This window comes from Glycine soja, chromosome 7 (assembly GCF_004193775.1).
Source record: "Glycine soja cultivar W05 chromosome 7, ASM419377v2, whole genome shotgun sequence".
NCBI lineage: Eukaryota > Viridiplantae > Streptophyta > Magnoliopsida > Fabales > Fabaceae > Glycine > Glycine soja.
Genome location: NC_041008.1, coordinates 9,204,251 through 9,348,429, shown reverse-complemented (window position 1 = coordinate 9,348,429; position 144,179 = coordinate 9,204,251). Strand labels below are relative to the sequence as shown.

Genomic DNA, 144,179 nt, shown 5'->3' with positions numbered 1-144,179 from the left:
TTTGACAATTCATACACATAGTAAATAAAAATTAAAGCAATAAATATATTAATGATAAAATCATAAAAGAGGATAAAAGAACTAATTAAAATTAATAAAAGTATGTTTTATTACTATTAAGAATAATTTTAGAAAAAAATATAAATTTAAAATAAATTTACTGTTACCAATTAAATTATTATTAATTTCTTAATTCTTAATTAGGTCTTGAAAAACAAAATCAGAGTGTTAATTAGGTCATGTGCTAGTTGGAAATCCTCAAGGCTTAACTTTGTAGACATTGATAAACAAGTTGACTGAGAAGTTTCATGTTTCTAATGGTTGTAGAACAAGCCTAAGGATAATGATTCTGATCATAATGTGGATTTTGCTGCTGGGAATGTGAAACTTATTACCACCAAAGAAGCGTGGGACCAATATTTGGAAGAAGCAAGGAGGGATGGCAAAATTGTAAGTTTCCCTCTTTTTTACTCTGTAGGACAGTAAATTTAATAAGGTAATTCTATGTTTTTGGACCATTCTTATTGTTATTTGACTTAAAGGTCTAATAGAAATAAATTTAGAGTTTGTTTGAGATAGTTGTAAAAAATAAATTCTTATGTTACGAAGTCCCAAAACATGGAAACTAGTGATAGCAAATAATGCTTTTATTATTTTTTAAATTTAATATTTTTTTGTCAAAATAATATTTCAAGACAGTTGTTAACTAAAGACCGTCTTAGAAAGTTACATTTCTAAGGCGGTCATCAGCTAACGACCGTCTTAAAAGACAACATTTTTCTAAGACGAGTTTTATAGGCCCGTCGTAAACTTTCGCCGACATTAGATTCAAATTTGTATGTTATTTTCCACCGTCTTTGTTTATGTTTTTGTAGTAGTGCTTCTAAGTCATATTCATCTTGTCTTTTTCTAAAATTATAATGCATATACATATACTCGGTCTTAACTAAAGTTAAAAACTCTTTCTTTTTCAAAGTTTATGTTTAGAATTAACTACTTCCCCTATTTCCTCAATCAAAATTGTATCATTTATTAAAAAAACAAAAAACAAATATGCAATAAAAATAATATTTTGTATATAGCTAATAAACATGTTTAAGACTAAAATTAATGCAACTATAAAAGCGACTTTCTACGCCAGTTAAATTTGATGTTCTATGCCGGTTATGACCCATCTTCGATGCGCATGTCATAGAATGTGGTAGACACTATGACGACGGTTTTGCAATTGTCTTAGAATGTTGCATATTTTAAGATAATTTTTGCGACAAACCCATATTAGAATGTATCATATTCTACCACATTCTAAGATTATTTTTCCGTCATAACGGTCGTAGAATAATTTTTTTTCTTTCATTGACACATATTTTACAATAACTCAGATCATTGAATCATGCCATATTGAAATACGTTATACACTAAATCTTTTACAAATAATGTTTCTATGAAATCTAACATCAAATCTCAAAAATAATTTTACACATAATGTTTCTATATATTATATTCTTTTTTTAACAAAATCAACACAGAAGGAAACAATTAATTTTTTCATGGACAACCTAAAGTGTATATTATCCATTGATACTAAACACTACTAGTTGAAACTTATGGCCATGAAGTCCCAATTTTTTTTATTTCATAGCAACTAATTAATTCCAAACTAATACCCATGTTAGTAAAATATGAACAACATTATAAACAATTCAAATACTCTGACAATAACTATGTAACTTATTTTATGTGATGTTCATCAATCTAACCATTGAATTGTGAGAAATGTAGTGTTCATGAATACCAAATTTCAAATAAATTGGTTATTGATAAGCCAAAATCTAGTAGAATGCATGAGTTGAAGAAAACCTCAAGCTTCTTAATTAAGTTTCCCTTCTCAATATCATTTGATGTCATCTGAACATACTGGACGCCATAATGTTGTATTCGGTTAACAGTGATGGTTATTCCATAGCAGAACTTAGCACACAACTCAAATGCCTCTATCCCACCAGGGAACTCAGGGAGTTGGATTATTTGGTGCTGAGAAGATGAATGCAGCAAATTCTGAACATAGCTTTTGTAGCCTTAAACATTTGGATGACAAGGGAAACTGAACAACTTCACCATGAACTTTAGAATAAGTACTAACAACAAACTAAACAACATAGACCAATTTCTATGATTAAAAATTTCATATACCTTCTAAAGGAGATATCTACTTTCGTTGACTTGAATTATGAGGTCACTAGAAACTTCAAAAGAGACCCACTTGTATACAAAAGAAAAGATATACTATAGTCATTAACTAGAAGAAAAAAAATATACACAATCTAAGAAGAAAGAATCAAATAGATGAGTTAATTAATGTCTAACTTGATTGCTTCTACGGTGTAGAATGTATGAGGATGAGATCATACTTTCATGAACTTCATGGCTTTCGATTTTTAATCATCTAAATGATGCACTAATTATGACTACCCAGTTGCATAATAATTCACTTGCTAATATAGAAGAAGTGCAACAAACAAATAGTCAAATAAGTTGTAAACAAATACCAAAGCAAGGAACAAATTTTGTTGCTGAGTTATACACTAATTGGTATACATGGACAATTATAAGCTGCATTGAAAATTTGTAACAAAAATGGACACATAATAAAAGAAAGATATTAAGGGTCATACTTAAAATGTCTTTAGGTTAATCATTCAGTGAAGAAACAAATACTTAAACAAATTTGTAACTAGTTTATGCATAAGATCATGGCATATGTTACTGCTAATATGAGCATTGTCTCTCTTCAAGAGCAAAAATGCTTAAACGGAAACAGAATAACATAAACAATATAAAAATGCCCACCATTTGTTTTGCTGCTAGGCAATAATAGCGTTGTTGTACATGTTGACTTGAATTGCATGTAGGAGAATTAACTCCACTGGAGGAGCTTGTATTAGAGTTCAAGGCTTGATGAATAAGGTTCAACCACCTAGATGTTGGTCTAGTATCCTCTAGTCCAAGCATATTCCCAAGTTTAGAGGTATAATTTCTTGGAACCTAAGGTGCAATGCAACAAAAACAAAATCATTAGTATATTTGATTATTATACTCGCAAGGACATTATTTCGATTCCCTACTAGGATTAGGGGGCAAAATTGTGAACTTAGCTCGGCCATGATTTGATAATGAGGTACAAAATCTAAAATGCAAATGCACTTTATAATGACCTGTGAACATGTTTGGGTTGACTAGGCGTGTTCAATATTTCTTGTACCAACCCAACACTAATTACATGCAAAGTGTTCTTATGACTATATCAGCTGTCTAATACTTCTAGGCTAGTTTTTTGAATTGTGTACTTTGGCTCTGATAGAATGACATCAAAGCCACTGGCAGTCAATCATGCTACTTCATCTTGTGCGCTAACAAATATCTCAGTTTGGGTATCAATAGAAGTCCATATTCTTTTAGCAGGAGGGGTGCCAGGGTCCTGTACCAAGAAATTCAAATAATTTATCAAACACATAATCAAACAACAGTGAAATACAAAAATCAATCATTGACCTAATAAAACTAGAGTCTACTAGACATTCCACCAACATCAAGTTCCCAAATCCTTGGATCCCCAACCCACAACCATCTCCTTTTTTGGTGGGATAGTCACAAGCATCCCATATAGGGTCAGACAATAACTGAACAATCTCTTGTGCCTTAGGATTGTTGTTAGGATCACAAGTGCTAACAGGTTGCTCCAAGTGTTTGGCATTATCGGGAACACAATAATAGTGATACGCCAAGTAGGGGAAATTGGCAGTGTCATTTCTATAAAATTTTTTGTCCTCTGGAGTCATATGAAATGGTGGGTGGATGGTTGCCCAAAATGGTGGCACTGCACCAAGCTCGTTTTTCAGGATTAATGATCATTTCACTATATCTACTAACATCATCTCCATCACAAGGATCACCATTGTTATTCCAGTAGCTACCCATGTCTAAAAGGTAGAACCAACTCTTAGGTCCTTCATTTTTTTATATCTAACCTCCACCTAACTTTAAAATTCGATGACTCAGGAAGCTGAATCATGAAACCAAATGGTTAATTGTTGTCAATCAAACCATATATATTGAAGGAAATTGAATGTTGTTAATTAGCTTACTATTTTATGACTACAAAACAAATTTCAAAGTGTGGACAAATTAAGCTTCTACATACGGTTTTAAGCATTCCCCTTGTGTCATAATGGTAAGCTCCAGAAACAACCCTCTGGTTGCATCAACTCTCAGATGCAACATGAACCATGGATATTTGTTTGCAGTCTTGAGCTTATCTTTGAACATCCACTTCCCACATTAACTTTCTTCTCCTAAACAACTTTGTAGTAAGAGTGATTACCATTTACACCACCCTGACAACCAGAATCCAAATCATAAGTACCATAAAATCTTCCTTGCATTGTACAATCATTATCATTGACCTATGTCTATTGATGACACAAAATGGGTTGGTTCTTGCAACTGCTGCCATATACCCATGTCTACCAAATCTTGACGACATTTCAAACCATCCTTTCTTGCCTTTAATGTTAAGAAGGCTACCAATTAAACTATCACATACATTTTTTCTTGAAATGCATTACATCTAAACAATGTTGTGCATGTAGATCGCACCGGTAAGGAAGATCAAATAATATTGACCTTTTCTTCTAAATGTTCTTTTTTGACCCATCCTCTTTTTGTGTCTTCCCAAAGATAGTTATGATGTCCTTGACCCGATCAAAAACTTTGGGTCCACACAATGGTTTCGGTGCATTGTCAATCTCTAATGTTCCATTAAATGCTTTCTTCATTCACCGATATGGGTGATAAGGTTTTAGAAATCTTTGATGCCTTATATATATATTGTTTTCTTTCCATGCTTTAGTTAGATGTAACTTGTGTCTTTCTCACATATAGGACATTCCTGGTGTCCTTTGACACTATATCCACTCAAATTCCATAAGTTGGAAAGTCGTTAATGGTGTAAAATATCATTGCACGCAACCTAAAGCACTGCTGAAGATTCCTGTCATACACATCAACCCTTTCTACCCATAATTTTGTCAAGTCTTCAATCATGGGAGCAAAATAGACATCAATGTCATTTCTTGGCTATCTTGGACCGACTATCATTATACACAACATAATGCATTTTTGCTTGATGCACAACCAAGGAGGAAAGCTGTAAATCATTAGCAAAATAAACCATGCACTATGGTCGGTGCTCAAGTTACCAAAAGGATTAATTCCGTTAGAAGCAAGAACAACCCTTAGGTTTCTGGGATCCTGTCCAAAATCCATATACAACTGATCAATTGTCTTCCATCAAGGAGAATCAGTGAGATGATAGAACAATCCATCATTTTTTTTGCCTATTTGCATGCCATGTTAGGTTTTTTGCGTCATCTGCATTAGCAAACAATCGCTTAAACCTTGGTATTATTGGAAGATATCAGCATACCTTTGCGGGACGATCACTATTTGTGGCTACATCATCACTGCATTCGTCATACTTCACTTTGTAGCGTGAGACCCCACATGTAGGGCAATTGCACATTTCAGCAAATTGATTTCTGTACAAAATACAATCATTAGGGCATGCATGTATTTTCTGGTATTCCATACCCATAAGACATAATATCTTCTTCGCCTTGTAATGATTCTTGGGTAAGGTGTTATCTTTAGGAAGCATATTCTTCAATAACAATAACAATTCAATGAAGCTTTTGTCACTCCACCCAAATTTTGCCTTCAAGTTCACCAAAGCTAACACCTTCGATAATCGTGTGAAGGTTGTGCATCCCAAATACAATGACTTCTTGGAACCAGTTTCTAATTTTTCATAATAAGGTGCATGAGCTTGCTTAAAACCCTCTTGCCCAAGATTGCATAGCATGTCTTCTATACGATCTCTAATATGTACATTAATTGCCTCAGTCGGAGGGGCTATTGACATTTGTGGTAATTCACCATGCCATATCCATTTTGTATAAGTAGGATTGATACCCTCACATATAAGATGTGCTATAATGTCATTCAATGATTGTCATCTCCCATTTAGACATTTAACACATGGACAAAAATATTTTCCACCTACTTCTGGTGCATTTTGTTGTACAAATTATAAGAACTCTTCAACCCCCTTCTTATAATCGTGAGTTATGTGTGCTGCTTTCATCCAACTTCAATCTATGTTTCATGTACTGTGATATAGGGTACATTATCCCATATGCATGAAAATATCTTTTTTTTCATAAAAAGGTGTGACTCTATCCCATTCGGGAAGATATTTTTTTACGTGATTCATACGTACAAGTTAAGTAGGTTGTGTTAAATTTGATGAAATTTTGACAGCATTTCGCATTGGTCTCCCAGTACACGACTTGAAAGCGGTGACATGAATTCACCATGATCAACTATGCACACGGAGAACAAAGCAATATGAACTAAACCGAAATTTAATCAAAATTAACACAACATACTAAATCTCTAAGTAATAATTAAGTAAAAAAAAATAGTCTTCCAAATTGTCCAAACGGACAATTCAAGATTTAATACAACAATTAATCCTAATTGTCCATATTAATCATTGTATTCAATCTCAAATGGGGAACTACGGTTCGCTCACAATGCATAAACTTGTAATATTAAACAATACTCATATATGAACAACAAATGTAATAATGATATAAGTGTCTAAATGACATACATACCTCGAAAGATGCTAGTAATAGAAACTATGAGTGCAGTAATGACAATGATAATCAGATGAGTTTATGTTCAGTCAAGCAACAAGAAGTTCTTCGGTAGCCTTAACTTTGTCACACACTTAAATAGTAGTACCTACAAGCAATACAAATTGTTTAAGATAAAAGTAGGAATACAATTGTGATAAGAAAATTAATTCAAACACACAGACGATATATGTATTTGTAAAGGACAAAAAGGAATAAATATGGATTTTCAACGGGCCACATTTATGTAACTAGTCAGTAAAGTACAACAAATTATCTTAATAATCAATACATATGAGATGGTCATTAATTGTCTACCTTTATTATGTAAAATTTATGGTTTGTGATCCTAAGGTTACTCACCGTTTGTTAACAAAGACAATAACTATGCATGTTATTTTGGGGGTGGTTGGGAAAGTGAGGTGAGAAAGGTGTTTAAGATAGAAGTAGGGGAGGGTGTTTTAAAATGTTTGAAAATAATAAGAGGTGTGAAGAGTAAAAAATAGAATGCAAATAGTAGCCCCAGTATTTTTGTGATAGAATAGAACCAAAATTAAAGCAGAAAATGTTTGACCCGAAACATAACTATATTAGCTGATACATGATCCAATTATATGTCCAATTTGGTCAAGCTTTTAAAAAGATTGGCATCAATTATATTTACATACTATTAAAATTTTAAAATTATAGCTTGTGCTGCATGCAAAGTATGAACAACAAACATTTCGGCTATGCATGAATTATAAGGTCCACTTTGAAGTCGACAACTTTTGTCCTTTCTAAAACTAGGGAAGTTTCTAGGTAAAATCAAAGGGCAAATGTTGAGGATAGCATCTAGATCCTATGTCATGCATTCACAAAACAAAAGACAAAGCACGGTTATCAGCAACCCATGCTTAAGCACACCATATCTTTTTTGCTAATCTAACATCTTAGTATTTTTACATTCCTTATATAATATGTTCCAAGCTTCAGGTTTGAACAACATTTTGTCAGCTCCTAAGTATCTATAGTGTGATGTATCATAGGTTGACATGCATGAGTGCATCCCCTCTCATGCATGTATTGTTAATCATGTTGCTCTAATATTCAACAAAAGTATCCTATAACCTCAAACATATCCACACAAAGGGAAGGTTCCTTTGGGCAAACTAGTACCTTAGCTACTACCACTATTCTCAATTTTGTACCTTCACTTTTGCTTCCTCATCTGAATCTTATATCTAATTAAAATATTTTTTTAAGCTTTACTACTATGTATATGAACCCCTTGAAAAACAAAGAAAAGAAAAAGCTTTCTACTAGCCTTGATTTTCTCACAGTGGAAATTAACCCTTTATTTGTTCTACTTAAGTTATGGCACCCCTTGACTTTGTTGCACTTGAAGACTTGCACAATTCAGCAAACAACCTTCTCCATTCTCCAATGGTTCAACAAGCTATTTTCCATCAAATAGAAGAAAAATGGTTAGATAATGTGTTAGAGTCATCTCTAAGGATGTTGGAGGTGTGTGGCATCTCAAAAGATGTTCTCTTGCTAGTAAAAGAACACCTCTAAGGACTTTAATTCACTTTGCGTAAAGCAAGCATTGGTGATCCAGAAATTGAGGAAAAAATTGCAGACTACAATTGCTATAGGAAGAAACTGAACAAATAAACATTGAAGTGGTTGAAGAAGGGTATGAAAAGCCAAAAAGCCACCATGCACCCTCCAATGATTAATGAACAAAAGCTATTTTTGGTTGTTGATGTGCTTAGAGAAGTGAGAATGACCAGCATTTGCATTGTGGAATCACTTTTGTCCCTTGTTTCCTCACCTTGGTTGGATAAAAAAATTAGGGAAACTAAGGTCCGTCACATAAAAGCTTTTACGTGTGAGTTTGCATTGTTGTTTAGATGATATGATCTATTATGATGCCATGGTGCTTCAAAGTGAAAACAAAAGGTCAGCAGGGGTTAGGATGGCCATAGAAGATATTAAGGTGGAGTTGGAGTTCATGTTCAGACGTTTGATCCACACAAGAGTTTTGCTTCTTAACATTCTTGCGAAATAGAAAAACTAGGTGGGGAATGGGAGCCCCAACATACCAGTGACAAACAAGTTGACTAGCTAACTAGCTCAAAACTCATTTATCTCTTAATTAAATTTACTTAGATTGTTAACTATTCTTTTATTCTTTGATTGTTTTCAAATAAACTACATTGTGAATGTTGAATATAATTGAACATTTCCACCCTAAGTTACATAGATTTACTATCAATGGAAAATAAGTTTGGACTAAAAATAAAAGCAATTGAATTGCTTGTATATATATGTTTTATTATGCCATATAATTGCAAGAAAGAAAAATCATAATTCTATGTGCATCTAGCTGTCTGCCAGTGGATTTCTTTGTCACTATGTTATCCAACAATTTAAGGAATAATTAATAAAAAAAGAAATAATACTACAATCCTACTTGCAAAATGACTTAGGTTCTTCATTAGAGGCTTAGACCACTAATTGACCATACACACAAATACTAAACATATTTTGTGCCACACCCATCAAGTCTAACCCTGAACCAAATACAAAATGTAAAACTTTTGAATAATAGTCAGTGCTCATGGAAATTCTAGTGTAAAACAAAGGTAAAATATCACTTCCATGAAATTCAGAAAATCATGTCATTCACTCACCGTATTAAAAGCTCAACTGCTCGTGAACCATGCCCATGCTCAAATTAAAGATAAAAGTAAATAACATGTGTCTCCTACAATTTTCAAAGAATCTGGTTAAACAAAACTTCATGGCAAGAAAATAAAAGTTACCCAAATGGCACTAGGGTGTGTCGCAATGAGTACAATGTGAGCAACTCAAAGTTTATGAAAAATTGTATCTTGACATTGCTCATAGAATTTCAATGTCAACTAAACCATTCCTCATACCAAAACAAATACTAAGAGTTGTCAAACCTAATCAAGGTACCCAAATAGGACCTTATTTCATCTTACCTAAAGAGAGCAGTCTCTAACACGATGACGGAAGGCATGACTCACGGAGGCGGCGAGAGCTTAGTGTCGTCACAAAAAAGCTGCAATGGGTGACAAAGATAAACAATAGAGGTGAGGGAAGGAGATAACGTGTGGTGTCAATAGTGGATTTAATTAGGGGCGTTAAAAATGACTATGGTTATCAACAAAAAACCATCATTGTCTTTTCAGTTTATTTACACTTTTGCCACAAGCGTACATTCTAAGACGGTTCCTTATAATCGTCTTAGAATGGGCGACGTAAAAAAACAAATGTAACTCCCTTAATTACAAAAATGGCACCAGTCACATTCTAAGACGGTTCCGGATAACCGCCTTAGAATGGGCGTCATAAAATCATCATTTTTTAGTAGTGTAAATATAATTAAGTTCATAATGCATGTTAAGCCTCGATGTAATCTCATCCTATATAAAAATTCTTAATCTCGTCTTTTGGAGTTAATTTTCACATTAGTAATTAACTCTTCATAAATGTAATATGCATATACCTTTCTTTTTTTAAGTCTTCTACAACATTTCTCTTAACACTTTATCACAGCATGCACTTCCTTCAAAGATTAAACATTATAACAAGTAATAATAAAAAAATCAAGACAAAATGGACTCATTTTGAATAAAAAAATTGTTAGTTACTAAATCATACATTAACTATTATAAACACATTAAGGTGTAAGAATCACCAATCAGGTCCTATTTAAATATATCATTTGAAAAATAGAAAATTTTAAAATAACAAATAAAAAATGAAAACCTTGACGAAAATCAAAGTTATCTCTATATACATTGTTCATGCTACAAAATTTGCATCGAGAAGCATTTTTTAATTATATATTCTAATAGCTTAAGTTAGAAATTAGTTTATGATAAAATATGTTTGGAATGTAATAAGTTTTTATTATTAAAATATGTGATTAATTCCTTATTAGTGATCTATATGTTTTGGACTTAGAATGTCATCTTTAGCTGAAGTGTTCCATCAGTTTTGGAGTTGAAAGACCATATATTGAATGACATCAATGGGTGGCAATGACTAATAAGTACATTTTTTATAGTAGAATGTTTATATATAACACATGTGTTTAGTCTCTGAGCTTATATCTTTCACTTTTGTCTTATACACGCCATTTAAAGAGAGAAAGAGCTTGAAAGAATCAAAACAAAGTAGCTTTTACATGACAATGACTAGAGGTATATTTTGATTATGTTTTCCACATTTGTTAAGGACTTGTATTTCATTTTGTTGTTTATAACCATTACAACCTATCCTTCGATGGGAGTGAGAGCGAAAAGCCAAAGGAGCATCTTCCAAAAAGGAAAACGCGTGGAAGTCGCCACCAACGTTTATTTGAGGAAAACATTAGAAAAAACCAAAAGAAGTCTGCAAATTTTGAAAATAAGGGTTAGGGAGTTGTTTACGCATGGGGAAGGTATTAGCATCCCATGCGCCCGTCACAAGGGACGACAACCTTTAATTGAGTATGAAAAAATGTGACTTCAATATTATTTACTTTTCCCTTTTTATATATTTTTATTTTTTGGGGGGTCCACAAGGGTGTTGCCCTTGCTCCTACGTATCCTCAGGTGCGATGAGAAATTCAAACCTGCGTAGTTCTTTAAGTCTAAATGTTTGTGTGTTAAATTGTTTTTATGTTTTTGAAAGATTCATTTTAATTGTGAACAAAAAGTCGTTTAAGGCGTTGGACCTTGAAACGATCTTTTAAATTTGAAAAGCGAAGAGAATCGTTAAGGGGTTGGACCTTGAAATGTCTCAAGTGATATTTGATAAAAAGAAATTAGTTATGAGTTGGTTTTATCTTCGTTTTGTTTATTAACTTCCAATCTCTTTAAAGACAACTTTACAACACTAGTGATTGGTTAAGATTGAACTTTACAATGAAAAATGAGATTGTCGATGATAGATGGAGGAAATGAATATGCACAAAACAACAAGGAGGACCCCTACCGGTGCATAGATCACATCAAAATCTTAAAAAAAACAAAACTAACCGACGGTCACACGAAGAACACCGAACAAGGAACGATGTAGAGATTGATTGCGGTCGCGATTCGGTAGCGCCTCGCTTTGTTTCCTCTTCTTTCTTCTTCTTCTTTCTTTCTTCTCTCAATTCCCTCTATTTTTTTACCTTGGAACCCTTTAAAACACCCCCTAGGACGCCTATTTATAGGCAAAAGGTCACTTTGAGGCAGTTGCAACTCGCCCAAGCGAGCCAGAGGCTTGCCTGGGCAAGCTAGGGTCCAGGAAAACCAAGGAAAAGACCCTTTTGCCCCCTTTTTTTTGGTATTTTTTGCATTATTGATCAGAACACTGAATGATCATTTGTTTCTCACTGTAACTGGCGTTCAACACCGTATGTCGACTAGCAAGGATCAAAAGATCAACAAATGATAGTCCTCGAATGAAATTAGGGTATGACAGTTACCCTTCTTTACTTATTTTTTATTGCAAATAAAAGGGAAGTAAAGATAAGGACACTAATTTCGTTTGAGTGACCTTGCTATTCGACTGGGCAACTGGCGAAAACCAAGGAAGAAAAACCTGTAAACAAAAGGACATTGAAGTCCTATAAAACATAAAAAGGGAGGACATGGAAGTCCTATAGAGCAGAAGACATTTGAAGTTTTTTTTTCTAAAGCATAAAAATAGAGGACGTTGAGTCCTAAGAAGCATAAAGACAAGGACATTGAATCCTATGAAAGATAAGGACAAGGACATTGAGTCCTATTGAGTCTTATGAAAGGCAAAAGACGTTGAAGTCTTATAAAGTGTAAAATTTAGAAGACATTGAAGTCTTTGAAATGTAAACGATCGAAGACATTAAAGTCTTTGAAATCTAAAAGACAGAGGACTTTGAGTCCTATGAAAGCATAAAGACAGAGGACTTTGAGTCCTATGAAGGATAAAGGCGAGGACTTTGAGTCCTATGAAAGATAAAGGTGAGGACTTTGGGTCCTGTGAAAGATAAAAGCATGGACTTTAAGTCCTATGAAAGATAAACGTGAGGACTTTGAGTCCTATGAATTATAAAAGCGGACTTTGAGTCCTATGAAAGATAAAGGCGGGGACTTTGAGTCCTGTGAAGGATAAAGGCGAGTACTTTGAGTCTTGTGAAAGATAAAAGTGAGGACTTTGAGTCCTATGAAAGATAAAGCGAGGACTTTGAGTCCTATGAAAGAAAAAGGGGGGACTTTGAGTCTTGTGAAACAAGCCAATAGGCACAAGTACCAAAGGGCTCAACCTTATGAGAAAGCAAGAGGTTGACTCTTTGAGAGGGCCTCTCATCCTAAACTCAAAAGATAGGACATTAGATTTGGGAAATTGGTATATAAAGAGAAATCTATGCACTTATGAACTTGATTTTTGGATGCAAACGCATGCAACCTTCACCTTGAAATGAAGTAAATGTAGGCTCCATATCTAGTAATGCAAAAGGTTTTGAATCATGAAATTTGCGTAATGCTCATGACATTATTTCTTATTTTTTTATTTTGATTTTGATTTGATTTTTTTTCTTTTTTTTTGGAAAACACAGATTGACTGTCTCTTTCTGAAAGGCGTGATAACTCATGAGATCTCATCCTATCTTTTTGCAAATCTCTTCAAGAACTCCTTCAGAGTGTATGTTTGTTTGATTTAGTCACTTGACAATTTTGGAGTGAAGGCAATGGAGCTGTTTGACATTTAATCAATCAACTGAAATATTGATCCTAGGGTTTTCCCTATCTTTTTAAAAACTTCGATTATTCTACACAGCAAGAAAACATAAGGCTTTGGGATCGATCGTGCGCCCCATTAAAGGATGGCAATGGATTGTCACACTTTGGTATGTGACCAAGTGAAAATTTCCCGATTTAAGATCATAGAGTGATGCCAAGGGTCTGTCGATCCCAGTGAAACTTGATGACATGGGCTAATCCTAAAAGAATTTATACAACAAAGGCCACCCATGGATTCAAAAGGAATCCTAAGGAGTTTGCATAAGCGACTAATATCAAATGTGTTTTCTTCTCAAATGTGCAAGTGTGAAACCTCGAGGATTCTCTTATATATATATATATATATATATATATATATATATATATATATATATATATATATATATATATATATATATATATATATATATATATATATATTCAACGATCACAAACATGTGCGGGTTTCATTCCAGAATCCCAACTTAAAAGAAAAATTAGTTATTCCTTGATCCACATGGACTTTATTGGGCTTGTAACGTGGTCAAGGGTAAGAGGGCTATGAAAGAAAGGATTAGAGAGGCTCAAAGAGTGTTTAAGGGTTATATTGAGAAAGAACCTTGAGAGCGTTGCTCGTACTTTTATTCCTTTCAACTCCTGGGTCGGGCTCTACTCCTTTTGTCTTATACATTAATCCTTATTGCACTTTTGTACCTTCCTTGTAAAATCTTGAGATCTTGTGTCTCACTTTTTCTTCACTCGCCTTTGGCGGATTTTATTTTCTTTTTCCTTTCATTGTTGCCCAACTTCATGCATGTGGTGTTTGTATTGCTCTTCCCGCTGCTTTATCGGTGGTTCCTATTTTGTTTTTGTTTTTATTTTTGTGTTGTTTTTAGAAAACAATATGCTTTGGCTCGGAGGGGGTAGCAAGGGATAAATTAGTGTTTGCAATGTTGAAACACGACCATGTGTCATTTCAAATCTTGACTTAGATCCTTTTGTAGTTTGAATTTTGGGACAAAACCTTTGATAAACATGCTCCTTATTCATTCTTTTTTTTATTTTATATCACCCTAATTTTTGCCTAGGCCGCCCTTTTGGGTTTTCAACCTATCAGGTGAGAACTTCTAATCTGCCCCTAGGTTCGCTTGAAGCTCATACATGGTGCCTCTCATTGCCCCAGTATAGGGCTCTGAGGTATCTATTGCTAGCTTTTGTCCTGACCTTGTAGGAAGGAAAAATGAAAGAAACTGTATAGGTTCTCGAAAATGAATTTTCAAGGACAAGAAATATTTAAAGAATTTTCAATTGACAGATTAAATCGAATGACTCTTATTCTTGACAAACTCACTTTTCTATCAAAAAGACAACTTTCAAGAAAAATGAGGTCACATGAATGTCTGTACTTCTTATTTTTTATTTGTAACATAGTCAGTCGAACACTTTTTTATTTTTTGTTTTGAACTTTACTCGTCGTTTACGGCACCACACCAAATGTGTAAAACAAGAAATATCTGATTGAACAAACTTGGAGATCAAGTCAGGAGCGCAATTCTCTTGAGCAAACAAGCCAACGATGTACATTCATATTCTAGTAAATGTTAAATAAATATGAAAAGATGTAATTGTGAGAGAATGAGAGACAAGGACATCAAATTTATCCATATTATTAGCATTGTGACTAATGTTTACAGTAATGGCATAAACTTGAAAATCCTAATGAGTCATTGGAGACATTTAACGACAACCTTCAAACTGCCCAAAGTACCAAGCATAGTGTCACTCGACAATGTCAAAATTCATAAACAATTGTCCTCCTCGAATTTTAGTCAGCCTACATCAATTAGACTTTGCACCTTATGTTTCAGGGTCATACAATGCTCAATGTAATGCCCCGAAACTCCCCCATGATAAGCACATGTTACATTAGGGTTGTATCCTTTGGGAAACATAGGTTGAGAAATCTTTGTTGGGCTTATGATTGTCATTGCATTATCGAGCATATAGGGGGGTAAGTCAGCATATGGCATTAGAATTGGGGTGAATTCTATAGGCTTCTTTTTTGGAAAGTTCCTTCCCTGGTTGGTGCTTTGATTGGTATTAGGGGTGGTGTTTGGTCTTGGATATGCATCGGGTGGATTTCGTGGCCGATTTGGGGGCGGCCTTTGTGGATGATTAGGCGTTCTTAGCTGATAGGGTGGTGGGTAATGAGAAGGGCTGATATTGGCTTAGTATTGATATTGTTGAGCTGGTGAGAAATTTGGCCATGTAGGAATGACAGTCACAACATGGGTTCCTCCCTCCTTCTTATTCTCTCCATTTTCCCCAGGCTTCCTATTCACCAAAGCAAGATAATCAAATTTGTCTCTTCTCAGACCCACTTCGATCCTTTCGTCAGCGGACACTAAATCGGCAAAGCTCAAAGGCATGTAACCCACCATCTTCTCATAGTAGAACATTTGTAATGTTTCCATTATCATTGTTATCATTTTCTTCTCCATCATTGGGGGTGCTACTTGAGTTGTAAGATCCCTCCACCTTTGGGCGTATTCTTTGAAAGATTCATGCTCCTTCTTACAATGTTCTGTAGCTGTATTCTATCCGGAGTCATATCAGAATTGTACTGATACTGCCTAATGAAGGCAACAATTAGGTCCTTCCAAGAATGGACTCGGGAAGGTTCCAAATTAATATACCAGGTGACGACTGCCCTAGTAAGACTTTCCTGGAAGAAATGCATCAATAATTTTCATTTTTTGAGTATGCCCCCATTTTCTTGTTGTACATCTTCAAGTGATTCTTGGGGCAAGTAGTCCCGTTGTACTTATCGAAATCTGACACCTTGAACTTCAGAGGGATAACAACGTCGGGCACTAGGCACAACTCTGCCATGTCAGCAAAGGCATAATTTCCGCCTCCTTCAATAACCCTCAACCTTTCCTTTATATCATCAAATTTTCCCCTTTCCACCATGGCAAGAGGTAGTCTTTCCACCGTAAAATGTAAGGTTTGTGGTTGTGGGCGATACTGAGGGCCCCCCAAAGTGTTTGGCAGGGGTACGCTGCAAAATGTTTGTCCCTCAGTGGCATATTCGAGGCAAGGCTCAGAGTCAACTAGAGTGTGGTCTCAGGGTACTTCATGTGTCTTTCCATGGGTTAAGGGACCTGTACATGACCAGATTGGGGTTGTCAGCTTTCAATGGGTATGGGATCAAAGTTATCGACGTTCTCGTCAAGAGCGTGTGCAACATTAGGTGGTGTATAGTTGGGAGGCAAGCCATATGGTGGGAAAGAATGCTTGCTCTGGGCCTGCACAAAATGGGGGCCACTCGTACTTCCCAATGCCTCACGTCCTTGACCTACCATATCTGAGACTAGATGATTTACTTGATTGAGGCCAGATGGGTGAGTCAGGTCCACTTCTATGGCGGTACTTGCAGCAACAAATGTAGTAGCATTAACCTCCATCATCCTTCTCATACTCATCATGGCTTCCATCATTGTGGTAATTTGTTCTTTCATGGCCTCCATGTCAACCTTCATCTGCTCATGCACCTCCTCTATTTCACTCATTACTCTAACTCTAACACGCGTTCGGTAAGGGCGTCGTAAAGCACGTTCTTTCCTTTTGATAACAATGATTACAATTCTGATTTCAAGGAAAGAATGCAATAAGCAATGCAACCAATGTGAAAAGAAAAATAAGCATGGGTGTATGTGAATGATGCATTGTTGAAGTATTGCAAATTTTTACACAAGACATTCAGTAGAACATAGGGTCGAATCATTTCAGACAACATTGTTCATTACATATTGTCAGAGTCAAAGTTCAACTAGAAATAAAACATGGACATCAACAGTCTCAAAATTTTGTAATTTATTTAGCCGAATCACGTGTTGGCAGTAGCCAAAGAAACTATGTAAAACTCGATCCATCTTTTGCCCCAACTTTTACAAGCTGGTTACCTCCATTTTTTACCTTGACTTGATGAAAACCTTTTCTTAAAAGCATGTGCTTGGTTCAACCCCATACTCCAAGGAATAGAAATTTTGATTGTCAATACTTAGACAACCTATCATAGAGATGAATGATTAGGGCATACATATGCTATGCATGACATATGTAATTATGAGATCGACATGAGACGCCCGAAGAGCCACCCTTTCCTAGTTAACAATGCATTAGGCACCATGTTCACATGATTTTCAATCATTTTTCAAGAGAAATGAGTGTATGACACCAATATGGTTTGTTTATAACTATCATCATGGTACCCAACACATGTAACTAAGAATGTGGTGTAAACTTTCATGCTTCATTGTGACTTTCGTTTTGTTCTTTTTTTTTTCTTTTTTGTGTTTTTTTAGAGGAAAATGCAAGGAATGAAAAACTATGTGCCAGGATCATGCATGAGTGAACATAACATGCGAACGATGAAAATAGAATGTATGCAATTGGCAGAACAAAAGCATGCTAAATGAACATGTATGATAATGCAATGACTTATGAAAATGCAATGCATGAATATGATAAATGATAAATGTAGGAATGATATGTCCATTATGATGCCATGAAGAGATGCATGATGTGATCAAGGAACAATCCAGAGTGAGTTTGCTATGTGCCCCCTAATTCAGGAACCTAATGGAAAGGATCCAAAAGTCCCCTTCTAGAGACAACTCCCAAGGGTGGTTTCATTTAACTTTACTGGCTTCTAGAGGTATCATCCTATTAGGTAATACATTGTGGCGATAGGGACTATTAGCGACAATGCATCACAAAAAAAAGGAAAACTCTAGATGAGGCTTCAATGCTATCAAGCGAGTCAAAGACCCGTCATGACCACAGATCAAGCTCTACTCCATATGGCTCACACAGACCTGGGTATAGGGCCCAACATCTAAAGGTGTGTGAGAGATGTAGGTGCCATGTGTGCATAGAACAAGAATATTCCTATCTATGAATGTAATAGATAGACAAAAACATACCAAACACAACAACATAACAAAGGTTATATACAAATATGGACAAAACAAAAGATAAAAGGGAAAATGGAACATAAATAAAGAAGAAGTCATGATAAAAACATTGAACACTGATCGAATGGCCTAACTCTCTAACAAATCCCCAATGGAGTCGCCATCTGTCACAACCTACCCTTCGACGGGAGTGCGGGTGAAAAGCCAAAGGAGTGTCTTCCAAAAAGGAAAACACGTGGGAGTTGCTACCAACATTTATTTGAGGAAAACGTTAGGAAAAACCAAAAGAGGTCTGTGAATTTTGAAAATAAGGGTTTGGGAGTTGTTTACGCATGGGGAATGTATTAGCACCCCATGTGCTCGTCATAAGGGACGGCAATCTTTAATCGAGTGTGCAAAAATGTGACTTCAATATTATTTACTTTTCTCTTTTTATATTTTCTTATTTTTTTTGGGTCGACAAGGGTGTTGCCCTTGCTCCTACGTATCCTCAGGTGCAACGAGGAATTTAGACCTATGTAGTACTTTAAGTTTGAATGTTTGTGTGTTAAATTGTTTTTATGTTTTCGAAAGATTCATTTTAATTGCCAACAAAAAGTCGTTTAAGGCGTTGGACCTTGAAACGATGTTTTAGATCTTAAAATATGGAGGGAATCGTTAAAGCGTTGGACCTTGAAATGATCTCAAGTGATATTTGATAATAAAAAAATTAGTTATGAGTTGGTTTTATCTTGGTTTTGTTTATTAACTTTCAATCTCTTTAAAGAAAACTTTCAAACACTAGTGATCGGTTAAGATTGAACTTTACAAAGAAAAACGAGATCTCCGATGATAGATGGAGGATATGAATATGCACAAAACAACAAGGGGGACCCCTAAGGGTGCATAGATCACATCAAAATCTTAAAAAAAGTAAAACTAACCGACAGTTGCACAAAGAACATCGAACAAAGAACGATGTAGAGATTGATTGCGGTCGCAATTCGGTAGTGCCTCGACTTAGTTTCCTCTTCTTTCTTCTTCTTTTTTTCTCTCTTCTCTCAATTTCTTCAATTTTTTACCTTTGAACCCTTTAAAACACCCCTAGGACGCCTATTTATAGGCAAAGAGTCACTTTGGGGCAGTTGCAGCTCGCCCAGGTGAGCTAAAACTTAGTGTTGAAGCAATGCGTTAACCCAGGCGAGTTGGTTTCTTCACCATGAAACTATTTGGTGGCCCAGGCAAGCCAGAGACTAGTCTGGGCGAGCTAGGGTCCAAGAAAACCAAGGAAAAGACCTTTTTGTCCCGTTTTTTTTTGTATTTTTCACATGAATATTTTGGAAAAGTTTATTATGCATATATATATATATATATATATATATATATATATATATATATATATATATATATATATATATATATAAAATCAAATACTTAATATTATGTTTCAATTATGCAATTGTATATGAGAGTTTTATTCATCATTGTATTATATCTTGATCTTGAATTGCATAATACGGATTAATTATGGATTAGCCACAACATCTATAATTTGATTTAAATTATATATTAATTTTTTTAAATATCATATAAGGAATTAGGCATAACATTGTGATTAATTGTACTTTACATAACAAATTTTATCCCACGAGAACTTTTATTATATTTGTATAATTAATTAGGATAAAATGTCATATTATTTTTCATGGTTTACCCAGAAGGATCATGAGGTGATGTATAATTTGACAATTTTATCATAAAATAAATATTTATGGTAGAAAATTGAATTGTTTTTATGTTGTACCCATAAAGCATGAAGTTGAGTATGTAATTTGATTATTCTATCATAAAGTCTAACAATATCTTATTGAATTAAAAATTTAGCCCATGGAAAATTTTTGTCACAAGATTAAATTTTCTAGTATGTTTACATTGCTAAACATACGATTAAGATTAGTATGCCTCAAATTTTGACATAGGCATTTGGATTTTTGCAGCTTCTCAAACTGTTAGTTTTTCTGATATTCAATATGATATTCCCAAACTCAAAGGAGATAACAATAAGATATGGAAGGAGAAAATTCTTTTGCAATTGGGGTGGATGGACATAGTCTATGTTATAAGGAAAGACAAACCACCTACAATCACTAATGAAAGTAGTCCAACTGTTGTTGCACTATATGAGCATTGGGAGCAATCCAATCGGCTCAACATAATGTTCATATTAAGACCAAAATCTCAACTGGGATATGTGGTTCTTTTGACCAACATGAAAAGGTCTGAGACTTGCTTAAGGCTATTGATGACCAGTTCATCACTTCAAATAAGGCTTTAGCAAGCACATTCATCATGAAGTTCTCCTCCCTTCGGCTCACCAATGTGAAAAGTGTGTGAGTACATAATGTAAATGCGAGATATTTCAGCTTAACCTAAGAAACTATAAGTTGATATGTCTGAGTCCTTCCTAGTGCACATCATTCTGAACACCTTCTATTAGAATATGAGCCGTTTAAGATTTCCTACAACACACATAAGTATAAATGGTCTATCAATGAATTAATGACCATGTGTGTTCAGGAAGAAGAAAGGCTTGTAATGGATGGTGGGAGTGCATTGCTGGCAACTGCTTGTGGGAAGAACAAAGCTACTAAGTCTTAAGCTAATCAGAAAGGGAATGGTAGAATATCACCATAAGCTAATATTAAGAAGGTGGTAAAGTGTTTCTTCTATAAGAAAAAGGGACACATGAAGAAGAATTGTCCCAGATTCCATAAATGGCTTAAGAAGAAAGGTAAATTAATCTCATTAGTATGTTATGAATCTAATATGGCTAGTGTTAATATTAACACCTAGTGGATTGACTCTGGATCTACAAACCATATTGCAAATTCTTTTCAAGGTATGTAAAATCTAAGGAAACTAGCGAGAAGTGAGCAAAACATTTTACCAAGAAATAGGCTAGGCTCACATATGGAGGCTATTGGAACTTGCATTTTAACTTTAAGTGGTGGCTTTGTTTTGAAATTAGAAAGGGCCTTTTATGTGCCAAGTTTTTCTCAAAACTTGATTTCTAATTTCAGACTCGTACCTTTTGGATATTCCTTTAATTTTAAAGACATTTCGTTTGGGTTATTTTATAATTTTGAATGTGTTGAGAATGGTATCTTGTCTGATGGTCTTTATCTTATTGGTTTACAAAATGATGCCACTTATAGTTCAATGCATGTTCAAACTGGTATTAAAAGGTGTAATATTAATGAGAATTTCTCTATGTTATGGCACTAGAGATTAGGACATATCTCCATTGAGAGGATTAAATGGTTAGTAAAAGACGTGATACTCAATACTCTAGATTTTGATAACTTTAAGACTTGTTTGGACTACATTAAGGGTAAGCAAACCAACATGTCTAAGAAAGGTGCTAATAAGAGTTCAAGCATATTGGAAATAATTCAAACTAATATTTGTTGTCCAAATATGGATGCACGTGGTCATAAATATTTTATCACCTTTATAGATGATTATTCATGATATATGAATGTTTATTTGCTTCATAACAAAAATGAAGCATTGGATACCTTCAAAGTCTTTAAGGTTGATGTTGGGAACTAATGTGACAAGGAAATAAAACTAGTGAGATCAGATAAAGGCGAAGAATATTATGACAAATATACTGAGAATGGACAAGACCGTGTCCCTTTGCAAATTTTCTTCAAGAACATAAGATTATTGTCCAATACATTAAACCTGGTTTTCCATTTTAGAATAATGTTGCAAAAAGAAGGAACCAAGCATTATTAAACATGATATGAAGTATGCTTAACAACTCCAATCTTCTTAAATCCTTGTGGGATGAAGCACTAAAGATGAAAAAGTATATATTAAATTATGTTCCAACCAAGGTTGTCCCAAAGACACTTTTTGAGTTGTTAAAAGGTTGGAAAACAAGTTTCAGACATATGTGTGTTTGGGGTTGCCCGTCTGAGGTGAGGATATATAACCCACAAGAGAAGAAACTTGACCTGAGGACTATTTGTGGGTATTTCATAGGATATGATGAAAGGTCTAAAGGTTATAGGTTTTAGTGCCCATATCATATTACTAGGATTGTGGAATTAAGAAATGTCAAGTTTCTTGAAAATGACTTGATTAATGGGAGTGATTAATTGAGGGACTTAGGTTCTGAAATTGATCATATAGAGTCTTAACCTTCCACATCAAGTGAAACATTGGTTGTAATTCATACCCCTCAAGTTCAAAGGGATGACGAACAACCAATGACTAATATTCCACAACCAATTGATGATAATCCAATAGATCAAATTAATCGTCAAATTCCTGAAAATGATGAATAACCAGCTAAACAACATGATTCACAAGAAAATGTTGATGCAACATTAAGGAGATCTACTAGAGTGAGAAAAATAGTTATTCCTAGTGACTATATTGTATATTTGCAAGAATCTAACTATAATTTTGGAACTAAAAATGATCCCGAAACTTTTGATCAAGCCATGAGTTGCAATGAGTCAAATTTATGGTATAATGCCATGAAGGATAAGATGAATTCCATGCAAAGTAACAAAGTTTGGAACCTTGTAGAGTTGTCTAATGGGGTAAAGGATATTGGTATTAAATGGGTCTTTAAGACCAAAAAGGATTCATTAGGCATCATTGAGAGATACAAGGCAAGACTCGTTGCTAAGGGATTTACTCCAAAGAAGGAATCGATTTCACTAAGACTTTTTCTCTTGTATATAAGTAATATTCTCTTTGTATTATGTTGGCATTAGTTTCTCATTTTGACCTTCAGTTGAAACAAATGGATGTGAAAACAATCTTTCTTAATGGTGATTTAGAGGAGGAGATTTATATGAAACAACTTGAAGGCTTCTCCTCTAGCAGTGATGAGCATTTGGTTTGCAAGCTTAAGAAATCTATATATGGTTTAAAACAAGCCTCCCATCAATGGTACCTTAAGTTTATGGGATAATTTCTTCATTTGGTTTTGATGAAAACTCCATGGATCAATGCCTATACCACAAGGTCAGTGGAAGTAAAATATGTTTTCTTCTTTTATATGTAGATGATAATTTGCTTGTAATCGATGATCGAGGATCGCTACATGAGGTGAAATAGTTTCTCTCTAAGAATTATGACATGAAAGATATGGGTGATGCATCTTATGTCATTGATATTAAGATTCATAAAGATAGACCTCGAGGTATTTTAGGTCTATCATAGAAAACCTATATTAACAAAATTTTGGAGAGCTTTCATATGAAAGATTGTTCATTAAGTGTCGCTCCCATTGTGAAGAGTGATAGGTTTAATTTGAACCAATGCTCAAATAATGACTTTGAGAGGGAACAGATGAAAAACATGCCTTATGCTCCAGTTGCTTGAAGCCTCATGCATGCTCAAGTATGTACAAGGCTTGGCATTGCTTATGCAATTGGACTGTTAGGAAGAGATCAAAGCAATCCAAATATCGAACATTGGAGAGCTACAAAGAAAGTAATGAGGTACGTTCAAGGGACCAAAGGTTACATGTTTATGTATAGACAAATGGACAATCTAGATGTGATTGGTTATTTAGACTCAAACTTTGTTGGTTGGGTTGATTCCCGCAAATCAACATCTAGGTACATTTTCATAATGCCTAGTGGATTGAGCTATTTCGTGGAGGACTATTAAGAAGACTTTGACTGCTACTTCTATCATGGAAGTTGAGTTTGTCTATTGCTTTGAGGCTACATCACATGGTGTATGACTTAAGAGTTTCACTTTTGGGTTGAAACTAGTTTATATTATTTCAAGGCCTTTGAAAATTTTTTGTGATAACTTAGTTGTTGTCCTTATGGCTAAGAATAAAAAAAGTGGAAGTCCAAGTAAGCATATCAACATTAAGTACTTAGCCATTAGAGAAAGAGTAAAAGACAAGAAAGTGGTCATTGAGCATATAAGCACTGAATTGATGATCGTTGATCCTTTGCCTAAGGACATGTCACCGTTTAAGTTAAGGATCATTAGAGAGAATGAGACTTGGTTCCACTTTATGATTGTATACATATAGGTTAGAGTTGAAACTCTTATGTTGTGATATTTTCTCATATTCAAGTGCACATTGATTATTTGAGAAAAATTATGTTTTGGACAAAGAATAAGCATTGGGTTTATTCATTAAATTTTATTACCACATTGAGTATACTACTTGGGAAATTGAGCTTGTTGTATTACATGGATGATATTACTCGTTATAAGAGGAACTATCACTATAATTTACATGTTCATTTCTTAAGGAAATTGCGCATTGACTTATTTTTAGTCAATGAGTCAAAATGTTGGACCAAGTGAGAGAATATAATAAGTTTTTATTATTAAAAGTTGTGATTAACTCCTTATTAGTGGTTTGTACGTTTTGGACTTGGAAGGTCATCTTTGGCTGAAGTGTTCCATTAGTTTTAGAATTAAAAAGTCAAATATTGAATGATATCAATGAGTGGTAATGACTAATAAGTCCATTCTTGATGGTATAATGTCTATATATAACACATGTGTTTAGTCTTTGAGCTTATATCTTTAATTTTCATCTGATAGGTCATCTACACATAGAGAGTAAGAGCTTGAAAGATCCAAAACAAAACAGTTCTTCCAGGGCAATGACTAAAGGTATATTCTGATTCTATTTTTCGCATTTGTTAATGACTTGTGTTTCATTTAGTTGTTTGTAAGATCACATGTTTGTTATTTTATTCTTACATGGAATTCGTATAAAACTTGAAAAATATTAATTTGATCCTCATAGAAACTTTCGTATTAATTTGGCCTTGTAAAAATAAAACATATTTTTTATGATTCTCAGTGGTAGCTTCGCTAGACTATAATCTGATGTGGCTAGTAAAATTACATTTATAATTTGATTACAAATGAATTATACAATTTGTGATTGTTAAAATCTTCCAAAATGAATGAAACAATTTTTTGCGGTTAAAAATCCTCATAAATTATAATTTTTTGTCCTTTCTTGAGCGATTTTCTCAACCATTTTAATGAGATTAGGAAGAAATATGAAGCAACAATAAATTTTGGTGTCTTCCAACCGCACGTGTGAAAATAGAGATAAAAAATAATTAAATATTTGTAGCTACATAATTATCATTTGAAAAACATAAAAATATATTTTATTTTTATAAAAACCAAATTAATGAAAAAATATTATGAGAATCAAATTAATATTTTCAAATTTTACAAGAGATCCCAACCATATTTTATCCAATAATTTCAGGTAATATTTTTAACGGTTGCGCATTGTAGTATACCGCTTTTTGTTAAAGCAGGCGCAGAGATGATTCAGAATTGAACTTGTATCCAAGCATCTTGTGCTGAATTATTTTAATTTTTATATGAAACGTAAGAGCAATTTTAAATTTCCATATATATATATATATATATATATATATATATATATATATATATATATATATATATATATATATATATATATATACCCAATTGGGCCAACCGCCAAGCCAAGTATTTTAGTTTTTCCATCTCTCTTCTTGGAGCTCAACTCTTATTTACGATTCTTCGTAGTTTCTGATTTCAAATTAATTTTGGAAATATACTGAATCCTTCTAATTTATTGATGAGCAGTGAACGCGATGTTTACAAACAAGTACTTTATGTACGAATTATGCAAGTGCGTACGTACAGGATAAAGTCAAACCAAATTTATCTGATTAAATTATCAAACAATAATTTACGTACGACGAAAATTATTGAAATCAGTATTCTCAAAAGATAAGGAAAAGGATGGATCCACACACCCCTGAGAATATACTAATGTTTAAATATTTTATAATTCAATTGTTGGAAAGGACATATTACATGTTGCAACTATACTCCAATAAGAAGTAGTCTTACTGATGTCCTGCGCAAAAGACAAAAGGAAAATTAAAATACAATAAAAGCAAAAAAGAAAAAGACGAAATTCTTGTTGTATATGCAATATTCCCCCAACACAGGGTATAGCCAGCTGGCGAGGAAAAAACTCGTTGCGGATTATTAAAAGGAGTTAATTAAATTTCTTTATTAATAACATATAACATATAGTAGATGAAAGATATACGTACAAACTGTGATCTCGCTCAACAATATGAGAAATCAACCTCGAAATTTTACATGAAACTAAAACAAGCATCATGAACAAATTAACCAAACACAGTGCGTGCACGTACTTGTGTGCCCCGATGCATTAAACAGTGGAGATTACAAACATCTTATCAAATACAAATATCTTATTATTAAACCATGTGGTAGTATAGAATCACTAGGATTGATATAGAGGTAGGAGTTGAAATAATATATATGAGAGATCATAGGTTGGAAATGCGATCATAGTACACACCAATTAACCATGTGGTTGCATATATAGTGCTAATTTCTGGTGGATCACATGATGGAGCAAGGCGAATCGGGAAATGTATCATAACATACTACTGGAGGAGGATAAGGGTAATAACAAGGTTGTTGATAGGGCACATAGCATTTGGGGCAGTTGCACCATTTAGGGCACGGTGAAGGAGGCTTAGGGCATGGCTTGTACTCACACTCACACTCAAACTTGGAGTTGAGGCAATTGATGCATGGCTTACACTCACCATCGCACTTGGGGCTCTCACAATTAGCACAAAGCATGACACACTCGCCATCACAGTGGATGCTTTCACACTTTGTGCAGCATGAAGTGTCACACTTACCATGGCAACTGGAGCTTTTGCACCTTTTTCACAGAGCAGCACGCAGCATCTTCTTCAACCTTTCTTCCTTCTTCTTCTTCTCCTCCTCTTTCTTCTTCTTCTCTTCGTCCGCTTTAATTAGGTCTTCCACGGTGGGAATGGTCACAGAGCTGAACTTCTTCTTCAGCTGGTTGGCCAAGCAAACCATGTCCACGTTTACACCGGTCACCGCAACGCGATCATTGTCGTCCCCTTCCAGGGACACCGAAGTCACACCTGTAATTGGTTTTGGTCATGACTCAAATTAACATAAGTTAATAAGAGATGCATGTTGAATTTGAACCCAGATTTTTGGACAACAACGCACACCCTAAACACTCCCTTGACTCTAATAATCAATGTTTTAAAAACAGCAACATCAAGTTTTTTGCCGGAACGTTAAGATATTTTTATTTTTTAGTCTTCAGCAATCAAAAATATTTGTTTGCAATATCAAGAAATGCAATGAAATTGAGACCGCCACCACAATGAAAAAACCTTGTTCATCCTAATTTCTATTTCACTTTTTTATATAATATGATCTTATCACTTATTATATCTATTTATATATATATATATATATATATATATATATATATATTCATTTTTCTCTATTTTTTTCATTGATTATTAGAAAATTAATTACTGATATTTTAACATTTTAAAACTTATACATATGGACAAAGCTTAGTTGAAGTTTCTTTTAGGTGTTTTCAGTGTTGTTCATTAAATAAAATCAAAGTTTTATTTAAGTAAATCCTGAAAAAAAAACATTTGTATTAAAAGTTTGTATATATTGTTAGATGAAATTTTAATTTAATTCTAATTAGAAAATAATACCAAAAATACCTAACAAATTACTTCTAAGTTTTTTCCTTCATATACAACCAACTCAAATGCAATTTTCTAACTACTAAAATTTTAGTGTATTAGGTTTGGTTAAACCTATGACCCAATCTAATCAAATTTTAACGGGTTAATTTATGTCAATTTTTTAAGAAAATAATGAAACTCAAATCAAATCAACCTATTTATAAATTGTTTGGATTGAGTTGAGTAAATATATCAAAACATTTAATTTTTTTTCTCTTCTTTTTTAAAATGTAATATTTTTATAAGTTAAATTTTTTATTAAATAAATCAGATACAACTGTTAATTGTTAGATTTTTCATTAAAAAGAAAATTATGTGATACTATCACACTCCACTCTAGTGACTCTTATCTATTTATTTATTCATGAGGGATGAGAATTAAGAATACCATATTCGAGATAAGAAGTTTCAATAAGTATAGTGAATGAATTTCAAATATTTTTTTCTATCAAAACTAATGGAATATTATGAGACTTACTCTTTGTAAATAAATTTAAAATATTTTTAGAAGCTCATTTGAAGTAGTTTTAATCAATAAAACTCTTGTTGTTTTGATCCTGATAAGGATTTGTTGATACTTACTCAATTTAAGTCGATAAGCCTATATAATTACTAGTCAATAGTATATGATTTTTTTTAAAAAAAATATATTAATATATATTACATATAATAATAATAATTTAATATATTAACGGGTCAACTAACCAGACAATGGATCAATGAGTTTAAATATTAAAACTTGTGACTTAATTTAAAATTCAATGGGTTTAATTCATTTGATTAGTCTAATATAACTATAAAAATCATCTAAATATAAAAATTATGTAACTCAAACTATTTCAGTTGATTTTAAATTCACATGTGATATCCACCCGCTTACATCCTTAAAAGAAGTTAATGTATGTCCAAATACATAAAGCCTGAAAGAATTGACGTCTGATGTTCACCTGGTACCTCTGCGGCAATTTTGAGGGCTTTGTTTCTACATTTGTCGCAGTCCATTTTCAGCTTAATGACTATTTTTTGCTGTATTATTAGACATGTTAATATTTTATATATATATATATATATATATATATATATATATATATATATATATATATATATATATATATATATATATATATATATCATGATATAAAAAAAGGGACAGAAAAACAAAACTGAAACCATTGGTTAGTTAGCTTATTTAAGTGAACTGATCATACCTTCATGTTTGCTTAATTGGAGGAAAGGGGCACTTCTTGCTCTTGTAATAATAATTGGGAACAAACTCAAAGCAGCCGGTGTTTTTTGGTGTTTGTCTTGTTCTTTGGAGCTGAGCCAGCACCTATTTGTTTATATAATAATAAATGGACTATAGGGGTGTGTATCGCATAAAGTCTCCGCTGACCGAGTGAGGTAGCTGGCATACGACGTATTAGCTACTGGGATTAGGATTGCATTTCTGTCTGACTAAATAGTTAATTTAGTCCTTGAGATTGTACTCATTTTGTATATTAGTCTCTAACTTAATATTAAATTCAAAATAATCTTTATCTTTGCATAAGTGTTGTAAAATAATCATTCCGTTAAATTTTAAAGTAACGCCGTTAATGAGGTCAATTTTAGTGTCACATAGACTATCCAACGTGGCACTAAAAGATGACGTGGCATGACACTTGGACATACCTCCTAAAAGATGTCACGTCATTTGATGATAACAAAACGAGTAAATAAACAATTTAGTCCCTGACTTTGTATCCCTGTTGCATATTAGTCCTTAACTTAATGAAAAATCCAAAATAGTCCTTATATTTTGCATAAGTATTGCAAAATAGTCCTTAACTTAAAAGATGTCAGAAATCGTGCTTAAAGTGTTCCTGCATATTGAAGGTTGTGTCTTGCACAATTTCTGGCGGCGTAGATTCCTCCTTAAATTTCTTGTCATCTTTTGATTCCTTTAGTTTTTTCTCTTCTTCTTTCTTTTCTTTTTTTCTCCTCCACTTTGTTTTCCTCTGATTTTTTCTCTTCATATTCAGAACACACAAAAAAAAAATCAAAACCCAAAATGATACATTGATGGTAATTGAAGAAAAAAAAAAGAGGAAAAGAGGATGGTTATGCAGACATAGTCCATTGGTGTTGACGGCTACAGAGATAAGGTTGTTGTTGTGGATTTTTGGTTCTTTTTATTTGTGCAAGTGTGTGTGAGTTCTTTTTCGTATATATGCATCAATTGGTTCAGAACCATCAAATTTGAAAAAGTCACTCATTATATCATCATCAAATGACGTGGCACTAAAATTGACCTCACTAACAATGTTACTTTAAAATTTAACGAAATGACTATTTTGCAATACTTATGCAAAAGATAGGTACTAATTTGAATTTTTCAATAAGTTAGGGACTAATATGCAACAGGGGTACAATGTCAGGGACTAAATTGTCTATTTACTTGTTTTGTTATCATCAAATGACGTGGCATCTTTTAAGAGGAACGTCCACGTGCCATGTCACGTCATCTTTTAGTGCCACGTTGGATAGTCTACGTGGCACTAAAATTGACCTCACTAACGACGTTACTTTAAAATTTAACGGAAGGACTATTTTGCAACACTTATGCAAAGATAGGGACTATTTTAAATTTAACATTAAGTTAGGGACTAATATGTAAAATGAGTACAAAAGAGACTAAATTGCTTATTCACTCATTTCTATCCACTAAAAGTTACCTTTAGACAACTAAAGCTCATAGTACGATTTTAATAAGTTTGTTTAAATTTATTTGTTGAAATAAATATTTATTTTAATAAAATAAGTAGTTTTTTTATTATTTTAAATGTATTTATCTAAATTATTTTTGTTTTAAAAAATAATTAAAAAAATTATCTATTTTTTTAAAAAAATATTTATTTTAAACAAACTCATCTTTATTTTAATCATAAGTTGTTTTCGATTTTAGTTGCTTTTGATTTTAATAAACAATTTTAATTTTATTTGTAAGCACAAGTTGTTTTCAATGTCTTCTTCCGTAATCAGGCCAACATGAGCATGTGAAGGATAGGATTTTCAGGGCTCCTATTGGAGGACGACACAGGATTAGATTTGTAAGGTTATAATTTTGCTTCTTTTTTTTAGTGATAAATTATAAAAAATGGAAAGTTCAAAAATGGTTATCCAATAATCTAAGGATTGCAAAAGAAAAATAATCCAAAAAGTACAATGAAAAAGAAAGAGTATTGAGATGATTTTTCAATTTTTTATGTCACATAATCTAATATTTTTATGCATAAAAAGATAATTTATTTCTATAGTTATGGTCAATCTTTGATATGGTCAATCTCTAATGGATTTCTAACCACATTTTATAGGGCCATTATTATACAAATGACCTATTACATCAGTTATTTTATAGGACCACTACTATACAAATGGTCATTATAAAGTTAAAGGCAAAAATGAAAAGAGACACACAAACCTTTGACGGCAAGATGACATGGTCATGGTACGATTTGAGTCAGGGCACGAAGCCTGGGTGGCACAGGAACTACCTTTAAGATTGTGCGGCTAACTTCGGCAGGACGGCACGGCCACGATCTCTGTGACGGCACACGACGGTATCAGAGAAATAACCTTGCAAATTATGTAACCTCTGTCAAGAGTATAGAGAACTTTGCAGCTTGTGAACTTCCTCTTCGATTTCAAGAATGCTAATGTTCAGAGGCACTTTAACACTGCAAATTAAGAAACACCGAATTAATATTATTCACCAAACAAAAAACATTTAGAAAATTAAATAATTACAACTAATTTTTTTTCCTTTTCTTAATTTAAACGTGCAAACGACATGGTCTTTTTTGATAAATCCTTCAATTTACAAAAATATCATCACGTCCTACCTACAAAATAGTTGTATAAAACCGTCGTAGTTATATTTTCATTAATTACACAAATATTATCGTATCACATTCTAAGATGATTTAGAATGTGCATAGTAAAAAAAGATTTTTTTAGTAGTAGGCTTTCTTATCTTTCCCTCTTTGAACTAAGTCACTTGAGGAAGAAGAAGGATCACTGGAGTTTTATTTTTCCGCATGCATAGTTAAAGAATTAAATAGGCCGTGTTTTTTTATCTGTATTAATCAAAGGTGTTATCTGAGCATTAGTTAGTAACATTAATGTTAGGATAACATTTTAATCTGAATGTTTTTTTTATCGGCAAAGAATGATATTATTATAAATAAATAAAAAAAGTGGTACAAGAGTACCCAAGCCAATACAAAACATAATATTTATGTAACTTTGGTTTTGCATGGTGCGTAATTTCTTTTTCGCTTACTGCCCATTTAATTATTTGTGAATTGGGTTATTAATTAGTTGGTTATATGTTTATTCGGTAGACTTGCAGTTCCAAGTCTAAATTTTCAATGTAAAAAATCTTAATTTTCAGAGCTAATTTTCTTGCTTAATGTTTATACTTTGTTATATTGTTAGTTTAACACTTGGATTATTATGCTCTGTCTAGCTTATCAGAAATATTATTTTTTTAGTTTCTTTTTTTTTAATTTTATTCAATTATTTCTTTATTTTTGTTATATAGCCAGGCCAATACATGTACTCTCAGTCTCAACACAACGACCAAATGAGCTTTCCTAATTTTATTCAATTCTTTTTATATTAATTTTTTTCTTTGCCTAAGTTTATCGTATCATTCATCTTATTCTACATTTCTTTATTGTACGTTGATGTAAGTATTATTGTGCAAACATAGTGAAAATATAATTACTCATTGTTAATTGGATTCTTTCGGCCAAATCCCTGTATTTCTGAATAAATACAAAACTGAATAAAAAAGATTCCTCTATCTGTATTCTAGGCGATGACTTGTTCTCTTTTGGGACAGATGGCTAGTGATAAAATAGAGTAATGTGGTCCATTTGTATGTGTGACTAAATATATAATTGAATATGATTCAACAATATGTTTCAAATGACACTATTTGACAGTTGACATGGTTTCATACAAATGGAAATAGTATATATAATATATGTTACATTTCTCAGAGGCTCACGAAGTCTTTGGCCCCTCATGAGAGGGAATATACTATATACGAACCAACCGCTAAAACAAAGAATATAATACAAATCACTTGACTGTAATTTTATTTATTTAATATATGATTGTTAGTATAATAAAAATATTAAATAGCACAAATGTGTTTTGATGAAATAATTTATGGATAAATAATACAAAATATTTGTTACACTATCCATCAATTAAATACTTAAAATAATTAGAGTTGGTTTAATGGTGAAGAATTTTGTTAATTTCCATTAATTAGGTTCAAAATTTAGTACATATTATTATATAATAAATAAATGACATATATGTTTAGATTTTCAACTTTAAGTACTTTTTTTAATTACTCGTCCATGTTTTTTATTTTATGTAAAAAAAAAAACTGATCAAACTCGTCAAACTTAATTAACTTTAAGTGTCAGGGTGGGGACATAGTTATGTAAAAAAAATATTTATTTTAAAAATATTTGTTTTTAAATTTAAACAAACTCATCTTTATTTTAATCATAAGTTGTTTTCGATTTTAGTTGCTTTTGATTTTAATAATCACAAGTTGACATGATTTCAATTTTAATTTTATGTATAAGCACAAGTTGTTTTCAATATTTTCTTCCGTAATCAGGCCAATATGAGCATGTGCAGGATACGATTTTCAGGGCTCCTATTGGAGGACGCCACAGGTTTAGATTTGTAATTTGGGTTTTTTTATTTAAAAAGATAAATTATGGAAAATGGAAATTTAAAAAATCATTATATAATAAGGATTGCAAAAGAAAAATAATCCAAAATTTGCAATGAAAAAGAAAGTACTGAGATATTTTTCAATCTTTTATATAAGATAATCTAGTATTTTTATGCTTAACAAGATAATTTATTTTGACAATTATGATCCGCCTCTAATGAAAATTTCTAACCACGTTTTTTATAATTTCTACCCACATTTTTTATAGGGCTCTGTTATGTTTCCTTCTTTTAACTAAGTCATTTGTGGAAAAAGGAAGGATCATTGGAGTTCTATTTCTGCTAACACAGATCTTTTTTTCACATGCATAATCAAATTTTTGTCAACATATTTAAAAAACATAACAATTATGTTAAATTTTGCATGATAATTTGAGTTTGGCCTTTTATTTCACTCCATGTATAAAAAATAAAAATAAAAAGCTTGGTTCCTGCATGCGGTTAAAATTGTTTTTCCATTACAACCATTGAAATTATTTATACATGTGTAATGTGAATATTAGTATAAATTATTGGATTAAATATGTATTTAGTTATTATAAAATGAGTGACTTTTGAGTTTTTTTTATTTTGGTCCCTTTAAAAATATTTATTTATTTTTCATCAATTTAAATTTTGAAATCACTATTTATAGCCCTTGTAAAATGAGTGAAGTTTAATTTTAGTACCTATAAATATTTGTAATCCTTGAAAATCTAAAATCATTATTTAATGTTATCCCTAGTATTCATTTTAAGAAAAGACTAAGTGTTGATTTGTGTTAGAGTCAACAGTCGCTTGGTAGGACAAAGAATATTGGTTGTAATAAGCTTGATGCAAAAGTTGAGTTAAGGAACTATAAGTGACAGTGATAAATACTTGTCACTTATTGATGTTAGTGAAACTTTGTGATTTATCAAGAACTAGACATAATCTCGATAGTTGAGAAGAACTAGTATAAATTCTTTATGTTTTATTATATTTATTATCTCCTTCGTTTTTAAACTAACCTAGGATTTCAATTTGATCTTTGCTTTTGAAAAATTTTCTGTTTTAAAAAGATTTGTAACTATCTTCTAATCTTTCCTGTAAAAATCTATTGTATGTTTTTCTTAAGTTTCATCATACTATAACTTCGTTGTTTTAGAAAAAAGGTTTTAAATTTAATAAAAATCAAAATTTAATTTCCCTTCTTGTAATATTTTTTCTTTACAATTTATTATTGTTAAGTTAAATTCACTCTTTAACCAAAACTAATATTATAAAATAAATTTTTAAATATGCACTTAAATACAGACTTAGTGGCTTTAATCAAATTCAGAGGTTCAACAAATGATACTACATGGAAAGAAAATGGAAAATCAATTGTTAAATAAATGAAAATCATTTTTTTAAAATGAACATTTATATAAGTTTAACAAGTTGAAAGTATATTAAGTGGCAGCATCATCCTTGTTTTTTGTTTTTCTGATAATGACCTGTCTTTTTTATTGATGAATATTTATACTAGGAGTACATATTTATATAAAACTATTAATAAAGTAAGATTTATTATTTATTATGTAGCTTACAAACTTAATTTAAAAATACAAATATGAAAGTACCATCAATTAATCATTGCTAATCAATCACACCAGGCCAATTAGCAAGAGGTGGATTCTATAGTTAACAATATTTAGAGCAAACTGACCTCAAAGTTGACCATTGTCAAGTTGGGTTCCACAATCTCCTACGTTGGATTTGCATGTGTCCTCCACTAGAGGAATGAGAAGGGGCTACCTGCAATGGGACTCTGATGCTCAATTAAGTATGCGAGTGATTTGATGCATTACGTGATTTGATGGGGTTGCGTCGTGGTGCAGATTCTTAGGGTGTCGTTTCAACTCCTGCTAGTTGCTGAAAGGTCACAACCTCATTTAAATGGGGTGTACGTTAGGTTTTGGTCACCGTCACACTTGAGTACCCATTCATATTTTCTCAATCATTTTAGAGCTTTGCAATTGGTTGTTGTGTTCGTCGTGCCCAGAGTTTTTTTTTTTTTGCCTCTACACTTCTTCCTTCCTCTGATTATTTTCAAGGTGCATTCCCCTATTCTACCATGTCTTTTTTTTTCGGATTCTACTTTGAGTATGGGTGGAAGCGATTCTAGGGGCTCCATCCATCAAATCCTAGTAGAACGAGAGGTCATTTCAATAGGTGATTCCTCATCGAAGGAGGTATGCCATAAATCTTCCAACAATGGGTCCTTCTCCTTCGAGAGGTTGATGGACTCGCACCATGTTGGTGAGGGCAGCTCTGAACCCCGCGAGAAGGTAAGGCCTTCTACTACTCCTGTAGACAAAGAGCCTATCCTTGTCACTATAATCCTTCCTTTTTCCCCTTCAATGGCAACAGGAAGGAGTGACAGTGGTGACGCTAGGTTTTGCCCCACAATAGGCTTAGCCATAGTTTCAGAATGCCCTTGTCTCCTCCCTTCATTGTTGGTTACGAATGGGTGAGGGATGATGTCCTGAATTATTACTCCTCAATAATGTTCTCTGTAGGAGTCGGGGCTCTGTCACGCCAACTAGAGCTAGCCAAACTGGACGACTCTCTCAAAATGATTGTCTAGGTTTGCAGGAAAGATGAGTTTCCGTTCATGTGCACTGCCCTAGGATGTCTACCCTTCTTTAATGTCTATTTGAGGTTTTGAATTTGACCCTTCCACTGAACACCTTCTAGTGTGCCTTGCTATGGCGCTTAAATGTGGCACCTTCTCAACTTCAACAATTGGGTAATGGTGAGGGCCTTTGAGGTCCTATGTCCATTCTTCAAGATAAGGCCCAGCGTGCCCGTGTTCTATTACTTATTTCAAATGAAGCTGATTGGGAAGATTGGTTGGGTGCCATTGAACAACGTGTCTAAGAAAATGTTCAAGTTTGACTTGAACCTATTTCAGAGTTTCAAGGAATATTTCTTCAAGGTCAAGGCAACCAACGTCATTGTTGACGGGTTGCCACTGATGCATGATGGGAATAAGGAACCTCATTTCCACTTTTACTGGCAATCAAACCTCACGAGGTTCAAGTCCTTTAATGAGTGTCTGATGTCTCCGGAGAAGGGGACGGACAAGGCTATCTTGGAATGAGTGCCAACCTTTCTTGACCCATGAGCCATCCTGTCTTTACCTGTGGCAGCCAACCCCCTTTCTATTCTGAATGGTAAAGTATCTTTCCTTTTTTTTGTTTGTTCGGTATAACTTCGTCTTTTCTTACATTTTCTATGTTTTCATTTGTCTTTGCAGACACAATACGCAATTTTGAATGGTAGCCCTTGGTAAAGCAGATTGGACCTGCTGGAAATGATGTGCCTCCTCGTCCCCCCATCATTTATGAGACTTCTTTCAAGCAAAGAGGCACATCATTTCCAGAATTGACCTTTCTTGAGCTTCCAAAGCTGGTGAGGATGAAAATGTCAAGGTTACACTCGACATGCTTCCACCTTTGGCAACCAAAAGTAAGTGCAGTGAAGGGGTTGGGGAGTCTGGTCAGCGCAAGAAGTCTAGGGCCCCCTTTATTCTTCAAGCTCTAAAGCAGGCTACTGGGTTGATGTCCGGCTCGAGCCGTCCTTCCCCTACCAGGTCCCAAGGTCCACCTTCAACCTTGTTGGCTACTCAAGCTGTTGTTGCTTTTGCAATTATTTTTTATTCTTTTGGGCCTTCTTCTCGTTTGATTCAGGCAATTGCTGCCCCTTCTTCCACTACTCTGGTTGCATCAACTCCCTTGGCATTGCTAAGTGTTGGTGTGATGATAGCAAATGTCTTGGTGAGCCTGCCTCCTTCTTCCCCGGCCTTGCAACCTTCAGCTCCAATTATCTTACCTTCGACAATGTCTTCCTCTTTTTCACATCCAAGTGTCTCACTAAACCATGTATACACTTCTCATGATACAAATTCAATATGAAGCTTGTGCTATAGACCTAAGATGAGGATTCCTACATACTTTGTGTCCCGTTTTGACCAAAACCTCATTTGGTCAGTCAAGGTACAAAACTCGACCAATGTTGCCAAGGTCATCCTTCAACGAAGTTTGGCTACCTTAGAGGAAAATGAGTAAAGACATAAGAAAGCTTTGAACAAAATTACATCTTTAGAAGCTAAGGTCAACAAATGGAAGGTTATTGCTCAAATTGTGTAGTGGGTGGAGCATCCCAAAGTAGCCAGTGTCACGGTCACCCTTGTTGAAGCTACTAGGTTCAACTACCAATTGTTGTCTAGAGTTAATGATGTCTTCGCTAAATTAGCAAGCACAAGATTGGACGGTGACAAGGTGCTTGAATGCTATCAAGGTTTGTTAAAGGAGAAGAATGATTTGGCAAGCAAGGTGGAGCACACTACTGAAAAGAAAGAAAAACTTATTGCGATAGTGGCCGAATCTGCCAAGGTAATTGCTAACCTCCAAGCCCAACTAAAAGAAACAGAGCTTACTATGTCCGCCCTCCAGAATAAGATGAAAGAGTCTGAGCTTGAAGCAGCTAAGGAGAAAGAAGCAAATAAGGAGCCAGGGGAGGAGCTCTTAATGTTTAAAAAGGAAGTCATGGAGCAGCACAAGAAAGAGTTCTTTAAGGCCATCAACCAAGCCAAGTTCTTCATTGAGGGTCTCGACTTAGGTCTTTTTGACCCATCTAAGGATATTAAGGATGGTGAATTGCTTGACAAGGAAGATATTGTTGTTGGGGAGGAGAAGAACGTCGGCGAAGAAGAAAATGATGAGGCCAATGTTTAGGTCGTGTTTCCTTTGATTTGTCTCTTGCTTTATTTTGTTGATTTTGTGGATGCATTGGCCTTGTAACTTTGACAATATTTCTTATTTTTAATGCACTTCCTTTTTATAATTGCCATTAACTTGCTATTTCATGATTTTACTTGCATGTTGTCATGTTTGGCCTTTAATAAGAGTGATCCTTTGTGGTGGGCATGATCTTGCCCTACTTGAAAAGCTTATATGAAATAAGGAACAAGATAACGTCTTGATCATCTCGGGTTTGATTCCAACTTGATTGAAGGTCTTGCCAATCAATCTAGTAATGTTCCTTTTTTCGCTTATGGAGCTTTTTGCCCAAAGTCGTAGGGATTTACTTGGGTGGTACGTTAAACTAACAAGTGTTTAATCTAAACCTTGACTAGGCCCATTATAGTTTCATAGGAATGAATTTACCAAGAGTGTGTCTTAGGTTCATGTAGAGACGAAATTTGGTAACAGAGAGGCTCACCAAGGGTGGACCTTGGGTTTGTCGAGCCTCTAAAGTTTCAACCAAGGATGCGTTCGTCCTGAATTTGGCAAGACTCACTAAGGGGGGACCTTGGGTTTGACGAGCCTTGGAGATTCGACGAGAATCACCAAAGGCGAACCTTGGGTTTGATGAGCCTTAGAGATTCAACCAGACTCACAGAGGATGGACCTTGGGTTTGACTAGCCTTGGAGATTCGACTAGACTCACCAAGGGCAGACCTTAGGTTTAACGAGCCTTGGAGATTCGACGATACTCACCAAGGGCAAAGCTTGGGTTTGATGAGCCTTAGAGATTCAACCAGGGGCGCATTATTCCTAGGTTTGTTGAGACTCACCTATGGCGGACCTTTGGTTTGACAAGCCTTGGAGATCTGACCAGAGACGCGTTCATCTTGGGTTTGTCGAGACTCACCAAGGGAAGACCTTGGATTTGACGAGCCTTTATGAAGTCACTATATGCATTAGGAAAATAGTAAAGACTAAAGGGAGGGGGGATTTTATTTAATTTGATAATTTGAGTACAAGTTCCCTTCATCCCCCAGGTGTGTGTTGTTAAAACTTCTCAAGCCCAAACCCTGATTTTTCTCTTTTGGGGAGAAAAACTTGAGTAGGAAAAAGAGTACAACACCTGGCCTTATTATAGATCAACTGAAATAAAATTTTAGATGGGTAGCATTCCATGTTCTTAGAATTGCTTTTCCATCTGGTTCTTGTGGTCTGTATGCTCTGTTGTCTAAGCTTGCAATGACCATAAATGGGCCTTCCTAGTTGGGCCCTAACTTTCTTGCTCAGGGGTCTTTCCTTGCTTTACCTCGAACTTGCCACACTAGGTTGCCAGGTTGAAAAGCTTGAGGTTAGACCTTGGTATTGAATTTTCATCATGCTCGGAGCTTGGTGGCCTCTTCCTTGATTCTGACCATCTCTTAAACTTCGTCCTTTATCTCTAATTCCACCCGTATATTTTCTTCGTTCTGTTGTGCCTGGAAAAAAAACCTTATTGTTAGTGGTTCCCTGACTTCGATAGGGATCGTGGCATATGTGTTGTATGTAAGGTGCAAAGGGGTCACGTTAGTCGTTGTCTGAGGTGAACAATGATAAGCTCAAAGTATATTGGGGAGTTCCTCCTTCAACAAACCCTTGGACTTGTAAAATCTCGTGCGGAGCGCTTTAAGGATAAACTTGTTTGTTGCCTCTACTTGGCCAGTTGTCTGGGGATGTTCGGCAAAAGTCACAAGGTGCTTGACACCTAACCTTGACAAGAATTCTTCATAGGTTTAAGCTTTGAATTGGGTTTTATTTTCAATGATAATGGCGTAAAGAAGACCATATACGCATATGAGGTGTTTCCAAGTGAACTTCTCTACCTCGTTGGTTGAAATTTCTCGCAATGGCCTTGCCTCGATCCACTTAGTGAAATAGTGAATGGTGACCAATAAGAACTTGATTTGTCTTGGGGCTTTTGGAAATGGCTCTAGTATGTCCATTTCTCACATGGAAAATGGCCAAAGGGAGCTTAAGCTGTGGAGGTTATCGAGAGGTGTGCGCGGAACATCTGCAAATTCTAAACATCATATGTACCTCCTTGTGAAGTCGAGAGCGTCAACCTTGAGTGTCAACCAATAGTAGTCGGCATGCACTACCCTGGTTGCCAGGGAGCATCCCCCCTTATGAAGGTCGTAGATTCCTTCATGCAACTCTCACATGATGTAGTCCGCTTGTTGGTTGTTCAGGCACTTGAGTAAGGGTGTTGTCAGCCTTTTTTTAAAAAAGTTTGTCATCAAGGATGACATAGTAATTAGTCTTCCTTTTCAGGCGTCGGGCTTCATTTTCATTTAGTGGTAACACGCCTTGACTAAAGAAATTCTTATAAGGGGTCAACCAGTCTGGTTCATCCTTTTCTCCTTCCATGACCTCCTTGGTGTCTATGGTTTGTGCTTGGAGTGTCTCCTGGATGATGGTTTTGAAGGTGTCTAATCTTTTTAGTGCTTGCCAACTTAGAGAGCAAGTATGTCCCAATGTTGCTTTCCCTTGGTATGTGGTACATCTCAAAGCAATTGAAATTATCGACAAGGGTCTTTACGACATGATAGTATCTAAGCAACACTACCTCCTTGGCATGATATTAGTTTGAAACCTATCCCTATACAAGTTGTGAGTCACTGTAGCACTTGAGTTTCCTTGCACCAACTTCTTTTGCCAGTTTTAGGCCTACTATGAGTGCTTCATATTTGACCTGGTTGTTTGATTCCCTGAAATAAACTTTAAGGGCCTGCCCCAATGTAACATTGTTGGGTCCTTTAAGGATGATGCATGTACCACTTCCTTGAACATTGGACACATTATCCACATAAAGATTCCACCAATCTGGGGTGACATGGACATTGCCAACAAATTTTGCTACAAAGTCTGCCATGAACTGGGTTTTCATAGGGTCGCAAGGCTCAAATTGGAGATCAAATTCTGACAATTTATAGATCACGCTACCATTCTTCCTACCATCTCAGGCTTTCTCAACACTTTCTTGATGGGGTGGTCCATCTTGGTAATGATCTAATGACTCTAAAAGTATGGCTTGAGGTGTCGAGTAAAGATTATGTGTGTCAGTGCTACTTTCTCAATCATCTAGTATCGCTTCTTAGCGTTATGAAGGACACAACTAACAAAATATATGGGTATTTGGTGTTTTCCATCTTCCTGGACGAGGGCTAAGCTTATGGCCTCCTCAGCTACAAAAAGGTAAAGAAGCAGGGGTACTCTTGGTTTTGGTCGACTCAAAACTGGCAGTGTCACGATAGTCTTCTCGAATTCTAAGAAGGCTTGCTCACATGCCTTGTACCATAGGAATAACTCAATTTTCCGAAGTAGCTTGTTGAATTGGCTCGCCTTCTCCACAAGCTTCAAGAGGAACCTAGATAAAGACATCAATCTACCATTCAGCTTCTGAGCTTCTCCAACATTGGTTGGACTGTGCATTTCTAGTATCGTTGTACACTTGTTAGGGCTGGCTTTGATTCCCCATGTGTGAATATGAAGCCCAGGAATGTTCCGCCACCAATCCCAAAGGTGCACTTTTCAAAATTAAGGTGCATGTCATACCTACAAATCTCTCTAAACACTTCTTCCAAATTTGCTACATGTTGGACCACATGTGAGACTTTGCGACCATGTCATCCATACAGATCTCTACATTTTGGCCTATCTGTTGTTTAAAGACTTGGTCAATGAACCTTTGGTATGTAGCCCCTGCATTCTTGAGCCCAAAAGGCATGACTTTGTAACAAAAATTGGCGACTTCAGTTATGTAGGCATTCTTTTCTTCATCTGGAAGGTGCATCCTGATTTGGTTGTACCCTAAATAAGCGACCAAGAAGCTCAATAATTGGAAGTCGGACGCACCATCCACAATCCTGTTGATGTTGGGCAAAGGATATGCGCTCTTGGGCATGCCTTGTTAAGACCAGTGTAGTTAGTGCACATACGCCATTTCCCATTGGCCTTCTTTACCATGACAACATTGGTTGGCCAAGTCGAATATTTGACCTCTCTGATAAACTGAGCCTTCAGAAACTTGTCAATCTCTTCACTGACCACCTTTCGTCGTTCTTCTTCCATCTTTCTCTTCTTTTGTGAGACTGGTTTGGCTTGAGGACAGATGACCAATTTGTGGCATATGATGCTAGGATGGATACCTGACATATCAAATGATTTCCATGTGAATAAATCTACATTCCTTTGTAGGGCTTCAGCTACATGTCTATGTTCGGGACTGGTGAGGTCCCTATTGAGCTGAGTGCAATGTCCAGGTTTTGGTCCAAGCTACAGCTTGACGAGCTCTTCAATTGGTTTTGGGCCTCTATCAACAATGTCATCATGCAAGTCTATGTCAACTATTTCATCTTGATTCCCTCTAGTTGTTTCATAAACGGTCAGGGTCTTTATTGGGGATTCTTCGTCCATGATCATGACTTGATTGTCATTGCCACTAGAGGTGGGATGAGGCTTTCCTAGCTCTTTGATGGGAGGATAAGATGCCACCTTCAAGCTTTCAGCATACCATTATCGGGGGCCTGCTTCCGGTCTACCTTACAGTGAAACTTCGTGAGAATTTTCCCTGACCAAAGGTGGTCATTAGGTCTACATAACCTCTAGTTTCCACTTTCTCTCCAGCAAAACCAAGGAGTGGTCCATAGTGCAGTTGAATTGTGCTAGGTTGGACTTCAAGCCTTTGAAATGTCTTCCAATAAAGTGTATATGTGGAACTACCTTGGTCGACAAGGACTTTAGACACAATGAAATTGGTGATGACAATGGAAAAGGCCATTGAGTCATCCTGGTTAATGGGGTTGATGTCTTTGAAATATCTGCCAGTAAAGGTTATGGAAGGAAGGCTTCTTGATGGCTATATGTCGATGTAGTTGACGTCAATTTAACTGATGGTGTGGAAGTGATGCTTTCGGGACTCGCTAGATAACCCTCAATAAGAAAATCCGCCTGCAATGGTGTTGATTACACCTCTAATCTGTTGGGCGGGTTCGTCTTCTTGCTCTTGCTAAGGTTGACGTTCATGCCTTTGTAGGTGGCACCTCTATCTCCCTTTCTCCTCTGTTTGACCTCTTATTCTATCAACAACTCGGCTTATATGATGGTCGTCCCTATGCCCCCCCGAACTTGTCTCCAATTCGGTTGTCATCGGGCTTTTTTACGAACTAGGCTAGATATTCGACATGTATGAGTTCCTCTATCTTGTCTTTAAGGGCCTAACAATCTTTAGTATTGTGGCCATGATTGCGATGGTATCTATAGTGCTTTGTTTTGTCAAGCCCAGATCTATGAGGAGGTAGGGCGAGTAGTTGTATGGGTACCTCTATGTTAAAGGCTTTTTTAAGGATGGTGGCTCGACTTGTTGTTAAGGGTGTGTAATGCTCGTACCTGGGTCCCCTCAGAAGAGGCTGACATTTGTTTGATTTGTGCCGCTTGTCCAACTTGTGTGAGTCAATCCTTGTGCTACTTTCACCTTTCTCCCTTTTTTGTTCAGCTTGTTCGACTTCATTTTTGAACCTTGACATTTCTTCCATATGAATGTAACCCTTGGCTCATTCCTGTAACTCATCCATGCTATTAGGAGGTTTCTTGCACAAACTGTTGGCAACCTTCCCAAGTCGCAGGGCCAGCGACATGGAATGTAACGCCACCTAAGGATTGAGATTCTTGATTTGGAAAGTGATTCGAATGAACTTGTCCATAAATTTGAGAAATGACTTCTCATCTGCCTAGCGTAACTAGCCAAGGCTGCAGATGTCAAATGGTGTGACCGACTCGTTGCATACTGGGAACTAAAGCGTTCGACAAGGGTGTTGAAACTGTCAATGGACCGAGGAGGGAGTCCTTCATACCATGTCAATGCCACCCTTTTAAGGGACATTGGGAAGACTCTACATAGGATCACATCATCATTGGTGTAGAGATTAGCTTGGGTGAGGAATATGTCCAGGTGTTCGTTTGGATCGATAGTTTCATCATAACGCTCCAAGTTGAGCAGCTTCCAACCTAAAGACAGGTCGACCTCCATGATACGATTGACAAAAGGATGTCGATGAGTCATCCGTGCTTCATGGCGATGTACATGCGAGATGTTGTGGTCGTCTAGGGTATTGTTGGTCTAATGGGGATGCGATTCACCCTGGGTGCCCTCGTTGATCTTGTGGGTGGAGTGTTCGCCCCCTTAGGGGCGTTTCACATGAGCCTCCAACTCATTGCGATCGACTTTCAATTTTCTAAGTTCCTCCTTTTGACGACGTTCCATGTTTGTGATGTGGGCTTGAAGTTGACGGAGAGTATTGTTGTCTGTCATGGTCATTAAAGGAGGATTGGAATTTTTTGGGAATGGCTATCGCCGAAGGCTAAAGCATGTGCTGAACACATTGTTTCTTTTTTTTTAACTAACCATAACTTTTTTTGGTAAATTTTACAAGAAAATAATACGTAACAGTATAAATTTTTTTACATAGCTGAATCACAAACTAAAATATGATAAATTCTATTACTTTTATAATAACTATATTTAAATTATTTTATGATCTTTATTCAATCCAACCATTAATTATTGGTTATTCGTTATAATTATTATCTAAAAAGAGAATGGAAGGTGAGATAAGAAATAACTTTATATATATATATATATATATATATATATATATATATATATATATATATATATATATATATAACATGATTCATTTCTTAAGATTAATTAGGGTTTACGGTCACAAATATATTCATAAATAATTTTGAGGTTCCGTAAATGAAAGAAATTCTGTGTAATCAAGTAAATGCTAAGAATCTTAGTAGCTTTGGAAGCCTCTTTCATACCCTACAATCTATTAAAAAATTGAAAGAAAGAAAGTGCATTAACAAATCTAACCGCAGATCGATTCATTAGGAGCAGGATGGTGTTGACTAATATCAACAATTTACGTAAGGTTCTAAATATAAATACTTTTTCTTGTACCAAACACTAAACACTATATATCCTAATAAATAAAAGTTCTAGTAGGGAGACAAATAAACATAAAAATATTGGTTTAATATTGTGATTAATTTAGAAACATTTTCTCACATTATTTTTATCGTGTCTTCAAAACTTTTTTCTTTTTATCTTTTTCTATCCCATCACTCATTTTATCTTCTTTTTTTATTTTGTCATTAAACTTCACGCATGCGAACATGAAGATACTCATCTCTCCAACATAGAAAGTCTCGTCACGTTTAGACCCATCTCCTTTTATGATATTGTAACCTTGGTGTTGATCAAACTTTTCTTCCCTAACCAACACCAATCCCTCTTTTTGTGCCAATTTCGTGATATTCCACAAATTGAAAGATTGCATTGTTTTGTGGTACGTAAAATGAATTTCCCCATCAGAAGTAAGCATGTGTTTAGCATTTTTCAGAAACCCTCTCACTAGTGACTTGTGAGGCATGCATTTTTCAGAAAGCTAGCTAAAATATTGTATTGATTACTTATTTTTGGCATAACTTATATAGTAACTCACTGAATTTTGTGTTCTTCACTTTCACGACCAATGAAACTAGCATGAAGAAAAGTATAAATTATGCGGTCAAAATCTTGTTTCTGATCAGAAGTGGATGTTCAATAAATGTAGTTGAACAGACGTTGACTTGGAGCACAATCATGAAGCCAAGAGCATCCAGTTCAATCAAATTCTTCTTGATGAATTTTTATTGTCGTCCATCATTAAATCCCCTTCAAAAAATTGAAGTATTCAAATATTGGAAAGATAAAATGAAGTTAGCAAATGTATTAGCACCGTTATGTAGTCATCTGAATTTGTTCCCACTAGCAAATCAATGAATGCAAAGTTGCATCCATCGTATATATAATGTGTCATTTTCAATAGTTCAAAACATAATTACAGAATTCAGAGAGGTAGCAACCATGTTCACGCCCATGCCAAATGCGCTTGCCAAACAAAGTGAGAATAAGAAACCTCCCTCTACCTACGAGAGCTACGATATTGCGTTATCATTTTTCTTCCATTGAACACTATGTGACAGCTCAAGTGAGACTTCACTTTTACTTTAATTTAAAGAAGAGAATCCTACGGATAAAAAATGTACAGAAGAGAATCAGTAATGATTATTGAGAATGAATATATAGACATGAATTGGTGTCCGAATAAATTTACCATAAAGGAATATGTCTAGCCAACATTAAGTAAAAACAAAGTTCAACAACCTCATGACCAATATAATTAAAACAATTGATGATATAACATCACTAGCTCAATATTCAATGAAAACACATTTTTGTTGTACCAAACAACAACAACAACCAAAAAAACCATCAAGGAGAATATTTGAAGCCTACCTAAAGAGCTCCAAGGAAGAAATGTTACTAATTTGTTGTGAAACAATGACAAGAAAGAGCGATAAGGGAAAAGGAAAAAGGATGAACCAAGACTGCAGGGACTACAACAATAGATAAAATGAATAATACAAACTTAAATAAAACGGAGGTGAAACTAACAAGACCCAAAGGAAAGGGGAAAAGTGAGAATAATGACAAACTAACAAACTTTTCTTTCACATGATCCCTTCTCTCACTTAAGATGGTGATTCTCTTCGGATTGATGATTATTCTCACGTAAAAATCCATATTTATAGACCTAACATTATAATTCCTTAATTTATTACAAATAAAATCTTTAAAACCTAAACATATCTTAAAGATAAAATAATATTTTTTGAATCTAATCTAAACAGTATTTTAGGAATTTGGAATTACAAAATTTGAATTGGTTCTTGACTCTTTTACAATAAATTAAGAATATAAAAAAGTTAACAAGTAATACATGTTAAAGGAATTCATATTTCTTATAATTAGAACCAAAACAATAAACTCATTTGATTCTTTTAAAATAGGACTTGAGGAAGTATAATGCAACAAATTAAGTAGTTGATTGCTTTTCTATCTTCATATGCTCTCAAGAAGGATATATAAATTTTTTCCTTGATATAAGAAATAATTTACAGTGCAAAAGTAGCGCGGAAGAGAAGAGTTTACTAAGGAAAATGTGGATCATTTCCAATCTCAGTGGTTTGGTACCCAAAAATACGAATAAAATATTCAAAATCTTATGATATTATCCTTCTCCTCGTGCATAACAAAAGGATATATAATCAATTATATGAACACCCCCCTAACAAATTTAAAATATGAAGCTGGTCATATAATTAATTATGGCCTATCCATAATTGATTATATGATCACTTTAAATATTCAAAGGCTGTAGTTTTATTGACGTTATTTTATTTTAAATTTAGTTCTTCTTCTTTTACCTATTAAATTATTTTAATTTAAATATTTTATTTTTATTTCTACTCTATTATTTTTATTTTATCAAATAACTTATATAATTTTCTCTATTTTTCATCATTTCTCATCTGCCTATGTTCCCTTCCTCTGTTTCTTCTTCTCGTACCAAAAACACAGCGATAATGACGAGTCCTTCAGGATGTAATACATATCATTTCTCAACACTTTCAAGTTCCCATACTATAACGTAGACAGCACACAGAATTTAACGATGGTACTCATACACTCATAAATGTGTCCGCCATGACTTTATCGATTCTCCTTCTTGTCTTCAAGCTTGATCTATACCAACCAGGAACATCAAAATATTCATATAGTACCTCTGTCATGTTTATAAGGAAAGATTAGTCCCAAATTAAAAAATAAAAAAGGGATATTAGCTCAACCAAGAACATGATATTTCTTTTATTCCATGGTAGATGCATGGTAACACGTTTTTTAAACAAGAGATATCTCCTAACTGAGAATTAAGGATTACTCTCTTAAAAGTACCGAGATTTATTTTAAAGGATTGACCTCTCTCTATTTGTGTACACAAAAACCCCCCCCAAAAAAAAAAGAAAGAAAGAAAGACTGCATAATTTACATAATAATTTCACATAAGTGCTTCCTTAATTAACTTCTTGCATAAGTGTTTCAAAAGCTCAAGTTTCATGAAGCTAACAAAAGCTGAACTTCATCATCATGAATCTTCTTGAGAAAGCAAATTTCCCCATTGTTCAAATGGGCAACATGTTCAGCCAAGCCAAGCATACGTTGTACATAAGCATTTCTCAACCTTTTCCAAAGATTTATGGATAACCTAATCTTCGGTTGATGAGCTTTCTGTATCTCTTCTTCAACCATTTTCACTTTTGGCCTTAACATACAACCATTCTCAACACTGCAATCATCACTTACCTCTGTGCCGCTCTTAAGCTTATGATATGTTGATATTTTTCTCCTGTACTTCTTCATGCTTCCACACACAGGAACAAAATCAGCTATCTCCATGTTGTACAACTCCTGTGGTGTGTGGTGTACACACGAGAAAGAGAAATATATAAGGGCCAAGAACCTCGTATATATAGAAAACAAAAGTTATCGATGCTAAATGTGCATGATAATATACCTACAAGAGCAAAGGCAAAGGTGTCAGAAAACTATATATTATCATTTCTTAAATGAAAAAAATTTGGTGTATTGATAAAAAAAGAAGAGCTTAGATGAAGAAAAGAAAAGTAAAAGAGAGAAATTAGTAGATATAATAAAAGAGACGACGAGAAATGAAAACAAAAATAGGATAAAATTAAATAAATTGTAAGAGAAGTCGAACGTATGAATATGAAATTAAGTATATACTTCTTTTGAAACATCCAAGATTTTTGGGAAGATGTTTTGTTTTATTTATTCTTTTAAAAGGATTTAAAATATTTTTTATTAAGTCAAATGAAATCAATAATATTAATGGCATGTATGGATATGTAATTATAATATTATTAAATAAATCTGTTATCGGTAAGTATCACGTCATTAATTATTTTAATTAAATAAAAAATTAAAAAAGTAATTTGTTAAAAAAATTACACATAATTATGTTATTATTATCTTATTAGACGTTTTGATGATGTGACAAACTAATGAATTTTTAATGTAATTTTTATTGAATTATTTAGCATTTGATAATAAAAACTATAAAAAAATATTTAAATGACTAAAATGAAAACAAAAATTTTATAGAACAAAATTTAAAAATATCTTATTTGATATTAGAAAAATTATTTAAGCCTAAATAACTTTTTATCAAAAATTCGGTTCAAATAATAATATGATTAGATCAATCTTGGCCTCTAGAGTAGTGGAGTGATTTAACTAAATACTACTATTTTTAACAACAAAAAAATTTACTAATTCTTATAATAATTTAAAAAAAAAACATTTAACGTGATCAACTGTACCACGTTAGACCAGACATGTACTGTGATGACAGTGATCGAGACGATAAGAAAGTCAGTTGGACCACATTACCGCTGTCTGGTGCAGTCCATGTGTAAGAAAAAACCTTCTGTCAAACGAAAAAGGATATGATTCGCTTTCATTAAATTGTCATGCAACCTATGCCAGAGGATTCTCTGCCTCTGGTTGATGCAATTGAAATTTAAAGCCAACTAACACAAGGAGGGGGTGGTTGGCTTCAGAAAATTTTTACTACAGTACTATATATATAATTTCCATCAATTTGTTATGATTAACCTTTCATTTTAGTTTTTAATATTTTTTTATACAGATTTTGTATCTTTTAATTTTTTAATTATTGTATTATTCTTCTATTTAAGCATTTCAAAAACTCATTTTTTACACAGGTGTTTAGAATTTTTTATTATGAAATGATTTGAAGGTTTAAAAATAAAAATTTAATAGAATTTCAAGATTTTTTTTTTCTTCTTATCTTATTACGTTACCTTTTATTTATTTATTTGGATTGTATATATCTTTAAGGTTCCATACTTATATTGCTCATGCAAAAATAAGACTAGCTAGCTCTTAATTTCTAAAGTTGGTGCTATATAAACTGGTGCAACTTAAAAACTTTTAGAGTGCATTTAATTTGTTAAAAAATAAAGGACGGTTTGTAAAGCAAAAAATACTTAATTTATGTTTGATGTTAACTATGGTCTTGGAATAGAACAAATTAAAAGAAATATAAAATGAAAGTCTAATAAAGCTCAATTTGTTAAGTAAGATGATGTGTGTTGTTATAACTTCTAACATTGTCTTTAATTCTTAAGATTAAAAATTTGAAAGTGCCTGTGATTCAAAAAAATTTAAAGCAATATTTTGTGTCACATACAACGCTGCATTTGACAGAAGTAATAAATAGTTGTCAATTTGGGCAAATATCATCATGTACCAATGGAGAACAACAAGCCTATATGACTTGCATATGATATAATCTAGTGTCCTCCACCGCAAAAATTTCTTGTATATATTGTGCATATGTAACAGACAAAACAAAAAGTTATAGTATAACTTAATTTCTTGTTCAGTTTTGTTCTGCGTGTATATATTATCTCTCAATACGCATCAAACATAATATACCTTACAGTTTTTTCTTAAGAGAAAAATATGTTCGTTTGCACCAAGTGTATATTCATTTCTAGTTACCTGTAGGCATGGTTGATTGTTGAGAATTGAATGACATAATTATTAATCCAAGAAACCAACTTACATTACTTTAGCTTTGGTATTTATTCTGTGTTTATTTGACGGTGGTTGTCAGTAATATTGTTATTTGTTGTCTACATTAATGGAGCTTAATTTTCTTTCATGAGCATTAATTCAAGGGGGGGAAAGTATTATTAAAATATATGTGTTTTTTAGTATAATAGGCTTAAACTCAAAATTTTATACAAATTAACTTCTGATTACTAGTCTGTTCTAGTCTTTTAAATTAAAGAAAAGTGTTTATTTCAATAAAATGAAAGGAATGTTTAGTATTTATTAGTAAGAAAAGCATGGTGGCCGGGTTAGAAAAGCCTTCATGGGAAAGAAAAAAAATGCCCATAACTTTTTAAAATTAAAAATGTCAGCTAACTAACTTGACAAACATAGTAAGTCTTTTTAGCTTTTTATTTTTTTCAAAATAATTATTATTTTAACTCTTTTTAAAAAAAATTCAACAATTATACCCTAGATATAATTAAGAAGATTAATAAAAAAATAGTGAATAATAGAATGCAGTAGTATTTGTTATTGGTGAATTAATATTGGGATCATTTACCACAAGAGTAATTTAAAAACTAAGTTTTATTCTTTCTAAATTTGTATTAATTAATTTTTTTTAATTAATGTGTCATAACTTTAAAAGACCCGTAAAAAAACTTTAAAAGACTAGTATTATTTTGAAATGAAGGGAGTAATTAATTATTGGCTTTTTTTCGGGTGAAACTATTAATTTCAATCACTTTTTGGTCAATCTCATCTATAAATGTGAAGCTCCCGGAGCTTGAAATGATATATAGAACAATTTTGTTAAGGGGCCAAAATCATTGAGTTATGAGTAAAATATTGAATTAAATTAATCTTGTTTTGTATTTGGGTCTGAAAATCTTCAATAGGATTGACCTAATCACGAGTATGAGTGAGGTTTGATGTAAATTTTAATTATTTTTTTATACTTTAAATGAAAGAACTACATATTTGACCATTTCCCGAAGATATGTAACTTTTTATTTTATGAAAAAAATAATATTTTGTTGGTGAACCTAAAATTTTAACTTAACTTTATTTTTGGACCAACCGTGATCATGCAGCTCCTTTTTGGAATTTTCATCTGCCTTGATGTGAGGATCTTTAAGTAAAGTCCTAGTTTTTTTCTACCTATATATAATGATGATAGTAAAGTTTGAACCTAAGATCATGTAATTTACTCAAAGCCTCACCATTATGTCATCAATATACATACCTGAGTAATATCAAACTAATCTTAACTATAGAACGCCCTTGTCACAATTTCTGTCAAATTGAATATGTCTGAATTCTACAACAGCCTATTGTGCTGGTGTATGGCTAACCGGAAGGATTTCAGTTAAAGATTCTTGTGTTCTATAAACTTTTATCATTATTCATTTGGAGTGTCCCATTTAACTCTTCTGACTTCTGAGGTAACACTTTTCTTTAACAAAATGGATATTACTTGACAAGTGGCTGTCCAACTTTGTTAAAATTTGCACTCTAGGATTGAGTTGTTGTCCAACTACTTATGGATATCGATCATTAGTAGTTACTTGCATGCTGTCCCTTTGACGTGCTTTGGGAGCTGCCCCATTTTGTTTAAACTCCTTCTGTGGTAAAATTAGTTCATGTTTAGTTGACTTTACTTTAAAGAAATAATTATCAATTTTTTTAAAATATAATCCCCTTTTTGATTTAATTCAGTATTTTACTCTTAACTCCCTTATTTAAGAGAAATTCTATTCACACCCATTTTCACACCCTATTTTATTCTGAAAATTAATTTTTAAATGCAAAAATATATTTTGAAAGAGAAATCACTGCAAGAGTTAACTATTTTAGAGTTATTTTCATTAGTGGCGGATACAAAAAATTTACTTAGTGAGGACAAGGAGACATTTTACAATAAAATGGTTTATTATTTTTCCTCTAACTTATTTTGCTAGTTCAATTTGGTACTCTTATCATTTGCATGTTTAATTAGGTCATGTATTTTTTTTTTAAAAATAATTCAAGTAGGAATTTTACTTTTAAAATGTTCAATTATGTACTATATTTTTTAAAATGGGTTTCATTTGGCCTTATTAAAGCCAATTTAAGTTCTACTTATTGAAACTTTTGGAACAAATGAAAGAATAATGAGACAAAATTGAATCTAATTTATAAAATAAAATACTTAATTGAACCTTTTAAAAGTAAAATATCATATTGAATCCTTTTTAAAAGAAACGAGAGGATCTAATTGATCCAAAGTATATTTATGTATCAGTGACTTACTAAGTATTTAGTACTAGAGGTGTGGAAATAGTAAAAATTGAAATAATAAAGTGGTAAAATTAATATCAACATATTCTTTTTTAAAAAAAAATATTTGTGTCAAATTAATGACCCAAACAAGACTTGAACTTATGACTTTCAATTTATTAGCATAATACTCTAACCAACTAAACTAATGAGTCAATTATATTATAAAAAAATAAATAATGTTACTATACGTAACACTAAAATTTCTAATGCATATTTAATACGTATGTAAATTTAAATAATAAATTTTTTAACAATTAATTTTGATATAAATCATATTAATTATTTAATTAGTATATTTTTTTAAAAATAAAAAATATTTATTTAATATATATTAAATTTTCTAATAGTAAAAAAAATTAATGACCCATCAATAATATTTTTAAAAATAAAAAATATTCTCTATTATAAAATTTAATATATATTAAATAAATATTTTTTTTTATTTTTTTAAAAAATATACGGATTAAATAATTTATATCAAAATTAATTTTTACAAAATTTATTATTTAAATTTACATGTGCATTAAATATATATTAAAAAATTTAGTGTTATGTATAACAACATTATTTATTTTATAATGTAATTGACTCATTAGTGGATTAAGTATTGGACTAATAACATGAAAGTCATAGGTTTGAATTTTACTTAGATCATTAATTTGTCACAAATATTTAAAAAAAAAAACTCTTACACTTTATGTTTACGGAAGAGGTTCTTCCGTAACTGTAAGAGTTTCTTTTTTTTTTTTATGAAAGAACCTCTTTTGTAAAATTCTTAGAAAAAAAGTAAGGATAATTTTGAAAAAATAAAAAATTACTTGATGCACCAGCAATATTGCTGGGTGCACCTACCAACACCCTTATAAAAATCACGGTGGCCTGCTATTTCGACCAAATCAGCCCATTTTATAAGGGTTCCCGATGTTTCAATGAACCAGGCAGCCAGCAACACTTACTGTAAGGTTAATTTGTTTTGTTATGAAAATCAACCTTAGTTGTTCTTCAATTAATCTTGATTATGTAATTGCAATTGTCGTGTTCTTTTTCAGCCTCACATTACTGCAACAATTGCTGCTTATACAGAACAGAAGCCATGTATTTCTGTAATGTCAATTATTGCACATATACTTGTATTTTCATGTCAGTTCGATGGCCGGTCGAATTATGAGTACATTGGTTTTTATTAATGTTTTCCAGATAAGATATCCATGCATTATATTCTTATTTTAATATGCGTATGTACTTTTGTCATTGTTTAATATATTTTTTTAATTATTATATTATTGATTACTTTTAATTTTCTTTTGTTAATTATTTCTTAAATCTTAACACTTTATAATATAAAAAATATTTACTTTCAATTTTTTATATTTCAATTCATTTTTCACAAATATCAGTTTTTTTATTTTCTTAAATTTTTATTTTTTCAATTATTTTACATTGGATATTATTCTTCCAAAAATTAATTACTCCACTTCTTTTTATCAAGTCAGAATATATATATATATATATATATATATATATATATATATATATATATATATATATATATATTGTTTGATAAGTCAGAATATATTATCTTAGAAGCAGCTTTATCTCTTTGTCTAAAGATGACAAATGTCTTTATCAAGCAGAAAAGAGACAAACAAACAAAATAATGGCTTGATGAAAATATTCATATTTTAAAAGAAATTTCAAGCAGTGATCCCTATTGAAAACTAGTCAAGTCTTGCAGATGGATGGAATAGAATGCAATTGCTTTAATTTAGCTCGTTGCATGTTTTAATAAATTTTCGTTCTGTTTTCTAATCAAGTTAGGAAAAGTAGAAATGCTTATATAGTATGTCAACTGGATATGCATCAAATTAGATATAATATTATACTAGCAGGTTCCAATTTGAGGATGCAGAAGCAAATTTTCGAATTCCTAATCATGGGACTCTTGAGAGCATCATTTCATTTTCAGCCACAAAGTGAAGGGAAAGATTTTACTCTTAACTTATCCATTCAAATAGTCCCTCAAATATAATTAGGAGCACTGTTACAAATGAGAAAATTTGACGAAAACTTTAAAATTTAAAAACATGAAAAAAGAAAACATTACCAAAATCAAGCACTCCAACCAATGAATGTGATGTGAGAACCAAGAAATGAATGTGACTTTTACTACCCCATAATAAGAGAACCATCTCTAACTATGTATAACACAATTCAATAAATAAAAAATTGAGCCACCAAAGCTATCAAGTAGCCTTGTTATGTGTTTCGACCATGTTACTCTCCTATAGTTGCTCCCTTGGGTTGTGGTTTTCTCAAGCAGCTCCCTCGTGCGTGAGGGGAAGCCAACTCAAAAGGACAAGTCAAGAAAATGCATAAGCATTGTAGATTGCGTTTATGACCAACTCAAGCTGTGAATTTGCAAGGTGTGCACAAGTACATATAGATCAACATGTGCATATGCTTGTTCAATTCCCTCACAACGAAGGGAATGTACAGAGAAGCAATTAAAGGGAATAAGGAGACAAATCTAGTCATTCATGGGAGTGAAAGGAAAAATGTATTTATCACTATGTTTTTATAACTATAATATGTTTTTATTAATTATTTTCGATACATGTTGAATTGAGTTGTTCATTTTTTTTTTTTGGTTGACATATCGGGGTGTGGGTTTAATTATAAAGTTTACGAGAAAAGAAAGAGAAGTTTTAAAATTTAGAAGGATGGGACTAGAAATTAGGAGCAAATTCGTGCATTAAATATTAAGAAAAGACTTGGACCAAAGACATGAATCCAAAATGAAATTGGATAACCACAAACTGCCTAATCAACTAGCAACGGGTTGATCTAACTAGTAATCTAGTCTTGAAAATGCAACTCCATTAAAATTTGGAAAAGAAAACGTTATTATCTTTAGTGTTTTTTTTTGCTCAAATAGTCAAACAAAAAAATGTAATTGGATAAAGTTCATACAAATTTTGTCTCAATCACACTCAGCTGCACATATCATTATTGCAAGAAATATTAAACATGTGATTATTTGAATACTTTAATTTGAAAATTTATATTAGAGTTGACTTTAGATTTAAATTATAAAGGTTCTAAGAAAGAAGGCTATTGCAAGGGGATGTGAAACAAAGGGTTCTTTTCCTTGAATCCTCCCTATAGAAGGAAATATGCTTGTACAAATATTGTATGAAACTATGAATTACTCCATGACAAACTAAACACTTAAATAATCCTCTATATGTTTTCATTCGGGGTACTACTCATTTTTTATTTATTTATTATCAGTACTACTCATTACATCAACTAACTCTTAACTCATCTAATGAAATAAAACAATGATACGAGAGGAATACCAGGGCAAACTTGAATTTAAGCATTTGAAAATGAAAATGAATCACAGCACCCCTGAATGTAAGCCAAAAGTTGAATTGAAGCAATCCTGTGTCACATTAGTTCTTTGAATCTTTGGCTGATTTTTATTTGTTGTTTTCTTTTGATCTTTGAAACTTACGATGGGAAGAATACATTGGCAAAAGCTGGAAGGTACAAAATTACAGCTCCAAACAAGTTGTAACAGACTAGGGCCCTATACCAATGAGGTATCGTATATTGGTTGCTTTACACTCATAAAGTTACATTCCAAAGAAAAAGAAGGAATAAATGCCACATGCACCAACCTATAAGAATATCACCCCCACTAACTCTGTTTCTCCTCTGTTACCACTCTGCCCCCAAAACAGAGCAAAACAGAGGATCCACTCCACCACTACTCCTAATGGATCCTCCACCCCTCTCTGCCGCCACTCAAAAAAACCATCCCGAATCGGTAGAGTCCTTTTCTCCATGTTTCCGCGTTGCGGAAACGTGGACTGATGAGACTCTACCGGCGGTTCCTGGTGCCAAGCTGCGCCTCATGTGCAGCTACGGTGGCCACATTATGCCACGCCCTCACGACAAATCTCTCAGCTACATCGGTGGCGACACGAGGATCGTGGTGGTGGACCGCCACTCGTCGTTGAAAGATCTATGTTCACGGCTTTCCCGAACTATCCTCAATGGAAGACCCTTCACACTCAAGTACCAGCTTCCCAATGAAGACCTTGAGAGTCTTATCACTGTCACCACTGATGAAGACCTTGACAACATGGTGGAAGAGTATGATCGGATAATGGCAAAAGGTTCGGCTTCTTCGCGGCTCAGGGTGTTCCTGTTCTTCACCAAACCTGAGGCCACAGTTTCAATGGGGTCACTCCTTGATGATGCCAAGTCGGAGACATGGTTTGTTGATGCACTCAACAACTCTGGCATGATATCAAGAGTGGTGTCAGATTCTGCTGCCGGGGATTCTTTTGTTAACCTTGATGGTGTTGGTGTTGGTGGTGTTAGTGCTAGTGGTTCAAGCAACAACTTGGAGTCTTTGCCTGATGCTAACAAGGTTAAGAATTTTCCTGAAGTGGTGCAAGTGCAATCAACACCTGGTTCGCCTATGATGGAGAACAGTTCTTCTTCTCCTTCTTTCTCTCCTTCTCTGGTTAATCTGCCTCCAATTCGGGTTCATGTTGATGACAATGGTAGTAGGCTTCAGCAAGAGAATAAGGTTGGTTTGGTGGTGGAGGAGCAATTTGCTCAGATGACAATTGCAAGTGGGGTGAAGCCAGATGATGGATTGGTGAATGTTGTTTCTTCTGCAGTGGCTGTGCCTGTAATTCCTGCATCTGTGACTATGGCATCAGCTGGGGTGATTACTACTAGTGATAATGTGATGAATAGAGTTGTTTGTGAGGATGACAGATCAGATCCCGGGTTTCAGAAGCCCCCTTTACCATTGCAGCTTGTGCAGCCAAGGACTAGTGGTGGTGTGGGTTTGCCTTCACCTGATTCAGTTGCAAGGTGTGTGACTTCTGTCATTTTAGTATATTAACCTTTTTGGTTTTTTCTTTCTTTCTTTGTTTTTTTTCTTTTTTTCTTTTGCTATTGTCAATAATCAATATAGTGGTTTTTAAGGAAAAATCACAAATTTGAAAATTTTAACTTCGGTGATGATAATGTGTTTTGAAAGTATTGTTTTCTGGTGAATGTTTTCAGTGATAGTAGTATTGCAGCTGCAAATTCTTTCTCCAAGACTGTTTACTACCAAGATCAAGTCCAAGCTGCACTACTAGACAACAAAATTGTTGCTATGCCAAATGCCAAGAGTGAAATATCTGATCAGATGATTCAGGTCCAAGGACAACTTCAAGATTCTGGCTACACATTACCCCCACAATTGGATCCAAACAAGCAACATTTCCAGCAGCAGAAGCCATTTGTCCATGCCAGCACTCACTACATCCACCACCCAGCAGCCACAGGTCCAGTGCCAGTTTCATCATACTACCCAGTTTATGCCCCACCACAACCTCAACAACTTCACCCTCCAATTGGTCAACAACAGTACCCAGTTTATGTAATGCCAGTTGGACCTACACAAGTAACACAACCCTACAACATGGCATTGCAGCCCAATATAGCTGATCCTAATGTGGTAGCTTCAAGCAGGTCATTAATGCCACAAAGTATTGTTACCTCAGCAGCATACAAAGATGGTACTCCACCTATTTACCCCACCAAGTCAGTTAGCTCTACTATGGCATCAAATTCTGGATATGCTCCAATACCTACCAACCAATTTCAACCACAGTATGTGGGTTTGCATCAGTTCCATCATCCACCACAGTCCATTGCTGTGGCTCCTTCTAGTACTACTACTAATAATAATTATGGTTATGAATATGGTGGCCATGTGCAAGACCAAGCTTACTACACTCAACAAACCACCACTGCTCCATTGCTTCCTCAGTACCAATCCATGACCCCAGCTGCAGCTGCTGCAGCACTATCAGATGCTTCAAAATAGTTTCCTGCAGACAACATTCAGCAGCCAACTAGAGCATCACAACCAGTATGAATCAAAAAGTGGAGAAAAATGAATGAATGAGTTTGGTGGAGGCATGTTGGGGAGGGGTGGGGTGAGGGGCAATTAGACTTTACTTTCATTTTTTAACCATGAACATATGCACCCTAATTTCTACAGAAAAAAAAAAAAGGAAATAAGGAGTAAAGCATAGGTTATTTCTTTTTTATCTATAATGAAATGAATGACATGTAAGATCATATTCTGCAAACTTAGCTTTTTCTGGTCGTCACAGTTTACTCAGTTGAATAAAGCAAGTTGTTGCCATTAGCTTTATTGAGGGACCTTTTTCTTATTGCTTTTCTATCCAAATGTTATTATATTGTTTTAGATTTGGAGTCACTTGACTGTCAAGTTTATTTTGTTTTCTTCTGATTAACAAAACCAACATCAGATTTCGTGAAGTAATTCAGCTATTTGATTATCTCTACACTTTGTCTTGATTGAGCATAAGTTAACCTTAGCTATGCTAAATGCTCAAATAGTGCGCGAAAGTGGTTCCAGTAATATAATAAAAGAGAGGTCTATAAATTGAATCTGATTAATCCAAAAAGAAAATGACTCAGTGGAATTGTGGATATCCTAACATGCGGTTTATAAGAAAAGGATTGTCATTGAAATCTTTATTAGCTTAACAGCATTTGTTCTTTAACTAACAGATGCTTTTATAAAGATGGTTAGTGAAAGATTGGTTAGTTATGAAATTTGTGTCGTGAGTCTTAAACTTTTTAAAGTCATAATCATTGGAATGACTTCCACCATGCTTGAAAACCATTTAAGTAGTAAGAAATCACCTTTGAAAAATGTAGAAGTTACAACTGTTAGCTTTTCATTAAATGTGAAAAAGTGAAAAACCAGATGTGAAACCAAATAAGCTATATTTGTCTTTTACACAAAGAATTGCTACAAAATAGACATGATGAAAGTATCACTCTTATTTGACATTTATTATGGGCATATATAAATACAAAGCAGAGAATCTATGAATATGCATGCAACGTGCCCAAGATCTAGCTGTAGTTCAAGATCCACAGACTAAAACGCGCAGTTTTCACTTGCATCTATGGAACCTGAATTAGGACGTGTCTTTGTGTCTTTTAATGATTAATATATTTTATTGCAAGCATAGACTTAAACGGAGATACCACATTAATTGTAGCATATTCGCCCATTTGTTCTTGAAAGTCGAAACATATATAGTGATATAGCTTATTTATTGTTATGCTGTGACTTAAGGTATATGAAAAAAAAAATAGAGGGGAGTATGAGATTTCCATTTCATGACATGAAAAGTCATTTTTTTACCATATTAAACCAAAAACTCTGCATGATGCGAGAGGTTCATTCAATTATCGTAGCTCTTTTAGCATGCATGATGCTTCATGACGTGTGATCAGGTTTTTCTTGATATGACATGCCTGTCTTTGCTTTGCGATTAGGTCACTTATCCTCCCATAAAGTTTAATCAACAGACGTAACAAATAATAAAGACATTATATAATACATTTTCATTAGAAAACAATGCCATAATTGACAACCTAATTAAGGAGATTTATACAAGTTTTGTGATAATTGCTGTGAATTGTGATATAGGTACTTAGCTAGGCTTAGTTGTAAAACATTTGTTAAATGCCGAATTCATAATGAAGTTTTTAAAATTGGCTTAAAAATTAAAACAGGAAATATCTCCATCTGGAGGTGACTTTTAAGGAAACTCTTTTTAAATATGATTCATAAGTAAACTTTATACTCTCCTAATCATACAAAGTAGCATTGAATTTAACCTAGTGCATGCGAAAAACCCCCCTTGAAGGATTTGCACATTTTAGCCTAGCCGGTAAATTTTCATGAATTTAATGATGACATATTATTCGTATAGAAACTTTTAAACGGTGAATCAACAAAAAGTATTAGATTATATTTTAATTTTGATCTCTTATTTCTAGATCAAGAGTTATATCGATATTAACTTTATGTAAATTATTGATATAACACTTATGTGACAATAAGTTAAAAAAAAATATCTTAAACTCATAATCTTTTATTTAAAGATAAATCACTAAAATAATTCCTTTGTTTATTTAACTTTATAAATATTGTTTGATATATATCATTAGTTAAAAGTTATTAATTTTTTTGAGTTATAAAAATTTATAAATTAAAAAATATTTAATATATAAATCTTTTTAGTTTTATTTTATATAATTTTAAAACTTTACCAATTTAAAATTAAATTTCATAAATTAATCTATAAATTATTTTGTAAATTGATTTTAATATACAAATTATTTTGTACTCTAATCATATAAATTATATAATAACACCAATTAATATGTAAATTACACAAATTACATAAATTTATTTTATTATGTAAATGTTTTTATTCTAATTATATAAATTAATAAAATTTAAATATTTAATCTTTTAGAAAACATACATGTTTAATATTTTTGTTTTAACTGTTTTTTATACTATTTATATAAATCAAGAACATTGCATAAATTAATATGTAAATTATTTTATGTAATTTACAAAATTATGTAAATTTATTTTTAAATATAAATAATAAATTTTTTATTTAAATTATAAAAATTAATAAATTTTTAATTTTATTTTTATATTATTTAATTATTATTTTAAATATACGTCATTTATATAAATAACATAAAATAATTTTTAAAATAATTTATATTAGTTTATGTAGTTTTTAAAAACTATAATAAAATAAGAACATATTTTTATATATAATAATTTATTATTTTACATTAAAATAAAATTTTATAATAAAAATAAATACATGTAAAATTAAATATTAAATATTTTAGTTTAATTCATAAATTTTTATAATTAAAAGAAAAACTCTCAAGTAATAATGCATAGAAAATAGTGTTTATAAATTTATTAAACAAAATAAGTGCCTTAATAAATTATTATTTTAAAATAATAAAAGATCATTAGTTAAACTTCTATGAAGACCTTTTTTATTTTATTTAATCATTGTCATATAAGTATTATGTTACCCTACATATATATCACGTTAGCGTGAAATCTATAACATCAAAGTTCTCATTTAATTTTAAATGCTCAATGATCAAAATAGTTTATTTTAAACAATAAAAAAATCAAAATTATAGATTTAAAATTATAGGAGGACTAAAATTATAATTTAATATAACTTTTAAAATAACTATTATTATAAAATAAATAATTTTATGATATATAAAGATTTATAATTAAATAACAGTGCAAAATTAATTTAAGTTTGCAATGCAAACTTTATTACTTAGGCCAAAAAAAATACGCGAGTAATACGTCGCAAATGTTATTCTTAGGATTATAATTAGCTTCTTAAAAATTAGTTGTAATGCCAAAATGTGTTTCTTCACCTATGTTTTTTATTTTTCATCTTTAATCATACAATATTTTTGTTATAATTTAATAGATACGACTCTAAAATTTTTATCTGTGCTTGATATGATCTCAAAATTTAAAAACATTATTTTGTGGAGTATATTATATTTCAATGTACAAAATAATTGTTAATTTTTTTTTCTAAATCCTTTTACAATTTTTCTTGTTTATTCAATCTCTATGGTTAATTAAATGTTTCAGTCATCCTTTTCAGCGGTTCCAAAACATGAGTAACAAACAACACTTTCAGTTTGGATTAGAATAATCAATCACTCACATGCACTATGTATAAGTGCATATATAAGAGACGAAATCAAATGAACTTTGATACATAAACTTATTAGCTTGATTCATCTCTCATTCTCTCTCGTACCAGGCTTTAGCCAAAAACATCTCCCAATACGAGACAATTTTGAAAACTAGAAAGACAATCACAAACCACTGACAAAAGCTATGAGAATTGAGGATAGCACTTGATAAATCTTCTTTCCATATTGGTCCACTGGTTCGCCTAATTCATTCGTTCATTTTTAACAAATTAACAAACTGACCCTTAACGTCTATTCATAAGTGGATAAGTTTAGGACCCTACTAAAAGTTAACTTTTTCTGAAGATAAAGAACCCTAGCGCACCCTCTAATTTCCAACACACACTAGTTCATTTCTTTTATTCTGTTCAAAGAACCTCATACGGAAATTAACCCATTAACTCGTAGCCTTCCTACAAATTGGTGATTAAGTTTTAATTTTTCTTTTAGACTACATGTTGGAGGATATTTGAGTCGAAAAAATTTACATTATGGTGATATCATCAATGCAGTTCTCTTTCGGTGCATAAAATTACTCAAACTGAAAACTTTATTTGAAAAGAATAAAATATATGTACTATTTAATTCAACCACCAATTGATAAATCAAGTTTTAATTTGGGTTAACTTTTTTTTATTTGAGAAATTTGGGTTAACTTTTAATTAAAGTATGGAAGTTTTTCAATTGATATAAAAATTTTAATATTCCTAAAAAATTATTTATAAGTTCATAAATGTTAATCAAGAAGTTGAATAAATTTTCTACACTCATCGAATTATAAATTATTATGTACGATAAATTGATTAGTTTTAATAATAATATACTATATTATATAAAAGAAGATTTTATAAATATACGATGATATCATATGGTAACACCATATTCTATCTAAAATAATAAATGTAATTAATATCATTTTTATACATTAATAATAACTATCTTTTAAATACTGACATATTTGTTCCAGCCAAATTAATAAAAAATACTTTGCAATTAAATTTTTACACTAACTATATGAATTTAATTTCTTATAAATTTTATTTGGTGCATATTTAGTTTGAAAATAATATGAAATTGTTGTATCTTTTAGAATGATTATTATAACATAATTATACAAAATTATTTAATAAATTTTTTTACTATATACTAAAATTTAGATCTTACACATGAAAATTATACAAGATTTTATCATTGATGAAAATATATTTCTGTGCGAATATTTAATTCAAAATTAATCAAAAAAAATGCTTATTCATTTATTTTTGATAAAGTTTCATTTCTTATGACATTTATTCATGAAAAATTAATAAAATAATTATATAACATTATTTATTAACATTTTTAATTTACTAAAATTTAGATCTTAAAAATGAAAATTATACAAGATTTTATCTTTGATGGAAATATATCCCTCTCTGTTAATATTTGATTGAACTTTAATAAAAAAAAATATTTGTTTATTTATTTTAACAAAGTGTCATATCTTATGACATTTATTTACAAAAGATATAGAAGAATTTTATAAATAAATAATTAAATTTTATTTGAATTGTTCTAATTGTACAATCATCAATTACTACACTACACTGGTAAATGACCCAAAATAATTTGATTATAATTTAATTTGTGACTATCGTAAGTTGAAAGTTCATACAAATCAAAATTGTGAAAGCCTAAAAATATTTAATTTTGTATTTTATATCAGTATAAATTTTAAAATTAAAATTTAGTATTCTATATCGTCCGAGTGGTTGGATAGTTTAGGTATAAATTTTAATTTTGTTGTCATTATTGGACTTAAAAAAAAGTTTCATAATGTATGACTTTTCATGTCATTCATGAATTCAACCGATCGATTTACTTTTAGGGATTGATTGTTAACATATATAAAAGTTTTATTTTTTAAACTAAATTATACTAATGAATCTTTTTTGAGGTTTCGTCAAATTCTTCTTCATATCCTCTTTTTTTATTCTTACACCAACACCACTTAATCATTTGAAAAATATTACTCTAACATTATTATAAATGTTGGAAAAAAAAAAACGAATCGTGTGCAATCTCAAGAAACATTGGAGAGGGTTTGTCTAATTTCTCCTCTCATTTTTTAATAAACATCTAAATTAGTTCTCAATATTATTAATTAAGTTGGATATTTTAGTCCTTAAATAAGATTACACCCTTATCCCTAGCTAATCTCTATCTTTTTTTTTAGTTTCTCACATGTATTTTTCTTTTGAAATAATTCTATTTAAAATATGAACTTATATTAAATATGAAAATTTCTCCTAATGGGCATTTGGACCTATGTTTGTTATATTGCGGGGGCTTCTTTTTATAATTTCAAACCAATTTCAATTTTGATAAGATTAAAATTGGAATTACACTCTAAATTACAATAATTCCAACTGCCAAATGAACCCAAGAATTATAATAATTTAAAATTCTACAAAATTAGATTTCAGAATCCTAACTCAGATTTTTTAAAAAAATTCCAACCTTATAATTGCAATTTTAAGCTCTAATTCCAATTTTAAACTCAATTACATGTTTAATTCCATTAATACATGGTTATTTATGCTTCTTTACGTAGAAGATTTCCAACCCAATTGACCTCTCTTACACGGTTACACTTACACCAGATTTGGCAACCCATAATGATGCTTCTTCCTTCTTATCTTCACGTAGTTCCGTTTACTATAAGAATCAACAAACAAAAAGTGTAAGGCAAACCAACCCAACCAAATTACCAAAGTTACAAACTTCCCAAGAGAAGAAAACAAAAATAAAAAATAAAAAATAAAACGTGTTTTTGTTCACTAAACATCAAAGAAAAAAAAATGCTTCTTAACCACATTGGCGCCGGATTCTACTGGATCGACCCGCCACGACCCGATCCGAAACGTCAAACCCGAATACTCTCCTCTAGTTTAAACCGCCGGCGGGCGTCGCCGCCGTTTCCGGCGAGGCATGCGGCTTTCCACGGCGTGCGAATGGAGAAGAAAGGCGATAAGCGGCGGTCGATATGCACCGCCGACGAGCTTCACCGCGTCGCGGTTTCGAACTCCGATTGGAAGCTCGCTCTGTGGCGCTACCGTCCTTCTCCTGAGGTTCCCCTCTTCCCAAGTTCTCCACTTTTTGTATTCTGTGAATACCCTTTTGGCAATGCAATGATATATTGCTTCTGGGTGTCTTCGAATTCCCTCGTTTTTATCGAAAAACATAGGGAAAAAAAAGGCTGAAAGCTACATTTTTGGCACATTTTTCTCAAGGTTTTAAATTGCGGTCGCGGTTGCGAAAAATTGTTCGCAAATGCGACCGATGTAGCTACAATTGCGATCACGATAGCTAAACAATCTTGACGTTGTGGTTGAAATGCCGGTGGCAGACAATTTTTTAAAACATTGTTTTTTTTTACGTTAGATTCTCAAAATTCAAAGGTGTTGTTGTTGAAGGCATAAACTTTTGCATGTGCTTTGCAGGCCCCGTCGAGGAATCACCCGCTTTTGTTGTTGTCAGGGGTTGCAACCAATGCAATAGGCTATGATCTCTCTCCTGAGGTGACCTTGCTTCCATTGAAAACTCATAGAGCTTTGTTTTTGGAATGATTATAATGCTGATTTTGCACCCATTAAACATTACTTGCATAGTTCCATGCAAGGTTTTAAATTGTAGTTTTATCACGATCCTCAATGTTGCAGAAAATTGCTTACAAATATAGACAAATTAGGCACCAATTATGGTCACAGACCATTTATTAAAAACTGGGTTCCATGTTTTTGTTGTGTTAGTTTTTGAGTATAATTGTGTGTGCCCTAGAATTAAAACCTAAAGTTTGGTTATATGATTTTGTGACAATAGTCTTTTCTAGTCTACAATGTTAAAGGATGTGTGATGAGTAAATGTTGTTTGTGTTCAGTCTTCATTTGCTCGGTACATGTCAGCACAAGGTTTCGATACATGGATTCTTGAGGTTCGAGGTGCTGGGTTGAGCACACTTGGAGATAGCTTGGAGGAAGATGAGGAGTGCCTCAAGAATTTTTCCAAGATTGATTCTGTTATTAATGATGATATTGGCGAAAGCAGTGCTTCTTCTGCAACAGCAGTGGGACTTGAGAACCTCGGTGCTTCTTTTGTATCAGAAGTTCCTCATATGAAAAGGAGAGGATCAGAGGTAGTAACTAAATACAAGGAAATGCGGCTAACGACAAGGTTCATGGAGGTTCTTACAAGGATATCTGAAAGGCTTGCAGGATTTCTCAATGGAGGTTGGTGAAGTGATCTTAGGAACTTTTCATTTTTAATATTGTATGATTATATGAACCACTAATATGAAAATTAATATTTACAGATTTGTTGGAAGGACAGAACTCTGCAATTGCCGGTCAAATCAAGGATTTCAATCGGAGACTTCGAGGTATGATTGAAGGTCAGCGGCTGTTCCCAGCACAGATTTTAGAATTGCAAGACCGTTTATCTGCCACTCTAGAAGAGTTCCAGAAACAGCTTGAGCTGATGGTCAAGTATGATTGGGACTTTGACCATTATTTGGAAGAGGACTTACCTGCTGCCGTGAGATGACTTTCCTTTGGGATACATTACTTTTAATTTAACAAGATCTGTACTTTTAACTATTTTGTTACTTCTTTGGTGTAATGTTAATATTTGTTTGTTATATATTGGCATAAATTTTTTGGATGTTTTAATTAAATTAGTTTTTCAATTGTTGATTTCATACATTCGTACATTAGATGGAGTACATAAGGGCTCAATGCCAACCAAGAGATGGAAAATTGCTGGCAATTGGTCACTCAATGGGGGGTATCTTGTTGTATGCAAAGCTTTCAAGTTGTTGTAAGTCCCACGATCTGCTATTTTATTTCTTCTGCAACTTCAGTGATGGGGCTTTGTTACTTTTCATTCATGATTTATTTGGCAGATATATCAAAATTCAAATTTGCTTGGTTTTTGGTGCAAGTTTGTTTACACAAAATTTATCATGGTTGCTTTGTGTATTTCACTTTCTATTTTAATTTGATAAATTTCATACCTTTACCTATAAAAGCATGCTAAAATATTACGTAGCTACAACCTTCATTTTTCTTTGACTTCATTGCAATTAGTCACATGATTCTAGAATTTTCAATGGTCCAATGCAACATTTATCTTTAATGTATTGAATAAATCATTTTATTTTGAAATTATAGTGGAACCAAGTGCTTTTAATGTTTTGCAATAGCTGCATCTAGTTCATTGCCCAGCATTTGAAGGGCATTATAAACCTTATGAGCTTTAGATTATTATGCCCATTCTTTTTTTATTGAGAGCGACATATTTGTAGGTTAATTATTTCACACATCACTATTTTTTAAGAACAAAACAATAAATATTCTTAGTTATTTTCTACAACCTAAGTGGATGACATTTAAAATATAAATATCTCTTGCCAAGCATGTCACCTCCCTCTTTGATCATGTGAGAAGTTTTCCGGACTGGTTGAGATCTTGCGTGGAATACAAACCGCATTGTTGTGAATTGTGATTAGTGAAGGACCCTATTTGCAAATTATTCTTGGGAATCAATGTGTTGATTGGTATTTCTTCTTTGCTACATAAATTATGTCAGGTTTTGATGGAAAGGATTCTGGGTTGGCATCTGTTGTTACTTTGGCATCGTCACTTGACTATACCCCTTCAAGATCATCTCTCAAGTTGCTTTTACCCCTGGCAAGTATTTAAAGAAACTGATTGTGTGGTGAAAAAAATTATTTGTTTTATTCCATGCTAGTGATATGTCTCTAAGCTAAAGATAACAAAAACTAAGTAGATTATGCCTTAATTTGCAGGCAGAACCTACTCGAGCTTTGAACATTCCTGTTATTCCAGTTGGGCCATTGATGGCTACTGTTCATCCCCTTGCAAGCTATCCTCCATATGTTTTTTCTTGGCTAAATTCTCAGATTTCAGCTCAAGATATGATGGACCAAAATCTATTTGAGAAGCTTGTTTTGAACAACTTCGGTAAGTTCCAATTTTTTCTCAGGCAACTTTTTGTGCAGACTACAGAGTGTCTTTCAACAAAATATCTGTGCACTTTTTTAGCAAAAAAATTGCTTATGAAACTGTACATAGTAGGGCATCAGGGACTTCCATTGAGAAATACATCGTTATATGTTTCGTCTAAAATAAATTAAGAGGTGATCCATGCCCTTCAGCTTATTGCAAATACTAGTCAGCACTCAGCAGCATTTCAATTCTTCACTGTGCAATTTGCACTATAAATCTGTGCAACAGTAATATCTATAAACTTTTTATCATACTCTTGTGGATGCTCCAGTTAAACTAATTTGTGTAGCTACAGTCCTCTTCCTCCTTTTCCTTTGATAAGATTTAAGTTTATTGGCAGACTTAACTGAAGTATGCTACAGCCCCAACTGGATCTTCTATTTATCTATTTCGAGTTTCAACTAAATCAAGCTAATGCTGGTATTAAGATGTCACACATTGGCTAAGAATACGATCAGAATACGACTGATAAGACTTAGGAAACCCTCATCGTTTGAGTTAACTTTTGGAAGTGAGTTTGTCCCAATCTATTTATAATACAGTTTCTGAGTCTCTCTAGTCTTGATGTTCTGCCACCCATAAAGGTCTGGTCTTGCAAAAATTACGCACCAGATATCTAGTCCCGGGCATAAGAATAAGGGACGTGTGTTAAGATGTCCCACATGCCACATTGGCTAGGAATATAACTAAAATACTCCTTATATGACTATTCTCCTGGTCAATTTCTTATAGCTAGGATGCTAAATTAATAGTTGATTTGGTCCTTTTATTTCAATCTTAACTTGCCTGATCTGGCAGCTTTATATAAATGCCAGTCTTTTAATCAAATCCATACATTGAATGTTAGTTTGTGTTTTAGTTTACAGTCATAGATAAATGTTAGATCTTTCAGGCTTTAATTTGTGTTTTCTGTAACTTCTTAAATTGTGTGATCTGTGTATGCTGTCACAATTTTTCTCTTGCAAACTTTGCATTGTTCCACTATTGACAACTGGACCATAATTTACAGATACCGTACCTTCCAAGCTTCTCTTGCAGTTATCATCAGTTTTCCAAAAAGGTGGTTTACGTGACAGGAGTGGAACATTCTTCTACAAGGACCATCTCCACAAAAGTAATGTTCCTGTCTTAGCAATTGCTGGTGACCGAGACTTAATCTGCCCTCCTGAAGCTGTATATGGTATTAAAACTGCATTAGCCAATCCTTTAAATAAAAATGCTAACAATACACTGTCTAACGCTCTTTTTATGACATATTAGATGAAATTCATTTGAGTCTCACTAAATATTTGGGTCACATTTTGCATTTGATAGGTTCCATTCCCAAACTAGTGAGACTCACATGAAACTCAACCAATAAGAAAGATCATGTTGGAAAAAGAGTGTTATAAAGTGTGTAGCTAGTACTCCTCATTTTTTAGTTTTCGTGATGAGTATAATGATAAATGTGAAGCAGAAACGGTGAAGCTTATTCCTGAAGAATTGGTTACATACAAAGTCTTTGGGGAGCCTGGTGGTCCACACTATGCCCACTATGACTTAGTGGGTGGTCGTCTGGTATGATTGTTCCAATTATTATTTTATTGAAAATGAGTTGCAAGAATACTTATTTGAACCAACTTGACATTTTTCAAGATATGGATTTTCATAACTTTGTCGCTTTACACTCCATATTGCAGGCTGCAGATCAACTGTATCCATGTATCACTGAATTTCTCATCCATCATGACATCGTTTAGTCCATTGCTATTTTCCAATGCCTCATTCTTTTGTACTTATAGGACACTAGATCAAAATCCTCACAGAGAGGACACCCCCTATACCATACAAGATCCTGCTACTATATAATATATGCATGATCTGCAGTAATACTTAAATTCCTGTGTATAGTCAAAGACAGTATGTATACGTGTAGTTTTAAATAGAGTAAACAAGGTGACAGTACAAATTCTGTATATATCATTCTGATTTCTGATTTTACCAAGTTCCAAGAAAGCAGGTAATAGGAATTAGATGGTATTTTCAATCAAATTAACAAGAATTTAAATAGTGGAACTGAAGTTGCTGTGAACTTTGTTATTTTAACAATTATTTTTCTTTTGACAATGTTATAGAAGTACCACTTTGTCACTTCCCTTGAAGTTTTTAACATATTAAAATGCTTTGGTCTAAAAACTCAAACAGTTACGAGTTATTTTTCTTAATCTTAAAAGTAAGTTTTATTAATGTCACAGCACAACTTCATATAAGCAGGGGTATTTTACAAATTGGATAAGATTCATCATATTTAAATAGAGAAAGAACAAAAAATAGTTTTTACAGGAAGTGACTAATCATTTGTAATTCTATCTTTTAGCCAGAAGAATATCGATGGCATAACATCTTTCATAGTGGAGAGCAACACAAAAAGTATGGCAGCTTGAAGAGTGTATTACACTTCCTGCTAAAGTACGTGTGAAACTCTACCCTACAAACAAAAGAAAATCAATCATAAGGTGACTAATAAAAGACACTCTAAAAGAAAAACCAAAACCCACTAAAGAAGAATAACCAAGACAAAAGATATGCCACTGAGAACCATATCTAAAAGAACAAACTCAAGATTTTGCCGATCTGAGTAATAATTTTAAAAAAATATAAAAAAAAACCAAAGAAAATGAGGTGACCTAAAATTGTTTCTAACTATACATCTTAGTCATACATATCTATTTAATAATAGATTTTTCTTTTTTAAGAAATATTTGTTTTTCTAAAATTTTCTAAAAAGGCTTATAAAACTCAAAATAGATTACCAAACCAAACAAACACGTAAAACCATTTGTGCTAAAAGCTATTTGGAATTTAATAAGACAGCCGGACTGATACAAGGGTTTTGAATAATTGACAACAATTTAATGCTACCTACTTATATTTGCATTTTGTGTTGTTTCGCTTGCAACCTTTTGGGCATAAATATATCATAGACTTAATGATCCTTTTTCGTGTTCACTGTTCAGTAAAAAATTTGATCATTAAGCAAAAAAGATCCTTTTGTTATTTTGGGCAAAAACCTCCTTATGAGTTTTATTTTATCAAGAAAACCTTAAAATTATTGACATTATTTATAATTTTACTCATAGTTAAGAAATAAAACAGTTTATTTTTTTTAAAAAAAAAGATAGTACTTTTATTTATTTTAATACAGAAAAATTGAATTTGATGAACATGGGTGAATTCTGTATTCATTATTAAATTCAATAGTATAATGGTTGATAATATGAATGGTAAGAATAACTAAGCCTCTAACAGAGCAACTGGCAAAAGAGTCATTAATAGATAACTAACAAAACAGAGAACGAACCAAAAATTAGCAATCACTTAACTGCTGTCAGCTAACTGAAATTAAATTGAAGAGTTGTAACTAAATTCTAAGACTTTGCAAACAAAGAGAAGTGAAATTGCCAAGAAATTATATACAGGGATCAAATTATAAGTTGTAACTATGATAATTATTATATTATTTTATAATTTTCAACCGATTAATATTTTCTTAAAACTTATTATTAAATTAAAACTTATTATTAAATTGAAAGTTTCTTTCATATACATCATATATATAAAGTTTCTTTCACTATTAATAATTATTAATATAAACATTTCAAAATATCTATTTAATATATATATATATATATATATATATATATATATATGACCAAGTTTTGGAAGCGCCAGTTTAAGTATATACTTCTTTTCAATCAATTTCTTAACATACGGAATGCTTTTGTACTTTATCAAATGTAAGTACACTGCTTTAAAAAAATACCAATGTTTTAATAACTAGAAAACTTAGAATTGCACGGGGCAAAAAGGAATAGAAAGTGAGTTCTCCCTTATCAAATCGTTGTTTACCTGAGTGACAACATTCAAATTTCAAAACCTTGCGTATAATATGCAAAATCACTGTCCAATTACGAGATCATAATATAAAACTTACAAGTATAATATTGCCGACTCCTCGCTAAGGAAGCCAAAAGTTTTAAAATATGTAATGAAGATTGCTTATATTGCATATGAAAAACTATACACCAATTTAAGGGTAAAAAACGTTGAGGATAGTGCCACTTAGTGTCGAACCACAACTTCTTGCTTACAAACTGGGCAGAAATTTTTATGCACAAGCCATTGTTTTATACACTGAAAATGATAGCTGTGGTCACACTTCAATCTCCCCAGCTCATCATCTGATTCATACTCCTCCTGAGCACACAAGCAAAACAAATTAACATGATATGCAATTATTTAAACACATTTTTTAAAAACTTAAGTTTATAAATTTTTTTGTCCTTGAAATATCACAACTTTTTATTGGACAAAACTTAAATGTAGTTCTATAGATGCTTTTGGTATTATTCTCCAACCTGCATCTAAGTTTTGTCCTTTTATATATTAGGCTATATGCAAATTTTATTCATACTTAATCCTTACATTTAAGGAAATGACATGGTTTTAGTCTCTTATAAGGAACTAAATACATGTAATAAAGACTAAACCTACATCATTTTGTCATATATAGAAACTAAAAATAAATCGAATTTACTAACTAAAACCAAAACTCGGAATATTTTTAAGAAATAAAAACATATATATTTAACTCAAAACTTCCTGCATTGCATGTAAAGCTAGTGAAGGTAAAGAGTAATTTTACAAACTCACCTGACAAACACTGCACTTTTTGTCTAGTTGATGCTTTGATGCATCATTTGAACTTGAAGGCTTAACTTTCCTTATGTTGAGTCCCATCTCATCTTCTTTGAGCCCAGTGTTGACATAACCGATTCTCTCACCCAGTTCAAGCAATTGCTGTTACAGAAACCAGAAATTTTGATGAACAATGCAGAAGCATGTGCAGACACAAAATCCATTACAAAATAAAAACAATGGAACATTTAACGGGAGAAAGATCTCTCACCTCGTATGACATGTTATCAACATCAAGTCTCCAGTCTCTAAATTGGTCGTGTGAATCAAATCGTCCCCCCATCATTATTCTTCCTTGAAGTATCATTATCTTCAATGTGCAAGCAACAATCAAGATATTCAATATTACCTCTTGAATGCAATAATAGTTGAGCAAAGGCTTGATGTGTTAAGTGTTATATTTGTAACACTGATGCTTTTAAACACAAGTTTGTTTTTGTTAAGAAGCCCTAGTTATTCAGTTACCTATGTAACCCAAACATAGAAGGAAAAACCATGATAAAATGTAGAAGTTTAAAACGATAAAACAAAGAAGCATACAAATCTAACTATAAATATTCTATTTTTGGGTAAACATTACCATCAAACAATTTCCAAAAACGGCAAAGCCAAAATTGTGAGAAAGTACATAGCACTCAAATTAAAATGACATCATCGAAAAATTTGATGGCTCAAATTTTAGTATATAGTACATAAAGGACAAATTAAAACATGAAACAAGTGTTGTTGTTGTTTACAATTTCGTTCCAATTTCTAAGATCCAAATATGCAGAGGCGAAGCTACCTTGATGCTAAAGGGGGCCATACCAAATTTTTAAATCCTTCCTTTTATATTTGACATATTTATACGTAGGGTAATAAATCTTACTTAACATTGTCCTTGAGTTCATAACACCACCCATAGAAATCAACAAATTATAAAAAGTATCACCACACTTAACATTGTTTTTGAGATCCTAATTAACACCACCAATAGAAATCAACAGATTATAAAAAATATCACCACAACGGTGGAAACCAATATGATAAAACCTAATAATAGGTACCTAAACATATACAGTAAGAAAAGGTAAAACCGCGAATAAAATAGATCAAAATACTAAAATTTTACACAAAAGGAAATACATTTACTCTTCCAACTCATCTGCTTCTAACTCATCAGTTAAGTTAAGAACCCCTTTTTTCTAAATTGCCGCATCGAACCCTTTTTCTATTTAGTGCCTTTTCACAGCACCGTCGTTTTTCATTTCCAATTATAATGTCTTTCCTGCTTCCTATTTCTTTTCCAATTAATTAGGGATTAAAAAGCCCTTAAAACATATAAGGGCTTCGGCCCTTTTCATTATTTTTTTTCCTTTTATTAAAAGGTTAGTGTGGGCCCACTTAAGGAGGGACCCACCTAACAGATTTGAGTAACCCAAAATGAAAACATCTTTGGACATGTTTGAGTTCCTATTCATCATGCGGTGACACACATTTCTAGACCGACGAACCAACGCAAATATAAGATGGCCAATGAGTTCAATGGACGGATATCCAAACTAACACTTAGTATGAGGCCTCCTCAACGAAGAGCCTCTTTAGTGTAAGTATAACACGTTTCTATACCAAAAAAAATATTACCTTCACACTTCTCTCTTTCTCTTCTATTTCAATTATATTTGACATCATGATGTTTCCAATCAAGTCTCCAATGCAAGTGTAGATAGGGTTGTTTAATGTAAAAAGGAGTGTGAAAGACCCTTTATTCTTCTATTTTAGCATCATAATATTACTCTGTTGTAAAGGATTCATGCAAGAACCATAGCATGAAGGAAGATTTAGCAAATTTTTTTTTTTTAAAGGCCAATCCGCGGCCTGCACAAATTGATATTTTTGTTCTACTACAGAGGTAAAACAGTTTTAGTGACACTGCATTTTCTTTCCTCTCAAACAGACCATTAGAAACTCAAGTTCTACTGTTGGCTTAACATGTTCAGTAAGTGACAGTCACATAAACAGTTCTACTTTAGTCAGAAAATAACAGCAAACTCAAATCAGTGTTTGGTACCATTTACTGCAAGAACATGGAGCTTACCTATATGGCGTAACCCAACATTTGAAACAAGAATTTTGCAATACAGCAGTACATGATCCTATCTAACGAGCCAAATTGCTTATTTTCATATATCATACACTTAATTCTGTTTTAGCAACTAAAAAGAAAGCACACACACAAAAAATTCCCTTATTCATACTTGATAAAAAGGGTAAGTTAGCTTACAATAAAAGTTATGATCATCAAATTCAAGAGTAAACAATCATCTTCAGTCAAATCAAATTCAATGACAGACCAAAAGCTCTTTATAATGAAAACCCAAATTTTGTTCCAAGTGTTTATATATTAAACATCCACTCTAATCAATGTCCACAACAAGAATACAAGAAGAGAAAATAATCAATATACTGATAGTGTAAAGAATTTTTTCACTGGTATCTCATCAGAAATCACAATAATTTAGTGACTTTTACAAAAACTACTTAAAGTTCATACTTACGATGGTCTCTTATAGATTGAGTAAAAACCTTTATATTATTAGTGCATGGAAACTAAACTCATACATAAAAGGGTATCAAATAAAGAACCAACCTCAGCAAGACCATCAGGGGAAGGATGTGGAACATGGCGATAGAATCTAGCAGTTCCAAAAGGCTCTAATCCAGGGCGTGCTGCAAAAATGTCAGGTTCATCTTCCAGAAAGGAGAAGCTTTCTGGCTTTACAGTGCGCCTTCCAAAATAAGATGAACGCTGCCATGATATTTATGAAGCAGAGTCAGATAATGTCAAAGCAAGTAGAGACCAAAACAATGACGAAACTTAACTAACACAAATGGAACGAAAACCCCAACTAATGATTCACATGTAAGTGTTTTGTACAGTACAATGAAACAAACAACTCTAGAATGTTTGTGATAGTAATCAGTGTCCTCCTTCATTGTCTTCAATCACTGGACTCCTCTTACTCGAGGGGTCCACAATACACCAATCAAGAACTCTCCCATGCGTCTGTGACTAGGAAATGGAATACGTGCACGCATTGGAGAAGGTGGCAGCTATTTTATACATAATTCTGAATCTTATAGACCATCTTTTAATAATTGTCTTAATTACTAAGCTAGAAACTAGAAAGTATTGAAATGTGTTTTCTTTTCCTTTTATGCTTTTTGGATTATCGAGATCAATATTATAGAAAAATGTCATGTCATTGCAAGAATTTGTGTGCGGATCTTGTTAAGAGTCCGCTATTTGCAGCATTGACAGAAAACTTCTTTGAAGTCGAACTTCTCTCACACACACAAATGTATTTACCAAAAGAGCAAACTTTATATACTACTAGTACTATCTTTTAACTATAAATTGTGGTAAGATAAGTTTCTTAATTTTTATAATAATAATAATTTTAAAATTAATAAAAAAAAATTAATTTTTGATTCATTGACTGCATAAATTATACTAACATACTATACATATATACCTATGTTAATGCATATTTATTAAACTCTTGAAGCAGTACTACCTCTTTTGAAGAAAAAATAAACAGCATAGGAGTGAAAATATTAATTCATTACTTAAGTATCTTTATTTTTCACTTAACTTTTATTTCTTTTATGTACATGTGTTAAAAGTACCCCAAAATCGAAAAATTACCCGTTTTTTAATTAGAAAAGAAAAACCGTGAACGAGACACATAAATCAATCAATCAATTTAAACCAAAAAGATTGGTGGTCTTAACTCGCACGAAAGATCAATTTTCCCCAAGTTATGAACATGACAAACACATCCAACCACACAAAAAAAATGTGAACATAATACTAGTGCAGCAAGCACACCATACATATATCACCCACACGGAATAAAATTTTCTGGCTCTACAAATTAGACTCAGAAGAACATTTACAAGTAAAAAAAATAAAACAATTCATAACAGATTCAACCACCAAGTCATTGAATTGTGAAAAAACCAGAAAAGTATAGTACCTCCCTGTGTGTTACCCTGTCCTCCACCACATCAAGTTTTCCTCTTGCAGACACATTCTTCCTAGCCACAACACATTCCACAGATGCAGCAGCAGCATCAGTTGAGAACCCAATTCCAGGGCCACACCAAACATCATCATCATCATCATCACTTGTGCTGTTGCCACTGTTACTGTTCCTTCTGTGCTTCTTTTTTCTGCTACTCTTCCCTTCCCTATCCGCCGAGGAGCGAATCACCGCAGGCACCGGCACCGACACCTTCTGCGATGCACCGGCAGTGCAGCCGAAGCCTCTGAAGGTTGCTGCAGAGAATTTTCTGTTGCTTTTGTTGTTGTTGTTTCTATTTTGGTCTCTGGTTTCATTGGAGGTGGAGAAAGAAGAAAAGAGAGAGGAGAAGGTGGATTTGCTGTGAGAGGATTGGATTATGGAAGGGATTTGAGGGTTTGGATCATCAGTTTCTGAAATGGGGTGCCTGAATTGGTTTCTTGGTCTTCTCCATTTCATGTGTTCTGTCACTACAGGCATGGTTTAGACTTTAGAGAGAGAAGATGTGTTGAGAATTTAAGAAGAGAATGGAGATGAGTGAACAATAGTCTGAAACTGGTCTTAGAAGCAAAGGAACTAACTAGTTATGTGGAATGCAGACAATGTGGATTTTTCTTTTGAGAAGACAGTTATCTGATAGGGTAATAACTAATAACAGTAGGATTATTAATTTTTTTTTTCAACTACTTAACACATTAGAGACTAAATTGATGAATATTTAATATTTAAAAGCTAATGCAATTTTATAATAAATAGTGAATAAATTTTCAGTTTCATATATAAAGTATTACCCCCTCTTATTCTTAAAATAAATAAATAAATTATAAAAGAAATTGTATGTAGTTCCTCGACTATTGAAAAAATCTTCAAATTGATTGTTAAATATTAATAAAATTTATCACATTAGAGACTAAATTGATGAATATTAATATTTAAAAGCTAATGCAATTTTATTATCTTAAGATTCAAGGAAATTCTTCTTGCTATGTTCTAAATTAACTCATGCATTCGGTGGGGGAGACTAGTGGAGGGGATGTGGATTGATTAGTTATGAAATAATGTTATTTATAATATATGTATTTAATTGTGGGGTTACTTTCCTTACGTGGTTGTTTGATAAGTGGGGTTTGGTTTGTCTTGTTGTTGGAATTGTGGGCATATGCTATTATTCAATCGGTGTCTGAGGCCCCTGGAATCTGTGACTACTTTTGCTTCTTTTTGTGCATTTTAAGCTAAACTGATGCTACACTTCTGAGGAAAAGTTGAAAATCCCTTCCTCTCTGATTGTTCTTGGAGTGTGGTGGTTTGGCTTGAGGCTTGAATTAGAATGCAAAAAAAATAAGGTACTACCAAGGGGCAGGGATCATATCATATACGATAAAAATAATAATAATAATCAAAACACTACAGAAAGTTAGATTTCAGAGGTTAGAATGGACCGCATTGGAAAGGGTCCCACACTGAAATCACCAGGTCAAAAACATCAATGGTTTTTGGGATGTAGTGGGTCACACCCATCATTTAATTACAGAAATTCAGAAAATGGTGTGTTATGTGGGGTTGGGTGCCTTAAATTTTGACCCAAGAAAAAAAGTTAATGTCGTCCATGTAAAGCAACTTTGCTGTAAGTTCCATGCGATTCATTGTGTTTTTCACTTGGGAAATTATTTATGCTAGCTACCTACTTTTATTCCACTAAAAACTCATTTGTGGATGGTGCGAGAAAAGGGGCAACAAAGAAAAATAGAAAAGAAAAAAAAAAGAGTAATTAAAGACATTGAACAATATGTGGAATTTACGTATAAAAAGATTCTGAACTCTTTTTACTATATGTGATCTCAGGTCCTGGACAAATACATTGCTTTTGGCAACAAATGATTAAATTACGCTTTATTTTTAATTGAAAAATGTATTTTAGTCAGTCTACCTCACGGATGAATTACAAGTTACTTAAATGAAAATAATTTGATTTTGCATTTATTCAATAAATATCCCATTACATGCGTGCTTTCATTTCAAAGTATTCATTCTAACACATGAAAGAACTAAAACAAACATTTTTCAAATTACAAAAATAAAAAAAGTAATTTATAACAAAAAATTATTTGACTATAAATATATTTAACCCTTGAAAGAAATTATGGGTTTTTTAAAAAATTTCCCCATTTTTTAAAATTTCATTAACATTTGATTTTGAATACTTTATTATAGGTGTTATAAAAAAAAATAAAAACCTCTTTTGTTGACCTTAGAATTTTAATTTATTACATCTTTTAAAATTTTAAAGATGATAATAGGAATTATGACACCTTCTACCTCGACATACATATTTATATAATATCATATATAAAAATGCATAATTAATCAAAATAATTTTATTCAATAAACATAAAAGAGCTCAAGTAAGTAAAATGTTCACATTTCCATTAATCACCAAATTAAAAACTTGTCAAATAAGGGTATGAAAACATATTTGGTCCAAAATAAAGTCATCCAATTTTTTTACAAAAGAAACAAGTTAAGCAGTGAAATAACATAAAATAACATGTTCACAGACCATTATGCAAATAATACCGAAATCCATGTCTCAATGTCACATCATATCAGAGCATCGTGTTTTAGTGTCCTCTGGCATAAGGTTTTTCATAGTCATCCACCTAATCATCTGCTCCCACGAATACAAGATTCGAGAACATCATAGGATTCAAACACAAATAATATACAGGGAGTGAGTGATCATATTCCTAACTAATAGAGAGAAACAAAACAACATAGATATACATATCATATAAATGAAATACAACTTACTTAAACACAGTTCATGTCATTCCACCACTTATCGTGTGACATCACATCTGAACACTACATGCCTCACACATTTTCACATCATTCTCATACTCAAGGATCAAAACACAATATCACTCAATCAATTAATATCGATCAATACAGAAGCGTTATGCAACAAATATACTAAGACTCAATCCTATATGTAATGTGGTACTATGTCAGTGAAAAACCTCATTAGATGCCTAGGAGTACATGACAAGACAAACCATACACTGGTAAGTCAGGTTACTCTCACTAGGTAAAATCATAGGGAGACTAGTCAAGGTCACTTTGTTTTGTGAGAATGCTCCAACCATATGGGATTAGCATAGGCTTCAAGGAACATTCAAACTGAATGTATTTACCCTTAAGGCTTACACTCCGAAGAGTCCGCCATGACTTCTCCCTCCTAATTCAGGTCCAACCCAGAAAATATTTTAACACGCAGACTCTATTTATGAACGGTACAAAACACACGACTCCTCAATTATTCTCAAAATAATTTTTACTTGTCATGCCTCAAAGTGATTAAACTCATTAGGTTCCCACAATAGATCTCATCACAATATCGTCATGAATTAACTCGTTGCCCTAAAAGGTCTTATAGTCGTGTGATTGTACAATTCATAGTTCACAACTCAATGCACACAACATCTCAATACACATGTGTGATCTCACAATTTAACATATACTCAACTTGTCACTCACATAGTTCATCACACTTCTATAATCCCAAGACAACACGTTATTGCGTTTCATGCATTATATACATGTCACACAATAATAATATTAATATGTTATGTTCATATGATTAAACCCCTCAAACAATTTCACATAATCATATCAAAAGGAATCAAATCATAGGTCAAAAACATAAAAACACTAAGAGCACATAATTTTATCAACCAATTTTCATCAGGGCGTCAATTGATCCATCAAACAAAACAATCTCATAATTATAATCATAAAGAAAGAATCACAATACAGTAAACATCCCAAAATAAATCTCAATTTGATCCTCTAAAGATCCCTACACACGGTCATTTTAATCCCAATTACGATAAGCTCATCTATTACTTCTAAGCAGGCTCATGTGTGTAGTCTAATAGTGGTAGCGGCATCTCTAATAGTTTTCTAAGATTATTCAAACTTTTTCTTTAGTTACTCTACTAGGATTTCCAAGTGTTAGAGAGAAGGAGAAGGGATTAGAATCTTCATTTCACTGTCTCCATACAAGGGACGTTTCTATCACGATAGACATTATTTTGCAACTCCAAATGGTGAGAATGTGTGAAAGTAAATTATGAAGTTGGTGTTTAAATTTCACGATGATCCAACGGTTAACAAGTTCAGGATTGTAGTTTTACTGGGACAAGTTTTGGTATATGTGAGAAAAAAAAAAAAAGCTACATGCGAGAGACATTTGTCTCACCACAGATATTATTTCGTAAATCCCAACTGTGAGAATGTGCGAAATTAAGTTCTGAACCAGGTTTTTAAATTTCACAACAATATAACAGATAACAACTCTGGGATCATATGTTTACTAAGACATATTTGAATGTATGCGAAAAAAGAGAGGGTATTGGGAGAGGGAAATAGAAAACGAATTTGAAAGGAGGAGAGAGTAGAAACCTATCGAAAATGACCTAATATATCTCTATTTATAGCTAAGGCACTTTCAATCTATTATTTACTCTATTTTTTATTTTTTTATTTTATAAAACAAAGCTCTATTTTACTCCATATCAAATGAATAAATAAAACATCCTTTTTATTTTCTAAGAACATACATTTATTTTATTTATCTTAAAACTATTATTTTAATTAATAAAAATATTTCTCCTTATTTATTTAATTACAAAATTCTCATTATTTTTCTAAAACTCTATTTATTTATAAATAATTTTTTATAATTTATTTTATGAAAAATAAGATGTTACAAGAATTCTACTAATTGTTGATGTAATAAAATGAATCAGAGAAAAAAATATCTGTAACAAAATCATTTATATAAGGTGAATTAAAATATGTTATATATTAATATCTTAAAATATTAATTTAGATTTTTATTTTGGTATTAAAAAGTGATAGCACAAGAAGACACCCTGATTCTACTAGGTAGTGTGTCCAATAGTATGGATTTGCTAGCAGAAATTCACCTAAACGATTATTTATAGGTCCAAACTGTTGCAAGTGATTTCACCTAATTACATTTATCCAATTAGCCTTTAAGCGTCCAGAATCTCCTAATAGAAGGCTGTCCATTAAGAAAGTAATAACAATGGAATTTAAAAGGGGTACACTTGTGGATCACGAACCACCACATAAAGAGACCTGACACCACACTCTAACCCAAAACCTTAAGGCTTAAGTTTATGGGTCTTCTCCTCACTTATATGGTGCTCAACCTTTCCACTTCTACCTGATGTGGGACTTCACTTCACACTTGTAACCCAACACATCTCCCCCTCAAGATCCACGAGTATAGCCATGGCCACCTGCGGTACTTGCCCTGCCCGCTAGCCATTCTGGCCACCCCGCTCCACCAGCGGGGCACGCTGTACTGCTAGCTATTCTGGCCACCTGCGGTATCACCAACTCCGAACCATCGGCTCTGATACCAATTATTGGGGAAATTCGAGAGGTACACCTGTGGACCACGAGCCACCATATAAGGAGACCTGACACCATAGAGAGCTTTCGATTACTCCACGGGATTTCCTTAGTTTAAAGGGATTAGTGGGAGTCTTCTTAGTTTAGAGGATGCAGTGGGAGCAATGACATTAGAAGAGGGAAAGGTGAAGATCGAGAAATTCGATGGCAGAGATTTCAGCTTTTGGAAGATGCAGATAAAGGATTATCTATATCAAAAGAAGTTATATCAGCCCTTATCAGGGGTTAAGCCAGAAGACATGAAGCAAGAAGAATGGAACTTGCTAGATCGACAGGCTCTTGGCGTGATCAGATTGACATTAGCCAAGAACGTCGTGTTCAACATCGTGAATGAGAAGACTACTGCAGGCTTAATGAAGGCGTTATCAGATATGTACGAGAAGTCGTCGACAACCAACAAAGTATACTTGATGCGTCGGTTGTTCAACCTCAAGATGGGAGAATGTATCTCTGTAACTGATCATATTAATGAATTTAATACTATTCTTGCCCAGTTGGAATCAGTGTAGATTAAATTTGAGGATGAGGTGAAGGCATTGATTCTATTGTCATCACTACCGGATAGTTGAGCTGCAACTGTTACTGCAGTTAGTAGTTCTACAAGGGAGAACACATTAAAGCTTAGTGACATCCGTGACTTGATCTTAAGTGAAGATGTTCGCAAGAGAGATTCAGGAGAATCTTCCAGTCATGTTTCCAATTCAACATTGAATACTGAAGGCAGGGGAAGGACTACCCAGAAGGGTCAGAATGGTCGAGGCAGATCAAAGTCAAGAAGGAAAGGTCAGAGAAAATTTCAAAGTGACGTTACTTGCTGGAATTGTGACAAGAGAGGTCACTTTAACAATCAATGCAAGGCACCAAAGAAGAACAAGTTGCACAAAAACAAGAAGCACGATGATGATGAATTCGCAAATGCAGCAACTGATGAACTTGATGATGCATTAATTTGCAGTTTGGATAGTCCTGTTGATTCATGGATCATGGACTCAGGTGCGTCGTTCCACACTACTCCCTCTAAAGATTTATTGTCTAACTATATTTGTGGAAGATTTGGAAAAGTTTACCTTGCAGATGGAAAATCTCTTGACATTGTCGGAAGAGGTGATATCAACATCAAGACCTCCAGTGGATCCCTATGGACATTGACAATGTCAGACATATTCCTGCCTTAAAGAGAAATTTAATATCTATAGGGCAGTTGGATGATGAGGGACATCACACCACTTTTGGAGATGGAGCTTGGAAGGTAACAAAAGGCAATCTCATTGTGGCTCGTGGAAAAAAGCGAGGATCTCTTTACATGATTGCAGATGAGGATATGGTAGCAGTTACTGAGCCTGTCAATAATTCAACCATGTGGCATCAAAGACTTGGACACATGAGTGAAAAAGGAATGAAGCTTATGGCGGCAAAGGGTAAGCTATCAAGCCTCAAGCATGTTGATGTTGGTGTTTGTGAACATTGTATCCTTGGAAAACAGAAAAAGGTCAACTTCTCAAGGGTAGGGAAGACTCTTAAAGTTGAAAAGCTAGAATTGGTGCACACGGATGTTTGGGGGCTAGCCCCAGTGAAATCTGTTGGAAACTCACGCTATTATGTCACCTTTATCGACGACTCTACCAGAAAGGTATGAGTTTATTTTCTTAAAAATAAATCTGATGTGTTTTCTGTGTTTAAAAGATGGAAAACAGAAGTTGAAAATCAGACAGGTCTAAAGGTTAAAAGTCTGAAATCTAACAATGGCGGAGAGTATGATAGTCAGGAGTTTAAAGACTTCTGTTCAGAACATGGGATCAGAATGATCAAGACAATACCAAGAACACCTGAGCCTTAAAGTTTTGGGTTAGAGTGCGGTGTCAGGTCTCCTTATGAGGTAACTCGTGGTCTACAGGTGTACCCCTCAAATCTCCCTAACCCAGCATCTATAGCAGGTGTTGCTTAAAAAAAATATTATTTTGATATGACACACATGATTTTGAATTACTTAAAATTGGATAGAGTTTCATATGTAAGCAACTATTACCCATGAGTTATATGTACTTAATTTTATATTAAATATAAGAGAGAAATATAATATTTGTAAGTTAAACAACTTGTCAATCAAAATACTCATTAGAAAAAAAAAATTAAATGAGTTAGCTATGATATATATTAGGTTATTTATATCAAAACTATTGGATATGCTTTAAGAAAAATGGAAGTTCGTACCGAATCATTAAGTAATTGGGTTAATGACCTGTATTTACTAATTAATTTAAAATTAAACGAAATGTCAGGAATTATTATAGTATATTGTAATTTATGCTTAATTATATATTCTCAACTTTAATTCGCATTAATATAATTAAGTTCGAAATCTTTCACCTTTTTTAGAATACAAATGTTACAATTTTTGCGGTCAAAATTCTTTCCTGTTTTTAATTTCTAAAAATGGGGAAGATCACAAACAAATCCATTGTTTTTTGTATACATGAGATCCGAGCTTTACCTTTGAGTTTATTGGTAATGACTATATCATATAAAACTCCTTATTCTTGGAAAATGACCCTTGATGGTTCTATGGAAGACCCCTTGATCCATATGAAAGGTGTGTGCATGTGCTCCTTCTCTAAACATGCGGTTATTACCAAAATATAAGTCCATCCTTTCAGATCACGTGAGCGGTACTATGAAATGTAGTGCGGCTTATAAATAATATAGAAATGTGCAGAAAAAAATATAATAATGGGACTGCCAAGAAGTAAAGAACAAAGGCAAAAGAACAAGCAAAATGTTCCAGTATATTGTTTTTGACTGGTGTAGGCATTAATTAATTGAAGTTGGGAGCCATATATGGGAGACAAAAGAACAATTTTGCCAGAGGTAGAATCATAGAAGGATGAAGCAAATTATGTGTAATCTGTCATATGTCATTTATTTTTAAGGAAATGCATATTTTAAGAAATTTATTAATCATATAAATTATTGTGAAAAATATTATTTTTTTCCTGATAAAAAGTATATTTATTAAAAAGTTATAATGCACATATAAATCATTTAAGTTTTTAAGTAATATATATTTCTTTCATTTTACTTTATATGACGTTTTAGAAAAAAAAAGTTTTAAATTAGTTGTCAAACATTGATTTTTTTTTCATGAAATACTCTTATTCGGAGTAAATAGTTGTTACAGTGTAGTAAATGAAAAAAAAAACTAATTATATAATTAGAGAGATAAGAAATACATTAGAGTTACACAATATATTTTTATCAAAGTTAAACTATTAATTACATTTTTTATCTGTGTCAAAATCTTATATGTCATATACAATGAAACAAACGAAGGACATAATAAATAAGAGTATTGTTAATGAGACGATTAACTTCTTAATTTTTAAAATGGCAAAATGGGAGACAAGCTAAAATATTCAAAATGATATATAGACAGGAAATTATATTATGCTGGCGAGAGTAAAAATAAGTAACTTTAGTTGGAGCTCATATTCAAATCTTATAGCTGAGAAAATTATAGTTGGGACGAGAAACTCACTACTAAGAAAGTGGGAATTATCTACCGAAAATAGCTATCGGAAATTATTGGTGACAAACAACAATCAATTTAGTCATTGGTGACATAAATTGTCATTTGTACAAACCAGCGATCGATTTTTCTTGTTTAACAACCAATTTTGTTAGTGATTAATTCATGATTTTCTAATAGTAACTCCACCTAAAAGTGGTTAGTTATATTTTTTTAAGTAAAGATTAGTCATAAAAAATAATTCGTATCAATTAATATGTGTGTTTTAAAAAAAACATAAATTTATATAAAAAAAATAAACGGGCCAACGATTTGTCCAAGCTAATTAGAAAACCACAGCTTGTAATAGATTTCGACCAGCCTGCTTTCCACCCTTTCGGCTTATCTGCTTAATCATATTTTATTTAACCTTCCTTCTCTCTCTTTCTATCATTTTTATTTTCAATTTAAAAAAATATAGAGACCCCCTTTAAATATTATACTTATGCATACTTATATCTACAGATTATGAATATTCGTGAGCTTCAGCCATTGTGCCAAAAGTTTTGTTAAATTAAACTCAAATCCGGCTAGATCATAATGTTCACATATTTTATACTTCTCACTCTAATATAACTAAAATACCTAACTTTATGCTGATTAAGGTTTTAAGTTATGTTCATTTAATTTTCTTTATTTCATATAAAAATAACTGTATTTTCTAAATTATTTTTAACCATATTTATTGTAAATGATGTTGATACTTGGACTGAGGGGGTCTCCCTCTAAGTAAATTGTTATAAATTTCTTGATATTTAAATTTAATTTCTACATATAAAAAACTTAAAGATATTTTTAGAATAAAAATATTAAATAAGATTGAGTTAAAGTTCGTGACTTGCGAGCAAGGGTTTAAGCTCGTGACTTACTTGTCAGTTACCTGAAGTACTCTGCAGATTATATATATATATATATATATATATATATATATATATATATATATATATATATATATATATATATATATATATATATATCATATGAAAATTTATCTTATGCTAGTTTTTATATCTTATGCTAGTTTTTAACACAAACTTTTATTAAGTGGGATATCAAAATACAATATCTGATTAGAGCCAACATTAATTAAAAATACTTAATTACAAAATTATTTCAATGTTTTATCTAGTTTTAATTGAATTTCTCCTTTTAATATTGATCGGGATTTTTTAATTTTTGGACTTTGGATAATTTTGTTATTGTGTAGTTGGATGAGCTGAGGCAAATATATGAGGAACAACCGGAATTTTTGGAAGAGGTGACTTTTGGTGTAAATATTAATTGAGTAGAAAAATTATATATATTTTCTTCATGATACATCTTTTGCAGGTTTCATCATTGCAACTTTCTTATACATTAAGCCATGGGAGTATTATAAATACTCTGTTTTATAGAAAATGATTCTTTTTAATTGGTATACTACCACTGGATCTTACGTTTAGTTCTAATATCTCTTGTATAGTTTGTGGAAATTTCAAATTTGCATGGCATAGTTTGTTAGCTGGATAGTACTTCAAGCCCTTTTTTCACTTCACTGCATGCAGACCTTTTTATCTTAAATTCATATACATTGTTAATATACTAATGATTGATGACATTGTAAGCCCAGGCTAACCGTAAGTCCATAAGCCCACTTAACTTAATATTTCTAAAATAAATATCCAAGCAAGTTTTTATTTTCATTTTCCCATCTCTTTCACTGTTTTTTGTTTTCTCACCACAAACCTTTTACATTCATTCCTATATGACTAGATGCGGAATGCATATGGCATATACTCATATCACATGACTTCTCCAGTTCTCCTTTTGCCTTTGTATTATGTTTTGTTCATCTCTTTCTCTCTAATTCTTTTTTTTTTCTTCTTATTTTCTATTTTAAAAATTAACATCTTTGAGTTTCTAATGTCCAGCTTCCATGAGTAAAACATATGCATGATTCTATTTGATTAAAGCTTATTTTTTTATGAATTATGACTAACAGAAACTGCAAGGCTGGAAATACAAAGTTCTTTGTATTCTTATTGTAGTTTCACTAACAGAAACTTATTGAACCTATAATGTTATATTTCCCGTCAGAGATCTTTGTATTCTTACTATGGTTTCACATAGCATCATTGTCTCTCCTAACTAGTGAATTACTTGATACAGAGCTTTCCAGGAGCATATAATGAGGATGCAGTTTTGAACGCATATCCAAAATGTGAGACATTGCCATGTGAAGACCGAGACTTCATTCAAGGTTTCATATGAAATTTATATTCTTTTATCTTGGTTTCTTATAATAGGATATCATAATCAGTAATTATAAATACTGATTTTAATATTAGATAATAATATTTATTGATTATATATTAGCAATATTGATAATATTGTAATTATAAATACTAATTTTAATATTACATAATAATATTTTTTTATTATTATCAATATTGATAATATTGAAAATATAAATTTTGATTATTAATCGACCTACATTTTAATTGTAGGTTATTTAACATTTAACATTGATTGTGACATAAGCACGATGTTAAAACACACCTTTTTTACATCGTTTATGACTACAACACCGATGTAGAAGGTCTAATTTTTACATCGGTGGTCAGGATAGTACTGATGTAGAAGGTCTAATTTCAACAACGGTTATGATATCAACAACGATGTAGAAGGTCTAATTTCTACATCGGTGGGCAAGACAACACCGATGTAGAAAACATTATTTTTCTACAATGGTCAATTGAGGATTGATGTTGAAATTTTTAACTTTCAACGACATCATATTTAAAAACGGTTGACCACCGATGTTGAATATCGTTTTTGACCGATGTAAAAAGTGTGATATTTAGCAGTGTTTCAGGATCTTGACTTTACAATCAAACACATTCTGCTGAGGGTAAATACTAGATGTTGCCTTCTCAATCTCTTTTCTAATGATCTGAAGAATAAACTTGCGGACCAACTCCTTCAAATCATAGGATGTTGTCTGGTTGGTCATGATCTCCCTCATCTTCCTATAAATCTGAAATGATAAAGGTGTAATTATAATTACTAATATGCAATATTATATAAAAAACACAACATACTTTAAAGTTAAAAGCCACTAATTTCTTTTGGCTATTATATATATATATATATATATATATATATATGCACTTCATTTGGAGAAGTGCAACTAGAAGCATGTGTTAAGGATACCATGTTGACTTTGTACCATAAGTTTCTGAATGGAAAATTAACGAGATTGTTAGTAAACAGAAGTAGCATCTAACTACCAAACATTAGTGCACATACCTGTCTAATCTGGCTTGATTGTGCATAGTAGGTTCTCTTCACTTGGTTAGTTATTCTCTTGGTAACTCCAATGCAAAACATCCTCAATGTGTAGTTATCAGTTGTCTTCACATCCACACGGGCTTCAATTAGAGTTTTTCATTTTTGCACCAATGATCTCAGCTTGTTAGTTTTGAAATCCATTTCCTAAAAATTCAAAGAATAAAACAAAAATTCAAAATTGATGAGTATAATGCAATACAATATTACAATCAAAAGAAGCTTCATGCATGACCCATCATACCCATAAATTTGTCAGAACATTTTTCCCTTGCACATCTTCAGCTCTCAACCTAATCTTCTTGAATGCATGATCCTCATCTCCTTGAAGATCAACCAAGGAGACCTCAAACACTCTATGTTTGAGTCCTTCATAAGCAATAAGTCATTTCAAACAACCATAGTCTAAATAAGCATACAAAGTTCATATCACCAAATCACATACCATAAAACCCATAAAAATAGGCAACTTGAAAGATTCATAAACCCTCGTTCTCCCATAGAAACAAAATGCAATAAGCACACACTTCAAAACAAATATTATTTTTCCCATATTACATAGAGATCTGATGAGAACAACAAACCTCAAAGAGGGAGCTATCATTCTGTTTAGCTTCTCTAAGTTCACTTAGTACATCAAAAACCAAAAAAATCAGCCATTCCATGAAACTCACCAAAACATAATAGAAACAAAGTCCTGTAGCAAAATGAAAGCAAGCATTTATAATAGATTCAACTCAAAAATCAGAACATAAGTCGAAGCTATATGAAAACAAATTTCTGATTTTGAAGACCCATACAATTGACCCACAACACAAAACCAACAAATTTACAATAAAAAAGGAAAAATTCCAATTCTTTGTTGAATATTTGAAAAACAATACCTTGGTACCCTGGGTATGAGAGATAAAGGTTTTGCCAACATTTTTCACTTGAAAAAGAGAAGGGGCCTTAATGTCATACAAATCCTTCTTGGCAAAGGGATCAACTTTGCACATTCATACAAAAACCAAACAAATCATTGAATTTTGAATGTTTACGCAAAAACACAAATGAAACAGAATAAAAGGGAATAGAAACAGAAGATACTAACGCCTTCTTCTTGCCACCCTTCTTTATGGTTAAATCAAAACCAAAACATAAACACAAACACAAACAATAACTGAGGAATGCATTGAGCTAATGAATCAAACCTTGAAGCAATGCTTCTTTTGACAAGTCCACTTTCCTCATTTTGCTCCTTCAACAAATTCTTAATGGCCTCGAAGATGGAGCAGAAAATGATGTCAACTTTTTCTAGGGTTTTGCAGTGCGTTGTGGCGATGAAGACACTGTTGAGGACTACATCGATGATGACATTGGCGAGGCTCTTTTGCTCATTGAGAGGGATGCTAAGCTTGTCGAAGTAGCGGGGAAGCTTTAGGTTGGCGTCGTCGAGGGATTGGAGTAAGGGCTTATTCTTCGACTTAGAGTAGTAGCAGATGTTCTGGAACTCGATGGAAAGGGGGGGGGGGGTAAGTGTTGTCGAACCACGTGGGTTCCTTCATGGACTGGAATTTGTCGAAGGCCTTGAGGCGGAATTCGAACATCCACTGGAACTCCCCTTTCAGGGATGGGATCAGAGCCAGAGCAAGAACGTTCGACAATGGTGATTTTGACGATGACAATGGGTTCAACATCGGCGGCAGACAAGAGTGACAACACAGAGAGTAAGGGTGAGGAGATGAGAGAAACTAGATTAGCAAAAAAGAAATGAGCAGGAAAAGTAATTAAGCGAGAACCAAAATATTTAAAGGCATTCAAATTTCAAAGACAATTTTTAGAGATAACTCTTTTTGAAAGCAAGCATTTAAAGACAATTTTTAGAGGATTGTCTTTGAAAGCTTGTAGTATTTTTTACAAGTAAGGTTTTATAAAATCGTCCTTGATTTAGTGTCGTAAAATATCTTTTTTTAGTAGTGAGAACCAACACAAGAATCAACAGTAAGACGATGAACCAGAACAAAAACCAAGATCCAAAATCCAAAATTAACAAAGAACATTAGTAAGCAATAGCTTCATACATCTAAATCTTAATATTTTAACACAGGATATTTTTGCCATGCATCCATCTTTCTGGTGACTAAAGCTAAACAACAATCAACAACAAGAACAAAAAACCATTGTAAGCAATAGCACACACATCCATCATCTCTTAAAACCTAATTATTTGGACCTAGTCCCATCTTAGCATTTCAACACAAAAAGTATTTCCTTCTCATCCATCATCCTCGTAAACTAAAAGTCAGTAGCAGCAATCTAAACAATAAAATAGATAAAAGAACAAAAAAAAAAACTTGAAGATCTTCATGGAGGTAGCTTCATGAAAACTTTAACACATTTAAGACAGGCATGATGCACGTCCACCGCCTCCTTTGGAAGCCGATTCTTGAAACACCTTTGCTCGCCCATTGCACCGTTTTGCACAATCCCCCTTCCTCAACGACACAATCAACATTTAAAGAGGAACGAAGATGAGGAACTCGACGCCGACAAGCTCCACTGCAAGCACGCACGATCGCAAGGTCTCCATCCAGAAGGAAGCTTCTTAGGTAGAGATTTTGCGTGAGTAATTCCAAGAGATAGAGAAAGGGTTAGAGCAATTGATGAATTTTTTGTCGCCCTTTGATACCTAATTTGTATTTTCAATATTCAGTTATAAATTATCTTTTGTGGGTTCCATGGCTGAAGTGGCTTTGAAGAAGATGGGTTTTTTAAAATGTTTGATTGGTACGAGAATACCAAGATGGGGCAACTTGCACTTTAACGTAGATGTGGTTTTTAAATGTTTGATTGGTAATATGAGAATATAAGGATGGCTTTTGTTTTTGAAATGTTATTTAATCCCAGTTTCTCGAACAAAAAAATTGATTTTTGAATTATTAAAAATCATATTATTAGCAAATTTTTTGGCAAATTTTAATTGTCAAAAATAAAAACTGCTACAATTCAATTGTCACACTAACATTTAACAGGAAAACTTGATGGCAATGATAAAAACAAAAATAGTGTATTCAGTAAGTCTAATCATATTTCAGTTGAGGGATTGAAAATAAAAATCTTAAATAATTGAGAGATTAAAAATATATTTTATACTTATACAAGAAATATTTGGATAGACACCGATCCAACATTAAATATTATTTAAATACATACATTAATATTATTTAATACATTAAATACGTACATATACTGTGTAATATTAATTTATGTTAAATTTAATATAAATGATAATACTTCCTTTATTTCCAAATTAGTGTTTTCCTAAGTTGTTTTACACAAATTTATAAAAGTTATGCAAGCTATGCAATAAAGTTTCACAAAACTAACCTTACTATAACACTTATTCTGAGACAATTAATTTTTTTTTTCAAATGCACACTTATTTTAGAACAAAGTAATCTTTACATGTGTGTTAAATGCATACATTAAATACATATGTATATGATATTAATTAATTTTATAACATTAATTATATATTATAATTAATTAATGTAATAAATGATATTATTTAATGTTTATATAAGTGCTACATTAATAAAGTGTGTATGTGTGATATCAATTATATATTATATTTAATAAACATAATAAAAAATATTATTTAATATTTATATAATTATAAATACTACATTAATAAAGTGTTTAAGCATTGTAATATTAATTATATATTGTATTTAATAAATATAATAAATAATATTATTTAATGAATAAATACATATCTTAATTTGCTAGATTGAGGATATATATATATATATATATATATATATATATATATATATATATATATATATATATATATATATTTGTGCATAGCTCAAAACGAATTGTAATACGACATTGAATGTGGCCGGGAGGAATTGTACCGTTCCCTCCTTCTTACAACTGTTTGGCTTTAGTTGTTTTATTCTGTTTATTTTTCCCTGATGCTTCAAATAATGAGTGAAGATTTGTCTTAACCAGTCAATGAAATATCAAATAATTTAGATATAACTATTTTTCAAAAATTACTTGGTACTTCTTTGATTTGATTGAGATTCGATATTTCATGAATGAGTACAAACCATTCAAAGTGATTTGATGGTGAATTTTATTCCCCTATGTTTGTCTTTTTATGACACATACGCGAGATTTATTTATTGCTAAGTTTTTTAACTTTGTAATTTTCAGTTTTTTTTTTGTTTTTTTAATCTAAAGTGAACTCTGTTATTGTGTTGAAAAAAAAGGAAAACGATACAAAATTTGATCATTTTAGAGTCCGACCAAATAGAGAGTAATTTATTTGATCAAATAGTCCAAGTTGAACAATTTGAATCAAGATCATGTACTTTACTTATCTTAATCCTTGTCTCATGCTCCATCATATATATTGACTGGGGCATCGTTGGTTTTGTTAAATACATAATTAAGTAATTTTAATTAAACTACAAGAGCAATTAAATTGATTTTGTATTTGTGAAAAACATAATTAAAATGAAAATCTTATGTTTAATTAGTTATAGGATGTGTTGATGGGCTTGAGCTGTTTTCGGCCTTGGGAAGGATTTGAGAAGGCCCATCGGGTCTTTAGGGTTTAGTTATGTGTGATGGTATTTAATTAGTGGCAAGCAATTACTTTCTTTGTTGTAGCAGCCACCATAACCTAAAAGACTAGTTTTTCCGTCTCTTGCAAAGCACACGTATCATCTCCATTGATATTCCCCTCTAGTGATTGAAGTTGTGGATCTTCTAAGGCAAAGTTATTTTCTGCTCCTCTTGAGTTAGAAGGCTTACTTGTTACTTGGTAAACCTTGTTTTTTACACTTCTCTCCTTTCTCTTGATGGTTTTACATAAGCTCAAGTTCTCTACTTCTATGAAATCTGATTTGGGTTCTTGTTTTAGGTAAATATTGTGTTCCTTATTTTGGTTGTGGAACCCATTCCTCAAATTGTTGTGCTACTTGGTGTCCCTCGCTCTGCTTTTCAAAGTGACTCTTTTATCTACATCATCATCGATAAACTTAAGAGTATCAAAAAAGCTGTAGTCCATCGACAAGCCTCGAAAGTGCCCAACAAAGGACACTCCTACTAGCCTCGGTCGCCTACCAGACTCATTTGGATTGAGGTCAAAAATGTCAAAGGATAGAAGGTTGTCAAACTTTGCAACAAAGTAGAAAGAGGTGTATGAGTGAGAACATTAGTGGTAGGACCCATTATCTAATATTTGCTTTATGTCCATTATTCTCAATGAGTTTTCAATGAACTTTGGATCCATTGAAAAACTAAAATCAATGTTAAGTCCACGAAAACTAAATCTTGATGAACTTTCAATTTGTCAACTAACCTAAAGTTCATTGAAAACCCACCAACAACTATGGATTTAGTGTTAATTTTAAAGAATGGGTCCTATCACCACGTCTTTCTACTTTGTTGCAAAGTTTGACAACCTATTACCCTTTGAAACTTTTGACCTCAATTTGGATGAGTTTGGTATATAGGCGGTCGATGCTAGTAGGAGTACCCTCTATCTAGCACTTCTAAAGCTTGTCGATGAACTATGACCTCTTTGATATTTTTGAGTTTATGGGTGATGACATTGATAAGACAGTTACAGTGAAAAATGGAGGTGAGTTGAGCAAGGGTCACTACTAGCACAACAATTCAATGGATGGATCTTTGACTATATTGTTTATGGCGGACTCCACAATGGCAATAATGGAAAATGTGAAGAATGTTGTGGCCCCCAATAAGCTCGTAGAGCTTGCTCTTTATTATCCTAAGGCATTATTTAATTTTGATTTCCTTCAAATATCTAAATGTATTAATTCTTTGTTCTTAATAATGGAAAAACATTATTTAAGGTTGGTCATACATAAATTACATCATCAGAAGGAAAAAAAAGTTTTTTTTTTTTTTTTTTTTGTGAATTCTTGGCAAAAGTTTGGTATTTACGCTTGCATTACCTAGGTTTTTTACTACAAAATGAACAATATGAAGAACATTTATGAAATATAGACGATAAAACCAGACACGAGCTTATTGAAGAAGAATCTCAAAGGCAAGATAAACTTGTCTCCAATTTGATTAACATTATTCAAGCAAAAAAAAAAAAGCACTTAAAATACATGGAAATGAGATGCCATAAGAATATGCACTAAATTAACCTTGCTATGATTGGAAAAAATAAACTAATATATTTATACATTTTAAGTCTAGTGGCATATGGATAACTTGAAAAGGATTTTTGTTTATGCGAAAAGTTTAAATTGCAACGAGAATAACAGAGAACAAGCTCTAGTTATGGAAATTGGATTGGAAAAGCGTGAAACACATAATGAAAATGAAATATAAAAGTTAGCAAAAGAAATCAAGAAGAATGCAATGAAAAATAACTCTCTTGCTGCTATGCAACAATAGAAAGTTCATGAATATGTTACGAAGTCGGAAGAAGATCAAAAGATGCACAAAGAACAATTTCATGCTAAAATCATCAAACTTCAAACAAAAGTTCATACACGCAACCAGAGCTGCAATTGGTCAGTCAACAATTAGCAAGATCATTAAATGTGTCAAAGCATATGAAATGTTACATATGAAGATGCAGATTCTGAAGAAGGTAAATACTTTACGAAAACATTAAAGAGACAAGGAAGAATTGCTTGAACCCTAATTAAGATGCATTGAACAAAACATTGATTATTAAAGAGAGAGAGAGAGAGTAATTATGGAAACAACAAAAACACAAAAAGTATATATAACTTTTTAACATGAATGTACACGCAATAAATCTATCATTTACTACTTTGATATCATCTTCACCCTTCTGTACACAATATTGTTCACACTCACCTTTTCATAAAACCAATAAAATGAGCAAATTCACATTATCTTGTATGCATGCTTGAAAATACAACAGTTGTTGAGTTTTTTTTTTCTTTTTTGATGAGCAAAGTTTTATTAAAACTGAAACAACATAAGAAAGCTGAATATTAGCACAATGTGTGCCATAATTCAGCATACATAGTATCATAGGCTCAAATAAAGAGATTAATTAATAAAAACACATCCCCTCCCTTAAAATGCATTTCTTTTGTATCTCCTAACCGAATCTGTTAATTAACGCTGTTAGTGTGTTTACGAAAGATCGAAATTATCCTTTATAATTCTAAAACCTCTCATTTCACTACCCCCTCACATGTTTTAAAATCCCCAAATTAAAAACCCCCAAATTAGAAACCCCAAAATATGTTCTGCGATATGGATTGACTACGGTTCCCTCACAATATATTTCCATTTGTGATCCACACACAATACATTTTTTGGTGTTTCACAAATATCATGCCCCCACTAACACTACCAGAAGATACAATCTTAGATTGAGACATTTTGCCGAACATCCTAGAAGCAACAAACAAAAATCTTAAAAAAACACAATGATATAGCATTCTAAATTTGGAAAATAATGAACAACAATAGCAACACCCAACATCATAGAGCAACACCCAACAATCCATAATAGAAACCCTTAATCCCAAAAAAGCACCAAATAGGTTCATAAAGGAAACAAAAAAAGGCACCTAACTGTGAGACAAACTATGATTTATGTCAAACTATGAAACCTTCAGTACAAAAACAAATAAAACTCACGACCCATGATTAATAACTCGGGAATACATAAAAAAATCGAACAAGTGTATGAAGAAATCAATTTGGCCAATAGGAATCAAACAAAAACTAGCAAATGCATGAAAAACCCCTAAAATGTATGATTTAAACTGTTGGTTGAAAGAAGACATGGATAGTTTTGTCATAAAAATTCTTTTAAAGGACCATGTGACTAACACACATGACTATTCTGGATAAACGAAATTAACATCATTATAAGAGAAGTAATATTAGTATAATTAAAATTTCAAAATAATGAGTATTTGTGTAGGGATCAAATACAGAGGGAATATACTTGTAATATGTCTAAATTTGAGGGGGTATTTGTGTATTTTGCTCTTTTTTTATCTCTAATTTTTTCTTGTGTTTTTCGAAATCCCTATTTTAAATAAAAAGTAATGAAATAGAAATAAAGAAAAGCACCTAGGCGGTGTATTAAGGATTTTGGTCACTAAAACAGGTGTCTAAATATGAAAACTCTATTCTCTTCTCGCATTTTCCTTTGCAGCAACAAGCACACTAGCTCACCCTTAATAGTCAATTGAATTGCATTGCATTCTAGTACCATGCAACTGTTCTGAAAAGTTGGAGTTACACGCTAGTTTTCGTTATCTGAATAGCAATCATTTTGTGAACCTATGTTACTATTATAAGCTTAGATGCGAGATACACAGATATATACGATTCGTTTGCGAAATTTCATACACCGATTTTAGGCGTAATAATAATTTATTTGCTGGATGAATATGCTTGCTTTAATTTGGATTTTGTGTATTTGACCTGAAATATATAAACTTGAACTGAACAAGTGTGATAGGTAATAGTAGCAATAATAAGATAAATGAAATGACATAAATATAGATATTATAAGGAATGGATCTAGTGTAGTTAGGTCTATAGTTTAAGTGCTATATTGACAAATAATTTAGTTACTTTATCACATACTACATCATTCTACCATAGAAGATTTACAGTCTCTCTGCACGGCTTAGGGCTGGCCTTGACTTCGCACTTTACTTCTATTTATGAAATTAAATACAAAAAATAGTACTTATTTTCATAAATAAATTAATAAGAGTATTGTTATTAATCATATTATTCCGTAATGTAAGTCAGTAAGGGTCATGTAGCGATAGCAAAGTGTTACAGAGGTGGCCACCATCGGAGACCTCAATGTGTCACCAATGTTGCATCGATCCTTATAGAGGCATAGATACTTTAGACTTTTTAGAGGGTTAGTGGGAATGCGAAGCTATCCTTAACTTAACCCCAAGTCATATACTTGCTTTAATATTGAGCATAGAATCTCTTCTCCTTGTGCATGAAAATAAATAAATAACATGGTTGATCGGATGTACAATATAAATGGTAGCACTAGAACACAATATGAGTCAAGAAGGAAATACATATGGCGCGTGATGCATCATCTTCAGCATCAGAAACACGAGCAAAGCTCTCTAAATGGGAGAAACCGATGCAAGAAGTTCTTAGAAGAGGAAACGGTATCACGTTGGATTTTTTTCATATAGTTTTTTAGTCATGTTATATAACTTCATGTTAGGCATGAGGCAGCCCCACAAACGGAAATAGGATTATAAAATAAAGATCAGACTCCATGTTTCATATTTCACAATAAAGTCATTGTTATATATAATCTTGCAAAGTTGTACATTTGCACTTGCGTTTTTGTGAGCACGCAACTCATTAGAGGGCTAATCGTGCTAATGATATCATTAAGTTTTCTCTCTTCTTTCTTAACATTATTCTAGTGATGTAACTTTAAGAATGTTGCATTCTGTTAGAACCCATGAATTGATTCTGAAAATTTGGGAACTTGCAGATGCAGCTACGTTATTATGGAGGAACATAAATGTATTAGCTTCGCTTTTGATTGGGATGACAGTGATATGGTTTCTGATTGAGATCGTTGAGTACAATTTCAGGACTAATTTCAGGACTCTCATTTTTCACATTTTCATCACCATGATGCTTGTACTATTCATATACTCCACGTTTGCAAATATATTAAAAAGGTACTAATTTGCTTAAACATCAAACTTAATCGTGGCTATGAATGGAGTCCTTTAAGACATATTGCCAAATAGTAGTAACACCTAATATTTAGAGTGACTCAGCTTATAATATATGTCAACTTCGATCCAAATTCAAATGTATGCTATTGCTTTTAATTCATTGTACTTGTAACTTGCATGTCAAATTGAAGGGTGGTTTTCTTATATGCTTTAGGGGCATACAACATGTACATCGGCAGATCAATTAATCATGACAAATTCATATCCTCTATGGTTGGTATTGAATCTAACTGACGGATCAATCCACTAACTAAAAATTGTGATCAAGGATCCTAAAAAAAAGCTTCAATGGAATTCAGAATAACAAATTTAAGGGAATGGAGTGATTTTCTATAGTTATGCCAGATTTATATTGTTTTATTCTATTTAGAAATCAAATAGCATTCTGAGGTCTATATATGTTGTTTTATTACATTCCCTATATATAGATAGATACGTTCAGCAAAAGTTATCTCCTTATATATATATATATATATATATATATATATATATATATATATATATATATATATATATATATATATTCAGTAAAAGTTATCTGATCCTGGACATTGTTTTACAGGATTTCTTCAGGTGAATTAAGTTTGCGAAACTTTCTTCTGGTATATATATATATAACCCATGTTCATTTTCCTTCATTAAACTAAAGTTAATTTCTTAATTAACAAATACATGAACCTGACATCTCACTTCACAAAAACATTTTCAGATCATTGGTTCCCTCTATATACTGTCAGTGATAGAAAGGTACTTCAGCATTGTCAATTGGCTACATGTTGGTAAGCATTTCTTCACCTTTTTTCTTTTAATTTATGATTTTATGATGAAGTTTAATTTAAGTGTACTAAAAGTTGTCTTCTTTCTTTCTTGTTGATGGTTCATCACTCATGCGAAGGTTTTTTATGCTTGCTAACGCTGCCAATTGTGTATAAATGGCACGTATAGAAATCAACAATGGGTGGAGGTTTCACAAGAACTACCACAACAAAATTCCCAGAGTATCAGTAAAGTAAAAGAAAACCCGACAAACTATTATACTGAAATATTTAAAACATATGGTGTTGTACATACATAAATAGTTGCTATACATTGAAGATAAAAGGTGACGGTTAGCTCCAAAAAAACCATATATAAAATGATGGTTCCAATAAAACAAATACCAAACAATGTTCATGAATTTATTTTTCATACATGTTGTGTGATTCTAAGGTATTTATATGGATTGCTTGTGATGTGTAGTTTTTATATTTTTTATTTATTAAAATCCACTTGCCAGTTTTTTACACTAAACAATTATTGGCTGATTGACCAAATCAAGACACTTTGAAAAATAAAATACTAAACAAGACTCTTTTCAAACATCTTATCAGCATGAGACAGTTTTAACCAGGCCAATATGGTTAACTCATCAGTTAACGTGGTAAGTTTCATGTCACCTTGATTTTTATTTTTTATTTTTTTGAAATAGATCGGCAGTCATGTAGCATGTCACGTGGCAATTTAGTAAATACTTTTAAACTATTTTTATGCAAATAATTATTTGCTTCAGTAAATTTTTAAATAATTATTTGGTTCAATAATTTTTTAAGTTTAAAATTATTAAATTAATTATTAGTTCAAAACAACAGATTATTAAATAATTGTTAAAATAGTTTTTTAGTCATTAATTTGAACTTAATGATTTTAAGGGTATAGAAATTTAATTATTGTATTAGATAACAAAATAATTGATAATATAGCCCTTGATTTAGTAAATAAACTTTAAGTCTAAAATTATTATTAAATAAAATAATTATCATAACGTAAAATAATATATGGCCAAAATATTAAATTGTATAGTTTAAATATTTCAGTTTAAAATATGTTTAATCGTTTGGATAAGTAAACTTTAAGTTTAAAATTATTGTGATACGTACGCGTAAAAAGTTGTAGTAAATAAAATAGTAGATCAAGGTTTAAAAATAATCTTTAATTAATTATTTGGCTCGGTAAATTTAAACATGTCCATTCTACCTGTCATCTTGGAAATTAAGCCTCCACGAAAATGCTTTATACATAGCAATTTTGAGACAATTCTCGCTAATGATCGAGCTTGAAACTGTTATTCCGTTGTTCTTGTGTTTTTTCAAATTCGTGGTTTAGGGATAAAACCTATTTTTTAATTTCTTCTGTGTTTTTCCATCTTACCCAATTCTAAATTCTCCTTTTTAGCGAGGATAACTTCTCGTGCTCTCCTTAATTTGAGATGACTTAACTTGTTGAATTTGCCTAGAAACAACTAATATCAAGTGAACTTGTGTGCTACAAATCTGTAATACTGATTATATATTTGGCCCACAACCTTGTGCGTATGCATGGGTGCCCACCATTGTGACAGTAAAAAGGTATTGCAACTTGATGATCGATCACGAAAATTTGAACATCGCCCAAATGGGTACCACAGAGTGAAAGAAATTGGGATCAAATAACAATTACAAGCATACTCATTCGAATCGTTGCCGCCAAACTTAATGCATGCTTGTCATTCACATAAACAATCCAAGTCTAAATCGACAACCAGCATAAAAACCATCAGAATTGTTCAGATAAATGCAAAAATAAAACCCTAATTAAAGCCATAACTCATAAGAATTCGCCCTTCACCCTACTACTCATGATCTAACCATCCACAGCAAGCACTGCGAGATGAACTACGTACTCGGAGTGCAGTTAGATCCAGAGGAAGCCGAAGGGGAATCGGGGTTGGAATCTTCATCAGAAATGTGCAAAAATAGTGTGTACTCTCACGAGGTATGATTATTCCATCTATGGGAACCGGCATTGTAAGCTCCAAAGGTAATATAAATGAGAGAGGTGGACAATAATCATCAGCTTCTTGGATAGTGTCAATCAAGAAAATAGTTACCGTGCCACGATAGGTACTGCAATAATCCGGTGTGTGTCCGAACCATTCTCCAGGACCACCTTCTGTGAGTACTTCCACCTTGTACCTAGGATCTCCCATAACTTCGGAACTATGTCTTTTGCTGAACAAAACTAAAAACTTCGGAAGTATGTGAATGTGATGATGATATGAAAAGTGATAACAAAGGTGATAAAACAAGTACTATTGTTATTTAGTACATAGTAAAATTTTTTCCTGTTGTATTTATATAAATCTAGTGAGGCTGTGAAGAGGTTTATGTTGTTTACATCCTGTGTAAATCTCTAGTACGTATATTTGTATTAATTGTCTTTATGATATCATTCCTTGTATTCTAATCAAATTTTGACAACTTTATTATATAGTATTTAACATTTCTACTGATAATAAAAGAAAGAGTGACTTACCACAAATGTATTTTCTGTATGAATCACTAAATTTGATCAGTCATTAATTGTATCCTAATCAAATTTGACTACTTGATAGGGGTATTGACCGTATATATTGATAACAAAAGGAAAGAGTGCGTGGAGAATATTTTATAGACTTGCCCTATATATTTTGCTATATGAATCTGATAGCATAGAAAATGAAGGCACAGAGAACCCAAGCATTCAAGTCAACACAGAAAGAGTCCAGCACACAAGCAGATACAGGGGAGTCTAATACGGAGGTGCAGATAGCAAGTAAATCTAAGAGGAAAGTAATCAGGCCCGCTTACCTCAAGGATTTTGTATGAATCCTTCAGCATCAATCGGAAATATAGCTGTTACTCTGTTAGATTCTTAGTGCTGCCACGTAGGATGATCAGAATAACAATAAAGATATAGCTGATATTCTGTAAAAGCAAAATGAAAAAATCCGTTACACAGCAATCAGTATAAATCATCTTGTAATCACAGCACAGTGCAAGCAATGAAAAGTTAAAATTCCCTTCTTACCTTGTTTTCTGGAGGTGCTGGAACCCTCGAAACCAGCTCTTTATTTTCTTCCTCTATCATCTTGGTGCTCTCGTTGATTCCTCCTCCATGGCTGACTCCCCCCTTACCCTCGAGGAAGCTATCCGCAAGCTTACGACCCATCAGATTTCCCTTGCTGAGACACTCCAAACCATGGCTCTGAAACTTGATGAGCTTCTCCATCGTCTTCCACCTGCGCTCCCTGACCCCGTGACTTCACCTTCTCCGGTCCCTGTTCCTCCTCCTGTCAACACCCACAAAATCAAATTAGTCGTACCCCGTTTCGATGGTAACGACCCTATGGGTTGGATCTTCAAGATCACCCAGTTTTTCGAATACCATCAGACCCCAGAAAATGAAAGACTTACTGTTGCTTCTTTTTACATGGATGGCCGGGCTTTGTCTTGGTTCCAATGGATGAATGGGAACCATCAATTTACTTCGTGGCAAGGCTTCCTTCAAGCGCTTCAGACCCGTTTTGCTCCGTCGCAGTACGAGGATCCGACGGGGACTCTTTTCAAGTTGACCCAGCAAGGCACGGTGGCTGAGTATCTTGCCGCCTTCGAAGAACTTACGAACCGCACGATTGGCCTTCCTCCTCCCTTTTTATTGAGCTGTTTTGTTTCAGGTCTCACCCCTGAAATCCGTCGGGAGGTCCAGGCCCACCAGCCCCTTACCCTCGTTCAGGCGGCGGGCTTGGCTCGTTTGCAAGAGGAAAAGATTGCTGACGCGCGACCTCAGCTTCGTCCCAAACCACCTTCCCCTTCACCCTCTCCCTCTTTCCCACAACCCCTTCCTCTCAGAACGATTAGCCCTAACCCTAACCCTCTGCTACCCAATCCTCCCCGTCTTTCCCCACCCACCGTCAAAAGACTAACCCCGGAGGAGATTGCAACCCGCAGGGAGCGCGGGTTGTGCTTCAATTGTGACGAGCGATACCACCGGGGGCATCACTGTTCCTCTCGTGTTTTCCTCCTCATCTCTGAGGACGATGACCCTTCTCCCTTACAAATACCCCAATCCAACCCGCAACCCGAACCCGAAGCCCAAACACCCGACCCAACCGACCCGTACCCGGCCCAGATTAGTTTTAACTCTTTAGCTGGGAATGTTGCGCCTGAAACGCTGCGTTTCATGGGGACTATCGGAAACCGCCCTGTGGTACTGCTGGTTGACGGCGGCAGTACTCACAATTTTATTCAACATCAACTGGTTTCCCAATTGAGTTTGAATCCTCGCACGACCAACCCTTTGCGTGTTATGGTGGGGAACAGCCAACAATTGGAGTGCACCAGTGTCTGTGAATCAGTTCCGGTCACCATCCAAGCCACAGAATTCATTGTCGATCTCCATGTCCTTCCGATTGCAGGGGCTAATGTGGTTCGGGGCGTCCAATGGTTGAAATCTTTGGGCCCTGTGCTCACGGATTACAACTCATTGCGCATGAAATTTTTCCATGCAGGCACTTTCGTTGAGCTTCAAGGGGACACAGAGACAACCTTGAACTCTGTCTCATCTTCCCAATTCCATCGTCTTCTTCAGCACCAACCAGAGAGTGTCTATTTTCACATTACTGTCCTTCAGGACGATGATTCCATGATCAATTCCGGCATTGACCCCGTCATCCAGGAACTCATTGACCGCTTTCATCCCTTATTTCGGGTCCCTGAGGAGCTTCCGCCGGCGAGACCCACAGATCATCGAATTCATCTCATTCCTAATGCTACCCCAGTAAATGTTAGACCATACCGCTACCCTCATTTTCAAAAGCAGGAGATAGAAACTCAGGTTGAGCTCATGCTTCAAAAGGGCTTAATTCAACCCAGCAATAGCCCTTTTTCTTCACCCGTTTTGCTCGTAAAGAAACACGATGGCACTTGGCGTTTTTGTGTGGATTATCGGGCCTTGAATTCTCTCACAGTAAAGGACCGATTTCCATTACCCACCATTGATGAGCACTTAGATGAGCTTGGGGGTGCACGCTGCTTTTCCAAATTGGATTTACTTCAGGGGTATCACCAAATTAGAATGCACTCCGATGATATTTCGAAAACGGCGTTCAGGACTCATCATGGTCACTATGAGTTCCGGGTTATGCCATTTGGGCTCTGCAATGCCCCTTCTTCATTTCAGGCAACCATGAATTCCTTGTTCCGGCCGTATCTTCGTCGATTTATTATAGTTTTCTTCGACGACATTCTTATATATAGCGCTACCTTTGCAGAGCATCTCACTCACCTCGAGGTCGCCTTTCAGGTATTACTCAGTCATCACTTCGTTCTGAAACTTTCCAAATGTTTCTTTGCACAGGCCCAGGTAGAGTACTTGGGACACATGGTCTCCTTCGCCGGAGTTCAACCTGTGCCTTCTAAAATTTCTGCAATCCAGCAATGGCCGATTCCACACACACCTCGAGCTGTTCGGAGTTTCTTAGGCCTCGCAGGCTTTTACAGGCGTTTCATCAAGGGATATGCTTCTCTCGCAGCTCCTTTGGTTGCTCTTACCACTTTGGATAAATTTCACTGGTCAGCAGAAGCTCAAGTTGCTTTCGATAACTTAAAGTGTGCTTTATCCGAGGCCCCTGTTCTTGCATTACCAGATTTCACTTTGCCCTTTACGGTTGAAACTGATGCCTCTGGGGTAGGAATGGGAGCGGTACTCTCGCAGCAAGGACACCCAATTGCTTTTTATAGCAAACCATTCACGGCTAAGCTTTTGAGATCATCTACATATGTGCGTGAGCTGTTTGCCATCACGGCGGCCGTCAAACGGTGGCGCCAATACCTCCTTGGACATCGTTTTGTTATTATCACAGATCATAAGAGTCTCAAGGAGTTGCTTACTCAGACTGTTCAAACCCCCGAGCAACACACTTATCTGGCCCGATTAATGGGGTACGATTACCAAATTGTGTACCGTTCCGGCACTCATAATCAGGCCGCTGACGCCTTGTCTCGACTTCCGGAGCAAGGGCTCTCCTCCTTGATGATACTTTCCGTGCCCTGTCTCACATTCATCTCGGAGCTTCGTCAACAACTGGATTCATCACCGGAGTATGTGAACCAACGAAATGCGGTCTTACAACACCCTCTGAGTCATCCCCACTTCACAATTACTAATAACTTGATTCTTCATAGAAAGAGGATTTGGATACCCCGAGGATTTCCAATGATCCCTACCTTAATCATGGAGTATCATTGTACGCCGACTGGAGGGCATATGGGTATTGCTAAGACTGTTGCTCGTATCATGGACAACTTTTACTGGCAGGGTCTTCGTGATGATGTAGCCCGATATATTTCTCAGTGTCTTCCCTGTCAACAAACAAAGTATGAAACCAAGAGAAGCGCAGGTCTCTTATGTCCCTTACCGATACCCCATCGTCCCTGGGAAGACCTTTCTCTTGATTTCATTGCCGGACTTCCTCCATTCCATGGCAATACTATGATTTTGGTAGTTGTAGACCGTTTTTCCAAGGGAATTCACCTGGGAATGCTTCCCTCATCTCACACAGCGCACGCCGTGGCCACTCTATTCATGAATTTAGTTGGAAAAATTCATGGGCTTCCCCGGAGCTTAGTCTCCGATAGGGATCCCCTATTTCTCAGCCAATTTTGGCAAGAGCTATTCCGTTGTAGTGGGACACAGCTTCGGATGAGCTCCGCTTACCATCCACAGAGTGATGGTCAAACGGAGGTAATGAACAGGGTCATTGAGCAGTATTTAAGGGCCTTCGTGCACAGCAAACCGCGAACTTGGGGAAAACTTCTCTTATGGGTGGAATGGTGCCACAACACCGCATGGAATGCCGTGACGGGATCGACCCCGTATGAAATCACATTCGGCAGAAAACCATTTAATTTTCTTGATTACTTGATGGGATCCTCTAAGATAGACGCAGTAGAAGACATGATCAAGGAGAGGGAAGAAACATTTCGTGTCATCAGAAAGAAGCTTTCAAAAGCTCAGGAAGTTATGAAGAGATCAGCCGATAGTAAGCGCCGGGAAGTGGAATACCGACATGGCGATTGGGTCATGCTTCGACTCAGACCATATCGTCAAACTTCAGCTAAAGGAGCTTCTGAAATAAAAGGGAAATTGACCAAGCGTTTTTACGGGCCTTTCGAAGTAATCGAGAGAATCGGCCCAGTGGCCTATCGTCTGAAATTACCGGAGCAAGCTCGAATTCATCCTGTTTTCCACTGCTCCCTCTTGAAACCGTTTCACGGCAGCCCCACCTCTCCAGAGAACAAAGCAGTCACCCAGTTGCCTAGCCAATATTACCAGAATCAACCCCTCATAGTCCCATTAGCAATTCTGGGTCATAGAAGCAATCCGCAGTCAGGCAAATGGGAAGTCTTGGTACAATGGGACGGACTCTCGCCGGATGAGACGTCATGGGAAGATTGGAACTCTCTAAAGCTAGATTATCACCTTGAGGACAAGGTGACTCTCCAAGGGTCACCGAATGATAGCATAGAAAATGAAGGCACAGAGAACCCAAGCATTCAAGTCAACACAGAAGAGTCCAGCACACAAGCAGATACAGGGGAGTCTAATACGGAGGTGCAGATAGCAAGTAAATCTAAGAGGAAAGTAATCAGGCCCGCTTACCTCAAGGATTTTGTATGAATCCTTCAGCATCAATCGAAAATATAGTTGTTACTCTGTTAGATTCTTAGTGCTGCCACGTAGGATGATCAGAATAACAATAAAGATATAGCTGATATTCTGTAAAAGCAAAATGACAAAATCCGTTACACAGCAATCAGTATAAATCATCTTGTAATCACAACACAGTGCAAGCAATGAAAAGTTAAAATTCCCTTCTTACCTTGTTTTCTGGAGGTGCTGGAACCCTCGAAACCAGCTCTTTATTTTCTTCCTCTATCAGAATCAATAAATTTTATTCTTCCTTTTATCCCTGTCAAATTTTGACTATACTTAATTATTGAACATTTATACTGATCATAAAAGAAAGATGGAGAATATTTTGTTTGAGTTACCGACCGTGAATGTTTGCTATTTGAAAGGCTTTTAAGACTATGTAAAAACTAAAAAGAGTTGATTTTTCAATTAATACATTCAGATATGTTCCTTATTGGTTAGATAAACATTAATAAAAAAATAGTTAATAAAAGCATAAATAATCTTTGCTTTGCTTGATTGAGGAAGTAGATGTTGGAAACTGGCAGCAAGTTTGAGTTTGTGAATATCCAATTTTATCCTCACTTTTATTGGAACAATGTTTGTTTTTCTTAACATTACGAAAAGTTCTTTTCATAGTAATGTTTTGTGTACAAAATGTTAAGAAAAATATCCAAAAAATTTCAAGCAAAATGCTAAGACCATTGAAAACCCATGTAAACGAAAATTATACAATAGTGAAGCAATAGAATTAGAGAAATTAGTTAATTGATAACACTCATTCAATTTGGACGACTCTAAGAGGCACTGCACTATAGAAACTTGAAAAAAAATTAAGATCTAATTGTTTCATTGTTGTATATATAATGAGAGACATCAATGATATTGTGTGAGTAATAACAAAAATAAGACAAGAAATGAAAGTAGTTAGAAACATAAATGCACTACATTGGAGTTTGGAGTTTGGAGGATGAAAAAGTCCTAATGTTAGAGAAAAAGACCAAGAAGTTGTGAAGGATCATATAATTAAAGCCATCAAATGAATGCCTTAACATTATTGAAAAATTGATAAAGAATGACAGTGGTGTATAAACAGAAAGATAATAATAATAATAATAATAATAATAATAATAATAATAATAATAATAATAATAAAGAGTTATGAAGATAGAAACAGTGGATGCAATTTTGGCCTAATTAAAACTAGCTCTTGAGCCAACAAACAGTAATCATCCTTTTGTAGAATGAATCTTCCATAAATAGCAAATGATGTTGATATTAATATATTATTATGTAATAAATCAGGTTGATCTAATCTTATCTTATATATTATTGGATCTTGATCGGATTGAATTCAAGTTCACATAAATAACCTAACAAAAATAAACATGTTGCAATTATCCCACGAACACCCCAACTACAACTAATATTATTAAATTATGAATAATATATTTTTTTAGTTCAATATTGTTTAATATCTTAATTACTTCAAAAATGAAAATTGAAACTATGTTTTAGGTCTCTGATAAATTAAAGAATTTTATTTTTGATCTCTGATAATTTTTTTGTCGAATTCCTAATAAAATAAAAAAATTATTTTTGATCATTGACATTTGATTTTAGTCCTCAATAAATTAGCACATTATGTTTTTGATTCCTAATAATTTTGGTTCACTTTGGATTAATCCCTTTACAAAATACTTGGTGAATTAATGACAAATGAACAAAATTTATTAGAAACCAAAAACATATTTTCAAGGGATGATGAAAGTTGAATTTTTACTATTTACTTTTAGAATAACAAAAAACATATTTTATTCTCTTTCTTCCTTTTGAAATCACATTAAATTTAATTAGAATTCATTATACTAATAGTATCATCTAATTACAAATTATTTATAGATCTTTATAATATCATTTTAAAAATCATTGCAGATATTCTCTTAAAATTAAACCCTACACTTTTTCTATCTCTTTCTTTTCATGGTATCTCCCTTTTTTTAATGCACCACCCCCCCACATTATTATATATTATTCCTTTTAAAGTAAGATGGAGTTTAGGGTGCAAAAGACAAACTGGTTTCCGACCGTGAAAAACAAAAATATGATACCTCAGATTCAATCAAGTTAATATAAGTGGAGATTACAATGGAATTGAAGTGTCTGCACCAGATTTAATTACAATTTATTTTTTCCTTGTGTTTTCTATTATCCTAACTCAAGCAACTCCCATTATCGCACCAGAACAAGGCTGGGGTCGTCGGCCCCCACTCCGCATCATTTTATCAACCAACATTCTGAACCAATTGATGGCATCGTCCACCCTTTTCTATCACTTAGTCACGAATTCGCGAAGAACTTCACAACCTTGAAGGAGAGCATTTCAAAGTTTGAGAGGAGTGTCCAAATCAACCGCACCACCAATCGAAGGTGGATCTCAGTTTGATGCTGCTTGGGTTTTTGTAACGTGCATAAAGAAGGAAGGAGATTTAGTACGAAATTATGTTAGAAGGGAGGGACACGTGGCTCACAGTCCGCAAAGTGAGGGAGGCAGGTGTAGCACAAGGTTGAGGAGGGAGAATATAAGGCTGGAGGATTACACATTGTAGCACTATTCTGAGGTGATTCCTTTCCTCTGTTCTCTACTTCTTCTCTACTGAGAGCTTGCTTCTTCTCCCTGTTATTCCTTTCTCTCACCTTACCCCTTTCTCTCAGGTGATTCTGTTGCCGGTATACGGCCGAGGAGTGTGCCGTGATCATCGTTCTTCCTCTACTTCGTTGCCTTGCTGTTTCTGCAGCTTATTGTTGATTTTTTGTTCTCTGTTCATTGTAATAAACTACTGCTACATAATTGAATTGTTTCATTGGTGCTTTCATTGTGCTTCCATGGCTAGGAACACGCATTTGAAGGATTTGCAAACAGAACACATTCGGATGATATTCGTCGTCTCAATCAAATGATGGATATGCGTTACCAAGAGCAAAATGATAAGATGCTTCAGATCCAAAATTCTATGGATCAAACTTAGTTAGCGATGAATCTGTTATTACAGAATGCTTCTCAACCTCCTGGAAGTTCTTCGAACAATGGCTCCCCGATGGTGCAACCGATTAATGCTTCTTTGCCTGTAAAAGAGATCTCACTTGGATTTCCTCACTTCGATGGAACGACGTTGGTGATGGAGTGAATCCTCAAGGCAGAGAATTTTTCACTTATCATAATACTCCTGATGCGTCTATAGTGGATATTATGGCGATGCATTTTTATAAGGATAGTGGCATGGTTTCAAATGTCATAGAAATTAGCTCTAGTGTCTACTTGGTCTGAGTTGACTCGTGCTCTAGAGTCTCAATTCGGTCCTTCACCTTTTGATTGTCCAATGGCTGAGCTCTTCAAGCTTCAACAAACAGGTTCAGTATCAGATTATTACCTCAAGTTTATGTCTCTAGCTAATAGATCTTTGGGATTAAGTAATGAGGCTCTCCTTAATTGTTTCAATAGTGGTTTAAATCCTGATATTAGAAGAGATGTTGTTGCTATGTGCCCTTCTACCTTATTCTGTGCAGTTGCTTTAGCTAAACTTTTTGAAGAAAAATATGGTCCTGTTTCTAAGCCATTTCGAAATTCCTATAGTCACAAATATTCCCAAATTTCTTCCAACCCAGTCTCTATTAATGCTCAACCAAAAACACAAATTAAATCTAGTTTACCTCCGCTTTTACCTACTTCACCAGGCCCTCCAATTCGGTCCTCAAATGTAAAAAGCATTACTCCTGCTGAAATGTAGTTGAGAAGGGAAAAAGGATCGTGTTATTTTTGTGATGTGAAATTCTCTTTTAATCATAAATGTCCTAATAGACAATTTCTGTTGTTGCAAATGAAAGATGATAATGAGGATCCTATTAGTACAATTTTACCTTAGGGTACTCAAGAAGATGAAATAGTAGAATCTGAAGATCATCATTTGTCTTTAAATGCTTTGAAAGGTGGTAGGGGAGTTGGTACTATCAGGTTCATAGCTTATATTGAAAGTTACCAGTGACTGTGTTGATTGATGGTGGCAATTCTAATAATTTTTTGCAGCCAAGAGTGGCCAAGTTTTTGAAATTACCTGTGGAACCAGCTACTCAATTTAGAGTAATGGTTGGTAATGGTAATTATATGTCTGCTGAAGGATTGGTTAAGCAATTGAAGGTACAGGCTCAAGGGAATACCTTTCAGTTACCAATATTTTTGCTTCCTACTTCTGGTACTGATCTCATTTTAGGAGCTAGTTGGTTGAAGACTATTGGTTCTCACATTGCTGATTATGATGCTCTACAATTGAAGTTTTTGTGGAAGGGTAAATTTACTACTTTAAAGGAGATTGTGAACTGGTACCTGAGCAAGCTCAACTACATTGTATAAGAAGAATGGTGGCCACTAATTCCATTGCTGAAGTTTATAGTCTGTAGTTGATGAAGCCAGATGTTGTTCCTAAGTCTATGCTTGACTTACCAGTTATGATGGAGCCTGAATTAGCCTTATTATTGCACACTTACAGTGTGGTTTTTAATACTCCTAGCAACTTACCTCCACAGAGATCCCATGATCACTCTATTCCTTTATTGAGTGGTTCACAACCTGTTAAGGTTAAGCTTTATAGATACCCTCATAGTCAAAAGGAAGAAATTGAGATATTGGTGTCAGGAATGTTAGATGAAGGCATCATACAGCCTAGTAAGAGTCTCTTTTCTTCTCCCATTATATTGGTAAAAAAGAAAGATGGTTCATGGAGGGTGTGTATTGATTATAGGGCTCTTAATGCAATTACTATCAAGGAAAACTTCCCTATTCCTACTGTGGATGAGTTGATTGATGAGCTTTTTGGAGCTTCCTTCTTTTCTAAATTGGATCTAAGGTCTAGTTATCACCAAATTTTGTTAAATGCGGATGACAGACATAAGACAATATTTAGGACTCATCATGGCCACTATGAGTGGTTGGTCATGCCATTTGGCCTAACCAATGCTCCTGCTACTTTTCAGAGCCTTATGAATGACATTTTTGGTGGAATACTAAGAAAATTTGTACTGGTTTTCTTTGATGATATTCTGGTGTATAGTGCTAATTGGAAAGATCATTTATACCATTTGGAAGTGGTTTTAAGTATCTTGAAACAACATCAATTGTTTGCAAGGTTTTCTAAGTGTTGTTTTAGAGTTCAACAGATTGATTACTTGAGACATACACTGTCTGGTTCAGGAGTAGCTATGGAGGGAACTAAATTGGAAGCTATTCAAAAGTGGCCTGAGCCTAGTAATCGCAAAAAGTTGAGAGCATTTTTATGACTCACAGGTTACTATAGGAGGTTTGTTAAGTCTTATGCTAGCATTGCAACCCCTTTAACTGATTTGTTGAAAAAGGATTCTTTTAAAAGGAGTGTGGCTGCATCAGAAGCATTTCAACAATTCAAAATTGTCATGACATCAGCTCCGGTATTGGCTATTCCTAATTTCAAGGAAATTTTTGTATTGGAGACTGATTCCTCGGGAAGTGGAGTTGGTGCTGTCCTTAGCCAAAATAAGCATCCAATTGCTTATTTCTCTAAGAAATTGTTGTTAAGGATGCAGAAGCTGTCTGCTTATATTCAAGAATTCTATGCTATTACTCAAGCTTTGGCAAAGTTTAGACATTATCTTGTGGGTCATAAGTTCATAATTAAAACAAATCAGAAAAGCCTTAAAGAATTGTTAGAACAGAAGTTGCAAACTCCTGAGCAACAACAATGGCTTCCTAAGTTCTTGGGGTTTGACTTTACAATTCAGTATAAACCAGGGAAAGAAAATATACCTGCTGATGCTTTATCTAGGAGTTTCATGATGGCTGTATCTACTCCTATACATCCGTGGATTAATAAAGTGATGGATTTGACTCAAACTGATTCTCAATTATCCAAAATTTATGAAAGATGTTTGCAAGGTCAGAATCCATCTTCTGAATATAGTATTTAGAATGGATTATTATTCTTTAAAGGCAAAATTGTGTTACCTCATGATGTTGGGTTGCTTAATCAGATCATGGAGTAATTTCACAGTTCTAAGATGGGTGGACATTCTGGAGTTAATAGAACAACAACTAGAATTGGTGCTCAATTTTATTGGAATGGTATGAGAAGCGATATTAGTAAATTTGTGAGGGAATGTGCCATATGTCAACAAGCTAAAGTTGATCATGTTTTGCCAACTGGGTTGTTATAGCCTCTTCCCATTCCTCAACAAATATGGGAAGACATAGCAATGGACTTTATTGTTCAATTGCCTCCTTCACAATGATTTACAACCATTTTTACAGTAGTTGATAGATTGTCCAAATTTGGGTACTTTATCCCTTTGAAGTCTAAGTTTAACAACAAGGTTGTGGCTGAAGTTTTCATTACCAACATTGTCAAAATTCATGGTTTTTCAAAAACCATTGTTTCTGACAGAGATAGAATTTTTATCAGCACTTTTTGGCAACAATTATTCAAAGCTCAAGGCACAACATTAGCCATGAGCTCTTTATATCACCCTCAGTCCGATGGCCAGACTGAGAATCTTAACAAGACCATTGAGATGTATCTAAGGTGCTTTGTATTTGAACATCCTAAGAGTTGGGCTACTATGCTAACTTGGGCTCAATTTTGGTATAATACTTTCTTCCACCAAAGCTTGGGTATGACACCATTTCAAGCAGTTTTTGGTAGACCTCCACTAGCAGTGATGCACTACGAGGTTGATCCTAAAGATCCTAATCCACTCAAGGATTTATTACAACTATGTGATCAACTTTTGAGCAAGCTTAAAGGTAATTTACTGAAGGTTCAACAATATATGAAGATGCAAGCAGATAAGAAAAGAAGAGATTTGCAATTTAAGGTTGGTGATCTGGTTTTAGTTAAGCTACAACCCTATAGGCAACATTCAGTGGCTTTGAGGAAGCATCAGAAGCTAGGCATGCGCTATTTTGGTCCATTTCCGGTGATTAAAAGAATTGGTATTGTTGCATATAAAGTACAGCTTCCTGAGTCTGCTAAATACATCCTGTATTTCATATTGCTCTTCTGAAACCATTTCATGGCAAAAGTTTTCCACCTTATCTTCCTTTTCCACTCACTTCTAGTGAACTGGGACCAACGATTTGCCCATGGAAGGTGTTGGATGTTCGAGTTGTCAAACATTTAGAAGCTACTATGTCCCAATTGTTGATTCAATGGGAAGCTACTATTCTGAGGTGATTCCTTTCCTCTATTCTCTACTTCTTCTCTGTTGAAAGCTTGCTCACACATACACACACACACACACACACACACACACATACAAATACCAAGATAAATCATTGGGAAATTTTTTGAAAGAAGATGAAGATTAATATGAACAAATACTAGATTCTCTGCCCAATGAGGTGTCATCTTGTTTCTTTTGATTGAATTAATGAAAGAGTAAATACTATAGTTTCTTTCAAAGCATGATGATGAACAAGGTTGCCCTAATAACTTAAGAGCAATATTTTGAAGTGTTGGTGCATGAGCACCATGAATTAGCCACCAAGACTTTGCTTCCATTAGACCTCTATCCCTTAAAGAGTCAATATCATCAAAGCCTTCTATTCCACCAGAAATGTTTGCAAACTCTACATTTCACTTGCCTTCTTTGATTATCATCATCAAAATACCTTTTGAAGCATTTCAATCTTTCACGAGTAAGTTCTCCATCTTGGTGTGGAAGAATTCTATTTGAATCTTCACTTAGTCATTCATGACTATAATATCTATGATAAAAAATGATTATAAATTAATATAACATATAGAAACGTATGAAAAAAATAGACTTTATAAGTGAAAGAATATAATGTATCACATTGGGTTTAAAGAATGAGCTAAACAATGAAGAGGTGAGCTACTCTTAGTCCAACGCTCAATTAATATTTCATGTACTACCTTATAAAAGATAGATTCTTCACCTTCTGCCTTTCTTTCATGTCGATATATGACTTTCTTCACATTTTCAATCATGAGTCTCACATTTCGTACACCAAATGAAGGCAAACTGCATCCGTATCTATTTTTCTAAGAACATCATAGATAGGAGTAGTGAAAGAAAGTATATAATCAACCTTGTCCCACCAAATGTCACCCAACAACGTCTTTTTCACAGATTTTGCCTTGTTAATATAATCTGCCTTATAAGAAGACCACTGCTCACTAATAACCATCTCTTGAAGTCCATTTTGCAAATTTTTAAACCTCTTTAGCATCACTATGGTGAAAGAAAATCTTGTGGGAGCAAGAGCTAGCAACTTCAATGTGTTGAATAAATTGAACATTGATAGTCTCATAGAATGGTCCATGATAAAATTTCTAACATACATGGCATCGTCAACAATCTGTGTGATCCAACAACATTCTTCATAAACCTCATTATTTTTTCTATGTTCTTGGCTGCACATATATTTTTCAATGCAAGATTTAAGGTGCACACAACACAAGGAGTCCAATAGATGGAAGGAAACTCAACCTCTATGATCAAACTTGTTGCCTTACATACAAGTGCATTATCAGTAACAATTTATACTACATTCGAGTGACCAACCTCTATAATTACATCCCTCATTTATTCAGCTATGAAACCCCTATCTTTTACCTCACCAGAACAATCTAAGGCCTTTAAAAACATTGGTCCACTCTCTGTCACTCCATCCATCACTTACAATCCTTACACCTTTTTCTTTCCATGAATTTTTTTATTAGTTGTAATAGGTTCTCTACATGTCTTCTTTCATTTGCAAGTAAGGTTGTTCTCAACTTATTGTAACCTAGAGGTTGATACCCAAATATACAATAATTGTTGGCAGGAAAAGAGAACGCCTTCCTATAGTGAGGATTCCTTGCTAAATGAAATGGTAGTTGATAACTGCGAAATTTGAGTTTAATTGATAGTCAATTTTGGCTAAGAATAATTAGAATTCCTTCACTTTACTGTTGTTTTTAATGAAATAATGAAGAATTTAATATCATTCTAATTTTTTACCGGCAGGATTCAAAAGAAGAAAATTTCAAGTGCTTTGGAGGAAAATTGATGCAAAAACTTGAAGAAAAGTTGGAGATTGGGACAACTCGCTTAATGCACAAGATGGGTCCAACACGTCTCTTCACTTAGCGACTAGCTCACACTTAGCGCGAAGAAGACCCACGAAGTAGCCCAAAGGCGCGCTTAACGCGAGTCCCGTGTTAAGCGCGCGATCACCGCCATACTAGCTAAGCCTAGAAGGCCCGCTTAGCGCGAGGACGCGTGAATTCTAAGCTACCTTAGGCCTATAAAAGGAGTAGGAAGAAAAGGAGAAGCACACACAGAGACTCATAGCTCTTTAATGAATACATCCTAAACTTGAGTATCTCAAATAGGGGAAACCCTCTTTCTATGTCCATTATCCCCTTCTCTTCCTTTATTCATCCCTTTCCTTCTTTTATCCACATCAGCCCCTAAAGTGTGAAGCCTCTCATGGCAATGAGAAGCTAAACCCCCATTGTTGAGAGCTTGGCAAATCAACTTTTCTAATGTAATTCTTTCGTATTATATATTTAATGCAATCCATTTTTTATTACTCTTTTCTGTGCTTTATTGTTTATTGATATGGCCTGATCACCTATGCTCATGTATTGTTTAGGAGATAATACATTGAAAAATGGTTATTTTCTGGGAATTGGAAAATGACATCTAAATAAAATCATTGCTAGAAATAGAGTGAGATTTGTTTAGCCTATTTTACACATCTTCAATATTAATGCAATTTACTATTTTTATCTTTGCAAAGAAATTTGGGAGAGAAAAATAGATAAATTAGGCTCTTCATGCGGGAAACCAAAGATAGAGTATCATAGTAGCTGCTGGTGGAAACTGGGATAACATTAGATAGAGAAAATTTATTAACATTGCATCACAAGTAGATGCTAAGCCCTAACATATTTTAAATTATGAATTCATCTTTAAGCCTTTAAACATATTATCATCATCTTTATCTTTTACTTTTCTTATCTTTTACATCTCTTATCTATTTTATCTTCTACTTTTTTTTATCTTTAAATCTCTTATCTTTTATTTTAAATCTTTATCTTATCTTCTAGTTTTCTTTATCTTCTATTTTAAATTTCTTATCTCTTACTTTCTTTAAATTTTACATCTATAATTCATTATCTCTTTTACTCTATTAATTGCTTGAAAATTGGGTTTGCATCAATCTAAGTACAAACAAAGTCTTTGTGGACTCGACACTCGAATTTCCATTTTACTTTACTACTTGTGACAAATTGGTACACTTGCCAACGAAATGGTAGTCCTGAAGAATAAAACATTATGTCAATTTCATACTTAAGGGTCTCTTTAGCTTGCATATTAAAAGAACCTTCAAGAGTCTTTCTCTTTTTTGGATCAACATTGGTTGTCTCTTGGTTAGACACCGAGGGTAAAGAGCAAGATTTTTTCTTTGACCTCTCTATTTTTAATGCAGCCTCATTATCCATCTTGGTAGTTGTGCAAGCCTTGAAGGAGTTATCTTCTGATAACTTCTAACTCCTTTTCCTGTAATTTTTAACAAGTGTGCCCTTACTCTCGTGTAAGACCCATTAAAAACTATTTCATAAAAATTGCATCTAACTTCAAAATTTCCACCACCTCCACTTAGACCTTTAATCTTTGAAACATAATTTCATAAAGGTTTGGTGTCATCACCTTGTTCTTTAACTTGATTAGAAGAACTCGTCTCTACAATTAATCAATATGATAAAATAAAAAAAAATAATAACACAACGACCAATTTAAAAATATAAAAAAACCATGAATAGTTAACTGTTATATTTAAAAACTATTATCAAAATAGGATATAAAATTAAAAATCAGAAAGTATTAAATCTATTACTACGTAAGAAAGTAAAGAAAAAATATTAAACTAAAAATTCTTACGAGCCTACGAAAGATGAAGAAAAAATTATCAATATTGGAAAGTAAAGAAAATGTTTCAAAGGTGCAAACCTTACAAAGTTACACTGCACCTAGCCAAAACCAAAAGTAAGTTAGAGGTCAACAACTACAAATGCAACAAACAGCAAGTCAGAGTCAGCAACCGTAAACGTTACGAAAGTCATAAGTTGAACGAATGACGACAACAACAAACTCAAACCAGTAACGAATAGACATGAACGAGAGAACCAATGAAGACGTACGTGACTGAAGGAGTGGCACAACTAACGTGAAGAAGAAGTGCCGTTATTCTAATTTGATTTAATCTAAATTCTAATATGTTATTATAATTTAAAATGTAATGTTTTATCTTTAAGATTTTTTTAAAAAAAATAGGAAGCGTAAATGACGTGAGGAGGAAGTGTGAAGAGGAAATAATAAAAAATCTAATATATTATTATAATTTAAAATCTAATCTTTTATCTTTTAAGATTTAAAAAATATGATTTTAAAAAAAATTAACAAAAGTCGTGTCGTGTCTGTTGGTTTCCTGTGTCCAGAACCATGTCGAAGGTTTTAAAAAAAAAGCAGGACACGAAGAATGCGTGTCCGGCGCATGTCTATGTCGTCGGTGTGTCCGAAGCGGGAACACACCGCTGTTTGGAGCCATGTCGGTGCTTCAAAGCAAGTAAGTTTTGAAGGTAAATTTGTGCAATAATTATGGCAAGAGTTTGGTTTCCTTCCTCTTTTTTATCTTTGGATGAGAGTCTATATTTAACATGACTTCATATTAACTTTGATTTAAAAATTTCATCATATGCTTTCTTTAGTAGCAGTAGCTTTTTCAATGTTGAGTGGGGAGGGTCAGCTATATATACACATGCATGGTCCTCATCCCCGAGAAGAAACTCCTGGGATCAATTTTAGATAGTAATCTTGCACTTAAATTTGCATTGTATATCTCATGTGATTTATTTAGTAATGCACATGTGTTTGTGAAGGTATCTTTTGATGCACAGATGGAATGAAACTCTCTTGAGTTGGCCAAGATTTAATCCTTTGCAATTTTAAGATTTTGTTCTATACCTTAGACTCACTACTATCAGTATTTTTTTTTTTTTTGGTAGTTTTCTACAAATCCTTGTGGGTTTATTAAGACGAGAATTTGATTTAATTATTGTTACTAATGTTTATAAAACATATGTAAAGATAAGGTGTCCACTAATAAGCTTTTTGTATGCTTTTCATTCTTTATTTCATGCTTCAGGTGCAAACAGGAGTAAACAAAGAAGCAATTAATATATTAAACAATAGAGTCAGCTACTATGAAAAATTATATATTAATTAGTTCAGCTAAGCGGACACAAAGTAAGAGAAAAAATCTTTCACTATTAACTAATGACCTCGGTTGTGCACGACCGGGGACAATGTACAATTACTCAAATTTCAAATTCTCTTTTGTATATAAAGTACCACATCAAAAGTCAAAACCATCAGCCATTATCAACTCTTGTGGGATTTCGTGACTTGGCAACGTAGGAGGAACACAAACACAACACAGCCATGAATGCAAACCTTCTCAGAAACTTGTCCTTCCACGCGCGCCGTCTTCGCTTCTCTCCCACTCCTACAGTTACAGCACCCACCTGCTTCTCTTCTCGCTCCAATGCCCCAGACAAACCCCACTCCCTCGTTGAAGACATTAGCGACGAAGGTAACACTTCTCTTCCTCAATTATCGCTTTATCTGTCCTCTTAATTACTTGGGTGTCCTTCACATGTCTGATAAAATGGTTCTATGAACGCTTACAACTTTTCTCGTTGCTTCAAGCAATCTTACAGGAATTATAAACCATCAATCTGTTCTATAGAGTATCACTCTTTTTCTCTCTCCTAATAGTCTTTATATTAATGAAATTAAAATTATATAAGTACTCCCTAAATCATTAAATATCGTACTACATAGTCACTCAAGTAGTGATTTTTTTCCCCTTCAAATTAGTCTTTCAATATTAGTAAAATATATCAACTCAGGGACTAAATTGATGGATATTTAATACTTTAAGGATTACTTATATAATTTTATTGGTTTAAGGACTATGTAGAAGAGGGGACATACTTCAAGGACTAAATTGATGATTTATTCCATCTCAAAGAGAAATGCCACTAAATGCATTCTCTTTTGCATTTCTTTTTTTATTTTCTGCAATATGACTGTAAAAGTCAACTAATCAGAAATCATGCTAGATATGACTTTTATAGTAGTTATTATATTATAAAAGTCAATAAATTTGTCATATATGACAATTTATAAATAGTTGACACCATAAAAATTCTTAACATTATGAATGCAGATAAGTTTCTCTTGTTAGAGATTAATTCCTATGTGTTATCAGTAAAATACTTTATATTATCAATTTATCAAAAATCATACTAGCTACGACCTTTAAAATAGTTATTATATATATAAATGTCAATAAATTATCATGCATGACAATTTCTAATTAGTTGACAGTGTAAAAACTCTTCACACTTTCAAGTTTCTCAATACAAATGTGTTAAAAGAACTTATTAGAACTGGAGACATAACTTTTGGAGTTATGAAATAAGGTGTAATCGACTTGGAGACATAACTGGATCATAGTCCAACTGGTTGAATGAGCCAGTTAGGATTTTAATACATTGGTTTCAAATATTGATCATTTGAGTTTATGCTAAAAGAATTTTATTTTGTGTGTGTTTGGGTTAAAGAGTTGAAGAGGCGTGTGGCAAAGCTTCAAGAGGGTGATGCTGAGGCAATTCCTTCTGTGTTTGAGGCTATATTGCAGAGGTATTTAGCAGGGAAGCCTATAGAAGCTGACCAGGAGTTGATGAGGGGAATTCTAGGGAAGTGGACATTGTCCGAAGATGAAGAGGATGAGTCCGATTCTCATTGGGAAGAAATAGATGACACTGATAATGAAGATGGAGTTTGATCCTGGTTTTAATGGAAGGAGTGGAGTTGATGAAGGAAAAAATAAGAGATGATTGAACTCTGCAATTGCTAGTGGCAGTGGCTGTCAAGATTTCAAATCAACCTTGGATTGGTTGTGTTGTATAACAGATACCAGATAACAGGAGGTGGCTCGGGGCCTCTGGCTACTGCTGTTAAACTATATGGTGCTTGCTTTTTATGCTTTGGTTTGTAGCGTTTTTGTCAGCTGCTAACACTGTCATGGTCTGTCAAAAAAAAGAAGCCATTCTGTCATGGTTAGAAATTTTGTGGTCAATCTCAATTAAGAAATTACATCATAGATACTAATACATCTTATGGTAGTGCCGTAGTGGCACTTCGTTTACTTCGAAGTTGGCAATGCTACATATATTATGGTTATCATTGCAAGCTAGTATGAATACATGTGAAAAAAATCGGTGGTTTTGTAATTAATGCTTATCATAGAATATGGTCATTGAGGTATTAGTACGCTTACATTGGGGTATTAGTCCTTGATTTTGTTTGATGTAAAATCCTAGTTTTCCATATCTTTTAATGGCTCTTTACATGTGTCCTGGTATTCCATATCCATTAACACAATGCTCTGCATCACTATAAAATTTATGCGTAATAATTTAGATTACACTTGAACTAGCGATGTTACTGTATTTCCTGTAATTTGCCGCAAGATTTCAGTGCCTACTTTTCATTGAAAAAGTAAGTAATTTTAAGTCATGGCAAAAAATTACAACACATGCTACTGCAATTGATTGTTGGACTACTGTTTAACAAAGCAATATGCAAATTTCACCATACAACTATTGAAAGCTATGTTTTTGTTGATAATTCAATGTATTCATATATTCATCTCGTTACTTAATCCATTTAAGACCAAGACTAGTTCTTTCATGGGAAGTTCAGATGATCCTCCAGCTGAGAATTCTTGAACCTCTCCATCAATTTCAATCATGCTACAGCCGGGGATTTTCTTTTCTATTCTTTTTTCTTTCATTAGATTCCTAATTCTTTTGGCAGCATCAAACATGCCAGCTTTGGCATATATATCACACCAGTTCACATAGAAAGCATGATTATGAGGTTCCAAGTCTATCAAATGATGAGCTACCTTTTCTCCTAATTCTACATTCCCATGCATCCGACAACCTCCAAGTAATGCACCCCAAACATAAACATCTGGCTTCATCGGCATGCTTCTTATGAGAATCTCCGACTCGCCAAACAGCCTCGCTCAACTAAGAATGTTAACCATGCAAGCATAGTGATAAACTTGTGGTACAATCGAGTAAACACGTTTCATTACATCAAAGCACCAGCAACCTTGTTCTACCAAACCAGAATGAGCACATGCTGACAATAATCCAACAAATGTCGCATGGTTTGGCTTGACTCCAGTTCTTTCCATCTCTAAAAAGCAATAAAAAGCTTTCCAACCTAATCCATGAAGAGCAAACACCAAAATCATTACGGTCCATGCTGAGGCATCCTTCTCTGGCATTTCTTTGAAGATTTCAAATGCTTTCTGCACATCCCCACACTTGCCATACATATTGACAAGTGCTGTTCCAATTACCACATCACACTCAATGCTGTTTCTTCTCAGATAACCGTGCACCCATTTCCCATGGTCAATAGCACCAAGTTGAGCTCAAGCTGAAAGGACACTAGCTATTGTAATCTTATCCGGTTTAACCATATCATCACTCAAAAGCTGCATTTCATGGAAAAGCTCCAGTGACTCCTTTGCCCTTCCCCCTTGAGCCAACCCTGTAATAATCGAATTCCAAGTTATGATATTCCTCCCATTCATCTTCCTAAACAAGTCCATTGCCATGTCAAGTCCTCCATTTCTCAAACACCCAATAACCATTGAGTTTCAAGTGACAACATCTGTAACCAGCATTTCATCAAACACCTTCCTGGCATTACGAAACCACCCACAAGCCATGTACAAGCTGATCAAAGAATTGCCAATATAAATATCCTTCAAAAATCCAAACTTTATGTTAAGGACTTAGCTGATTTAGAGGTTCAGCTCCTCCAGAGAATAGAAGGGAATTTAGAGAAGTTTCAGAGATAAGGAAAAATTCCAGCTTTTTCTTATTAATCCTTCTGTTATTTACATAGTATTTATAGATCCTTAGAAAGGAATAATTTCCTTCTAGAATTGGTATAATCCTAGGAATATAACTAATTCTGTTATGGATGCTTTTCCTCAGATACGCAGCATCAGCAGAAGGATTTTGGAAGATCATGTGAGCCGGCAATATCCCATTAGATTCCTTCAGACGAAGTCCTTCAAATAGGTGGGCTTTTTGACCTTTCTTTTGAGTATTGCTTCTTTCTGCACTCCTGTGTTTGTGTGTTCACCTCCTGTGTTTGCTGTTGTGTCTATGCTGCCCCTCATTGAAGCATCTCTGTTCATAACACTTTATCACTTGGGTATGAATAACATGGCCAGTAGCACCATCAAGCCGCCTAGTGCAACCCTTTAAAAGGAAGGGGAAAGTGAGGCAATTGGGCACAATGTCCTTGAAAAACATTTGTTTATACAACATCAAAGCCTTGCAAAAATGGGTGTCATAACCACCCTCCATGCTTGTATATGCTCTGATCATGATGTTGTAGGCACGAAGATCAGGCTTCTTGATCATGTGAAAGACATTGGTGGCATAGCTGAAAGAACAATAATTGGAAAAGGAACAAAAAAATAGGAGACGGGTAGTGAGATGATATTGATCCCCAGTGTGTAAAGTTGGTGACTTTAGAATCTGGGTATGAATTTTTTTGAGCTCTCTCTGGTTCTTGCATTGTTCAATCAATCTAGAGAGTGTGTTCCTAAGGGTTAGGCTTAAGGATTCCACGGTTTTGAACTCAAGAAGGGTAACCATCTTGATCAACTAACCACATCACTCATGGATGAACCAAAATTGAACCCAATGAATCCACAGTGATTTTTTTTAATATTATGGTCTCAATTTAAATCGATGCATGCCCTTGAAGTCATGGGATTAGTTCAAAAGGCTGGTAAAGAACCTCACCACAACCTGTCAAAAAAAAAACCCTCACCACATCATTATTTTTATTCCATGTCATTGATCTTTCTGATTTAGTAGTTGCTTATCCTTTTTCTTTTTATAAAAGAAATCATTTTTCTCCTAATTGGGAGTGTTAGCATATCAATCTTTTTTTTTGGTAAATGTCTAAAATATTCTGTTAAATGTGCATAGGAAAGTGTGAATAAAATAACAGACACGCCATAAAGGTTACAGATCAGTGGTTAGATTTTTTAGTTAAAGTCTCAAGCTTCCACACCATGCACTTATGTGAAGTAACTAAAAGACATGCAACTTGGGACTACTGCGTTTCGTAATCTTTGGTGTAATATTCAAATTAGATGATACAAAAGAAGGTGGAAGAAAAATTTAATGATCTATGGACGTGTGAAAGACAGGAACACGAATCTATAAAGAAGCTTATGAACAACTAACGAAGTTTGAATCCTTGATGGTTAGACAGGTTAGGGAGAGATGAGCTAATAATAATTAATGAGAAATAAAGTGATACATGTTCTTTAATGAGTTGACTCGTGTAAAATGAATCAGAATAAAGTACATAATCTCAGTCCTTGAGGAGAATTAAATTAAGAAATAACGTTTCAATACATTCATAATTTATCATATATGTGTACGTAATATTCACTATTGATTATTTCATCATTAATTGAAATTACATAATTTGCCTTTTAAATTGAGAAGCTTACTATAGAAAAACAGTGTATATCTGAACTTAAAAAAGGAGCTTAAAAGCTGATAAAAAGTAAAAGCTTAAAAAAGTGTATATCTGAACTCTGAAGGATCAGTTAACCCCATTCAAATTGATTACAATGTCATAATTATTTGAAAAAAAAAGGGTGAACTCATTGATTTTTGAAATAAATAAATAAATATGCCGAAAGAAGGTGTAGGATAAAAGAAAATAAGGCTGATGGGGTTATCAGAATCCAATTTAATTGTACTAATAAAAAGAAACTTGAACTGGACAGCTGAAATTGTGGTTATGCTATCCAGTGAAGGTAGCGATGATATTGGAGATGCCTTCCTTCGATTTCAGGCCTCCTCTTTTTTCTGCCTTTCTTGTGTGATCTACATTGTCCCACGTTAAGTAAAGTGGTGTTATGATAAAACGAATAAGTTTGTGTGAATACCAGTGTACCTGTTAGTGCATTATAAAAGCTTTCCACCTAAAGAATTCTGGTCCCAAATTAGAAAGGAATGGAAAACATTGGAATTGGATACTTATTATTTTTTATTAATAACTTTTCACTGTAGAGAAAGTTTTGAATCTAATCACCCGAATAACTAAAATTATCTTAGCCATTAGAGAATCTTGAATGTGAAGAAGCATCCTTGGCAACCAAGATTCTTAGATACAAAAAGCAGAAAACCAAAGAAAGAAGGAACATAAGAAAAATATAATATACTCATCATAAAATAACTGCAGCAAGTTCCAAATGCTTTCCTAGGAAGATTTCCAAGCAAATGTTCACACAACCCTTCACAAGGATTGCAGGGGTTTCATCTCAACTACAGCATTCAGCATATATTTGATGGCATATGGGACCCACATACACTGATATGGGGTGCAAACTAGCCCTTGAAGACAAAGAAAGAGTTACATTTAGGAGGAGGCAGAGGAATGAACATGTTGATGCAACAAGGCATGCCAAAACTTGCAATTTTTCAAGTTTGGCCTCTCAGCAACAAGGTCACATAACCAAAGAGAAACTGATTGAATTCCTTTGTAGTAGTTGCTTGCTTTGTGTATGTTGCCCTTTAGCCTGTGCCTGTTGTTTCATCAAGCTACCATGCAGAATTTGTCATCAAGCACTGAGGTGTGCCTGGAAATGGGCATGTTATGGATCAAAGAATAATAGGGTACGTGCAGATTATTCTTCATTTTCTGACATTGATTCTAATGCCACGTCTGGTAAGGTTAAGAAGCCTAGTAGAGTTTTTCTGAAGACAGAAGAAGACACAGATTTCATCAATTGTTATGTAAGTAGGTGGTTTGTTAGCAATACGAGTATTGCTACTAACACCATCAACACAGCAACCCAAGAGAATAGTAGCAACGTCAACAGGCCCATTAGAACAAAGAATAAACCAGCTTACCTGGCTGATTATGCATAGAAGATTCAGGAATCAAGCACGTGTGATAATCTCCTCTGCATTGCACTATAGGACAAAGTTTGTTAGGAGATATTCCAATTTTTTTATTGCTCTGTATATTTTGCTATCCAATTCTGTTATGGAATTGCACCAAGATAGCCTATAAATATCGTTAGTAATATGAATAAAAGCAGAGCAAATTTTCAGTCATTTTCTTACCTTGAGGAGTTTCCCTTGTTCTCGAATACAAGGCATATTACTGCCTCTTTTCCTTTATCACTTGAGGGACCATAACAGCTGGTCCGACCTGCCATGGCTGATCACGGTACCCGCAAAACTACCACTGATCGCTTGGAAGAAGCTCTATCATGCCTCACCCTCCACCACGAATCTCTTGCGGCCCAACACTCAGACCTTGCTTCCAAAGTAGCCGAGATTTTCTTGGACAAATTCAACCAATCACCACCAACTCCCACAACACCTGCACCTACATCGTGGTTCCGTCAATGACTATTTGACGGAATTCGAACGCCTTGCGAACCGAATGGGCTTGCCTCCTCCTTTTTTGCTCAGTTGTTTTATTTTTGATTTAGCTCCGAAAATCCGCCGGGAGGTCCTTGCGTTACAACCCATTTCTCTCCCCCAAGCCACGGCGCTGGCCAAACTCCAGGAGGACAAAATCCTCGACCGCCGCCGTACCTACAGACCCAACCCACCTACTCCCTCAAACACTCTTCCTCCCCCTCCAACTCCGACACCCTCCCAATCACCCCGCCAACCTTTCATCCATCGCACTCCTGAAGAGATGGCCCTCCGTCGGGAGAAAGGTTTGTGCTACAATTGCAACGACAAGTGGAGCACATCCCACAAGTGTCGTGGTCGGATTCTGCTCCTCATAGAAGAAACCGACGAAGCCCCACCAGAACCTAACCTAACCACATACCATATTTCTTACCCTCCCAACATAGAACCCCCTGACCCACCACTTGATGACCCCACCCCTCACATTAGTTTCAACGCCCTCTCCGGTTTGACAGCCCCAGCGACATTCTGTCTATATGGCTTCATCCACCATAACTGCGTCACTGTCCTCATCGACAACGGAAGCACTCATAGCTTCATACAGCCTCGAGTGGCGCGATTTATCTCCCTCACTCCAATGGACACCCCTCTGCTGCACGTAATGGTTGGCAATGACACCATTTTGGAATGCCGACAACAATGTGCTGCCACACCACTGCTACTCCAGGGTCACGAGTTCCGGGTTACCTTTCACCTGCTACCTATAAGCGGAGCTGATATAGTCTTGGGCATAGACTGGCTTAAACAATTTGGGCCGATCCTTACTGATCACACCACCTTATCTATGAAGTTCACCCACAATGGCACACCAGTTGAATTAAGCGCTGATGTACCCCTTGGGCCTTCTTCTTCCTCAGCCAAGCAAATCCTCGGCATGATCCACACTGGCTCCACTTCTTCGTTCTTCCACCTTTCCCTCCACCACCCTTCCCCACCTCCTGAAGCCATAACCACCCATACCATTTTCGAAATTTCCCACATCCTATCCCAATACAGTGTCATCTTCCTAAACACCTCATCCCTCCCCCCCTCCTGTGACATTGCCCACCACATCATCCTCCAACCTTCCACAGGTCTGGTCAACGTGCGCCCATACCACTACCCTTTCTTCCAAAAAGCTGAGATTGAAAAACAGGTTTCAGAACTTCTTCTCGATGGCTTGATACGGGTAAGTCACAGCCCTTTCTCCTCACCAGTTCTTCTGGTTAAGAAAAAGGATGGAAGCTGGCGCATGTGCGTGGATTATTGGGCCTTGAATGCAGTCACCGTCCGTGACTGGTTTCCATTGCCGACAATTGAAGAATTATTAGATGACCTCGGCAAAGCTTCCTGGTTATGTAAATTGGACCTTAAACAAGGCTTCCACCAAATTCTAATGGCAGAGGAAGACATCCCGAAAATAGCTTTCAGAACCCATCGTGACCACTGTGAGTATAAGGTCATGCCTTTCGGGTTGCGCAATTCACCCTTCACATTCCAGGCTATTATGAACTCCGTATTATAGCCATTTTTGTGCAAATTTACGGTGGTTTTCTTCGATGATATACTCATCTATAGTGACTCTTTGTCGTCCCATCTCCATCATTTAGAACAAGTGCTGGATACTCTCCTCCGTCATCAGTTCTTCCTCAAGCGGTCCAAATGTTTCTTCAGGGAATGTCACCTGGAATATCTGGGTCATGTCATCTCCGGTAACAGCATTAAACTTGACCCTTCCAAAATTGCCGCCATGACACAGTGGCCAGTCCTTTCTTCCATGAAGGAACTTCGTGCTTTCTTGGGGCTCACCGGTTTTTACCGCCATTTCGTTCGTAATTATGCCTCTATTGCTTCGTCATTGACAACTCTGTTATGTCGCAACAAATTCGCCTAGTCTCCCTTCGCTCAAACCGCTTTTGTTCAGCTTTAACAAACTATGACATTCGCCCCTGTGTTGACCCCTCTAGACTTCACTATACCATTTGTGATTGAAATGGACGCCTCCGGCATTGCCATGGGCGCCGTGTTGATGTAGAATGCCAAGCCAATTGCCTATTTCAGTAAACAATTTACTCCAAAGCTTCAGCGTGCCTCGACCTACACTTGTGAATTACACATGATAACCGCCGCAGTCAACAAGTGGCGCCAATATCTCCTCGGACACGCGTTCATCATTCTCACCGACCACCGGAGCTTGTAAGACTTAATGACTCAAGTTGTTCAAACCCTGGAGCAACACTACTACTTGGCGAAGCTGTTGGGATATGACTATCAAATTAAATTCAAGCGTGGACACTCAAGTGTCATAGCGGATGCCCTATTGCGCATTACTCCTGCACCTGACTCCACATGTTTGGTCCTCCATGTTCCTCAGCTAGATTTCATGAATCAGTTGCGTGAATCATTACAAGCTAGCGAGACATTTTAGGAGAAGCTACATTCCATACAAGCTAGTCCCACTGATTTCCCTGACTTCTTTCTCCATAATGGTTTGATCTTCTACAAGGGGAGTGTCTAGATCAATGATGATAACCCCTTTATCCTAGCATTGCTCATGGAATTCCATTCCACCCCGTTGAGAGAACATTTTGGCGTCCTGAAAACTACTCACCGCCTATAGGCCAATTCCACTAGGCCCAACATCCACCGTGATGTTCGAAGCTACATTAAGCAATGTCAAATTTGCTAACAGACCAAACCCTTCCCTGGAAAATCGGCCGGCTTGTTACAACCATTGACGATTCCTTTTGGGATATGGGAGGATCTTTCGATGGATTTCATCACCCATCTGCCCAACTCCCAGAACCACACAGTAATGATGGTGGTCGTTGACAGATTTTCTAAGGGAGTGCATTTTGGTGCTTTACCCTCTCACGTCACGGCTTACAAGGTCACCCTCCTCTTCCTCGATATCATATACAAGCTTCATGGGTTTCCTAGAAGCATTGTTTCAGATCGCGATCTTATTTTTGTAAGTCAATCGGAAACTGTTTCGATTAAGCAACACCACCTTGCGCCTCAACACAACGTATCATCCATAATAAGATGGACAAACAGAGGTGATCAACAAGGTCCTTGAGAAGTATCTTCGCGCATTCATCCACGACAGGCCTACTGAATGGTCCAAATACCTTCCTCTTGCTGAATGGTCCTACAACACCTCCTTGCATTCGAGCACCGGGATAACTCCATTTGAAGTAATCTATGACAAACCGCCACCATCGATACTTGATTCCTTATTGGCCTCTTCCAATAATGAAGCCGTGAAATCCCTTCTGCGTGATCGTACCTTGGTGTACCAAAAGCTCCATAATTGTTTAATCAAGGTGCAAATTGCTATGAAACATTTTGCTGATATGAAGTGCCAGCCAGAATCGTTTGAAGTGGGTCAATGGGTCCATGTCAAGCTTCGCCCGCATCGACACACTTCCATTTCCGACAGCTCCCAGTCCAAACTTGCCAAACGCTTCTTCGGGCCCTTTGAGATCACTGAGCGAATTGGTCAAGTTGCCTATCGCTTGAATTTACCAACGACTTCAAAGATACATCCCATCTTCCACAACTCATAATTTACCCCCTGCAGCTCAAGGCAATAAACCCATTTTGGAACCACTAGCTATTTTGGCCCATAAAGACGACAACACCACCTCTCCACCAACTCCGTTAGTTTTGGTACAATGGAAAGGTCTACCCCTGGAGGAGACATCATAGGAACCATGGTTAGCTGTCTCGGACAAATTACACCTTAAGGAAAAGGTGTCTTTGCCAGCAAGAGATATTGTTAGCAATATGAGTATTGCTACTAACACCAACAACACAGCAGCCCAAGAGAATAGTAGCAACGTCAACAGGCCCATCAAAACAAAGAATAGACCAACTTACCTGGCTGATTATGCATAGAAGATTCAGGAATCAAGCACGTGTGATAATCTCCTCTGCATTGCAGTATAGGACAAAGTTTGTTAGGAGATATTCCAATTCTATTATTGCTCTGTATAATTTGCTATCCAATCCTGTTATGGAATTGCACCAAGATAGCCTATAAACACCGTTAGTACCTGAAACTAGCGCCGTAGACCAACTCGGCCATCTTGACAATTTTGTTGCTTTGAAATTAAAAATCAATCGTATAGCACTTTGAAGGTTACACAAGTTAAGAAGAAGGATTACTATTGTTGTTGTCTTTTCTTTTGTTCAAGAAGCTTACAGTTCATAAATACAAGTAGATCTGTAAAATAGGTCTAGTTTGAATCCAAATTATATGGTTAAATGTATTGGACATGTAAATAGCATATTTTGCCAAAGTTAATTTTTGGAGAAATTGATTAGTTAATTTGGATTCAAAGGATTAATTATGATTTTCATCCTTAGTTTACAGGTCCAATATATTTCATCGTATAATTTGGATTCACTTTTGAATCCAAATATGTTATTAATATGTCCAATACAGGATCTAATATAGTTGATTCATATATTTGATAATATTAGACAATTATTTTAAAAAACATGTATTTATATGCTAAAGGATTAATTATGTTCTTAGTTCTTATTTTTTTAAAAAAAATTTACTTTAGTCACTCATCAATTTTTTTAAAATATTTTTAGTCTCTATATGCTTTTCTTTTGTTAATTATTTTAGTGATTATTATTAAGTAATAATATTAAGTGATGATGTAACATTAGCATTTTAATGACTTGTCATATCATTAAGGAATTTAACAAAAACAATTACATGATCTTTTTTAAGTAAAATATGTTTTCAATCCCTCATATGTTAATATCACTGGCTAGTTGAGGATGCCAAACTAATCTACTGATAGATTAGAACACAATTTACATGAGAAAAAAGAAATGTATTGGAACCAGTGGGGGATGCACGTATTACACTATATGAGGCAAGGCAATTGTCTGAACAAGATTTTTTTTATTTGTATATATGTAATAAAAAATATTGTTGCCCCCACAAAAAGTACTTTTTTTAAATGAATGTAAAAATTAAAGAAATAAACAAATAGATTGATACTAAATTTATTATTTTATTCTTTTAATATTTATATTATTGACAACGGACAAATTATAGAATTTTTTTTAAGTATAAAAATGCATACAAGATAATTATAATTTATATAAACTTAGATATTTTGTAAAAGTTTGTGATAATTTTTTTGAAAATATTATAAATTATTGGTTAAAAACTATTTTTTATCCTCATAAATATAAAAATATTCAAAATTTATTCTTGCAAAATTTTTATTATTTTTATCCTCACAAAATAGAAATAGGACACTTTTTGACTTGAATTTAAATTTGGATAAATCAAAACCTACAACAATAGTTTTTTACATTAGTTATGTATATAACTTATGTAAATGTAACATTTTTTACATAGATTATATATATAATCAATGTATAAAAACAATATAAGTAGGTTTACAACCTTGTTTCAGCCTAACAATTACATATTTTAATCTTGTGAGGACGAAAATATACTGCAAAAATTTTATAGGAATAAATTTGGAGCGCATATTTTCATATTTATAAAGACGAAAAAATATTTTAATCCAAAATTTTTCTTACCTCCAATAAGAAAAATCTATGGATCCGACACACTCATTGGAATAAAAAATGCTACAAATTTCATTTATGGACTAAAAGTAAAACTTAGAAAAAATTAGGAAAAAAATATAATTAATCATATTTTAAATTAAATAAGATCTAATAATCTCTCTCTTTTATTATGAAGTATTACGTGTGCGCGGAAACAACACAATAAATCTTAATTCACGAGTAATTAAAATTAAACTAAACTACTATCAATGGCCATTTTAAAAAGTAAATGCTTTAATCTTTTAACTTGGATAATTAATAAAATCAATATTCATTATTTTCATTTTTCACATGTGATATGTCCGTCTTATCAGGTCTACTTATCTTATGTCTCTTTCATTCTTCTACTAGCTAGACGGTTCAACTACGATCTTATTAGGTCTGCTTATCTTATGTCTCTTTCATTCTCCTACTAATCTGTGCAATTACTCTACAATTTAGATTGACAGATATTATTCTACAATTTTCATATGTTTCAACACTCAAGTACAAAAATAAATAAGTTTGACAAACTTTCGATATATAGCTTGTTTTTGTGGTACGGGTGGACCACTTTATTATGTGATGCATGCTACAACAATATACTTTCCTACTAGATGAAGCCAAAGGTTGATCAAGAAGGTCCATGGCCTAGGGCAGTAACCACACTGCACTTGAGACGCGTATCACCATTCTGCTGTAAGGGGTGGACCATTTTAATTAGAAGATGCATGCTAAAACTAAAAGCCACTAAATAGGGATATACATGATAGTATGCCAATAAACTCTTTAGATTTTTTTGTTGTACGGAAATTAGGTTTAAATTTCGAATCTCATACAATCTTACCCAAAATCTTCACATGCACTAGGCCGATTATAGCGTGCCAATAGACTCTTTAGATGACAACACGTAGTCTAAGAAAATTTGGTAAAATTTTAAATATCAAAAATTACATTCAGTTGTGCTTATGCAATGTTAGACTAATTGATGGCAATATATAGTTAATATTTTTGGCAAATTAACCAAATGCTGCTTGATGTCTCTAATTTTAAACTCGATCAAACTGCACAAAACTCATGTGTTGCACCTTGACTCCCCAAAACATTTTCTTAAAATTTTTCTGATTAAACATTCTCTTGAGTAGAATAAAAAGCTTAATGTGATATACCTAAGCCATGAGCTAGCTCCACACGATGGACTACTCTTTTGTAATAATTGATGTTTTCATTGAGAGTTGGGTTACAGAAAAAGATGCCTATAGACTAGATGGGTGAGTGAAGCCACCATATGGTCTTCTCTTGTACGTAAGTCATAACATTTCACAAACCAGAAATTTCCATGTACCAAACCTGCATTTTCTACATGACATACATTTTGCTTAAACAGACAAGGTTGAGAACAACATAGATTGGTCGATCAAAGGAAAATTGAGCAAAGGGAAAGTTACACTTTGAGGGTATATGAGATCAAAATTTTATATTCAAAACAACCATTGCAGGAGTTCTCTGCTTACAGTGGCAAGAAGTAAAATTAGCATATATTAATAATCATAGGCCTAATTAGCAGCAAGCTGCACTATGAAATATAAAAAAAAAAAAAAAAAAAAACTAACATTACAGTAGTCACTAAAATTCCACTTCTACTTGAACTGTGTGTTATATCCCTCTTCTAGATCTGTATATGCATGAAATTGATAGTAACAAGAAGGATCTCATGCACCACACCCAGCACCACACCCAGCACCACATCCAGCGCCACATCCAGCTCCATAAGGCTCTTGATCTGCTGCAGAAGTTTTCTCTTTGGATACACCATCCGCGCAAGAAAAGATGATTGCTGGTATAATGCAAAAGGTAATCAAAACCACAAACAAAATTGCATAGGCATTACTAAAGAAACCAAGATTTGCTGCATCTACAATTTTCACCTCTTTCAATTCTCTCACCATTTGTCCCTCCCCTTTTGCTTAGGACAACCCTTGTTGTTTAAGGAGTGAACACAGCGCATGTTCATATATATTCTTGTTATATAAGCTATATACAGTCAATGTTGTACATAAAAAAAATAAAAATATCTATCTATGCGGATGAAGACGTTTTCAATTTTTCATTACCCTTGAAAAGCATAAGTTATTGCTCCTTTAGACTGTGGTGGACCACTCAGTGTTCTTGTCATGACACTTAGTTGTGGGAGCTAACATGACCTGTACTTTGTTAATTTTTTTTGTGACAGTCGAATCTCGGATTCCTTTGGACAAATCTTGTGATTCCAGTGGTCACTTTCAACTATTAAATTGGCATTCATGTTTCAATTGCAAAATACAATTTTTTAAAACCGAATTACTCATTTTGGTATTAATAATAATACATAGAATAATATTAAAGAGACATATTATCATAATTTTATAACTTCTTAACCTTCAAAGTACACATATTCAAATCAATTATGTCATAATACTTAAATTTAAGTTTTAGTACAAAACAACAATGCTCATTGAATAACAAGTTGCATCTAGAGTAAAAGAAGAAAATAACAAATAACAGGCTGTTTTTTCATTTTCTTGAGAAAAAAATAAAAATGATATCATATTGAACGTTTTTAATTAATTGGCTGTGATCCTGTATTCTTTAACCAATTTTACCAGTTTTTTTTTTAATCAGTTTTCCTCTTTTTTAACTAGATCGATTCTGTGGTTTATTTGAACTGAACACTTAACCAATTTACTGGTTTTCAATCTTTCCAACATATCCGATCTGGTTTCAAAACAATGAGAATGTGTAAGCTAAGCAAAACTTCTGTTATAGACTCGGGGAGGCTGTAACTGGTTCAGTATTAAGCAGCAGTAAAAAATACAATTATTTTGCTTAGTGGCTGCTTCTAGTACCTGCCCTTTTTAGACTAGAAATAATAAAAAAGAACATTATTAGAGGCTCCACTTATGGTTCAGTGGAGGACGAAGACCAATAATGGTATAGTTGTTGATTGTTAATGAAATTGCAAAATGCAAACTTTTGAAAAGGAGATTTTATCCTAGAATTCGAAGACCGTACGGTTCATTAGTGTGTTGGTTTGCAGTTGCTTAATTGATTATGCTCCATGTGTTATGTTTCCAATCAGCATCAGCAAGCACCATTATGGGTTCTAGCTTCAACTACAATATCAGAGACTGGTGCCCCAACTATATATGTTGATTTTTAGAGAGGTGAAAAGCCAATATAAATCTTGGCCCTTTCTGATACGAAACTCCATCCATATGACTTGTAAGTTATCTATCACTACCGTATGTATATGTTAGATATATATAGTTCCCCTTTTTTCCAATTAAAATAAACTAGGTCCAATTAAAATTACCTGATGACGACTCCAAAATTAGTTCTTGAAAAATTGTATGAGTCGGACATTTTACTTTATAAGATTTTAAAAACCTTATGTTAATTTTACAAAAAACGACATTTACTTTAATTCTTTTCAATGGAAAACTACAGTAATAAAAAAAGTTAAAAAAATATAATGAATATAGTTTTACAAAGTCCAAGATTAATGCATGGAGGATTTGTAAAATCTCACGATTAAATGCACAATTAATACAATGTCGATAACTGATTTAAGAATTTTGCTTTCTAATGCAAAAAACAACAATAACTTAGCATGTTTGGATTTTTCCAACACCCCACATAGTACTTCCTCCGAACCAAAGTTATTGATGTTTACTTTAGTATTCTTTTACCAATGTTTACTTAAGTTAATGTGCATAGCTTTAAAAATATTTATATTTCTCACAAATGACATATTTAGTCCAAAAAAAAATCCTTATTTAATGTCAATGATAAAAGTATGTAACTGTACAATAGATCATAATTATTTATTTAAGTCCTAGTATTTATGGATATATGTGAAAAAAATAATTAATGAAACTTAAAATTTATAAAAACATCAATAATTTTTAATAAAAAAATTAAAATATCAATAATTTTTTATCCGAAGGAGTAACTTTAAGGTCACCATAATTTTTTAACATGGTCCACAACCAATCTAAACATGTTATAAACTCAAGCCACTTGGCACTACTCTAGTCGTATAAATATATCAATAAGACATATAGCAAAATTCAGGTTTTGAACTAATAAATTCGAAAGCAGAAAATTCAAGCCTGTGGAACGTTTTCAATTTTTTCACCAAAAAGAAGCAACAAACTGGAACTCTAGCCACTGACATTACTCATATTGCATAAATATATAAAAATAAGAAGTAGAATTCGGGTTGAGTTTCTAGTTTAATTTTCTTAACAATTCAAAAGCAGAAACTTGAGGCCTATGGAATGTGTTCAATTTTTATTGGACGCACACTGTGCGTAGTCATAATGTTAATGGAATTTTTGTAATCTAGGGGCTATCTGTTTGCCACATTAAGTGGGTTATAGAGTACTGCACCACCACATCAGACGCATTATGCTTCATGTGACAAGCACAATTGTATTGTCAAGATCATAGTGTTGTATTTTATGCAAGTCAACCTGTTTGGTGGGAATTAAGTCGATCATCTTGGATTATTCTTTGGACCCTTATTTACCATGGACAATTCTGATTGGAAACATGGGCAGCAGCACCCATAATTGAAGTTGGGTATGCCATTATTTTTTTCATATAAATTCATCTAATTTAGAATTTCTAATTAAGGTTAAATTAATTACTTAGTTGGCCTCTAAATTATTTAATTTTTTAAGTAGGTTTTTAAACTATTTTTTAATTAAATTCATGATCATATAATTCTTTGAATTAAGTCTCTAAAATTTTGAAAATCTTCATAAATTATTATTATTATTGTGATTTTAAGCCACTATAAACTAATTTCATAGAGCTATTTAGTTTAGTTATCCAATTCTATTTTACTTTTTTTATTTAAGGACCTATTTAAAAAATTTTAAATAATTTCAACCAACTGAATAATTTAAGCTTTAATTCATTTATCTATTTTCTTATTACTGTCAGTTTAGATCTGTTTTTAAAAAGTACTGCATATAATATTACAAAGACTGCATGTGTTTCTGATCACACGTTTTTGATAATTAATAATATAGTATTAAGTTGACTAATCATGTAGTCAGAAAAAGTGTTCTGGAGTCTGACCTCAGCTTCTCTTTAAATCCGAATGTAACATAAGTGAACTTTGAGGGACTTAAAAGATGGAGAATATTTTTGAGAGAAACGTTTTTCACAAACGTCCACACCACACGCACACTTCTTTAGTGAAGAAAACTTAAAATTGTATTTTAGTGAAAAAGTAAAATAAAATAAACTACTCCTCACACACAATCCATGTAAACACCTCTGAATTACACAATTGGACATGTATGAAAAATAGAATTATACATTGTTTGGTATTTGTTTTCTTGGAAAGAAACTTGTATAAATCATCATGTATATCTTATATTTAGAAGTTTGAGTATAATAGTTTATTGGGTTTTCTTTGCCTTCACTGGTCCTCTGGGAATTTTGTTGAGGTAGTTCTTGTTAAACCTCCTATAGTTTTTCCTTATAACTATTATGATATCGCTGACCCAATTGTTGATTTCTTCCTCATACCGTTCATACACAATTGGCAGCGTTTGCATGCAGAGAAACCCTTGTCACGAATGAACGATGCAACAAAGAAACAAGACATCTTAGTACACTTAAACTTCAGTTAAAAATCATAAATAATAATAAGACTAAATTACTCAGTTGGTCTCTAATTAACCAGTTTTAAAGTTAACTTGATGGTTGTATGGATAAATGAAAAATGGAGAGATTGTTCTTTCTACTAATATTATAACAAAATAAACAACTAGTATTTGCGGATAAGAAAAACTCAGTTAGTCTCTAAATTATTTAGAATTTTCAAAGTAAGATTAATTCTTTGAATTAATTCTCTAGGATTAGCAAATTGTTGTCTTTCGTGAAATATTTCTTATTCTCTCATCATTGACGACTTGAAACAGCCTCTAATTTATAATTTATGGTAATCAATGAAATAATTTAACCTTAAAAGAAACAAAAGGAAGAAATTCTTACCAATATATAGCAGATTGACAAAACTGAAGTAGCTTCCAATCACTGACAGAATATAGAGAGAAACAATGTTCTGAAAATGTTTTGAGAAGTGAGATGTCAGGTTCAGTATTTTTGTTAATTAAGAAATTTACTTTAGCTTAATGAAGGACAATGATTATATATAGGTTGTCTACCAGAAGAAAGATTGGCAGGTCTATTCCACATGAAATGTGGAGGAGCATTGGTAATAACTGGTTAAATCTTTTGTGGAGGATGGAAGCAAGATCATGGAAGAAAGATTCCTGTAAAACAATGTTTGGGATCTGGGGACCTTTCCTGAAATATTTTTTTATCAAATGGAATTAATGTAACAAAAGAACATACATAGATCTACATATGTTATTTGAGTTTTAAATATATATAATAGAAACAATATAAACTTCTGACATAATTAATTATAGAAAATAATTTCATATGAATTTCCCATAAAGCTACAAACTAACGTACCCCATTGTCCAGAGACTCTTCGCAATGCGAAGGTATAGGGGAGGGATATTGTACCGCTGTTCCCATAAAACTAATATTCTGAATTCCTTTCAAGCTTTTAATTAGGTGCCATGACAATTTTTGGTGGATTGATTCGTCAGTTAGATTCAATATACCAATTAACCAAAGAGAATATGAATTTGTCATAATTAATTGGTTAGCCCATGTACATCCATGCATGCTCATAAAATTTAGAAGACAGTCACCCTTCAATTTGACATGCACATTACAAATCCAATGATTAAAAATCAGCATACGTACGTAGTAGCACTTGAATTTGGATCAAAGTTTACTTATAGGTTGATTCACACTATGAAATTCAGGTGCAAAAAATATGTGGTATTCAAAATTGAGAGGATAAAATGTCTTGTATCCATTCATACCCACAACTAAGTTCGAAGTTAAGCAAATTAGCTAGGTACCATTTAAATATATCTGCAACCGTGGACCATATGAATAGAACAAGCATGGTGGTGATGGAAATGTGACAAAGGAGTGCCACGAAATTGTACTCAACGATCTCAAATAGAAACCATATCACAGTCATCCCACCCAAAAGCGCACCTGATACATATCTGTCCCTCCATAATAACATATCTGCCACTGCAATTAAGTTCCCCAATTATATCATAATCAATTCATGCATGGATTCTCAAAAGTCAAAACTTCCTTAAAGTCACATCACTAGCATAATGCTAAGAAATTAAAAGAATACAGAAAAATTAATGATATCATTTGCAAGATTATATATAGCTCTCTCTATGAGTTGCTCACAAGACGCAAGTGCAAATGTACTAGTGTGCAATATCATGCCAATGAATTTATATATTGTAATATATGTACTCAAACATGAATTTCTATAACATGACTAACAGACTATGAACCAAATTGAATTTAACGTGGTACCTTTTCCTCCTCCAAGAACTTCATGAATCGGTTTTTCATGTCCAAAGAGCTTTGCCCGTGCTCCAATAATTTCATTTTCAGAATCAGATGATGTATCGTGCGCCATAGTTCAATTCCTTCTTGACTGATATTGTGCTCTAGTGCTACGTGCCATTTATATTGAAATTCCGACCTTATTTATTTGTTTTCATGCACAAGGGTAGGAGATTCTATGCTCAATACTAACGTAAGGAATGACTTGGGGTTAACTTGAGGATACCTTTGCATTCCTGCTAACACCCTAAAAAAGTCTAAAGTATCTATGCCACGAATCTAGATGAGTCTTCTTTCAGCAACCAACTCTTGATTATTATGCAACCCCTTGTCGAAAAATATGGAGCAATTAATAAACTGCGCATTTGTTTCTCTGTTCATAAATAATTAGGTTCATATTTTTTTCTATACATATATGTTTACATTTAATCACAAAAAAAATGCATGTTTACATTTAAAACACTTATAGTTTGGTATATCTTTGTGTAACTATAAATATTCATGTATCAGTGCACCTGTAACAAAGCCCAAAAAATCAAGTTATTTTAGACAGTGGTTGTATATAATTGTAAAACTATTAATATTTTTTATATGATGGAATTGAAAATAGGTACCAAATAATTTATAACAATTCACACATTATATTTAATTAATTGAGCTAATTGGAGTAAAAAAATATTATACTTTTATGTTGTGAAAATAAAAAGTCCAGTCGAATGGGTCAATTTCCTGCCCTGCACTCTCTTACTCAACCAACACAAACTACGCCAAACAAAAAGAAAATATGAACTATCAATGCATGCTATACTTAAACAAATGTAAAAATGGTTTGCATGCACATGGTGCATTAACGGAAAAAGAGCATTAGTGCTGGTTGGGATTGGCTGGTTGCATCAATTGTATCATCTTGGTAACCCTGGTACCCATTCATACAAATATTTGGTTTACAGGAAGAAAAAAACGGAAAAAGAGCATAAACGAAAAACAATTTAAAAAAAAAACAAGAAAAAACACCGGTATTTTGAAAACAATGATTCCTGTTATCTTTAATTAATAGTAGTTCTTTTCATTCCCATTTGTTAATCTTTATAACGGAAATTTATAATTATTAGTATTATAGTGTTTATGCAATACACAAGATAAATATTTATTATATATAATAAATAAATATTTTAAATAGATAAATTATATTTTAAATTTATGATGAATAATTTATATTGTGCTACAAATTTTTTGACTATTAGTAATTGTTAAAAAAAATTAAAATTCAATTTAAAAGTAAAAATGGGGATAGACGAAAAGAGATCTAATAGGTTAAGAAAAACCTTTGGAATTATAATTAAAAGAAGAAACTTTATTAAAAATGATTAACCTATTTTTTTAACTAAAATTATTCATCAATATTAAAGTCAATAAATACTTTACACTTATAAACAAAATAATAGAAAAGTAATAATTTTTTGTATTCCCATGAATAGCACGAGTACTAATGTAGTCTATAAATAATTAAGCGTGTTTGTTGTGCGTCAATGCATGTGGCTTATGGGTCCTTTTAGCATGCACAAACAACAGAGTGGTCATGAAAGTCGCTGTCTGTACTTAGAATTTGCAGTATAAATGTATGATCCTGCTTTTATCTTCTTCTTTTTCTTCTTTATTTTTCTGAATGATATTAATATGATCCTACTATATCTTTGAAACATATATATCAATACAGAAGCAAGTTGGATTGGTCCCAATCAACAAACTTTTCTTGTCAATCTTGTTGCCTGGGATTACTGCATCCTCACCCTCTTTGACCCACTTTCCTTGAGTGGTGTTCCTACTTTTCTCAAAACAGAAATGAATTGAATGTGACCGATTGCATGTTTACCAACTCATTAATTACATACACTCACATTTCAATTCATTCCAATATGAAGGTTGAATATATAAAAAAAAATGGATTTCAAGCCAACAATTTAAATTATCAATATTTGTATATATGATGAACTTTGAAAGCATTTTTAATGATTCTTTACTTAATATAAATAGGATATATCTTTCAGCTTCCCAAATCTGTTCAATGAAATTTTGCAAATTTATCCAAATTAATCACATTTTTATACGAGGATTGAGCTGCAAAATTAAACATATCAAATTATTTACAGGTAGCATGTTAACCATTGATTTTTTTTTCATACTCATATATATAGAAGGTGATGAACCCTGTCATATCAACCTTCCATATTCAGTCATATGCATATTCAATTTTGACGACTCATCATTTAATAATTTATAAATCTATAAAGTAAAATTTTAGATTTAAATTTTGTGAATAAAAAAAATAATTTTTTTATTATAACTGATTTAATCAGATTTTCTCACAAAAAAAAATTAAAAATATTTCACACTCATATAACCTAAGACCCATGATGTCACCAGTTTTGGACTGATCCATGTTAGACGCCCCTTCAATTATTAGTAACTACGCATGCATGTTACATGCCCCCTTCAATATCAGGTAACTCCATTAAACGCATGGTCCACTTATGAACTTGTTTTAAGCGTTGTGTGGTATCC

General features: G+C 33.6%; 7 protein-coding genes, 1 long non-coding RNA gene and 3 pseudogenes across 8 annotated transcripts; 5 read left to right on the top strand and 6 right to left on the bottom strand.

Annotated features, from left to right (window-relative positions):
- Positions 1-3,388: 3,388 nt before the first annotated feature.
- On the bottom strand, positions 3,389-4,442 carry LOC114420327 (annotated as a pseudogene).
- A 22,153-nt stretch (positions 4,443-26,595) lies between these two features.
- Positions 26,596-29,380, bottom strand: LOC114419060 (heavy metal-associated isoprenylated plant protein 16-like). Its single transcript, XM_028384659.1, has 3 exons — positions 29,324-29,380; positions 29,063-29,141; positions 26,596-27,479 (listed from the first exon to the last, which is right to left on the bottom strand). The coding sequence occupies exons 1-3, from the start codon at positions 29,327-29,329 to the stop codon at positions 27,253-27,255; spliced, it is 312 nt and encodes a 103-aa protein (XP_028240460.1). The 5' UTR covers positions 29,330-29,380; the 3' UTR covers positions 26,596-27,252.
- A 27,687-nt stretch (positions 29,381-57,067) lies between these two features.
- Positions 57,068-59,821, top strand: LOC114418646. The gene is made up of 2 exons (XM_028384102.1): positions 57,068-58,478; positions 58,674-59,821. The coding sequence occupies exons 1-2, from the start codon at positions 57,256-57,258 to the stop codon at positions 59,482-59,484; spliced, it is 2,034 nt and encodes a 677-aa protein (XP_028239903.1). The 5' UTR covers positions 57,068-57,255; the 3' UTR covers positions 59,485-59,821.
- A 6,156-nt stretch (positions 59,822-65,977) lies between these two features.
- Positions 65,978-71,309, top strand: LOC114418645. The gene is made up of 10 exons (XM_028384101.1): positions 65,978-66,370; positions 66,743-66,820; positions 67,180-67,528; positions 67,612-67,832; positions 68,012-68,114; positions 68,886-68,986; positions 69,106-69,280; positions 70,335-70,505; positions 70,779-70,882; positions 71,005-71,309. The coding sequence occupies exons 1-10, from the start codon at positions 66,101-66,103 to the stop codon at positions 71,062-71,064; spliced, it is 1,632 nt and encodes a 543-aa protein (XP_028239902.1). The 5' UTR covers positions 65,978-66,100; the 3' UTR covers positions 71,065-71,309.
- Positions 71,310-73,183: 1,874 nt separating this feature from the next.
- LOC114418644 lies at positions 73,184-78,749 on the bottom strand. The gene is made up of 5 exons (XM_028384100.1): positions 78,082-78,749; positions 76,692-76,850; positions 74,274-74,372; positions 74,018-74,164; positions 73,184-73,561 (listed from the first exon to the last, which is right to left on the bottom strand). The coding sequence occupies exons 1-5, from the start codon at positions 78,604-78,606 to the stop codon at positions 73,427-73,429; spliced, it is 1,065 nt and encodes a 354-aa protein (XP_028239901.1). The 5' UTR covers positions 78,607-78,749; the 3' UTR covers positions 73,184-73,426.
- A 10,931-nt stretch (positions 78,750-89,680) lies between these two features.
- On the bottom strand, positions 89,681-93,316 carry LOC114419352 (annotated as a pseudogene).
- Positions 93,317-95,181: 1,865 nt separating this feature from the next.
- On the top strand, positions 95,182-95,875 carry LOC114418643. The gene is made up of 2 exons (XR_003668070.1): positions 95,182-95,336; positions 95,436-95,875. It is a non-coding gene; the product is annotated as an uncharacterized LOC114418643 (long non-coding RNA).
- Positions 95,876-99,569: 3,694 nt separating this feature from the next.
- LOC114419168 (reticulon-like protein B9) lies at positions 99,570-101,508 on the top strand. The gene is made up of 5 exons (XM_028384816.1): positions 99,570-99,699; positions 100,038-100,230; positions 100,853-100,892; positions 101,000-101,069; positions 101,186-101,508. The coding sequence occupies exons 1-5, from the start codon at positions 99,606-99,608 to the stop codon at positions 101,233-101,235; spliced, it is 447 nt and encodes a 148-aa protein (XP_028240617.1). The 5' UTR covers positions 99,570-99,605; the 3' UTR covers positions 101,236-101,508.
- Positions 101,509-121,182: 19,674 nt separating this feature from the next.
- On the top strand, positions 121,183-123,317 carry LOC114418641. Its single transcript, XM_028384098.1, has 2 exons — positions 121,183-121,507; positions 122,544-123,317. Exons 1-2 carry the CDS (start codon positions 121,357-121,359, stop codon positions 122,765-122,767), a joined length of 375 nt encoding a protein of 124 aa, XP_028239899.1. The 5' UTR covers positions 121,183-121,356; the 3' UTR covers positions 122,768-123,317.
- A 14-nt stretch (positions 123,318-123,331) lies between these two features.
- On the bottom strand, positions 123,332-125,755 carry LOC114418642 (annotated as a pseudogene).
- A 13,513-nt stretch (positions 125,756-139,268) lies between these two features.
- LOC114418640 (reticulon-like protein B9) lies at positions 139,269-141,724 on the bottom strand. Its single transcript, XM_028384097.1, has 5 exons — positions 141,585-141,724; positions 141,101-141,281; positions 140,327-140,468; positions 140,154-140,223; positions 139,269-139,725 (listed from the first exon to the last, which is right to left on the bottom strand). The coding sequence occupies exons 1-5, from the start codon at positions 141,688-141,690 to the stop codon at positions 139,556-139,558; spliced, it is 669 nt and encodes a 222-aa protein (XP_028239898.1). The 5' UTR covers positions 141,691-141,724; the 3' UTR covers positions 139,269-139,555.
- Between the last annotated feature and the right edge of the window lie 2,455 nt (positions 141,725-144,179).

Bases quoted from the DNA above. Each gene is read 5' to 3' on its own strand.
- LOC114419060 (XM_028384659.1), bottom strand. The intron at 27,480-29,062 runs GTGAACATCAGA...AACCAATTACAG, and splicing joins AATTGCCGCAGAGGTACCAG to GTGTGACTTCGGTGTCCCTG.
- LOC114418646 (XM_028384102.1), top strand. From the start codon at position 57,256: ATGCACCAACCTATAAGAATATCACCCCCACTAACTCTGTTTCTCCTC. The intron at 58,479-58,673 runs GTGTGTGACTTC...GAATGTTTTCAG, and splicing joins TCACCTGATTCAGTTGCAAG to TGATAGTAGTATTGCAGCTG.
- LOC114418645 (XM_028384101.1), top strand. From the start codon at position 66,101: ATGCTTCTTAACCACATTGGCGCCGGATTCTACTGGATCGACCCGCCA. The intron at 66,371-66,742 runs GTTCCCCTCTTC...TGTGCTTTGCAG, and splicing joins GCTACCGTCCTTCTCCTGAG to GCCCCGTCGAGGAATCACCC. The intron at 67,529-67,611 runs GTTGGTGAAGTG...TAATATTTACAG, and splicing joins TGCAGGATTTCTCAATGGAG to ATTTGTTGGAAGGACAGAAC.
- LOC114418644 (XM_028384100.1), bottom strand. From the start codon at position 78,606: ATGCCTGTAGTGACAGAACACATGAAATGGAGAAGACCAAGAAACCAA. The intron at 74,373-76,691 runs GTTGGTTCTTTA...TGCACATTGAAG, and splicing joins CCCCTGATGGTCTTGCTGAG to ATAATGATACTTCAAGGAAG. The intron at 73,562-74,017 runs GTGAGTTTGTAA...TTGTGTGCTCAG, and splicing joins AAAAGTGCAGTGTTTGTCAG to GAGGAGTATGAATCAGATGA.
- LOC114419168 (XM_028384816.1), top strand. From the start codon at position 99,606: ATGGCGCGTGATGCATCATCTTCAGCATCAGAAACACGAGCAAAGCTC. The intron at 99,700-100,037 runs GTATCACGTTGG...GGGAACTTGCAG, and splicing joins AGTTCTTAGAAGAGGAAACG to ATGCAGCTACGTTATTATGG. The intron at 101,070-101,185 runs GTAAGCATTTCT...ACTCATGCGAAG, and splicing joins TGTCAATTGGCTACATGTTG to GTTTTTTATGCTTGCTAACG.
- LOC114418641 (XM_028384098.1), top strand. From the start codon at position 121,357: ATGAATGCAAACCTTCTCAGAAACTTGTCCTTCCACGCGCGCCGTCTT. The intron at 121,508-122,543 runs GTAACACTTCTC...TTTGGGTTAAAG, and splicing joins TGAAGACATTAGCGACGAAG to AGTTGAAGAGGCGTGTGGCA.
- LOC114418640 (XM_028384097.1), bottom strand. From the start codon at position 141,690: ATGGCGCACGATACATCATCTGATTCTGAAAATGAAATTATTGGAGCA. The intron at 141,282-141,584 runs GTACCACGTTAA...ACTTAATTGCAG, and splicing joins AGTTCTTGGAGGAGGAAAAG to TGGCAGATATGTTATTATGG. The intron at 140,224-140,326 runs GTAGACAACCTA...AAACATTTTCAG, and splicing joins ACCTGCCAATCTTTCTTCTG to AACATTGTTTCTCTCTATAT.